Source organism: Pongo abelii, chromosome 2, assembly GCF_028885655.2.
Source record: "Pongo abelii isolate AG06213 chromosome 2, NHGRI_mPonAbe1-v2.0_pri, whole genome shotgun sequence".
NCBI lineage: Eukaryota > Metazoa > Chordata > Mammalia > Primates > Hominidae > Pongo > Pongo abelii.
Window position 1 is genome coordinate 155,991,124 of NC_085928.1, and position 134,043 is coordinate 156,125,166.

Sequence of the window (134,043 nt, forward strand, 5' to 3'; positions counted from 1 at the left end):
CCATCTCCCACCACCAACTAACTAACAATAATTGAGTGGAAAGAACAGTGAATTACAGGTAAGAATACCACAAGATACAGATCATCTCTGAGGAGCAAACATGCGGTAAAACCCTCTGGCAAAGTAGCCTACATCTTGAACAAAAGTTATCACTAAAAGAATATGAAGACTGGGGTGCAACAAAGGTAACTATACAACATACTTGAAACTAAGCCAAGCTATGGACTGCATAAACACAATTCACAGGCCAAAAGGTTTACCACAAGGACAGGCAAGCTCACCAAGCATTAAAAAAAAAAAAAGACTTTATTATCTTCTTTCCTGTACACATCAAGATCTATGTGATGCTGTGTCTTAGTGCATCCTATTAGGTGGTACTTGATTTTATTTTATCCCATTACTGATGACATTTACTTTAATTATTTTACTTTAAATTTACTTTAATGGAGTTGGCTGCTAGACATTCTCTAAAATGTTACTCATTTTCCCTCTGAAATTAAAATAATTTGAGGGAAAATAAATTGAAACCGTGTATATCATGGTCTTCATCAAACCTTTAATTAATTTATTTACTTATAAGAATATCTGTATGAACTTACCATGTCCAATTTTATTCAGGAAGTAATAATATTCTTAATTTTGTTGGGGAGAACCCTTTCAAGTTCCTTCCTTTATCCTTTTGACATGTCAGCATCATTACTTGAGCACCTCCTTGATTTTCCACAAGTTGTACAAAGCTTATCTTATACCTTTCCCTACCAAAATCCTGGGATCAACCATTCTCAAAACAAGCCCAGTTGATTTGAGTGGAAAATAGTATCTAGGAACCAAGATTTAGGACTTGGTGGGCAAAATGGTGGCCTGAGATGTGATACAGTTCCTTTGCTTTTTCAAGGTAAGAAAGATGGGCAAAGTGAGCCACTGTTAGGAATGAGCCTAAGACACCATATCTGTATAAGTCACATCATGCTGAAGGAAAAAAATTCCTGCAGTGGTAAGGTCTCTACTCAAAGGCAGGTATGGCAAAAAGGGGGGCAAGGACACAAATACTTTTATAGAATTTACCTTTTTGTTCTAAATCCTTTGGTTCTTTTAAATGCCTGCTATTAAAGTGTGCTAAATTTGATTAAATGCTGCTGGTGAGGTAGAAAAAATAATAAACTAGAATGTGGGTATATCATGGAAGTTAAGCCACAGAAACTGTTCTATTACTACCTAAAAATGTCTTCCATATACTAGCCATGTAATAATTGTTTTTTGAAAAATAATCATAAGTATGTCATTTTCATTCATTTTTGTCTGCTTTATGGTAAATCCATTAATTTAAAGACTACAGTATGTCTTGATTGCAAATAAATTTTTTTACATTAAAAGTATATTCTCTTGCCTCCAACTGATTTCTCCTTCTGGAATTCTTATTGTGCATGAATTTAAATTGACATATTTGTTTGCTAGGTCTTAACTTTTTTCTTTATATTCAGTGTTTAATCTTACTTCTGGGAGAATTTCCAAAACCTATTTTTTAATTTATTGTGTTAGCTATCTACTTTATGCAATCTGTTGTCCTGGTGCCTCCATCATACTTTAAAATATGGTCATCATATTTTTCAATTTTATTAAAATTTGGCACGTCAGAATGTTCTTTTTTCTCTATGCCTGTTTCAGAAACAAATACACACCATTCTCTCAAATCTCACTAAAATTCAAATTAAGCCTTTTTTGCAATACCTAGTATTTTTATTAATTAACTTAATAATTGTTGATGTTTGATGATTTTTCTCCATGTAAATATTCAATGCGAAATGTTTATCTAGTATTTGAATTTAAATGAGTTCCACAGATGGTGTGCGAGTTTTTCCTCACGTCTTCCTTGCACAGTAGAAGAAGGAAGGAACCGTTTAGATCAGTTATAGTTTCATTTTGCCTAGCCAAAGATCCGGAATCCTATGCAGAGAGAGAAGAAAGGAAAGTAAGACATGGCTGTAAAAGAGATAATGTCAGTACCTCTAATCCTCATTTTGGGTTGGTTTTGCATCTGACTGCCATATTTGCAAGCCCTCCCCTTCTCTAATTGGCACAACTAAAGCTACATACAAATACCTCCACTTGACTTGGCATACTGTCTGTACTAAGCATATGCTAGAGATGAGTGCCCTGGGTACCCTTCATCATTGGAATCTGGCATCTGATGAATTATTTAGGCTGCTGGGAGGTCATCTAGACATTGCTTTTTCTGTAGCTCCACTGTCATACCAATGTTCTCATCCATCATTTGCTATTTGGGGTTACTGGCTTTGGTAGAGTTCTGCTGGTGGTAACACTTATGGGGAGAGTGACTGTTGGAGTCTGACGAAGATGAAAGGGATACCCTTATTTCCTAAGCACACTTTTCTTTGCATGAAGTAAATTGTGAGTTGGCTGTCCCCTGTCTCAATTCAATCTTCCCTACAAAACAAATTACAAATGGCTTTAAGTTTCTGACAGCTGGAAATCCTAGTTTCCAACACTGGTACAGATTTTACTACAAAATATTATATGTCTTCCCTCTCTTTTTTAATGCTGAACTTTGTTGAAAGTGAGAGAATAAAAAATTTAAACTATGTCAGGATAACATATCTCACTGTATTGGAAATCACACAAAAATATAATAGTATATACCTGAATGGCTCTGGGCAACTGAACACTGTTCTAAATTGCTGATGGGAATTCATAGAGAAATGAATTCTATGGAGGATAATTTGAACAGATATTCTACTTTTCAAATCACTTCTAAATATGCACTAGGAAAAAATATAAAATATGTATGCCTGTTTATGCATGAAACCGTACTTGAAATAGTAAAAAATTTCAAGGAAAATGACAGTCCAATTGTAGGGAATTGTTTGAAGAAACCATGACATAGCCACTTAATGACATACTATGCAACTAGTAAAAGGAATGAAAACATCTCTATGTACTTACGTAGACTTTTATATATATCTTACAATATAATTTTGCCCTGAAAATGTATATATCCTTGATATATACAAAAATAGAAGAGAAAATTCAATCCCTAAAAATTAAGAACAAATGGAAACAGATGATTTTATTTATTTTTACAAGAAAATCATTTCATTTTGTTTTATTTCCAATAGTGATTTAGTTGTTCAATTTTTCTTTTGCTGTGCTCTTTTTAAAGGTGATTTTATTTATTTATTTATTTTTATTATTATACTTTAAGTTCTAGGGTACATGTGCACAATGTACAGGTTTGTTACATATGTATACATGTGCCATGTTGGTGTGCTGCACCCATTAACTCATCATTTACATTAGGTATATCTCCTAATGCTATCCCTCCCCCCTCTCCCCACCCCATGACAGGCCCTGGTGTGTGATGTTCCCCATCCTGTGTCCAAATGTTCTCATTGTTCAATTCCCACCTATGAGTGAGAACATGTGGTGTTTGGTTTTCTGTCCTTGCTATAGTTTACTCAGAATGATGGTTTCCAGTTTCATCCATGTCCCTACAAAGGACATGAACTCATCCTTTTTTATGGCTGCATAGTATTCCATGGTGTATATGTGCCATATTTTCTTAATCCAGTCTATCATTGATGGACATTTGGGTTGGTTCCAAGTCTTTGCTATTATGAATAGTGCCGCAACATACATACGTGTGCATGTGTCTTTATAGCAGCATGATTTATAATCCTTTGGGTATATACCCAGTAATGGGATTGCTGGGTCAAATGGTATTTCTAGTTCTAGATCCTTGAGGAATTGCCACACTGTCTTCCACAATGGTTGAACTAGTTTACAGTCCCACCAACAGTCCAAAAGTGTTCCTATATCTCTACATCCTCTCCAGCATCTGTTGTTTCCTGACTTTTTAATGATTGCCATTCTAACTGGTGTGAGATGGTATCTCATTGTGGTTTTGATTTGCATTTCTCTGATGGCCAGAGATGATGAGCAGTTTTTCATATGTCTGTTGGCTGCATAAATGTCTTCTTTTGAGAAGTGTCTGTTCATATCCTTTGCCCACTTTTTAATGGGGTTGTTTGATTTTTTCTTGTAAATTTGTTTAAGTTCTTTGTAGATTCTGGATATTAACCTTTTGTCACATGGGTAGATTGTAAAAATTTTCTCCCATTCTGTAGGTTGCCTATTCACTCTGATGGTAGTTTCTTTTGCTGTGCAGAAGCTCTTTAGTTTAATTAGATCCCATTTGTCAATTTTGGCTTTTGTTGCCATTGCTTTTGGTGTTTTAGTCATGAAGTACTTGCCCATGCCTATGTCCTGAATGGTATTGCCTAGGTTTTCTTCTAGAGTTTTTACGGTTTTAGGTCTAACATTTAAGTATTTAATCCATCTTGAATTAATTTCTGTATAAGGTGTAAGGAAGGGATCCTATTTCAGCTATCTACATATGGCTAGCCAGTTTTTCCAGCACCATTTATTAAATAGGGAATCCTTTACCCATTTCTTGTTTTTGTCAGGTTTGTCGAAGATCAGATGGTTGTAGACATGTGGTATTATCTCTGAGGGCTCTGTTCTGTTCCATTGGTCTATATCTCTGTTTTGGTACCAGTACCATGCTGTTTTGGTTACTGTAGCCTTGTAGTATAGTTTGAAGTCAGGTAGCGTGATACCTCCAGCTTTGTTCTTTTTGCTTAGGATTGTCTTCACAATGCGGGCTCTTTTTTGGTTCCATATGAACTTTAAAGTAGTTTTTTCCAATTCTGTGAAGAAAGTTCATTGGTAGCTTGATGTGGATAGCATTGAATCTATAAATTACCTTGGGCAGTATGGCCATTTTCACGATACTGATTCTTCCTATCCATGAGCATGGAATGTTCTTCCATTTGTTTGTGTCCTCTTTTATTTCGTTGAGAAGTGGTTTGTAGTTCTCCTTGAAAAGGTCCTTCACATCTCTTGTAAGTTGGATTCCCAGGTATTTTATTCTCTTTGAAGCAATTGTGAATGGGAGTTCACTCATGATTTGGCTCTCTGTTTGTCTGTTATTGGTGTATTGGAATACTTGTGATTTTTGCACATTGATTTTGTATCCTGAGACTTTGCTGAAGTTGCTTATCAGCTTAAGGAGATTTTGGGCTGAGACGATGGGGTTTTCTAAATATACAGTCATGTCAATTGCAAACAGGGACAATTTGACTTCCTCTTTTCCTAATGGAATACCCTTTATTTCTTTCTCTTGCCTGATTGCCCTGGCCAGAACTTCCAACACTATACTGAATAGGAGTGGTGAGAGAGGGCATCCCTGTCTTGTGCCAGTTTTCAAAGGGAATGCTTCCAGTTTTTGCCCATTCAGTATGATACTGGCTGTGGGTTTGTGACAAATAGCTCTCATTATTTTGAGATACATCCCATCAATACCGAGTTTATTGAGACTTTTTAGCATGAAGGGCTGTTGAATTTTGTCAAAGGCCTTTTCTGTATCGATTGAGATAATCATGTGGTTTTTGTCTTTGGTTCTGTTTATATGATGGATTATGTTTATTGATTTGTGTTATGTTGAACCAGACTCATATCCCAGGGATGAAGCCCACTTGATCATGGTGGATAAGCTTTTTGATGTGCTGCTGGATTCGGTTTGCCAGTATTTTATTGAGGATTTTTGCATTGGTGTTCATCAGGGATATTGGTCTAAAATTCTCTTTTTGTTGTTGTGTCTCTGCCAGGCTTTGGTATCAGGATGATGCTGGCCTCATAAAATGGGTTAGAGAGGATTCCCTCTTTTTCTATTGATTGCAATAGTTTCAGAAGGAATGGTACCAGCTCCTCTTTGTATGTCTGGTAGAATTCGGCTGTGAATCCATCTGGTCCTGGACTTTTTTTGGTTGGTAGGCTATTACTTATTGCCTCAATTTCAGAACCTGTTATTGGTCTATTCAGGGATTCAACTTCTTCCTGGTTTAGTCTTAGGAGGGTGTATGTGTCCAGGAATTTATCCATTTCTTGTAGATTTTCTAGTTTATTTGCATAGAGGTGTTTATAGTATTCTCTGATGGTAGTTTGTATTTCTGTGGGATCGGTGGTGATATCCCCTTTATCATTTTTTATTGCATCTGTTTGATTCTTCTCTCTTTTCTTCTTTATTAGTCTTGCTAGTGGTCTATCAATTTTGTTGATTTTTTCAAAAAACCACCTCCTGGATTCATTAATTTTTTTGAAGAGTTTTTTGTGTCTCTATCTCCTTCAGTTCTGCTCTGATTTTAGTTATTTCTTGCCTTCTGCTAGCTTTTGAATGTGTTTGCTCTTGCTTCTCTGATTCTTTTAATTGTGATGTTAGGGTGTCAATTTTAGATCTTTCCTGCTTTCTCTTGTGGGCATTTAGTGCTATAAATTTCCCTCTACACACTGCATTCAATGTGTCCCAGAGATTCTAGTATGTTGTCTTTGTTCTCATTGGTTTCAAAGAACATCTTTATTTCTGCCTTCATTTCGTTATGTACCCAGTAGTCATTCAGGAGCAGGTTGTCCAGTTTCCATGTAATTGAGTGGTTTTGAGTGAGTTTCTTAATCCTTAGCTCTAGTTTGATTGCACTGTGGTCTGAGAGACAGTTTGTTATAATTTCTGTTCTTTTACATTTGCTGAGGAGCGCTTTACTTCCAACTATGTGGTCAATTTTGGAATAAGTGTGATGTGGTGCTGAGAAGAATGTATATTCTGTTGATCTGGGGTGGAGATTTCTGTAGATGTCTATTAGGTCTGCTTGGTGCAGAGCTGAGTTCAATTCCCAGACATCTTTGTTAACTTTCTGTCTCCTTGATCTGTCTAATGTTGACAGTGGGGTGTTAAAATCTCCCATTATTATTGTGTGGGAGTCTAAGTCTCTTTGTAGGTCTCTAAGGACTTGCTTTATGAATCTGGATGCTCCTGTATTGGATGCATATATATTTAAGATAGTTAGCTCTTCTTGTTGAATGGATCCCTTTACCATTATGTAATGGCCTTCTTTGTCTCTTTTGATCTTTGTTTGTTTAAAGTCTGTCGTATCAGAGACTAGGATTGCAAACCCTGCTTTTTTTTGTTTTCCATTTGCTTGGTAGACCTTCCTCCATCCCTTTATTTTGAGCCTATGTGTGTCTCTGCGTGTGAGATGGGTCTCCTGAATGCAGCACACTGATGGGTCTTGACTCTATCCAATTTCCCTGTCTGTGTCTTTTAATTGGAGCATTTAGCCCATTTACATTTAAGGTTAATATTGTTATGTGTGAATTTGATCCTGTCATTGTGATGTCAGCTGTTTATTTTGCTCGTTAGTTGATGCAGTTTCTTCCTAGCATCAATGGTCTTTACAATTTGGCATGTTTTTGCAGTGGCTGGTACCGGTTGTTCCTTTCAATGTTTAGTGCTTCCTTCAGGAGCTCTTGTAAGGCAGGCCTGGTGGTGAGAAAATCTCTCAGAATTTTCTTGTCTGTAAAGTATTTTATTTCTCCTTCACTTATGAAGCTTAATTTGGCTGGATATGAAATTCTGGGTTGAAAATTCTTTTCTTTAAGAATGTTGAATATTGGCCCCCACTCTCTTCTGGCTTGTAGAGTTTCTGCCGAGAGATCCGCTGTTAGTCTGATGGGCTTCCCTTTGTGGGTAACCCGACCTTTCTCTCTGGCTGTGCTTAACATTTTTTCCTTCATTTCAACTTTGGTGAATCTGACAACTTTGTGTCTTGGAGTTGCTCCTCTCGAGGAGTATCTTTGTGGCATTCTCTGTATTTCCTGAATTTGAATGTTGGCCTGCCTTGCTAGGTTGGGGAAGTTCTCCTGGATAATATCCTGAAGAGTGTTTTCCAACTTGGTTCCATTCTCCCCATCACTTTCAGGTACACCAATGAGACATAGATTTGGTCTTTTCACATAGCCCCATATTTCTTGGAGGCTTTGTTCATTTCTTTTTATTCTTTTTTCTTAAACTTCTCTTCCCACTTCATTTCATTCATTTCATCTTCAATCACTGATACCCTTTCTTCCACTTGATCGAATCGGCTACTGTGTGCATGCATCGTGTAGTTCTCTTGCCATGGTTTTCAACTCCATTAGGTCATTTAAGGTCTTCTCTATGCTGTTTATTCTAGTTAGCCATTCATCTAATCTTTTTTCAAGGTTTTTAGCTTCTTTGTGATGGGTTTGAACATCCTCCTTTAGCTCGGAGAAGTTCGTTATTACTGATCATCTGAAGCCTTCTTCTCTCAGCTCATCAAAGTTATTCTCCATCCAGCTTTGTTCCATTGCTGGCAAGTAGCTGCATTCCTTTGGAGGAGAAGAGGCCCTCTGATTTCTAGAATTTTTAGCTTTTCTGCTCTGGTTTCTCCCCATCTTTGTGGTTTTATCTACCCTTGGTCTTTGATGATGGTGACGTACAGATGGGGTTTTGGTGTGGATGTCCTTTCTGTTTGTTAGTTTTCCTTCTAACAGTCAGGACCTTCACCTGAACATCTGTTGGAGTTCGCTTGAAGTCCACTCCAGACTCTGTTTGCCTGGGTATCACTAGTGGAGGCTGCAGAACAGCAAATATTGCAGAATGGCAAATGTTGCTGCCTGATCCTTCCTCTGGAAGCTTCTTCTCAGAGGGGCCCCTGGCCATATGAGGTGTCAGTTGGCCCCTACTGGGAGGTGCCTCCCAGGTGGGCTACTCAGGGTCACGGACCTACTTGAGGAGACAGTCTGTCCATTCTCAGATCTCAAACTCTGTGCTGGGAGAACAACTACTCTCTTCAAAGCTGTCAGACAGGGACATTTAAGTCCGCAAAAGTTTCTGCTGCCTTTTCTTCAGCTATTCCCTGCTCCCAGAGGTGGATTCTACAGAGGCAGACAGGCCTCCTTGAGCTGCAGTGGGCTCCACCCAGTTTGAGCTTCTTGGCTGCTTTGTTTACCTACTGAAGCCTCAGCAATGTCAGATGCCCCTTCCCCAGCCTCGCTGCCACCTTGCAGTTTGATCTCAGACTGCTGTGCTAGCAGTGAGTGAGGCTCCATGGGCACGGGACCCCCTGAGCCAGGTGTGGGATATAATCTCCTGGTGTGCCATTTGCTCAGTTGGAAATGCAGAAATCATCCATCTTCTGGGTTGCTCACGCTGGGAGGTGTAGACTGCAGATGTTCCTATTTGGCCATCTTAGAACCTCCTCCTTAAAGGTGATTTTAAAGGAGGTAAATGTGTAGGATCGAAATGCCACCTGAAGGGGTTATCCAGTCTTTTTTTAATAACAAAAATAAAATATTCAAAAATTATATCAGTAAATTTTACTTTAGGAATTTGATTTTTGGCATAAAATAACCGAAGACTACTAATGAAGTATGCTTTGTAAAGATACACATATTTTTTACTTCATTTACACCTGATTAATCTTGTAACTAACATATTCTGGGAATGATAGAATACAGGAGCAAACCATTCCATGTGGTAATAAACAACTTCAAAAGTGATAACAATACCAAATTTTAGAATGAGTCTGTCTTTTGGATAGACTCACACAGTCATGTCTTTCTTTATTTACTGAAAACCATAAAAAATTGCTAATTTATCATGTAGTCATTATGAAAATCTTATTTATAGTACTAGGTTAGCTGATAGGAGAAGTTAAATATAGTGTGCTTTTCTGAAGATTAAAAAATACTCCAACCTGGGTGACAGAGCTAGACTCCGTCTCAAAAACAAAAAAAAATTCACATTTACTTTTGCTTGAGAATATGCATATTAAACATTTAGCATGGTAAAAGAAACTGAAATTGTGTCAATTTTTAAGTTGCTTTCTGAGTACACAGTATTTGCATATTAATTTTTACTATAAAATAAATTATAACTAGCTTTAAAAAATAAAATATAATGATACATTAAGACTCCTTTAATAAGGCTTTAATTTTTGCTTATAAAATGGAAACCCAGACTATAATTCAAGTAGTCTTTCAAAGGAAGTTTTGTATCTAAATTTAAAAATTCCTATATTCTTTTCCCCATATATACAATGAATAATCTAATAAAGTATATAAAACATTTATAACCCAGTGATAAATAAAATAAATATTAGAATTTGAAAAGTGAAATTATATACTCAGAGCTACAAGCATCACAGCTTAACTCACACAGGTGTAAGTAATTTAAATAAAGAAAAAAAAACACTGAATTTTTCTTTTAGATAATCCTAATCAACACAGACTTCAAATTTCCCGAGGAGACTTACATTAATCCACTTCCACACTCTGACATTCCAGTCATTACCTAGTTCTTTCAAAAAACATGTAGTCCTAGATAAAAACAAAAATACAGAAATGAATTCTCAGAAACCAAAGAGAGATCAGATGCAGAAATGCTAAGGGATCTGATGAAACACAGTTAATTGTCTGTTAAATAAGAAAAATTAACTATAATAAGTAATGTGAGAAAAGTCTACAGGTATAAGATCTCTACCTTCAGCTATCTATTTTAATAGAAACTAAATCCTATAATCCTATTTATTTATTGACACCTGCATTAATTTAATTAATCCTATGGCAATTTCTGTAAATGTCACTTTTATCCTCCTGAAATCATCCTTTTTCAATCTTTCTTATTTAATGTTTTGCAGTCCTTCTCTAGTAATATAACTCTTCTTGTAATCTGAATTCATTCCATGTACAACAAATTAAGAAAACAATTCCATTTACAACAGCATCAAAAAATATTAAATACTAAGGAATACATTTAACCAAAAAGGCAAACATTCTGTATACTGAAAACTATAAGGCAAACTGAAAAAGGCACAAATAAATGGAAAGATATTCTGTGTTTCTGCATTGGAATAATTAATATTGCCAAGATGGCCATACTACTGAAAGGGAACTACAGATTCAATGTCATCTCTCTCAAAATACCAATGAATTTTTCACAGATATAGAAAAAAATAATCATAAAATTTGTGTGGAATCACAAAAGACCCCAAATAGCCAAGCAATCTTTAGCAAGAGAAACAAAGCTGGAGGCAACATACTACCTTATTTCAAAATATATTACAAAGATATAGTAATCAAAACAGCTTGGTACTGGCATAGAAAGAGACACACTGACCAATGAAACAGGAAAGAAAGCACAGAAATAAACCCAAACATTTGTAATCAATTGATTTTTGATAAAGGTACCACCATCACACAATGAGGAAAGGACAGTACCCTTAAATAATGGTGTTTTGAAGACCAAATATGTATACAGAAGAATGGATTTCGACCCTTATTTCACACCATATACAAAAGTAAAATTAAAATGGATTAAAGACTTAAATGTAAAACCTGTACTGTAAAATGACTAGAAGAAAATATAGGGGAAATCTCCATGATATTGGTTTGAGAAATGATTTCTTGGATATGACCTAGAAAGCACAGACAGCAAAAGCAAAAAGAGACAAAGGGAATTGCCTCAAGTTAACAAGCTTCTGCACAGCAAAGGAAGCAATAAACACAGTAAGGAGACAGCCCATGGATTGGGGGAAAATATTTGCAAACCATATATCTGATAAGTGGCTATATCCAAAATGTATGTTGAACCCTTTTTGCTTCTCTGTGATAAATCCCACTCACTCATGATGAATTATCTTTTTCATGTATTGTTGATTTTGACTTGCTAGTATTTTGTTAAGGATTTTTGGATCAATGTTCATCAGGCATATTAAACTGTAGTTTTCTTTTTTAAATATGTCTTTGTTTGGTTTTGGTATCAGAGTAATACTGGCCTCATAGAATAAGTTTGCACGTATTCCTCCCCCCTCGATTTTTCAGTAGCTTGAGTAGGATTGGTATTCATTCTTTAAATGTTTGGTAAAATTCAGCACTGAAGGCACTGGGTCTTGGGCTTTTCTTTGCTGGGAGACTTTTTATTATGGCTTTGATCTTATTACTTATTGCCTGTTCAGGTTTTAGATTTTTTCATGGTTCAATCCTGGTAGATAATATGTGTCTAGAAATTTATCCATTTCTTTTAGGTTTTCCAACTTATTGGCATACAGTTGCTGATAGTAGTCTTTAACGATCCTTTGATTTTCTGCAGTATCAATTAAAGTGTCTCCTTTTTCATTTCTGATGTTATTTATTTGGGCCTTCTCTCTGTTTTCTTAGTTGGTCACGCTAAAGGTTTGTTGATTTTGTTTATCTTTCCAAAAAACCAATTTTTACTTGTTGATCTTTTTGTATTTTTTTAAATTTCAATTTTATTTATTTATTTTTGCTCTGAACTTTATTATTTCTTTTCTTCAACTAATTTTGAGTTCGATTTGCTCTTGCTTTTCTAACACTTTAAGATTCATTGTTAGGTTATTTATTTGAACTTTTTTCTACTTTTTTGATATGGGGGCTTATTGCTATAAACTTTCTTCTTAGTACTGCTTTTGCTGTATCCCATGGCTTTTGGTATGTTCTGTTTCCATTACCATTTGTTTCAATTAACTTGTTAATTTCCTTCTTGGTTTCTTCATTTACCCACTGGTAATTTAGGAGCATATTGTTTAATTTCCATGTGTTTGTATAGTTTCCAAAGTTCCTCTTGTTATTGATTTCTAGTTTTATTCCACTGTGGCCAGAGGAGATATTTAATATAATTTCATATTTTTAAAGAATCCTTAAGACTTTTTTTGTAGCCTAACATATAGTTTATCCTTGAGAATGAGCCATATGCTAATGAGACGAGTGTGTATTCTATAACTGTTGGATTAACTGTTCTGAAAATATCTACTGGGTCCATTTGGTTTATAGTGCAGATTCAGTTTGATGTTTTTTTGTTGATTTTCTGTCTGGAAGATCTGTCCAATGCTGGAAGTAGGCTGTTGAAGTCTCCAGCCATTATTGTATTGGGGTCTATTTCTCCCTTTACCTCTAATAATATTTGCTTTCTATATCTGGGTGCTCCAGTATTGGGTGCATATATATTTACAATTGTTACATCTTCTTGCAAAATTGACACATTATGTAATGTAATTATTGTTGCCTCTTTTTATAGTTTTTGCCTTAAAAGATATATTGTCTAGTATAAGTATAGCTAGTCCTGCTCTTCATTTTCATGGAATTTTTTTCCATCTTTTTATTTTCAGTCTATGTGTGTCTTTAGAGGTGAAGTGTGTTTCTTGAGGGCAACAGGTAGGTTGGGTCTTGTTTTTTTTTTCCATTCAATCATTCTATGTCTTTTGATTGGAGAGTTTAGTCCATTTATATTCAATGCCATTATTGATAAGTAAGGACTTACTCCTGTCATTTTGTTATTTTGTTTTCTGGTTATTTTTGTGATATTCTCTTCCTTCTTTCCTTCCTTCCTGTCATCCTTTTAGAGAAAGGGATTTTCTCTGGTGGAGTGTTTTAATTTCTTGCTTTTGATTCTGTATGTATCTTTTCTACGTTTTTGATTTAAGATTACTCTGAGGCTGGCAGATAATATCTTACAACCCACTATTTTAAAGTCATGGAAACTTAACACTGATTGCATGAACAAACAAAGAGAAAAATAATAAAAAATCTACACTTTAATTTAATTGTCCCATTTTTTAATTTGTTGTTGTTTCTATTTATATGTTATTATACTGTCTATGTCTTAAAGAGTTGTTGCAGTTTTTATTTTTAATAGGCTTATCTTCGAGTCTTTCTACTTAGCATATGAGTAGTTTGCACACTACAATTACAGTGTTATAATATTCTATGTTTATCTGTGTACTTACTATTACCAGTGAGTTTTGTACCTTCAGATAATTTCTTGTTGCTCGTTAACATCTGCTTTCAGATTGAAGAACTCCCTTTAGTATTTCTTGTAGGACTGGTATTAATGAAATTCCTCAGCTTTTGTTTGCCTGGAAAGTCTGTATGTCTCCTTCATGTTCAAAAGATAATTTTGTTGGATATACTATTCTATGATAAACGTTTTTTTCCTTCAGCACTTTAAATATGCCAAGCCACTCTCTTCTGACCTGAGAAGTCTGCTGCCAGATGTATTGGATCTTGCTTTTATGTTATTTTTTTTTTCTCTTGCTTCTTTTAGGATCCTTTCTTTATCATTTACATTTGGGAGTTTGAATATAAAATGCCTTGAGGTAGTTTTCTTTGGGTTAAATATGCTTGGAGTTCTATAACCTTCTTGTATTTGAATATTTATATCTTTCTCCAGGTTTGAAAAGTTCTCTATTATCCCCTTGAATAAACTTTCTACCCTTGTCTCTTTCTCTACCTCCTCTTTAGGACAAATAACTCTTAGATTTGCCCTTTTGAGGCTATTTTCTGGATCTTGCAGGCAAGCTTCATTGTTTTTTATTTTTAATTTTTGTCTCCTCTGTCTATTTTCAAATATCCTGTCTTTAAGCCCACTCATTATTTATTCTGCTCCATCAGCTCTACTGTTTAGAGACTCTGATGCATTCTTCAATACATCAATTGCATTATTCAACCCCAGAATTTCTGCTTGTTTCTTTTTAGCTATTTCAATCTATCTGTTAAAGTTATTGGATAGGATTCTGAATTCCTCCTCTGTGTTAACTTATATTTTGTTGAGTGTTCTCAAAACAACTATTTTGAATTCTCTGTCCGTAAGTTCACATATTTCTGTCTCCCTGTGATTGGTCCCTGGTGCCTTATTTAGTTCATTTGGTGAGGTCATGTTTTCCCGGATGGTCTTGATGTTTGTGGATGTTAATTCATGTTTGGGATTGAAGAGTTAGGTGTTTATTGCAGTCTTTGCAGTCTGGGCTTGTTTGTATCTGTCCTTCTTGGGAAGGCTTTCCAGGTATTCAAAAGAACTTGGGTGTTTTGATCAAAGTTTTTGGTTACTGCAGCCACATATACTTTAGTGGATACCCCAAGCCTAGTAATGCTGTGGCTCTTGGAGACTCATAGAGGTAATCCCTTGGCAGTCTTGGGTAAAATCCAGAAGCATTCCCTGCAATACCAGGCAGACTCTTGTTCTTTTCCCTGACTTTCCCCCAAGAAGGAGCGTCTCTGTGCTGAGCTGCCTAGATCTGGGGGAAGGGTGACACAAAAACCCCTGTGACCACCACCACTGGAACTGAACTGGGTCAGACTCAAAGCCAGCACAGCACTGGAATTGTCTAAGTCCTGCAATGACCACTACCTGGCTACCACCTATGTTCACTCAAGTCCCAAGAGCTCTACTATTGGCAAGTGTCAAATCCAGTCAGGATTGTATCCTTCTTTGCAGGGCATCAAGTTCCCTCATGGTCCTGGGTAGGTCCAGAGATACTGTCCAGGAGTCTGGGCCTGCAGTTGGGAACCTTAGGAATCTACTTGCTGCTCTATTCTGTGGCTGAGCTAGAACCCAAGTTGCAAGGAAAAAATCTTCCCATGCTTTTCTTCCACTTCCTTAAGAAAAAGTGTCTTTCTCCTTGGCCACCACCACCCCAGGCCCATAATACATACTGTTTAGCTACCATTGATGTTAAGTATTACCTAGCTTATACTTATGTTCACTGATGTTCACTCAAGGCCCAAGTGCTCTTCGGTCAGCTTGTGGTGAATTATGCCAGTCCTGAATATCTCCCTTCATGGCAGTGGGCTCCCCTCTGACCCAGCACAGGTCCATAAATGCCATCCAGGAGTCACAGCCTGGAACATGGACTCTAGAGCCCACTTGATGTTCTCTCCCACTGTGGCCAAGCTGGTATACAAGCTGCAAGACAAAATCTCTCCTCTTCCCTCTCCTTTCCTCAAGTAGGAGAGTTATCTCCCCATATCTGCCACAGCTGGGAATGTGCTGGGCCACACCTGAAGCAAGCATGTCTCAGAGTTTCCCCTAATGCCCATGGCAAGTACTGCCTGGCTACCAATAGGACAGACATTAAGACCCAAGGGCTCTTTAGTCAGCAGGTGATAAATCCTAGCAGGACTGGGTCCTTCCCTTCAAGGCAGCAGGTTCCCTTCTGGCCAGCAGTGTGTTTAGAAACATTGTCTGGGTGCTAGGGCCTCGAATGGGGGCCTCAGGACTCTGTTTAGTGTCCTATTCTACTGTAGGGGGGTGGTATCCAAGCTGCAAGAAAAAGACCTCTTTACTCTCTCCTCCTCTCTCCTCATGAAGATGGAAGGAGTCTCTACTGGAGCTGCAAGCTGTGCTGCCTGGAGTTGGGGAAGGGGTGATGCAAGCACTCCTTGGGCTGCCCTGGCTGGTGTCTCAATAGGTTACATGCACCGTAAGTCCAGTAGCTCCATGCCCAGCACAGCACTGGGACTTGCCCTGGAATTGTGGTCCTTGTGGCTTGGAGTGCCTTTCAAGTTTATTTAGAACCCCAGAGCACTTTAGCTCATGGTAGTGAGGTTTGCCAGAACTCAGGTTCCGAATGCTGGGATGGGCGATGCCCCGCTGGCTAAGGGTGGTTTATATGCTGTCTCCATGAGTGCCATGCCGCATGTTACTTTCTGTTATGACAGGGAAGTGCAGAGTTCCAATGCAAAGTCCCACAATCATTGTGTTCTCCCTCCCCCAAACACACAGATTTTCTCTCTCCACCAGAAAGCCAATGCTGGGTATGGGGGAGGAGTGATTTAGGTGATTCTAGACTGTCTTTCCTACCCTCCTCAGTGCCTCTTTTTTTAATGTGATCTTTAAACCAGGTACAATGATCATTTGACTGATTTTCAGTTCTTATGAAATTGTTTTCTGTTGTGTGGACGGTTGTTCAATTCGGAGTTCCTGCAGTGGGGATAATTCTCAGAGCCTTCCATTCAGCCATCTTCATCAGCTTCCCCTGTTTAATCTTTATCCCATTATTTTCATTGCCATTTACTTGTTGAAGGAGCTGTGTCCTTTTTGCTGTATATTATCTGTTAAGGTTTTCTTATTATTTCACCAAATTAATGTTTAAGATATCTATCTGGTGTTTCAAACCTTGATGGCATATTGGAATCACCTGGGAGCTTTAAACAGCTTAAAGTCTTCATCCTAACTCTAGAGATTTTGGTTTAATAAATTTGGATGGACAAGAGGAGTTTGAAAGTTACCCAGGTGTTTCTACTGTGTAGCTAAGGTTGAAGACCATTGCTCTGTTTCCATAAACCTTAACTTTGGCTGCATGTTCGTATCATCTGGGGCACTATACAAACTTCTGACTCTGAGCTTCTTGTTTAGTTGAAGTGGGGAATGGCCTGATAGTTGAGGGTTTTAAAAAAGTTTCTAGATAATTCTAATATAAATATACATTCAGAATCACTGCTTTACCCCACGTATTTCCTGTAAATTGATAGTTAGGTCTAGAGGCTTGATTGAATGTATACTCTCATTGTGCTTTATAATCCCATGTTAGATGTTTTAATTTAACGAGTTAGGATGAAATTTCTGTGTTTCACTGAGTTTTATTCCATGTAAGACTAGCTTCGCATTTTTCTCCTAATAACATACTTGATTTTTTAATAACCCTACCCCAAACCAGAGCTTCTCCTTAGCATATAAAGTTATTCTCTTGCCATTTGAAAGTGTGTAGACTCTTCAGACATAAACTAACCACCTATAAATCCAGAGTATCAGAATCAAATAGAATTTCAGGGCTGGGATTAAATGAGAACATTTTATAAAACCTTTACACTTTAAATGGTAATCTTAAAATGTATAATTTATTGAATTATTTCAGAATGATTCTAGAGAAGCCATCTGTAACCAAGATTAGCAGGAATAGACTTACAATGAGGAAACAGGCACCAATCATCACGGCTTTCATTTTAACATCAAGGTCTCTAGGGAATTGGATCCCAAAGTTGTCAGCATCTGTAAACGCCTCTCTTAAAAACCCAGACCAGTGCTTAGAAATCCTGCCAACCACAATTTGTTCATCAAGAGATGTAATCTAAATTGCAAAAAAAAAAAAAAAACTTAAAAATTTCTAGAAAACTTATAGCAAAATTACTTTTAAAGTTGGAGAAAAAGGAAGCAAATATTATATTACATTTATGCACCATACATAATTATGAGCATACAGTTAATATGTTATATTAGGTGCATATAGGCTCCTGTATATTTATAGATACATAAAAAAACTGTTCTATTGTATAGAAAACTTACATAAAAGTAGTTTTACTGAAATTTTTAACATTTTCTACTTTATATTAAGATAGACATTAATATGTTTTATTTATTTGAATTTAACCCAAACAAAATTTAAGCAGAAAAGGATATAAATTTGAAGTATTTCTTTGATATAATTTCTAGAAGCCATCAGGAAGGAAATAAATGAAACTCCTATTAGACTTCTGCTTTTTTAGAGGTACACAGAGAGTTTACACAGCTGAATGTTTAAATATGAAGAGAGGCCTCACTACCACCCACTGTCAGTAGGAAAACATATGCTAAGAGCCTAGAAAAGAAGACTGACAGCTTGAGTGAAGAAAAGCAACCAATAAGTAACTTGATGGGATGCCTCAAGTCAAGGGTGTGGGCAAGACCAGATAACTAGTGGGGTGTGAAGAATAAAAAAAGAATAGGTAGAAAAGATCTCCAATGTAAAACTTTTCTATTTTTGTGAAAAAAAATAAAGGTTGTAAAAATTCTGCTGAGGAAAACTGAGGGTCATTATATAGCATTGAAAAGTGTGTGCTCAGACAAAAACACCTCTCCAGATGGGCAGGTAGTGGCGGAATATAACTAACATTCACCAAACTACATGTAAGAGTTATGTCAACCCAAGTCAGGAATGTCATTTTCAAATTTGAACACAGGATCAGAAATATAAATAATGACCTACATATACAGGTCACATGTGTCAGCAACACCCTTTGAAGCCATTGCCTCTGATTGTGACCATCTAGATAAATGTGGGGAAACTAAAAACATTTGATTCATTTTAGAGGGTTGGTGAAAAGGTTCTTTTTAAAAAGTGAAATAAATGTCTAATATAAAACTGTAGTTGCTATGGATTACTCTTCATCAAATATTCATTTCATTTTCCCTCCCATTGTAGTCCGAAGCATTTTCCTATTTCTTCATAATTAGGCTTTGTCTTGTAGCTTGTTTGACCAATGGAATATTAGCAGCTGTAACATGGGCCGTGATCTTACATATGGGCAAGTGGTTTGCTCTGGCTCTTGGTCTCAGGTAAATAGCTACTAGAAAAGCATCGTCTATGTAGCCTCTGCTGCTACGTATCCAGAGTGAACATATACCATCTAAGCATTTGAGACTAGTAATGAAAACTTTATATTTTTATTTTAAAAATCGTTCAAATTTTGAAATATTTACAAAATAAAAAATGCTGAAGTTAACTTGCTAGCTACCGTAAACCTACTACTAGACTTAACAAATATTTCTCCATTTTGATGGTTATAGCAAGAAATTTAAAAATTCACCAAATTTATGCAAGAAGTAGAAAATAAAATTTTAATGGAGGATCAGAAATATAAATAATGACGTGCATATACAGATCATTATAAAGTCTAGATAATTTTTATGAAAAAAATTTAAAAAGTATAGATAATTTTAGCTAAATTCTGTATAATATTTTAAAAACAAAACAAAAAATATGGTAAAATTACTTCAACCTCTGGAAATAATATGTTGGTATTTACAACATCATAAGAAGTATACATTAAGTTTTCTTTTTTTTTTTTTTTTTTGAGACGAAGTCTCGCTCTTGTCCCCCAGGCTGGAGTGCAATGGCACAATCTCTGCTCACTGCAACCCCTGCTTCCCGGGTTCAAGGGATTCTCTTGCCTTAGCTTCCCGAGTAGCTGGGATTACAGGCGCATGCCACCACGCCTGGCTAATTTTTGTATTTTTAGTAGAGACGGGGTTTCACCATGTTTGCCAGGCTGGTCTCGAAATCCTGACTTCAGGTGATCCGCCCGCCTCGGCCTCCCAAAGTGCTGGGATTACATAAGCCACCATGACCGGCCTACATTAAGTTTTTATCCCTGCTTCCTGACACAGAATTTCTAAAACGCTCATAACTTTCTAAGTGATAGGGGTAATAGGAGAGTCTTATTTTAATATTTGGTCTTTGTCCCAGATTGCTGGCACACAGCCTCAAAATCCTTAGAATCTTCTAAGCAATAAATCTTTTGTATACTAAGATGACTGGTGGTTGGTGGTTGGGGTTCCTGATAGCTTCAGTATCAGGCTGGACACCAGAAAAACCAAGCCATGCTTAGAGGATTGAATCATTCAGTCCTGTCCCCATCCTCCGGAGATGAGAGTAAGGCCGGAGTTTGAGTTATTCACCAATAGCCAATGGTTTAAATCAGTTATGCCTACATAATGCAACTTCCTAAACTCTAAACAACAGGTTCAGAGGCTTTCTGGATTGGTGAAGTCACTTGCCACAAAGGTGGCTTACCCCAGTTCCACAGGGACAGATCCACCTTTGCTCAGGACTCTTCCAGAACTCATTCTACTAACCTCTTCAACTGGCTATCCATCTGTATCCTTTATAATAAATCAGTAAACATAAATAAAATATGTTCCTAAATTTTGTAAATAGTTTTAACAAATTGTCAAACCCATGGAGGAGGTTGTGTGCATCCTGCTTTATAGCCAGTTGGTTAGATGTACAGGAGGTCTTGCATTTGTGGTTGGAGTTTGAAATAGGGAACAGTTTTGTGGGACTGAAACCTTAAACTGTGGTGTCTGCATTAACTCTAGGTGAGTGAGTGTCAGAATTGAACTGAGTTGTAGGGAACCCAGTTGATGTCTGTAGAGAAGGAGAATTGGTTGACATGGGGAAAAAATATCCACACATTTGGTATCAGAAGTATAAGTAAAAAAAAAGAATTGTAGTGTATTATATTAGCATGAAATTTATAAATCTGTAAATTTAATACTAATAATTGGTAAAGAGAGTCTAAAAAACTAAATATTTATTTGCAATGTAAATATAAATGCAAAAAATGCAAATAGGCCACTAGCACATAGAACCTAGGTAAACACCAAAAGAATATATTAAAATAATGTGTAAGATACTAGAGGAGCTATATAATCCAAAACATATAATTTATGAATGGTTACTGAAAAGGTATTTTTAAATTACAAACTCAGAATTTGTATAAAATTTACTATATGCATTATTTTCCTGTATTCTGTAACGTATGACTATTAGTTACTCTAAGAATCTGGTGTCTGCAGACATAGAGAATTGAAGAGCCACTGAATGAAATCTAAATTTTTAGTATTAAGAATGTTTCACAATATTTTAGTGATTTACTCATTTCTTAGGAATCAATTATATTCCAATTAGATTTTTATTAATATCATCCCTAGAAGGAGAAATAATCTTTCACTTGTCTGGATCTGTATGGGCATAAAAAGAAAACTATTATTATACATATCCCTACATAGGGTTCCTATACATACATATTACACACTCACATACCCACACACCCATATACACCCACACACATATGCATATATCCAATGCATATTATCATATATTTTATATACACATATATAATCATATATTTTATATACATATATATGTATCCCTTTATAAGAGCATTTTAAAAGTCTCTACAACACATGTGTTTTCTTAGAATTTCCCATCTCTGTCATCAGATTATGAAGTTGAAAAGGGGAAGCATTCATTTTTATATAACCAAATTATAATAGAGAAATTAAAAATCATATTATTAGAGAAGGAAGGATCCAACAGAATGAAACTGGATAGTGCTAAACCTTAGGAAGATGTGGGGACACTGTCAGAGTTCCCACATTTTATCATAAGTGAGGTAGCCCTGCTCAACTTTAGGGTTTTTATTCCTCATTCTGTGGAATTGTGGGCCAAGTTTACCAAATTTTCTGATTTTCCAAGAGAATCAGGAAATCAAGATTAAGTTATAAAACCTTCTGATGGTTAAACATTTGCAACTAAATGATTAGGTTATAAGGCTAGGCTATCTGTTGGAGGGTTGCTGTAATGAAATTTCTGCAGTAATTAAATATAGAGACATATTGTGGTTTCCAATGACCTAATTTAATACAGGGTTAAAGAAGAGACCACAGAGAAATATAATTGGGTAATACATATTACACCGACTTTCTCAAAACTATCTTTGCTGAATTGGGCTTTCTGTAGGAACTCAAAGATGTCAGAACTTCTGGACATGGCCTGGAGCACTGGCAGCCTATATTTCAGATTAAGGAAGGATCCCTATGCTTTGGCAATCAGACTTAGATGACGAGGTTAACATTTTCTTTATAATGGATAATATATAGTGTCACCACACAGAACCCAACATGTTTAAGTGTTAGATGATTTGCTTATTTTTATGTGACTACAGAGTTCTGCTTCTCTTTTATCCATTTATCATTATCAATACTGACCTTTAGTCAGTAATAACCTCCACTCTGATCAAAGTTAAATACATGGGAACATTATCTTGCTATTGAGACATCAGTACACAATACTAATTTAAGGCATTCATAGCATTCTGCAAAATTATATACTTCTTATATTAAAAAAGCAAATCCTATAAACATTATGACATCTCTTACCTCAAAATCAACACCCGCAAAACAGCTGCACACGATACATGGACCACTAATTTTTAGCACATCCTCTCTTTTCTGATTTTGAATTGTAAACTTTGTTAGACATGGGTGCCAGGTCTGAGTAACATAACCTACTGGTATACCAGGAGGAGCTTGGATTTCTATCTACAAAAATAAAATATGTGTGAATGTAATAAATCATCATAATAAAAATATCTAATAATAGCTCTAATTTACTGAGCACTTCCTAAGTGCCAGAGATTGTAAGTGAGGACTTCCCAGGACTTTTCTTTTAAAGATCAAATAATGTAACATATTTTAATGTGCTATTCAAGTTATAGAGCATTTCCCATCAAATTCTCAGTTTTTCCTCAGGTATTCTTACAAATATATAATTATACCTAACCTAAATGGCATGGAAAACAAAGCAATTCATTATAAATAACTTCAGTTATCCTCTCAAAATAAGTGCAGTATTAGACTTTAAGTAACTCTATGCCTTTATCTCTATCTGTATGATGTTCTCACAGCAATCTGTATGGAAGACTAAGTTACCCAGGCAGATACGCTGTTGGGCCAATGGGGTCCTGGAAAAGGCCAACTTTCCTAAAACATCTCTGAACCCTAGCGTCTTCCCTGAAATCATATTCTCTAGGAGTAGGCTGCTATTCAATATGAAACAGAGACATCTGGTCTCTACGCAGCTGAAGATACTCCCATTTAGGATATCCCTTTTGCAGATGACATAGATATATAAGTTTTTATTTTGAAAAGGAGAAATGAAAAACATAGGAGATAAGACTTTGTCCTAGGTTTGTCCCTTAGTAGGTTGGCCAAAATTATGAGATGAACACATCTGTTCTTTCCTTCATTCTTTTGTCCCCATGATCCTAGAATGCTATTTTAGGATATTTTCAATGGTGCAACTCTGCTGGTTTTGACCATGTCTCTTACAGTCATCTCTAAAAAATGATTTGAAAAAGATGCCCTATCTGACCTTTCCTTGAATACCAACAACTCTCATTTCTGAGCAGTTGCTCAACTCCATGAGGCAGACTGCTGCGGGACACGAGGCTAACTATTCCCTGTTGTTTACTTGCCTTTGTTCTTATACAATTGATTTGGAAGCCCAAACATATAGCTCATGGAGCCATATTCCTTTAAATCTCATTTGATTATACAGATTCAATAAAAGGGTGGAAATCCTTGCTGAACTACTTTATGAAAAGCTCTAGTAATTGCTCACATACCTCCTGAAGGCAGCAGGGGCAACAACAACAGTTACATCTCAGTGGTCTTTCCAGAGTTATGACTTCTCGACCCACATTATCAGTAATCCTCAAGGTAAAAGGTCTAGACCACCCACAGCAATTTCGGATACAGAAATTAGTATCTTCTGCTGCAAAATAAATCCTCTGCCCAAAGCTGTTCTTGATTTCATACACGTTACTACTTTCAAAACTGAATAGAACTAAAAATGAAAATAAAATCAGTTGCCTTTATGTTAAAATTATTGAACCTATCTTAAGATATTATATCTAGCTAATTTTCGATGATGCTCCAAGTATCATAGAAAGAATAAAAAGGAATGGTATTTAGAGTTGATCAGGCAGAGGAAAAAGGCAAAGGAAAAGGAGGAAGTTAGGCTATTAATGCATGGAGAAATTGAGTCTTTATGTGAGATATGGAAAAGAAAGCAAGTCATATTTTCCTAATCCCATAGACTCCTAATCCCATAGACTCCTGTGAGAAGAGATACTTTGCTGCTGAGGGTTGGGGCAACGCTGCCAGTAAGCACAGTGGTGCTAGGTGTATGGATAAAATGTCCATTTACTTGGTATAGTTTTCGTATATTATGGAGAGGAATATAGGATGATTGCAAAAAATATATTAAATCAATTGGTTTAAGATTTCATTTTATAAGTCATACTTATGTCTTCTTTGTTTGCGCTGTTTGATGAAAGGCAATAAGAGGGCTAACTCTCAAGGCACATGCATAAAAAGTGAGAGGCAAAAATGGAAGGAAATTAGAAGATCACATTGGGCTCAGGGCACCCTTATTTAGCTCAGCAGTAATTTGAAAGTAAGAGATGAATATTAAACAAATGGGGAAGGTGCTTGGCAATCAGGGCTTCAACTCAGAATATCTAGGCCACAAGCATCCTAAGTGAGCTCTGCACCTTATATAGGCTAAGGTTTCACTCCTCTTCATGAGCGAAACAGAGGAATGCAAAATGCTGACGCTCACATGGTATCTTACCAAGGACTTCCATATTGAACCACACATTGGAAACCTCTCCTTGTTTAAAGCCTTGAAGGAGCAATGAATTGTCCCACTATCCACAGAAGGACATCATACAGAAATGTTCCTCACAAGTCCTATTACCATCAACTTCCTGAAGAGTCTATGGTGGGACTCAAACAGGGCCTGGACTTTGCCTATATAAGAACTGCACTTGACCTCAACATCTGCCGTAGACAAAAGTTTGTGAAAAAATTTAAAATTGAATTTAAAAAAATTGATTCCTCTGTGGTCATCTATTATCCAACTAATTGTTTAATTATGTAACTTACTTGCAAAAATCTTAAGTTTATCTATAAAATGACATCAGTGGGGTTACAAAATCTTGAAGTTTCCTTCAAGTTACTTGAAAAATGGAGAAAAAACAAAAGATTGCAACAATTATATTTTTAGCATCTATTAACTTTTCACAGTCGTGGTAAGGTATAAGTATTTGTCATAGTCTCAGGTGCTAAAAATAAACTGAGTAATCATCTTTTTATATGCCTTGATGTTAGCAAACAATACAGACTTTCAATTCAATTTGAGAAAAAAAGAAAAGAAAATTAAAGATGTCTTTTTTAAAAAATTAAAAACTGGTAAATGTGGAACTTTGTATTTTTCAATGAAGCACATATATTGTGCAAATATATGTAAAGCTTATAAATCTAAAAAATATAAATATAATGTTGTATAATGTATAGTGTCTGGCCTTTTGGATTTTATGATCTCAGTTATACATTCCATAAAATAAAACATTTTAAATAATTCAGAATACAAATTATTACAGAACAAAGTGCTCCTTTCCAGAGCAAACTTAATTTAGCGAAACTACAAAAAACCGAGAACATTATAAATATCTAATCACGTACTTTAAAAGCAGTTTAAATGTAATAGGTAACAATTGTATATGTTAATGAAATTCATTACTCTGCTTGTACAATTCAAGTTATAATTTCAACCAGTTAAAGAAACTGCAGTATGCAAAAATGAATTTATTATAACAGATATATTCTAAAAACCAGCAGTTTTTATAATAAATAGAAGAAGTAACTTTATTATATCAGAAGGAAGACGCTGTGGTTCATCACTCTACCTAGGCTGTCATTCCCCTGGCAGCTGTTCTGGAGCATCTGGAGGCTTAATAAATTTATTCTTGCACCTAGGAAGCACTGGACCCAAGAACATAACTGGTGGCATCAGGAACATTCAGCAGGAGCAGGAGTGCTCTTCTAAGAAGCCAGGCTGGAGGCCTGCTTGCTGGTCAGCATCCTCCAACACCGCAGTGCCCCTGCACCCTGGCTAGTAATCTACAGCACGTGAACAAAGATTCTACTGGGTTCATCTGAACTCCCAAGAGAAACTGTGGGCAGGAACAGCAATTTTCCAAAACACTCCTATCCAAATTCAAAAAGTTTACTCACTTGGAAATGTACTAAGGTAACTAAAATATTGGATGTGGCTCTGCGCCATTCTAAAGGTGATCACAAATTGGAGAGAAAAGAGCTGAAGTGGTAGAAGTCAGGTAAAGTGAGTGAATCCCTTAATGTTATTTGCAAAAGAGAGTAAAAGTAAGTCTTGGCTGTATTCCTTCTACATTAGAGTTTATAACATTAGGACAGATGCTTATCATAATAGTGCAGTCATCCCACAGTATTCGTGGGAGATTGGTTCTAGGACCTCCTGTGAATACCAAAATCCTAGGCTGCTCAAGGCCCTGATATAAAATGGTGTGGTGTTTGTATATAACTTATGAACCTCCTCCCGTATTATTTACATCATCTCTAGATTACTTATAATACACAAATACAAGGTAAATGCTATGTAAAGAGTTGTTACATTGTACTGCTTAGGAAATAGTAACAAGGAAAAAAGTCTGCACATGCTTGGTACAGGTACAATTTCTAAAAATATGTTTTTGATCCATGGTTGATTGAATTCACACAGGTAGAACCCACGGATAGGAAGGGCCAACTGTATTTTACCATTTCACTTCTAATGTTCAGAAATAGACTACTGATTTCATTATTGTGAAGACAGACATTCGTAAATAGTTTTACCATCCCACATCACTCGGAATGCTATATTTATAGTTTTTGATGTATCTTTATTTGCATAAACTACTTCTCTTTTTAGAACTATGAGCAATACAATTAATACATACCTTCTAGAAGTTCAATTTGCTGATGAATTAGTATCATATCTATCTATTATAGTAAAAAGAAAATTAAGTTGTATGTCAAATATTTTATAGAGAACCGATTACTATTCATGTTTTATTGTTTAATACTGCATATAATCAGTTATCGACATTTATCAATATCAAATTTTAATAAGTTTGTTACCTTTTATTGTAAAGCTAAAGTTAACATATTTTTAATTAAAAATGCTGTATGTTTATTGAAAGCATTCACTATTATAGTTGTAAATTTAGGTAAAATAAACTAATATAGTGGAATCCCTATAAAAGTTAGAAAACAATGTTCTTCCTAAATGAGGCTTAAACATATAAAGACATTTTTTATTGATTTAAATAAGTTTTTACTGTAAGTCTCAGTTATTCATTTTACATCTACTTCATATAATCATTTTATAGTAAGTGATAATTTCTTCTATATGTTTTTGAGACTCTGATTTAAAAAACTGTAGGGCATTTCTTGGAGAAATATGAACTACTAAACATTCTTATAATATTCACTGTGCAAGTGCATTGTGGGCAATTAAGTTACTATAAAGAGTACAAGAGAAATAATTCATTTACTGAAAACTCGTTGACTATCATAGAAATATTTGTTTATAGATTGGAGATATAAAACTTTATATTCCTAGTTTACCAATCTGATCTCTAAGACAAAACAAATATTAAACCTCACTTTGCTGAGGTAAGCTATCATGTAGTACAGCAAAATCCAGGACATTTTTTTTCCCTATTGGTGACATTTGTAAAATTGGGTATTCCAAAGAAAAAAAAGCATCATAAAAATGTAATTTTACTAATTGTAAGAAAAAATGAGTCAAATCCCACACAAAAATATTAAGTCATTTTTGGTACTACTTACTAAAACTCAACTCTAAACTTTACATGTCTTTTAAATGTCAAGAAAATTATTCAGTATTGGAATTAAAAAGCGCAGAATCCAGAATCAGGGTACCGGCCCCTGATTGGTGATGAACAGTGTACCCCCAGTTCATTAGGTTTTTAATCCTTGGTAATTTATATAACTGCTCTGGACCTCAGTTTCCTCTTGTGTAGGGTAGTGATGATTACAACGCTTACACATCATAGAGATTCTGTAAAGATTAAGTGAGGTAATACATGTATTATGCTTAGAACAAAACCTAGAAAATAGTGCTTAATAAATGTTTACTTTGGACTATTATCACATTATATAAAAGATCATAGAAAACAATCACCTGTGACATTCATATTTTGATTTAACAATAAATCGAACCCAAAAGAACTAGTGATTTGTTAACAGAATGTGCTGTTTACCATTTTTGACTTTAATTAATTAATAAGCAGTAAATAAATATCACTTAACCATAATTACTATGGTTCATAAACCAGAAGGAGAGTTTTTTTTTTTTTTTCCTGAGTATTTTACATATTTGAAATTACCTGACTTAAGTATTCCAATCCTGGTGGACAGTTTAATGGTGGTGGTGGTGCTGGCATCCATGGTACCCCTGCAGGTCTACCTGGCTGATTTTGAACAGGAATGCCAGCCACGCCAGCAGGTGGGACTAGGTAGCCATGCTGACGTCCTGGGAAGAAGGCCTGGGAGCCCAGGTGGCCAGCCTGTTTCCCAATGTGTCCAGCCTGGTGCTTAGGGTAGACAATATGTCCGGGAGGTCCTGAAATAGGAGCAAGTAAAATAATTTGTAGCTGCACAGAAAAGTCATCAATCCTTTTTAGAATAACCCCAGTTATCTACAAACTGACCTCTCAGCTCAGAAGTCCTATATCTGTGAAGCTTGAGGTATGTTTTTGTCTTCAGATATGTTTTAATGAAATATCTGTGGTTTCATATTCACTTCTGTTTTGAGGGTGGTTCACTGTGAATAGAGTCGGCCTAGAGCTTTATCTTTACTATTTAAAACTCATATAGAAAATATGCTTTTATGCCTGTGAAAGTGAAAGTAAATCCACCATGATCTAAAGTGATCTATATGAAGATTGTGGCATGCCTTCATGGAAAAAAGAGAAGAAATTGGAAAAAAAAAAAAAAAAAGCCAAAAATAATGGCTATGTGTCAGCATTCCCAGAGCCAAAAGCACCCTGTGAAAAATTATAATTGTGGAATTATAACAAATGACATACCCTATATGTATAGAAGTCAATGGGGAGATGGGGTTGACCCCTGAAGGGGTATCTGTCAAGGTTTGGATCCATTTTTAGTTGTCGCAACTGGAGGAGAGACTGATATTGTCAGCTGGTTGATAGAAGCCAGGGATGCTGCTAAACATCCTAAAATGCCCAGAACATCCTTCTGAAAACAAATAATTATCCACCCCAAAATACTACAGTGTTGAGAAACCCTAATATAGAGGTAAAATCACGTCATCCCTCCTAGTAGCTTTCAGATGCTTGTCTGGGCCAATGGGTTACCAGAAGTTTCAATCTACAGTGTGTTCCTCTCCTGTTTCCCTTGATATTGTTCTTAAAACATCAATTATGATATTGCGGTCACAAAATTAAATTTCACAGTTTGTCACTCTTAGATCTTTAGAACACATAATTTGAGAAAATTAAACAAAACAAAAGTAAAAAAATCAACAGACTTTGAGAAAGAAAAGAAAAATATTTAACAGATGAAAAATTCTAAAGTATTTAGCAGAATACAGGAAGAAATTTAATAAGTATAATCTTTATATTACATGTAAATGTACATTGCAATGATGCTTCATAAGCTTATTTGTATAGTCCACAGTGTAGTGATTCCATAGGAATGAAAAATAAATTCAAGGGACTATGTTCCTCAATATTTTAAATAAATACTTAATGCCACATAAAATATATTACTTAGAATAGGCAATACATTTAAGTGGAACACTGGTGACAGGCTCATATACAAATAAAAAATAAGGGTTAGCAAACAGATTTAACCTAGTACTAATGCACTGTAAATATAGCTTTTATAATTTATTCCTCCTACAATTAATGAATATAGATGACACATGATGTGATTGGCTCTGTTGTGGAATCAGGGGATACAGCTATCAAAAAGTCAATATGCTGTCAATGAGCTTACAGTCAACTTCTGGAAGAAATAAAATAGTTTTTTATAAAAGACTTCATATGGTATAATGGGGAAAACATGGGAGAAAGGACAGAGGATAAGGAAGTTACTTTAGATGGATATAATTTATGTTGAAATCGAAAAGATGAGAAGAGGAAAACTTTACGTGAAGATCTACTGAGAAATGCTACAGGAGGAAGGAAAAGCAAATGTAAAAACCCTGACTTTGTAAGGAATTTAGCATGTTCATGAGACAGGAGAGTCGTAAGAAAGGAGGAGTATGCATGGCTGTCACCAAAGCAATAGGAAGAAGTTCATCTAGGGAGACCCTTAGTAAGGAGTTTGGATTTTATCCCAGGTGTCATTGATAATTACTGGAGGAATTTAAGCAGAAGACTGAGTTCCATGATCTCATATATATCTTGCGAAGTTTTCAGGAGTGCCCAGTACTGGCATTTACAAAGGAAAACACAGCTACAAATAATATCCTTTCATAAGCTAAAAAAAATATGACAAAGAACAAGTTAACAACACATTTAGTATTATAGGGAGGAAATTAAACACTTAGTAAATTACTTACTTTTATTGTTCATGGATTGAAATAGTTCTGAAAGAGACCTGATATTAATATGTTGTCTATATACATTTGTAGGTCTAATACAACTGTTGGAACAAGATATTCTAAAACAATACCATCACATTCATGGGATATTTCTCTTTATTCATCTAGTAGAGCCTTATCTGGCCATTTAAATCCTTTGGGCTTGACCTCATTCCCCTTCCTGTTTTCACAGTAGAATTTATTATTATTTTCTATGGAGACAGGGTCTCATTATGTTGCCCAGGCTGGTCTCAAACTCCTGGACTCAAGTGATCCTCCTGTCTCGCCCTCCCAAAGTCTTGGGATTACAGGCATAAACCACTGCATGTGGCCTCGGTAGGAATTTGGAAATTGTTGGTCAGCCCGTGATGATGAACACTTCCTTTTTTCTTTTTCTTTTTTTTTGAGATGGAGTCTCGCTCTGTCACCAGGCTGGAGTATAGTGGCATGATCTCGGCTCACTGCAACCTCTGCCTCCTGAGTTCAAGCGATTCTCATGCCTCAGCCTCTCGAGTAGCTGGGATTACAGGCACACGCCACCATACCCAGCTAATTTTTGTATTTTTTAGTAGAGACGGGGGTTTCACCATATTGGCCAGGCTGATCTCCAACTCCTGACCTCATGATCTGCCCACCGCGGCCTCCCAAAGTACTGTGATTATAGTCGTGAGTCACTGCGCTCGGCCGATGGTGAACACTTTCTAAAAGCCTTTAGGAAGAGGGTCTAATCAGGAAGAAAGCCATGAAGAAATGCTGCGAGCTAAGACCCCAAAGGGTAATTGAGCTAAAACTTCAGCCTTCACAACCTGCACAACCTAAATGAAGTGTGTGGTTCATTTCCAAGCCTCTGGGCTTGGGCTTCAGGAATGGTCCAGCTAAAGAGCAAGAAAGGTTGATTATCAGATCACACCACTGCAATTATCTCGGAAAATTTCAGGTCCTGTGGACCTGTCATGCCAATCCTGACCAGCAAATTTTAGAAGTTCCGACACTACTCTGTTCATTAAGAGATGTATTTACTTTTTTTTTTTTTTATCAGAGAACCCACTCTCAGGAGTTGTCACAGCCATAGCATCTTGACCACCAAGTGAAACTTCGTACTTGGTATTTCTTTTTTTTCTTTTTCTTTTCTTTCTTTTTTTTTTTTTTTTTTGAGACGGAGTTTCGCTCTGCCGCCCAGGCTGGAGTGCAGTGGCGCGATCTGGGCTCACTGCAAGCTCCGCCTCCCGGGTTCACGCCATTCTCCTGTCCCGGACTCCGGAGTAGCTGGGACTACAGGCACCCGCCAACACGCCCGGCTAATTTTTTTTGTCCGTGTTAGCCAGGATGGTCTTGATCTCCTGACCTCGTGATCTGCCCGCGTCGGCCTACCAAAGTGCTGGGATTACAGGCGTGAGCCACCGCGTCCTGCCTATACTTGGTATTTCTACAGAAAAATAAATGACAGCAAATATTCTACTCAGTAATTCTGCCTTCTGATGCCTTGACCCCATCCTAGTCTTTCCCACTACTATCCAGTCACTGTTTTCTCCATCTACTGTACATCCCAGTGCTTTTCATGACTGTTAATTACAATGAACACATCAGGCAAAAACTCCATTACCCAAAATTTTTATCTTGGACCCATGCACATTAACACAAACTGCCCTCCCACTTCTCAGGCCCACTCCAGTGTTGGCTGCCCTTTTACCAACTCCTCCTACTGTGCAGTCCTAAGTGGTAAATAAGTCAACTGATCCCTCCACATCCTCAACTAAAATCTAGAGCTCTCAAGAAGAAACCACCTCCTTCCCTGCCATTTCAAAATTATTTTTTATGATTACCAACTTTAAGCACACATTTTCATAATATAGTGAAACTCTTAAGAATGCTCCAATTATAGTCACCTCTTAGTTACATCTACCCAAGAAGTTCAGCAAAGGTGGAATAATTCCAAGTGGGTTTATTTGGCCCTGAAATAAATCAAAAGATGATGTATTTGTGCTACTGATTTAACTTCCTGGATTTTCTTAAAACAATCGGAATCCAGTTTGCATTAACTGGTCAGAAATCAATGCTGTGGACCTCATCAAGTCAGAAGAGTAGAAATATTAAAACTTATATTTTTCTTCAATTAATCTATAAGGTGAACAATAAGCTAGTAAACATGTGTAACTAGGGTAGACTAACTAGGATAACTAGACTAACTAGGGTAGACCACTAGCTTTCCTGGGTCTCCAGTTTACAGACTTCTAATGTGGTGGGACTTTTCGGCATACAAAATTGCATGAGCCAATTTCTTACAATACATCTCTTCATATATATATGTCTCCATCCTACTGTTCTGTTTGTTCTGTTTCTTTAGAGAATTCTGACTAATATGATGAGTCTATTCCAAGAAATAACATAACTCGGTTTAGGAAATGATTGGGCTGTGTCCTGATTAAATTAGCTAGTTAATCTAACATGATAACTTTAAATCATTGCTTCCACCACTTTACTAAAAAGTAAATTCTAGAAATAACTTCAGAGAAAGAGAAAATCGTATTTTTATGCTGTACTAAAAGAAAAAAAAAGTTTGTAATAAAGTCATATTATATATTATACCATTTGAATTATAGTTACTCCAAAACAAACACAGAACTTCAAGTTACAATCTGATTACTACACACTTCTTTCTAACTCTCTGTTAAGTGATAAATTTGGAGTAAATTGAGGCAGCATATACTATATACACATTAGTACATCTCTTTTAAAGTAATTCTATCAGAAATCATGTCTTCATTGCTGCTCTGGACTATTTGATAATTATAAACTTCTGCACTCATGGAGAGGGAGAAACAGCACAGAGGATTTCCATTCTGACTTCACAATTTGTACTACAGTTGTTAAATATTAACAACTGTATAGGAGGACATCCATTTGGTTTGAGCTCCCGCACTAGGCTTCAAAAGATCAAATCAAAATGGAGTAAGTAATGCTAAAGTTCTACATTACGAAACTGAAACTAAGTTGTTTATTTGACCTTCCAAGAAATCAGGAGAGAAATGAAAGCCCAGTCTCCAAACAGGCCAGTTTTAGCCTACATAATAAAGAAGTTCCCACTACTTTAGTCCTTATAAGGACAGTAACCTGAACTAATCTAATGTTAACTAATCCGCTTTTTGTATTATGCTATTTCCTCATTCCTGCTCAAGGTACCTTATAAAAACTGACTATTCTGCAATGCCCCATGTAGCATCTCTCTATTTTTAGATAAGATGCTGTCATACTCACAAATTCCTAATATAAGCTAATTACATCTTTAAATTTGTTGTAATTTATCTTTTGACACAGCTAAAACCTTTTGAACCCATTTCTTAAGGTCCTGAAATTTTTGTCTTACTGCTTTCAAACAGAACTAAAGTGAAACCTGGAACCCACAGGGAAATCATACTTAATTTTGGAAGATCCTAAAATTACTATGCCTGTAACATAGGCAATTAACAAATAAATTCAGATTAATAACCTAAATCTAGTTATGCCTAAGAACAACTCTCTCCGCCACACCCACCCTCCACAAAAAAAAAAAAAAAAAGAAATCACAATATGAAGCAGTTCATATTTTTCTCAAGCCCCAAGCAGAGACATAGGTTCTGAATTATTTTAGTGAAACTCTACCATTCTGAAAACAATCACAGGAATTCTAGGTGCCTAACTTCCTACCAATGAGTAAGAATGAGACATTATGCTATGCCAGAGGGGAACTGCGAATAGCCCAGGGAGAAGGCAACATTTATTGAGGTAAGTCACAAATTAAATAGCTTTCATGTCATTCAGTTACATGATATGTAAATTTTATGCACTTAAAAGATTTGATTACCATCTAAGAAGACAAACATTTCATCCCTTGAATTGTGGTTTCAGTCAAAGTAAAGCAGAGCAAGCACAGATGCATTTTTACACATGTGTGGGGCAAGAAGATGGTGAGCCTTTGAGTACAAAGCACACCATATCTGTGAGGTATGAGATTGAAGTAGGGTAACTGAGGCCAGTTATTAATGCAAAGTACCTTGTAACGGGGAGTTTTACTATGAAAATCCACTTCAGTATTTAGGCTCAAGAAAACAAAACACATATGCTTAGAACCAATGTAAGATAGCCTTTTACAGTTTTGTTTGTTTGTTTGTCTTCTGGTTTTATTGAGACAGAGTCTTGCTCTGTTGCCCAGGCTGGAGGCCAGTGGCACGATCTTGGCTCACTGCAACCTCTGCCTCCCAGGTTCAAGAAATTCTCGTGCCTCAGCCACTGGCATAGCTGAGATTACAGGTATATGCCCCTACACCTGGGTAATTTTTGTATTCATAGTAGAAACGGGATTTTCCCATGTTGGCCAGGCTGGTGTCAAACTCCTGGTCTCAAGTTATCTGCCCGCCTCAGCCTCCCAAAGTGCTGGGATTACAGGCGTGGACCACCACACCTGGCCTATAGAATTTTATATTAAACCTTGAATTAAAATGTAGATAATATATCAGCTAGACCCAACTGAAATTTCAGCAGTAAAGTGTTCTACAAAACTAACAAGTAAACCAAGTAAACAAAAGAAACAAAAATGAGTCTTAAAGTCAGTTATTCTCATTTGATTGCTTTATTACTGCTCAAAAACCTTTCCTAACAACCCAGATCTCCCTCACAAATCGGAGTTTTCCTTTCTTCTTTATAAATGAGAAAACTAAGCCCATAAAGATAAAGTGTTTACTTAATGCTGTACAGCTCAGTAACTAGCTGAATTGAAATTATTCATGATTCATGTCCATTGCATTCATGTTCCTATTTCGTTGAATAAAAAACAAACAAAAAACCCCACATTCTTCCAATGTGCCAAATTTCAGTGAAAGTTGTTAGAGGTTATCTTTAAGGTATCTTTCTTATGTAGGATAGAAATATCTTGAATTTCAGTTTAGTCTCATGACCAATTAGTTTTTAACTAGGATAGGCAAAACTTTTTTAAAAGCAGTTTTTAACAACAAAATTTGGGAAATGAAAAGCACAGTTGTTACTACTGATTAACTAAAGTGCTTTGGCTTTTAAATTTAGCACTGTTCAAGGCAGTGCTATAGAGTGTGTGAACAAAAATGAGTCTTAAAGTCAGTTATTCTCATTTGATTGCTTTATTACTGCTCAAAAACTTTTCCCCACAACCCAGACCTCCCTTGAATATTAATCTAGTTGATTAATACATTTACATGACATGTAAATTTTATGCACTTAAAAGATTTGGTTACCATCTGATTATTACCATTTGATTAATATTCAAGGACTATTAACCAAAGGCATAGAGGATGAAAGGCACTATACAGGCACTAAAAAATGGAGGAGACAGGCAGTTAATGCAATTAAATATATTGCAGCATGTTATATTAATTAAATTTATTATAAATATATTATGGATAACACATATATAACAATACAAATGTATCTGTATATATACAAATATATTAAGTACTATGAATACAAATAATGGTGCAATAAAAAGGACATGGAGTCATTGATTTAGTTGGAGTAGTGGTGGCATTGTCAGGAAAGTCAGAGCGGAGAGTTGAAAAAAGTCTAGAATCAGCCAGGCCATGGAGATGTGTGAGGGGCGTGGTAGGGCATTATAGACAGAGGGAAGCACACTAGTAGAAGTCCTAAGCTGCAGGAAACTGGGCTCATTCGGGAAATGAAAATTCATGAAATTACAGAGCAAAAGATGGAGAGACCCTTAGAGATGAGGATGGAAAAGTGCACAAGGGCCAGTTCACAAATGTTTAAAGTCGCTCTACCTGCACTTTAAGCCCTCAAAGGCCAGAGCTTGGTTTGTCTTGTCCGATCAAGCCACTTAGTCTGTGTTTGTTAATTCAACAATGAGTGTACAGTATTATTTTGTTCTTTTCAGTCAGTAAGAATAGTTCCCTTACAGATCTGAAGGCTGCTTGATGTACATTGAGACCCAGGTATTTTACACTTGTCTACCCAACTGCAGCAATCCACTCATTTTCCTTTGTATGTGTTTTTCATTTCCTTGTGCTTGTTCATTGCTCAAAACCCTTCTATTGTAAAGATCATCAGGGTGGCAATAAGACAAAGGTTTGCTCTCAGGAAAAGTTCAAGAAAGAAAGGAGCCCCCAAACCGCCTGACACTTCTAAGTGTCACTGGTACTAACCATGCATCTCAATGTCATAAGTGGGAAGAAACAACGACTGCCTGTTCCTGGAACTGGGAAGTGGCCATGCCAAGACTTCCAGAAATAATAGTGAATGAATGAAACCACATGGGAACCAGAGAGTCAGCTTGGAGAAGCAGGGACTTCGTCAAATATTTCAAATAATAAAAGCTAACTTTCACTGAGTACTTTCTGTAGTGCCAGGCACTGCTCTAAGAACTTTACATTAACACACGTAATACTCTGTAGCTCATTTAATAGTTACACAATTTCAGAGATGAGGCAATGGAAAGAACATATATGAAGAAAGTGGCTGACAGTCCACAGTCGGCAGTAGAGGCCGAATTTAAAGTCGGGGAGCCTGACTGGAGCTAATGGTCTTAGGAACCGTGCTAGATACCGCCGCTATCTTTTCTAAGCTGGTATTGTAGAGGGCCTAGCATAGATGTGGGCTCCTGGCGGACTTCAATGAATACTTACTGATAAATGACAGCTTGCAGGCTGTATTAACCGTCCCTTCTAATAACCCCACTACGCTGGCACATGCTCCTGAGCCCAGCCTCTGCCCAGGATTCAGGGCCGGTCTCTGCCTGTAAAGCAGTGTAGCTAAGGGGAAGCTGAGCCCCGCAAGACGTTTTCAGGCAGGACACCCCTTGTCATTCGAATGGTTCTGGGGTGAGCCAGGGTGCCGCTGGGCCGCCTGGGACCCCTTGCCGAGTTCCCGTTCCACTTCAGGTGTCGCTTCCCGAGGCCCATCGGGCCCTTGCCCCGCCCTCTGACGCAAACACAATTATGGGGCGGAGCATCGTCCCCACTAGCCACGCACACCCCAGTCCCACAGGGAGGCGACTGAGAAAGCCGCCCCCTTACCCGTGGCTGCAGCTGCTCCCGCACAGCCCTGAGCGAGCCGAGGTCCTGCGTGGCTTCCTCCCCTCTGCCCCTTGACTGCCAGGCACATCTGTTGCACAACCCTCCCTGAAGTCGGCGGGAAAGGGGCCTGGACCAGCCTCAGAGTCTACACCTGCAGCAGCCCCTAGTTTAGGTTTCTGGACCCCAAGGGTACAACAAGGCTTCCCTCCCCTGGTCCCTGCGCGGGCTCAGGGGATCCGGCTTTGCTGCTGGAGCGCGGCCGAGCTGGGGGCGCGACTGCACCCACCACCCCGTGTGCGATGCGGAGCTGCCCCCCCCAGCCCGTCTCGTCTCCCTCTCCCCATCCCAGTCCCCTTTTTTGCTCTTTGGAGAGACTACGGAAACGTTTGTCCAGTGGTTAAGGGCAGAGATGAACTGGGACCTCGACACCAGCTGGAACTGGAAAATCATCAGGTGGGGGAGTGGCTTACCCCGGGAACTTCCTTAACTCTGGTCTTGACCTCCATCCCTTAGAAGCCTGTAGCTTTTCAAGGTGAGGGAGCTTAGACTACAAATGAGGAGCGGTCGAGATTATTTTGTCTCTAGCCCTTGCCCTTCTGCCTTTTCTTTCCATCAAAAGGCATTTTTAAGTTGTTTTAAGAGTGAAAATGATGAGGTGTGTAGAATGTTTATTTTTTCAGGACGCGCCTTTGATTTTTCAGGGTGTGCCTGCAACTGGCACACCCTCATGCAATAAATAGATACATATTGCAATGACGTTTTTACTGATTTTTAAAAAATTTATTTACACGCTTGTAACCCTAGCACTTTGGGAGGCCGAGGCGGGCGGATCACCTGAGGCCAGGAGTTCAAGACCAGCCTGGACAACATGGTGAAACCCCATCTCTACTAAAAATACAAAAATGAGCCGAGTGTGGCAGTGTGCCCCTGTAATCCCAACGACTAGGGAGGCTGAGGCAGGAGAAAAATCGCTTGGACCCGGAAGGCGGAGGTTGCAGTGAGTCGAGATCCAGCCACTACACTCCAGCCTGGGAGACAGAGCAAGACTCGTCTCAAACAAACAAACAAACAAAAAAACACATGATCTTCCAAACAATAACGCCATATATGGAGGAAAATGAAACCTCACCCTCTCCATTCCCGGTGCTGTTCTCCCGATTACCCTGCTAACCAAGGTTGACACAAACATTTGAAGACATACTAAGAGAGGTGGGGGGAGGGAAGAAAAAAGGGAATGGAAGGGAGGAAGGTGGAGAAAGAAACTGAGAAAATAAGATAGAAAAAGGAAGAAGGAAAATCAAGCTACTTGAGTTTGAATTCTTTCTTTTTTATTTCCTGTGCCTGTGACTTGTGAAAATTACTTGACAATCTCTGTGCCTGTTTCCTAACAGGTAAAATGAGAGTAGTAATGGTATCTACCACACAGGATTTTTATGATGATTAAGAAAGTTAAAATATATAAAGAATTTAGAATGATGGTTGCCATAGAGTAAGCGCTCAGTAAATGTTATATACATACAAATAAGTATATACACAGCTACACAGTGTTTTTGTTTGTTTGTTTTGTTTTTTACATAAACAGGATTATTTTTTACAGCTCTTCTCTGATGTGGTTTTCACCTAACAGTGCATCTTGGAAATCTCTATCCCTCTAATACAGAATGTGTCATTGATCTAATAATCTAGGTACTGTTTCCAAGTTTTATCAATTATAAATTGTGCTGTAGTCATCATCTTTGCACATATCTTTCTGTATACAATACAAAAAAACCATATTTTATTCTTTTACCAATAAGTCATGGGATTTCTAATTTTTCCACACCTCTTCAATTCTAGAATACCAATTCTAAATGTTTCCTACCGTGAATGGCAAGCATTATCTTATTTTTTGTTTGTTGATTCTGATTGTTAATGAGATTGAGGACTTTTTCATATGATTACTAATTATTTTACAGTTTTATTCTGTGATTTGTCTGAAATATAATGCTCATTTTGTTATTGTTGTTGGATTGGGATTTTTTCCCTCTTGCTGATTTGTTAGTGGTCTTTATATATTGTGGGTATGTTAAATAAGACACAATTCTTTGTTTTTTTTTGTTTTGTTTTGTTTTGTTTTGTTTTGAGACAGAGTTTCTCTGTTGCCCCGACTGGAGTGCAGTGGCACGATCTCAGCTCACTGCACCCTCCACCCTCCGGGTTCAAGAAATTCTCTTGCCTCAGCCTCCCAAGTAGCTGGGATTACAGGCATACGCCACTATGCCCTGCTAATTTTTGTATGTTTAGTAGAGATGGGGTTTCCCCATGTTGGCCAGGCTGGTCTCAAACTCCTCACCTCAGATCCGCCCACCTTGGCCTCCCAAAGTGCTGGGATTGCAGGTGTGAACCACCATGCCCGGCCAAGATACAATTCTTTTGCCCACTGAGTCTCTGGCTTGAAACTTATTTGAGGTTGCTTTCACCATACAGAAATTTTTATTTTCAGTGATTTTTACTTTTATTTTTTCATTTTGACTTCTGGTCTTTGAATCTTATTTTAAACTGCCTCTTGTACCTAGGACATTTTTATGATTTCTTCCTTTACGTCTATTCCTTATTTCCAAGCAGTTGAGAATGTCTAGTTGTCTTTTTATTATTTGTAGTTTTATTGTAGCAAGCACATGCTGTGTATGGTTTCAGTCATTTGAAATTTTTAAGACATTATGACCTTCTGGTACACAGCCAATTTTTATAAATATTGTATGAGAAATAGATGTATTCTGCAGTTGTGTACAAGTGATGTATTTTCATTCTAATTGGCTGGGTCAGTTAATTTTGCTGTTGCTTTAGCTAATATTTGGTTTGATTAATCTATCAATTATTCAAAGAGGTATTAAAATTGAGAAACTATTTATTTACATTTAGACTTCTTTTCATGTAGTTCATTAGGGCAACTAAAAGAAAATACCATAGTCTGGGTAGCTTATAAACAACAGGAAGTTATTTCTCATAGTCCTGGAGGCTGACAAATCCAACATCAAGGTGCCAGGAGATTCAGTGTCTGCAGAACGGCCTACATTCTGACACATACATGGCATCTTCTCACCGTGTCCTCACAAAGTGGAAGGGACGAGGGATCGCTCTAAGATTGTATTTTTCTTTTTTTTTTTTTAAAAGTGTATTAATCCCATTTATGAGAGTTCCATTCTCGTGACCTAATCTCACAAAGGCCCCACCTCCTAATATATCACATTGGTGATTAGGCTTCAATGTATAAATTTTGAGCAGACACAAACATTCAGACAATAGCAACATCTGTCTTAGCTCCTGTTGCAACAGCAAAATGGCATAGTCTAGGTGACTTAAACAACAGACATTTATTTCTCACAGTTCTAGAATTTGAGAAGTCCAAGGACAGGGAGCCAGTAAAATCATCATCTGTTGAAGCCTCTCTGGCTTGCAGACAGTCCCTTTCTTGTTGTGGCCTCACATGGCAGAGAGAGGAAGAGCTCTGGTTCTTCTTCCTCTCCTTGTAAGGACACTGATCCCATCATAGAATTTTAACCTTTCCTTAATTTGGCATCACCAATCCCTCCTTTTCTCTGGGGTACTGTAGAAATAAATTAGATCTCCTTATTATATCTGTCTAGACACGCTTTGTGACTTCCTGTGTCTTTCAAAATGATTTGCCACATCTGCCTTTTTTCATATTCTCAAATTTGTTGAAATCTTATGCCCTGCTATATAATCTCATCTTTTTTTCATCCTTGGCTTATTACAGCTTTGGGTTTTGTTTGTTTTGACTATCTTCACTTTTATTGTATTATAGTCCTGAAGAAAAGTACTATCTTTTTTTTTTTTGACAGAGTCTTGCTCTGTCGCCCAGGCTGGAGTGCAATGGCATGATCTCGGCTCACTGCAACCTCCACCTCCCAGGTTCAAGCAATTCTCCTACCTCAGCCTCCCATAGTTGGGATAACAGGAGCCTGCTACCACGCCTAACTAATTTTTGTATTTTTAGTAGAGATGGGGTTTCACCATGTTGGTCAGGCTGGTCTCGAACCCCTGACATCAGGTGATCCACCCACCTCGACCTCCCAAAATGCTGTGATTACAGGCATGAGCCACTGCGCCTGGCTGAAAAGTACTATCTTAAATTAGAAAACGTCTAGGTATAACATAAACACACTGTTGGTTGACTAATCAAAACTCAGTATCTGCTTTTACATGGTAAAATAGTGGTTTTCAAATTTTAGTATAGCTCAGATTCACCTGGAAATCTTGTTAAAACTCAATATGTGTTTCCCACATCCAGAGTTTCTAATTCAATATATTTGGAATGGGGCTTGAGAATTTGCTTTTCTAATAAATTCCCATGTGACGCTCATGATGGTTTTCCAGGGACTTCACTTTAAGAACCATTGCTAAGCGTTCTATTTTGTTCAGTTCTTGAAGAACAATGTGTTCATAAAAGGAATGTCCTAACCCAAAGAACAAATATTGGTTAGTTGTCAATCATAATGAATCCAGCCTCCTTTCTCTGTTATTGGTATGCATTTGGTTATATTACTTAGATTTGGCTAAAAAAGAGTCATATTGAGAACTTCTAGGAAAGAGTTTCCTGCTTACTTTTGTATATGTATGTGAATGTATTAATATGTATCTGTGAGGTGCATAAGTACATGTACACACACAGCCCACATATACACTTATGTGAAGACTGACTTGTGGTTATAGAATCTATGAGGATATTTATTTTTGTTCTTTCCACAATTTCATACTCAAAACATACTATCTTTTTTTATTGTTGTCCTCTTCCGCATGGAGGATTTTGTTTCTTTTCAATAGCTCCAAGATTTCCACAGCACCAACGGGGAACAGGTATAACACAGCTTTATGGGAAACAGTAGCAGAGGACGATTTCACTTTGCATCATGGTTCTAACATGTTGGTTAAAATTCTGGGTTGGAAATTCTTTTTTTTTAAGAATGTTGAATATTGGCTCCCACTCTCTTCTGGCTTGTAGAGTTTCTGCTGAGAGGTCTGTTTTTATCTGATGGGCTTCCAGTTGTGGGAGACCATGCTGTTCTCTCTGGTTGCCCTTAGTAGTTTCTCCTTCGTTTCAGCCTGGGAGAATCTGATGATTATATGTCTTGGGGTTGATCTTCTCGTGGAGTATCTTAATGGTGTCCTCTGTATTTCCTTAATTTTCATGTTGGCTTGTTTTGCTAGGTTGGGGAAATTCTCCTGGATGATGATAGCGTGAAGTGTGTTTTCGAACTTCTTTTCATTCCCCCTGTCTCCTCCTGGTACTCCAATCAATCTTAGATTCAGTCTTTTTATAAAGTCCCATATTTCTTGGAGGCTTTGTTCATTCCTTTTAACTCATTTTTTTCTCTATTCTTGTCTGCATGTCTTATTTCAGTAAGGTGGATTTCAAACTCTGATATCCTTTCTTCTGCTTGGTCGATTTGACTATTGATACTTGTATATGCTTCATGAAGTTCTTGTGCTGTGTTTTTCAGCTCCATCAGGTCATTTTTGTTCCTCTCTAAACTGGTTATTCTAGTTAGCAATTCCTCTAACCTTTTATCAAGGTTCTTAGCTTCTTTGCATTGGGTTAGAACATGCTCCTTTAGCTCAGTGTAGTTTTCTATTACTCATCTTCTGAAGCCTACTCCTGTCAATTCATCCATCTAATCCTCCGTCCAGTTCTGTGTCCTTGACGAAGAGATGTTGCAATCATTTGGGGGAGAAGAGGCACTCTGGCCTTTTGGGTTTTCAGCATTTTTTCACTGATTCTTTCTCATCATCATGAGTTTACCTAGTTTCAGTCTTTGAGGCTGCTGACCCTTGCATGGGGTTTTTGTGGGGGCCATTTTTGTGGGGGTCATTTGTTGTGTCAGGTCCCTCTTCTGTAGGGCTGCTGCAGTTTCTGGGGGTTCACTTCAGGCCCTATTCATCTTACATTCCTACTTCTTTACATGCTTCATAACTTGTTGAAAACCATATATTTAGAATAATATAATATGACAACTCTGGAAACTGTATTTGCCTCTTCCCCAGGCTTTGTTGCTGGTGGTGTTTTTCCTATTGTGCATTTGTTTGGTTACTTTCCTCAACTAATTATATTAATCTATATTCTTCATTAAGTGTGACCACTGACATCTATTCAGTTAGCATAGTAGTCATTCAATAAATGGATATAGTTTTCCTTAAATATGCCGCATAAGTGTATCTCCCAGCCTTTTCCAAAAGGTCCTTTGTGTGTTTGGGGACACTATTTCAAAGATCCAACAGATGATTTACAGTATTGGCTTAGCTTTCTCTCACTGCTTGCACAGAAACTTAAGGTCAGCCAGACGAGAGAGGTTATTTCTTTTTCAGGTCTTTTCTGGGTATGTGCACAGTTTTGTACATGCACATTTCCTTCTAAATTTTCAGGAGTATGTCAGAACTTTTAAAAGCCCCTATTAATATCTCATTCCCCAGATTTTCTTTTTAAGAGATTTTGGTCAGCTTCTTCTATGCCCCAGCTATTATTAAGGCCTCACTCAATTGTCATGTTAAAAAATTACCACTAATTATTTCCCAAAACTGTTATATAGCAGGGGTGCCGGGGGGTGCACTGGGCCAAGAAGACTGACAAGAAGCAGCTGCAATCAAAGGCTCCCACCAAGAAGAACCAAGACAGTGTGTGAATCCTGCACTGGGAACTGAGGTATCCTCAGGTTCTATCAGGACTGACTAGGCAGTTGATGTGACTCACAGAGAGCAAGGAAATGCAGTGTGGTGCATCGCCTCACCTGAGAGCCACATAGGGCAAGGAGAGCTCCCATTCCCCAGCCAAGGGAGGTGCTGAGTGATCATGCTACCCAGCCTGGGGATCTGTGCTTTTTCCATGGATCTGTGCAACCCACGGATCATGAGATCCCACTCGTGAGCCCATGCTACCAGGGCCTTGGGTCCCAACCACAGAGCTGCATAGATCCTCAATAGCTACTCAGTTGGCATCTGCCTAGGACTACTGAGTGCCCAGGGGGAGGGGAAGCCTTCATCACTGCAGCTGCCTGCTGCCTAAGACAACTGAGCTCCCCAGGAAAAGGACAGCAGCCCTCACTGCAGCTGCCAGCTGCCTAAGATGCTGAACTACTGGGAGGAAAGGGCGGCAGCCATCACTACAGCTCCAGCCCACTGTATTTCTCCTGCTGGTGCCTGGGGAGACTCAAAAGGCACTCCCCATAGTACAGCACACCAGCTGTGGCAGATCACGACCAGACTGCCTTTTTAGGCCAGACCTTGATGCATCCCTCCTTACTGGGTGGGGCCTCACTGCAGAAACTTCAGCGACTCCAGCAAGGAGCTTAGGGCCAAAATTCTGGTCTTCCCGGGCCTGAGCCCCTAGGGGGAAGGGTAGTCATGGTCTCCATGGACCAGCTGACTTAGTCTTTCCCCGTTAGCTCTGAGAAATTCAGGCAGCCCAGATGAGTGGGATTACCCTAAGAACAGCACACCTGTTTGACCAAGGGATAGCCAGGGTACTTTGATAAGTGGGTCTCGGATCTCATGCCTCCCAACTGGGTGAGAACCCCCCAAAACAGAGGTCACCAGACACCTTATACAAGAGTGTTCCTGGAGTTCTGTTCCAAGATGGCCAAATAGGAACAGCTCTGGTCTGCAGCTCTCAGCGTGATCGATGCAGAAGATGGGGGATTTCTGCATTTTCAACTGAGGGACCTGGTTCATCTCACTGGGACTGGTTGGACAATGGGTGCAGCCCACAGAGGGTGACCCAAAGCAGGGCAGGGCGTTGCCTCACCTGGGAAGTGCAAAGGGTGGGGGATTTCCCTTTCCTAGCCAAGGGAAGCCACGACAGACTGTACCTGGAAAAAGGGACACTGTTGCCCAAATACTGCACTTTTCCCATGGTCTTAGCAACCAGCAGACTAGGAAATTCTCTCCCGTGCCTGGCTCAGCAGGTCCCGCACCCATGGAGCCTTGCTCACTGCTAGTGCAGCAGTCTGAGATTGACCTGCGAGGCAGCAGCCTGGCTAGGGGAGTGGTGTCAGCCATTGCTGAGGCTTGACTAGGTAAACAAAGCGGCTGGGAAGCTTGAACTGGACGGAGCCCACCACAGCTCAGCAAGGCCTACAGCCTCTATAGACTCCACCTCTGTGGGCAGGGCACAGCTGAATAAAAGACAGCAGAAACTTCTGCAGACTTAAACACCCTGTCTGACAGCTCTGAAGAAAGCAGTGGTTCTCCCAGCACAGCATTTGAGCTCTGAGAATGGACAGACTGCCTCCTCAAGTGAGTCTCTGATCCTCGTGTAGCCTAACTGGGAGACACCTCCCAGTAGCGGCTGACACACACTTCATACAGGAAGGTGCCCCTCTAGGACGAAGCTTCCAGAGGAAGGATCAGGCAGCAATATTTGCTGTTCTGCAATATTTACTGTTCTGCAGCCTCCACTGGTAATACCCAGGCAAACAGGGTCTGGAGTGGACCTCCAGCAAACTCCAACAGATCTGCAGCTGAGGGACCTGACTGTTAGAAGGAAAACTAACAAACAGAAAGGAATAGCATCAACATCAACAAAAAGGACATCTACACCCAAACCCCATCTGTAGGTCACCAACATCAAAGACCAACGCAAAGATGGGGAGAAACCAGAGCAGAAAATTCTAAAAACCAGAGCACCTCTTCTCCTCCAAAGGATCGCAACTCCTTGCCAGCAATGGAACAAAGCTGGATGGAGAATGACTTTGATGAGATGACAGAAATAGGCTTCAGAAAGTCAGTAATAACAAACTTCTCTGAGCTAAAGGAGCATGTTCTAACCTATCGCAAGGAAGCTAATAAAAACCTTGAAAAAAGGTTAGACGAATGGCTAACTAGAATAAACAGTGTAGAGAAAACCCTAAATGAAAAGATGGAGGTGAAAACCATGGCACGAGAACTTCGTGACACATTCACAAGCTTCAGTAGCTGATTCGATCAAGTGGAAGAAAGGGTATTGGTGATTGAAGATCAAATTAATGAAATAAAGTGAGAATACAAGTTTAGAGAAAAAAGAGTAAAAAGAAACTAACAAAGCCTCCAAGAAATATGGGACTATGTGAAAAGAACAAATCTACATCTGATTGGTGTACTTGAAAGTGACGAGGAGAATGCAACCAAGTTAGAAAACACTCTTCAGGATATTATCCAGGAGAACTTCCCCAACCTAGCAAGGCAGGCCAACATTCAAATTCAGGAAATATAGAGAACACCACAAAGATACTCCTCAAGAGGAGCATCTCAAGACACATAATTGTCAGATTCACCAAGGTTGAAATGAAGGAAAAAATGTTAAGGGCAGTCAGAAAGAAAGGTCGGGTTACCCACAAAGGAAAGCCGATCAGACTAACAGCGGATCTCTCGGCAGAAACTCTACAAGCCAGAAGAGAGTGGGGGCCAATATTCAACATTCTTAAAGAAAAGAATTTTCAACCCAGAATTTCATATCCAGCCAAACTTAGCTTCATAAGTAAAGGAGAAATAAAATCCTTTACAGACAAGCAAATGTTGAGAGATTTTGTCACCACCAGGCCTGCCTTACAAGAAATTCTGAAGGAAGCACTAAATATGGAAAGGAACAACCAGTACCAGGCACTGCAAAAACATGCCAAATTGTAAAGACCATCAATGCTAGGAAGAAACTTCATCAATTAATGGGCAAAATAACCAGCTAACATTATCATGACAGGATCAAATTCACACATAACAATAACCTTAAATGTAAATGGACTAAATGCCCCAATTAAAAGACACAGACTGGCAAATTGGATAAAGAGTCAAGACCCATCAGTGTGCTGTGTCAGGAGACCCATCTCACTTGCAGAGACACACATAGGCTCAAAATAAAGGGATGGAGGAAGATCTACCAAGCAAATGGAAAGCAAAACACAGCAGGGGTTGCAATCCTACTCTCTGGTAAAACAGACTTTAAACCAACAAAGATCAAAACAGACAAAGAAGGCCATTACATAATGGTAAAGGGATCAATTCAACAAGAAGAGCTAACTATCCTAAATATATATGCACCCAATACAGGAGCATTCATAAAGCAAGTCCTTAGAGACCTACAAAGAGACTTAGACTCCCACACAATAATAATGGGAGACTTCAACACTCCACTATCAATATTAGATAGATCAACGAGACAGAATGTTAACAAGGATATCCAGGACTTGAACTCAGCTTTGCACCAAGCAGATCTAATAGACATCTACAGAACTCTCCATCCCAAGTCAACAGAATATACATTCTTCTCAGCACCACACTGCACTTATTCTAAAATTGACCAGATAATTGGAAGTAAAGCACTCCTCATAAAATGTAAAAGAAGAAAAATAAAAACCAACTGTCTCTCAGACCACATTACAATCAAATTAGAACTCAGGATTAAGAAACTCACTCAAAACCACACAACTATATGGAAACTGAACAACCTGCTCCTGAATGACTACTGGGTAAATAACGAAATGAAGGCAAAAATAAAAATTTCTTTGAAACCAACGAGAACAAAGACACAACATACTAGAATCTCTGGGACACATTGAATGCAGTTTGTAGAGGGAAATTTATAGCACTAAATGCCCACAAGAGAAAGCAGGAAAGATCTAAAATTAACACCCTAGCATCACAATGAAAAGAACTAGAGAAGCAAGAGTAAACACATTCAAAAGCTAGCAGAAGGCAAGAAATAACTAAGATCAGAGCAGAAATGAAGGAAATAGAGACACAAAAAAACCTTCAAAAAAATCAATGAATCCAGGAGCTGGCTTTTTGAAAAGATCAACAAAACTGATAGACCACTAGCAAGACTAATAAAGAAGAAAAGAGAGAAGAATCAAACAGATGCAATAAAAAAATTATAAAGGGGATATCACCACCGACCCCACAGAAATACAAACTACCACCAGAGAAAACTATAAACACCTCTGTGCAAATAAACTAGAAAATCTACAAGAAATGGATAAATTCCTGGACACATACACCCTCCCAAGACTAAACCAGGAAGAAGTTGAATCTCTGAATAGACCAATAACAGGCTCTGAAATTGAGGCAATAATTAATAGCCTACCAACTAAAAAAAGTCCAGGACCAGATGGATTCGCAGCCGAATTCTACCAGAGGTCCAAAGAGGAGATGGTACTATTCCTTCTGAAACTATTCCAATCAATAGAAAAAGATGGAATCCTCCCTAACTCATTTTATAAGGCCAGCATCATCCTGATACCAAAGCCTGGCAGAGACACAACAAAAAAAGAAAATTGTAGACCAAAATCCCTGATGATCATTGATGTGAAAATCCTCAATAAAATACTCACAAACTGAATCCAGCAGCACATCAAAAAGCTTATTCGCCATGATCAAGTCAGCTTCATACCTGGGATGCAAGGCTGGTTCAACATATGCAAATCAATAAATGTAATCCATCACATAAACAGAACCAATGACAAAAAACACATGATTATCTCAATAGATGCAGAAAAGGCCTTCAAAAAATTCAACAGCTCCTCATATTAAAAACTTTCAATAAACTAGGTATTGATGGAACATATCACAAAATAATAAGAGCTATTTATAACAAACCCACAGCCAATATCATACTGAATGGGCAAAAACTGGGAGCATTCCCTTTGAAAACTGGCACAAGACAAGGATGCCCTCTCTCACCACTCCTATTCAACATAGTGTTGGAAGTTCTGGCCAGAGCAATCAGGCAACAGAAAGAAATAAAGGGTATTCAATTAGGAAAATAGGAAGTCAAATTATCCCTGTTTGCAGATGACATGATTGTATATTTGGAAAACCCCATCATCTCAGCCTAAAATCTCCTTAAGCTGATAAGCAACTTCAGCAAAGTCTCAGGATACAAAATCAATGTGCAAAAATCACAAGCATTCCTATACACCAATAACAGACAAACAGAGAGCCAAGTCATCAGTGAACTCCCATTCACAATTGCTACAAAGAGAATTAAAATACCTGGGAATCCAACTTACAAAGGATGTGAAGGACCTCTTCAAGGAGAACTACAAACCACTGCTCAAGGAAATAAGAGAGGACACAAACAAATGGAAGAACATTCCGTGCTCAAGGATAGGAAGAATCAGTATTGTGAAAATGGCCATACTGCCCAAGGTAATTTATAGATTCAATGCCATTCCCATGAAGCTACCAATGACTTTCTTCACAGAGTTGGAAAAAACTACTTTAAAGTTCATATGGAACCAAAAAAGGAGACTGCATTGTGAAGACAATCCTAAGCAAAAAGAACAAAGCTGAGGCATCACACTACCTGACTTCAAACTATACTACAAGGTCACAGTAACCAAAACAGCATGGTACTGGTACAAAAACAGATATATAGACCGGAACAGAACAGAGGCTTCAGAAATAACACCACACATCTACCACCATCTGATCTTTGACAAACCCGACAAAAACAAAAAATGAAGAAAGGATTTCCTATTTAATAAATGGTGCTTGGAAAACTGGCTAGCCATATGTAGAAAGCAGAAGCTGGATCCCTTCCTTACACCTTATACAAAAATTAATTCAAGGTGGATTAATGACTTAAATTTTAGACCTAAACCATAAAAACCCTAGAAGAAAACCTAGGCAATACCATTCAGGACATAGGCATGAGCAAGGACTTCATGACTAAAACACCAAAAACAATGACAACAAAAGCCAAAATAGACAAATCGGATCTAATTAAACTGAAGAGCTTCTGCATGGCAAAAGAAACTACCATCAGAGTGAGCAGGCAACCTACAGAATGGGAGAAAATTTTTGCAATTTACCCATCTGACAAAGGGCTAATATCCAGAATCTACAAAGAACTTAAACAAATTTAAAAGAAAAAAACAAACAACCCCATCAAAAAGTGAGCAAAGGAGAAATGCAAATTAAAACTGCAATGAGATACCTTCTCACATCAGTCATGATGGCTATTATTAAAAAGTCAAAAAATAATGGATGCTGGTGAGGTTCCTGTGCTCACTGGTAATGGGAATGTAAATTAGTTCAGCCACTGTGGAAAGCAGTTGGATATTTCTCAAAGAAGTTAAAACAGAACTTAAAACCATTCGACCCAACAATCCTATTACTGGTTATATACCCAAAGGAATGTAAATTATTCTATCATGAAGACTCATGCCTGCCTATGTTCATCACAGCACTAGTCACAAGAACAAAGACATGGACTCAACCTAGATGCCCATCGATGATGGACTGGAGAAAGGAGATGTTGTGCATACATACCATGGAGTACTTTACAAACATAAAAAAAGAATAAAATCATGTCCTTTGCAGTAACATGGATGGAGCTGGAGGCCATTATCATAAGCGAATTAATGCAGGAACACACAGTTAAATACAGTGTGTTCTTACATGTAAGTGAGAGCTAACCACTGAGTGTACATGGTCACAAAGGTAGGAACAACAAACACCAGAGCCTACTTGAAGAGGGAGGCTTGCAGGAGGGTGAGAGTTGAAAAACTACCTATCAGGCAATATACTCACTACCTGAGTGACAAAATCATACCAAACTCCAACAACATAAAATTTACCCATGTAATAAACATGCACATGTACCCCCTGAACCTAAAATGAAAGTTGAAAAAAAAAAAGGTAAGGATGTGTTTTCAGCTGAGTAATTTTATTAGGCAATATTCTGTTTATAGAATTTCAGGAGTCCAGCGAATTTCTTTGATTTCTTCTTTCTGTTTTTCTCTTTCAGCCCAAGGTGGCATTTTTTTTTTTGCAAGCGTAAAAACTTTGAGAACATTGTGTCTCTAAAGTATATGTCACTGGATTCATTCCGTAGACATTATGTTGACATATATAATAATGTGTAAGATAATATGTTTATGGTTTTGGGGAATATGACATACACATCTTTAGGTGGAATTTTTCTGTTGATTACATCATGGCTACTGTGACTACAGAGCTGTTGGTTTGCAAATCTTCTGTGAATCTGGGGATTGGAGGATGGAAATAGAACAAGTTGAAATTCCGCAGCTCACTGTTCTATGATAGTTTCACATTTTTTAAGATGACCTTTAGATTGTTTGAGGTCATTGGTTAATGTTCAGAGTTCTAAAATTTTGATTTTGACCATTTTTACCTGGGTTCTGACTGCTTTCTTTTAGGCACAGATTTTTGGAGCCCTTACTCTGAATTTTTTTGTGCATATGAAATTGTATATAGACAGAGACTATTATTTGAAATTAAAACAAATAAGAACTATGTCACATCTATGTATATTGGTAAGTACATAAATATTTCATATACATGAATGGCAATGTACTTAATTTAAAAATCCCAAATATGTATGTATTTATTAATTTTTACGTTTTATTAAGTATATTACCGTTTTTCGTATTGTCTACATATGTGCATATATAGTGCATATATGTATATATGTTTTAATACTTGCTAATAAGAATAACTATACTGATTTTTAAACATACATGTCACCAGACAAAATGTATAATTATGACAGACAAACTGGTGGTCTTCCAGCTGTTTTGTCAAAGAATCTCAATGTTACATTGTTGTATTATTCATAAGTCTATTTAATTTGATAAAGTAATATATTGCTGTCAGTGAACCTAAAATACAAACACTGTTTTTAAACACTCATGGTTTAAATACTTTCTAAATCACAGATCTTCAAAGAATAGTAATCACACAATTATATTAGTTGGAAAGTTCTCCTGAAGTCTTAGAAGGAATATGCATTTTGCATTATGCTTCACCCAAATATATAGGTTTCTTAATTTTGAAAGAAAATTCAGACTTTCCATCATGAGGTCTCATACTTATGAAACACTCTTATCTCTAGAAATGTTTCCTAGTGGGTTCACTGTAGAAACCTGCAGATCATTTGTAGGTCAACTCTGATCCCAGTTTTATGGATCAAAATATGAGCCTCAGAGATGTTGTGTTATCCATTAGATTTATACATGGAAGAGCTATAAAGTGAATCCAGGTATCCTAAAGAAGAGGAATGGCAGGAATAGTTGACATAAATAATGGACTGGGAAAGAGGAGTATCAATTAGAGTAGGAGAGAAGAGGTTCATTCAGGGTCAGGCATATTTCATATACATGGTGATTTTCAAGTTAGATATAAGATGAAGTTGGAGGCTTTGTTGCACTCCAACTATGGCATTCATTTTCCTTCTCTCTAGAGAAGAACATAAATGTCTTCTTCCTATTTTTGGATACTTTGTACTGAGTGGAAGCTCAGAGATTTGTCCCAAACCTGGAATCCTAGGCAGTGTCTCTAAAAATACATCACAATATTCTTTTATATTATATGGGCAACAATGAAGCATCAGCAAAGTAATAAATTCTGAATACTACAGTTTCCCAGTTCAATGGACTGAATATATCTTTCTGAAATTAATATGTTAAAGTCCTAACTCCCAGTGGTTTTAGGAAGTAGGGCTTTTGGAAGACGATTAGGCCACAAGGGAGGAGTTCTCAGAATTAGGAGCAATGCCCTTATAGAAATAGACCCCAGAAAGATCCCTCCCTGCTTCTGCCCTGTGAGGTTACAGTAAGAAGTTGGTCATCTGTGAGGAAGTGAACCCTCATCAGACACCAAATCTGTTTAATTTTGGGCTTCTCAGCCTCCGGAAGTAGAGAAACCAGTTTCTGTTATTATAAGTCACCCAGTCTATGGTATTTGTTACAGCAGTTCACACTGTTTAAGATACCTAATATGAGTTTAAGGTCCCCATTAGGTAGTTCGTGAATAGGATCATAAGCATAAACAAAAGGGAGTATGTAGTAGTTATAGAGACCAACATTTGAAGCACGTTAGTCTCTGGAAACTACATGTCATTGGCTACCTGGGAGATGAATTTGAAAAGGCTTCATTCTCCATTCGGCCCACAATCCAGAGTCTCTCAAAATTATTGCTAGGAAGAATCTAAGATGGGCAGATACAAGCAACCACAACAATAGACATTCCATTTAGAACTTTGAAGCTAACTGGTTCTATGAATAATTGTACACATACCAGGATATAAAGCTTGTAATTCTCCCATGGTATTGGAATGGCAAAAAGACTCAAAGCAGTGGTCACGCCTCCTGCAAGCAGTGTGCCACCTCAAAGCAGTGTTCACACCTCAAAGCAGTATGTCACACCTCCTATATTCCAATAATTGATCAAGTGCGGCCAGTTCCACATGAAGTTTCTGATACCTAAGGCTTTACCACTACATGTTAAACAATAAAATGGAAGAATAATTACATGATGGTGCATAAAATGGTTTCAGAGCATTATACGTTGTCCTCTGTTGTACTAGTTTCATTACTTTGCACTTTGTGCAAGAGCACACTGTTATTGAGAGACCTTCTCAGTCATACAGAAAGAGAGAAAGCCTAAGTGGAATGTAAATTAGAACATTATGTTTTGTAGTAGGGTTTGAGTAAGAGGAAAAGTATCTCTTTGGTATCTCAGAACAGGAAGGAAAAGTATTCACAATGTATGAGAGATAAAACAACCTGGATACATTTCAATTACAGGATCTAGAAGTAGAATGGTAAGGATACTATGGTAAGTGACTCTCTTGTGTGGGCCCATTTGCCAAGCTTAGCTATGGACAACACAACAGCCTTGGGTGTTTGTAATCCCCTCTGAACAAAGTGAAGGGATTTGGACTCTCGTGAAGGTACATGGGCATGAAGTTACTTCTTCCACTGACCATGATGTCAGTGAATCTCAGGGTGGTGGTGGGGGCGGGGATGCATTTCCTGTGAATAAGGGCACAGGTTTAGCACCTCACAGCAGCAGCTGGTCAAGACAGATAAGAACCTACTGGCATTAATCAGTGGAAACAATAGAGGATAAAGGCTGCCACTTTATGAAAGATGAGCTTGGCCTGTCCAAAATAAATTGTGTAACCTCCCCATGGAGAAGACAAGAGAGGCTAAATGTGTCACAAGCAAATAGTCTCATAAGCCCTCAGCCAGATTAGCATGTTGAAAACCTCCTCTTTATCCGGGCCAGTAAGGAGCAAATTGGCCTCCCAGAACTGGGCCCTCTTGAACCCACTAACCTAGATCATAGTGAGAAGTGACAGCGTTCTGGCAGCCCTTGCTCGCTCTCGGCAACTCTTCAGCCTCCGTGCCCACTCTGGCCAAGCTTGAGGAGCCTTTCAGCCCACTGCTGCACTGTGGGAGTCCCTTTCTGGGCTGGCCGAGGCCAGAGCCGGCTCCTTCCGCTTGCAGGGAGGTGTGGAGGGAGAGGCACCGGCGGCAATCGGGGCTGCGCGCGGCGCTTGCGGGCCAGCGCAAGTTCTGGGTGGGCGTGGGCTCCGCAGCCGGCACTCGGAGCAGCTGGCCGGCCCTGCCGGCCCTGCCGGCCCCGCGCAGTGAGGGGCTTAGCACCCGGCCCAGCAGGCGTGGAGGGTGCACTGGGTCCCCCAGCAGTGCTGGCCCACCGGCGCTGCGCTCGATTTCTCGCGGGGCCTTAGCTGCCTCCCCGCAGGGCAGGGCTGGGGACCTGCAGCCCGCCATGCCTGAGCCTCCCGGCTTCGCTGTGGGCTCCTGTGCAGCCCAGCCTCCCTGAGCGCAACCCTCTGCTCCAGGGCACCCGGTCCCATTAACCGCTCAAGGACTGGGGAGTGCAGGCGCAAGGCGCCGGACTGGCAGGCAGCTCCACCTGCAGCCCCCTGCAGGATCCACTGGGTGAAGCCAGCTGGGCTCCTGAGTCTAGTGGGGACTTGGAGAACCTTTATGTCTAGCTAATGGATTGTAAATACACCAATCAGCACTCTGTATCTAGCTCAAGGTTTGTAAATGCACCAATCAACACTCTGTGTCTAGCTCAGGGTTTGTAAATACACCAAATTAGCACTCTATATCTAGCTAATCCGGTGGAGACGTGGTGAACTTTTGTGTCTAGCTCAGGGATTGTAAAGGCACCAATCAGCACCCTGTCAAAATGGACCAATCAGCTCTCTGTAAAACAGACCAATAGGCTCTCTGTAAAATGGACCAATCAGGAGGGTGTGGGTGGGGCCAGATAAGACAATAAAAGCAGGCTGCGGGAGCTAGCAGTGGTAACCGGTTGGTCCATGTTCCAAGTTGTGAAAGCTTTGTTTCGCTGTTTGCAATAAATCTTGCTGCTGTTCATGCTTTGGGTCCACACTGCCTTTATGAGCTGTTAACAGTCATCACGAAGGTTTCCAGCTTCACTCCTGAAGCCAGTGAGACCACGAACCCACTGGGAGGAAGGAACAGCTCCAGATGCCCTGCCATAAGAGTTGTAACATTGCGAAGGTCTGCAGCTTCACTCCTGAGCCAGTGACACCGGGAACTGATCAGAAGGGAGAAACTCTGAACATATCTGAACATCAGAAGGAAGAAACTCCAGACACACCGCCTTCAAGAACTGTAACACTCACTGCGAGGGTCTGCGTCTTCATTCTTGAAGTCAGTGAGACCAAGAACCCACCAATTCCGGACACAACAGGTTACAGAACACTGACATAAAAGTGATGAAACAAAATATGGAAACAGTAGTGTCTCACTCCAACCTCTAATATATTCAGATTTTTGAAAGAGAAATAGCGCCTCAAAAGCTTCTTCACCCGGAATTGAATTTCCCCTTTTTTCAGTCACTGATTCAATGTTCTCTGTTTTTACCAGAATCATGAGGTAATATAGACACCTCAAAACCCAGAATCTTTAAGGAGTAATACTAATATAATGATGAGCTTTAACATTAACTTTAGTAACATTAAAACCTCAGTTTTTGTATTTATAAATTATACTGCAGGGTTTCTTCTGGTAATAAAATTCCCTGGTAGTGCATATATTCTCACTCTTATTTGAATCTAAAGGAAGTGATCATATTTTGATGTATGGATATTACTCTGAATTAAAATTATAAGTTTACAAGTTTAGACAAAATAAAACTAAAATTTGGAAATATAAAATTGGAAAACAAAACTGAAGTATGTGTCTGTTGTTAAGTAAGTAGATATACAAGCAAATACATACTTTTCATTACATATCAAGACCTGAAATTACGTCACAAACATACACCAGTAGTTGAAGAAAGCACTTAATTCCTCAGAAGGAAAATGCTAGATTAGATATATCCAATACCAAGGATGAATAGACAATCATTCTTTTAAAAAATTAATCACCAGTTAGATTACTACCTACCTCATATGAAATTAATAAAAAATGGTTTGCAGCATAATGTCATCTAAGTAGAATTGAAAATTAATGGTGCATTAATAATAAAAATAATAATAACGGTAGAATATGCATACTTTATCCTAATAAAAACTTTAAAATGAAGAAGTTATTATCCTAATTTTAGAGGTAAGAAAACCAAAGCTTAGATAACCTTCATTAATGTTTTTGTTCAAATTGACTGAGCTACAAAGTTCAGGTGCCTGAAATCAAATCCTTGTTATATTTGGATTTCAGAAGCAACAATGATTTACTTATTTCTTATGGTTGATAGTACAACTGAATTTAATTATCCAGCACTTACTTTTGCTACAGATGGATTAAATCAATCTATTATTAGAAGAGTAGTTTGATTAATAATTTTCAAAATGCCATTTAGAGGCAAGGAGGTGAACTGGGTACTTATTTTTTCAATTGGGAAAGCTGGATCAGTTACAGACTTCACATGAGCTTTGTGACCTGTACAATAAAACAAAACAGTGCCAGAAACCAAGAAACTCACAAAAATGGACCACCTTTTAGATTAATTGGGCTTCACAGTTCTGTTTCTTTAAAGCTGATATCCTGTGATCTTGAATGGGAGATGTGGGAACACTGTCTGATCACTTGGCAGAATCCTATATGGGAGATGTGGGAACACTGATCACTTGGCAGAATCCTGGAACATATTGTTTTACAGTCTGGCCACATGGAAACACCTAGATTATTTTATGTTCTGAGACATTGTATACATTAACAGTGAAAAGAATAAATTCCTTCTCTTAAGAATGTAATTGCTTCAATAAAACACCCCCATATTTTCAGTAAGATAAGAAAATGTAATAAAATCAGGTGGGTTTAAATCAGGCAATAGCTTGAATCACCCAGTTTTTCAAAGTTCAAATGCCAGTTCCCTCTCACATTTATAACAGAAATAATAGCTGGGCGCAGTGGCTCACACCTGTCATCCCAGCACTTTGGGAGGCCAGGGCGGGTGGATCACCTGAGGTGGGGAGTTAGAGACTAGCCTGACCAACATGAAGAAACCTTGTCTCTACTGAAAATACAAAATTAGCCAGACATGGTGGCGCATGCCTGCAATCCCAGCTACTCGGGAGGCTGAGGCAGGAGAATCGGTTGAACCCGGGAGGTGGAGGTTGGGGTGGGCCAAGATCACGCCATTGCACTTCAGTCTGGGCAACAAGAGCGAAACTCCATCTCAAAAAAAAAAAAAAAAAGACTAAATACTGGGCACAAAAAAATCACCATCTATGGTAAAATTGGAGCATTATGTCCTTGGATATGAGTACTTCATGGCCAGTTTTACCACAGAGGGAAGTTCAAATAAATCTTTCACATGTTATCTTGCATTTTAACTTATGCACATCTATATGTAAGAAAAACTCAGTTACAAAATACAAGCTCGCTCATTAGTGTTTTGATTGGCCCTCCTTTTCCTTACATTATTTACTATTACTATGTCACTAATAGTTATTAAAAATTCCACATTACATAGCTTTATATTCTTTCTAATTATACTTTGTTAAAAGAAAATACTGTTCATTAAAAGAAAATCGCAAAATCTCATATACATACAGAATCATGTGCCTGGAAGCCAGAAAAGTTTTCTGTTTATTCATTATTGTATTTTTTTCCCAGACCTTTACCAAGGTGAGCAGGGGCCAGGAATGGGCATGAAGGAGGTCATCCAGGAAGGCTTTCTGCCCCAAATGAGCAGTGATTACATACATAGCTGTCAGACAACGATGAATGAGCTAATTAGTAGTTTTAATAAATTAAAAATCCCATGTTTATGAAATAAAATATTTTTTAAAACATGCCAATGATGGCAATTTAGAAATGTTACATGAATATTAAACATCCTACATATTCGTACTGCATGATTATTTAATGTCTTACTTTTTAAATACATAGTAAATGATAATAATTTTATATATCTATTAACTTATAAATGTGAATGTGGATGCATGTATATATACACACACAGAGGAGTAAATTTACTGTTTACATTTTCAAAATTCTTTACCAAACAAACGTTGGATGTCATTTGCTAAGACAATGGTTCTCAAGTCTAGTCCCCAGATCAGCAGAATCAGTATCACATTAGAAATTGTTAAAATGCAAATAAATTCTCTGGGAAAGTCTGATATCTACTCAATCAGAAACTCTGTGGATGGGCCCAGCGATCTTTATTTTATCAAGTTCTCCAGGAAATTTATATACATTCTAAAATATGACAACAATCACTGTGCCAAAAGATCCCTAGCTAATAGGTTATGTGTGGTGGATATACCTGCTCCAAAGTTTAACTAGAAATGATATTCTAAAATAAGTTTTAAAGGCAAGTGGTTAAATGATTTCAGAATAACTGAACTCTGCGTCTTAATTTGTTTGGTGTTGCTATAACAGAATGCCACACACTGGGTAATTTATAAAGAATAGAAATGATTTCTCGTAGTTCTTGAGTCAGAGAAGTCCAAGATCAATGCATTGGCAGGTTTGCTGTCTGATAAGGGCCTGGTCTCCACTTCCAAGATGGTGCCTTGAACCCTGCATAATCTGGAGGGGAGGAACGCTGATTCTTATGAGACAAAAGAACGGAAGAGAGAGAAAATCCGTTCCTAGAATCCTTTGTATAACAGCATTAATTCATTCATGACAGCTCCATCCTCATGACCTAAACACTTTCTAGTAGGCCCCACCTTCTAACACTGTTGTACTAGGGGTTAAGTTTCAATATGAGTTTTCAAGGGGACAAAAACATTCAGACCATAACACTATGCAAGTGTGATACTCAGATATCAAACAGACTTTCACTTTAAAGGGGAAAAGAGACTAACATAATAATAGGTAATGCCATTGTGCTGCTTGCTATCAATATGCCAGACATAGCTCAAAGAAGATTTCATATCAAAACTCATAAAATTCTTAAAACAACCCTTTGAACTGTATTGAAACTATTTAGAAGTGTGGCCACAGATGGACTAGTTGGTTCCCCCTGTTAATAGGCCTATTTTACAGATGGGAACATTAAAGCATGGGAAAGTTATATGACTTGCCCAAAGCTCAAAACTGCTCAGAGGAAACTGAGGCACAGAGCTCAAATGTGGCAGAGCTGGGATACTAACTCTAATGGGACATTTCCATAGTCTCCACTTTTAATCATGAGAAAATGCTGATGTTTATAATAAATCTTTTTAAATACATAAATTTTATTCAATTACTATTTTCTTCTGAGGAGTATTTTATGGATATGACAAAACTACTGGTAGGTGAGTGCAAATGGAGACATTTAGGGCTAATTAGACCAGACTACATTTGAGAATTTGGCCAGCAAAGTAGCCTGCTTGTGTGTTTTTAATTTGAGAGACATTGGCTGGGCTGCAGTTTTGGTTCTGTACTGATATGGTTTGGAAGTATGTCTTCTCTCAATCTTATATTAAAATGTGACCTTCAATATTGGAGGTGGGCCCAGTGTAGGGTGTTTGGATCATGGAGGCAGATCCCTCCTGAATGGCTTTGTGCTGTCCTCATGGTAATGAGTGAATTCTCACTCCATTAATTCACATGAAAGCTGGTTGTTTTTTATGCCACCTTCTCCTCTCTCTCTCGCTCCCTCTCTTACCATGGGACATACCTACTCCTTCTCTGCCTTCCACCATTAGTAGAAATTTCCAGAGGCCTCGCCAGAAGCTGAGCAGATACTGGTGCCATGTTTGTACAGCCTGAAGAACTGTGAGCCAAATAAATCTCTTTTCTTTACAAATTACCCAGTCTCAGGTATTTCTTTATAGCAATGTAAAACAGACAAACGCACCTACCTTCCCTCATTCCTGGATGTCTTACACCTGTAGTACTATGCATTTATCTTACTTGTCTGGCCCAAGCAGGCGGTTCAGTCATGAGTCTTGGTTATCAGGTTTAGTCCTAGTCAATATGAGTCCTAAAACAAAGCTCACAAAGACATACAAGTACATGATGGGATATATCTCCTTTATTTTTTTACTGACATGGGATTACTTTGTTCTCTTCTGGCCCCTACCTATACGAGGAGTTTCTCTGTGGGAACTTCACATCATTCTCCTTAGAAGTCAGAGTGTAATCTCCTATGAGTTATGGCGAACAAGAAAACAAACAGAAATCTGTAGGAGTTGCCTGATAATAATTCAAATTCCCAGGGTATATATTTTCCATTTGAGTCACAGATCAGAAAATGATTCAATAAATATAGTTGATGCAAATCTCAGACAGGTTTTTTTTTTTTCTTTTTTGATGGTCTACTAATCTTTGTTAACTGAGACTCCCTGTTCTCCAACTTCCCAACCCATAGGTGGCCTGCAGCACCTGGTAAACAGAAAGGATAGATGTAATTGAAGGACTCCTTTTATTGCAAGGCAATTGACAAATGTTACCAGAAAATAAACTCCCACCATTCCCAAGTGAACGGATTTCAATCTGGTGGAACAGGCTAGACTACACGGAACTACACTGATTCTGACGTGAGTCAGCAGAGGGAACAAAAGGACTGAGATACTTAGAAACTCTAGTGAGTATGCAAGTCAAGGTGCTTTACATATCTCAACTTCTTTTTTTACTTTCTCTCCCTTCATTTGTGAAACAAATTTCTCCTAAGACCTTTCTCTAGTGGGGCACCAGTAAGTCCACAGGTGGCTACAACTGTAAATACTCTTGAATTCAGTGCACATGGATTTTCCTTATTATAACATCAGCAGTGTTTGGTTGGTGACTCATTTGCAGAGTCTGCGGGAGTGCAGAGGCTTGTGCAGATTCAGCTGTAACTCAGACTTAAGCCCAGCTTGGCCAGACACCCACTACATTCTTACCTCCCTGCACTCTTGTGGGCTCAAGACTGAGTCTGGCTGTGTCGCCCAGGTTGGAGTGCAGTGGCGCCATCTCGGCTCATTGCAAGCTGCAAGCTCCGCCTCCCAGGTTCACGCCATTCTCCTGCCTTAACCCCCACCCCGGGTAGCTGGGACTATAGGCTCCCGCCACCACTCCCGGCTAATTTTTTTGTATCTTTAGTAGAGACGGGGTTTCACCGTGTTAGCCAGGATGGTGTGGATCTCCTGAGCTCATGATACGCACCGCCTCAGCCTCCCAAAGTGCTGGGATTACAGGCGTGAGCCACCGGACCCGGCAGAATGCAAACATTCTTGAATCTGCTTCATTTCCCTCTTTGTTTTTTGTCTCTCTGACTGTATTCTCTTTGATAGTGTATTTAATATTTACTCAGTTTAATTAAGCTTATTTTAATTTACTTGTAAGTTAAGTTGATAACTTTCCCTAGTTTTGTTACTGGAAAGGGGTCCTGATCTAGACCCCAAGAGAAGAGTTCTTGGACCTCACTCAAGAAAGAATTAGAGGCAAGCCTATAGACTAAAGTGAAAGCAAGTTTATTAAGAAAGTAAAGAAATAAAACAATGGCTACTCCATAGACAGAGCAGTGGCGTGGGCTACTTCACTTAGTGTGCTTATAGTTATTTATCAATTATATCTAAACAAGGGGTGGATTATTCATGAGTTTCCTGGGAAAGAGGCGGGTAATTCCCAGAACTTAGAGTTCCTTCCCTTTTTTTATCATATAGGGTAATTTCCAGACATTTCCATGGCATTTGTAAACTGTCATGGTGCTGGTGGGGTTTTTTAGTATGCTAATGCATTATATATAATTAGCGTATAATAAGCAGTGAGGAAGGCCAGAGATCACTTTCCTTGACATCTTGGTTTTGGTGGGTTTTGGCTGGCTTCTTTACCACGACCTGTTTTATCATCAAGGTCTTTGTGACCTGTATCTTGAACTACCTCCTGTGTCTTCCTTTGACTGAGAACGCCTAACCTCCTGGGAATGCAGCCCTGTAGGTCTCAGACTTCCTTTATCCAGCCCCTATTCAAGATAGAGTTGCTCTGGTTCAAATGCCTCTGACAGTTTCATATGACAGTGACTCTCCCACCTGCATCAATTCGTTCTATAAAACATTACTTATTTAGGCACCACTTATATTGGGTAAGTATGTAAAATAAAAAAGTATTCTACAAATTATATAAACCAGTCATTTGTTAGGCCCACAAAACTTCAATACTTAACACTTACCCTTACAACTTCAGCTTTGTATCTTTTTTTTCTATTAAAAAGGTTTAAAATCAAGTGATTTAAAAACATGCACAGTGTATCCTAAAATATTTTACATAAAATTAAAAATGTTGAATAGGAAATGTATTTTAATTACAAAATTAGATACATCTTTAAAGTCTTATTTTGACTCCCATATTTCTTCTTTACCACAATATAACTTGCTTGTTTACAAACAACACCAAAATTACTAGATAAATAATATATAGCTGTTAAAATACTAAAGGCTGATCTGTTTTATCAGGATATTAAACGAACTCTGTATCTTGCTCCTTCCCTTTGCCTGTTTTATGTCCCACCAATAAATTGCAGCTGTTTAAAGGGACCAGACCAGAATAATATTCAGGAGGAAATAAGCTGTCAGGAATATTTGAAGGGAATTGTTTATACAAAAATATTGAGCAACAGAATAGGAGAGGAAGCTTGGAAACAGATCTACAAATCTATGAAAAGTGGATGGCTGGCAAAAGTAGCAATACAAATCAGTAGAAAAGATGAACTCTTTGCTGTTATTGGAGTGATTAGCTGTTTGTATACAATAAAATTAGATATCTACTCATAACATATATAAAAAAGTTCCAAGTGGAGTAATGACCTATCTATGAAAAATAAACCTGCAAAACAAAAGAAAAAAATACAAACCTTGAAAAAATGATAAATATGATGATTTAAAGTTTCTCTAGACAACAAAAATATTATTTCACAAATAAAGTGAATTAAAAGCCATATCCTGAGAGAAGATATTTACAATGCATACAAACTTATAAAAGATTTGGTTGCATAAAAAGAAACTTCTACAAATTAATAAGAAAGTTGGCAGCAAACAAATACAAAAATTATTAAAGTATGCAAAAAGATGATTCACATTAGAGGAAACATGAACATCTAATTTTAACAAATGAAAACATACTCAACCTCACCATTTCATGCAGATGAAAACAATGATTAAAAATATTGGGAATTCACCAAAACAAAACATAACCCAACAATACCAGATCTGATGGGGGATGTAAAGCTGTAGTGACGATCATACACTGGTGTTTAGACAATAAATTGGTATTATTTACTTGGAGAGCAATATTACAATATTTCATAATGATGTTTAGAACCTTAGAAGCAGCAATTTTACTCATAAGGATAATCATAAATGCTTTTTTTGACATGAGCATAAGGATACATGTATAGAAATATTCACTGAAGTTGATTATAGAGGAAAGTTGGCGTATTATTCAGGGTTCTCCAGATAAAGAGAACCAACAGGGAAAAAAAAGTGAATATATACCGTGTGTGTGTGTGTGTGTGTGTGTAACAAAAATTGTGAGAGGTCATTGTTTTGGAGTGAGCTCACGCACTAGACTCCAACAAACCAGATTAACTCACAATAGAGTCACTCATGCCAAGTGTTACGCAATCATACTGAAGCTTTAAGGAAGCAGATAGATACCAAGCAAACCATTTTTTTTCCTGAAAACAGGAAATTTCAATCTGATTGAGTCAGCATAATAAGGAAGTCCCTCTGCTTTAACCCTTACAAAAAAGTAACCTGAAGTAACCTGATGTTAACCAATCATTTTTTTTTTAATTGTGCCATTTCCTCATTCCCACCTTACAAGGCCCATTGTCCTTTTATTGTCTAGTCAATGAGAATGATCAGAGTTTATTTCCTGGTGATATTTGTAAGTTGGCCTACAATAAAAGGAGTCACAACAGCCTTCAATTACATGGCTATCCTTTCTGCTTACCAGGAGCCACAGGCCACCTGTGGATTGAGTAGCTGGAGAACAAGGAGTCTCAGTTAACAAAGATTAGTTGATTATTAAAAAAAAGAAAAAAAAACTGGCATGATATTTGCATCAAGTATATTATTCATTGACTCATTTTCCAATTTGTGATTCCACTGGAACTTACTTCATTTTCTGGAGACAATGTTTCTCTAATGATCATTCCAAACGTTTTGCTAGAATAAATTCTTCAAGACTGAATTCTGATTCTTTTGATTATTTCAGATTGACAGAGCTAAAGACGATGGAAACAGTTTCAATAGAAAGAAGCTACAGGACTTCTTACAGCCCACAGTACCAGAACATCAAACTATTTGGCTGCAGATGTGTATTACTCTTCAAGATAAGAAAAGCAGCAATCCTGAGGGCAATTCAGAGGTCATCAGGTCCGTCTCCTTGGTTTTCAATGGGAGAGAGAGCCATTGCCTTGGTTTCAACAGGCTAGACAGTGGCAGCCTGGAGCCTGGAGAATGAGAATTCACTCAGCTGAGCCTTGGGGGTGGATGTGACTCTCACATTGTAGAGCTTTGAGGGCACAACCCCCACCCAAAAGAGCCTTGCAGGACATGGGTCTCAAAGACAGAGCATCAAACTAAAAAGAATTATTCTTAAGCCTCAAGATCTAATGGCATTTGTTTGCTAGGTTTTGAACTTGATTTGGACATGTTACTCCTCTCTTCCTCCCAACTTCTCCATTTTGTAGTGGGAAAGTCTATTCTATGCCTGTCTCCCTATTGAAATTTGGAAGTACATAACTTATCTGGTTTCACAGGCTCACAGCTGGAAAGAAATTTTGCCTCAGGATGAATTGTACCTTGAGTCTCATTCATATCCGATTTAGATGTTTCTTAAATGAGACTTTGAAGTCCAGAGTTGATGAGAGAATGAGTTATGGATTTTGCTACTATTGGGATAGAATTAATACATTTTACATGCAAGAAAGACATGAATGATGGGGGGCCGGGGGGAAATGTTATGAACTAAATATTTGTGTACCTCTCCTGCCAAATTCATATGTTGAAACTCTCACCCTTAATGTGATGGTATTTGGAGTCAAGGCTTCTGGAAGTCAATTAGGTTTATAAAGGTGGGGGTCTCATAATGGGATGAGTGTCCTTATAAGAGGAGGAAGAGAGACCAGGGCTTGGACTCTCTGCCATGTGAGAACACAATAAGAAGGTGGCTCTCTCCAAGACAGAAAGAGATCCCTCACCAGAAACCAGATCTGCTGGTACTTTGATTTTGAACTTCCCAGGCTCCAGAACTATGAGAATTAAATGTCTCCTGTTTAAGACAGCTTATGATATTTTGTTGTAACAGCCTATGCCAACTAAGACAAGACTGAAGAGATATGGATGTTAATGACTGATAAGTATACAAAAGGAAGTGAGGAGCATGGTATGTATTTTCTCTAAGAAAACGTTGATCATCTTAGAGAAGATTTACATCAACATGAAGAGACCGATGGTAGAAATACAGAATTAAATACGCTGCAGGTGAAGGTTCAGATGAGTGGAAAAAAACTTGTTATTGGAAACTGGAGAAATGGAGATCTTTTTCATATCATGGCAGGCAGCTCAGCTGAATTGTATCATGCAGTAAATATAAAGTTACTTACTATTTTATTTTTTTGAAATTAATAAGTATCTTATAAGAAGCTACTTTGAGACAATGTAAGTACTGCATATTGCTTTTCCTTAAAGGTTCATCAGTAATTTTAGCAGCCACTGATATTTCCTTGCTGGAATAAAATTATTGTGATGATGACTGTCAAATGGTCATTTCTTACCTTCGTCATTTCTTCTATATTTTTTAGTTGACTTCTACTGAAACAAACAAGTAAAAACCCCTTTTCTTTCTTCTTTCTTTTTCATTTAATCCCTCTCTTTCTTCTTTCCTGCTTTCTCCTTTACTTTTTGGAGCAGATAAGTTCTTGAGGGAGCCATGAATCATATAAAAAAGTGTCGTATTATTTTACCTACTGGACTGATGGTGACTATTGTTTTCCTTGTCAGAAAATAATTATTAAAGAAAGTCAATATAGATACTCTCTTAACTGATCTTAATTTACCCAATTCCTTGGGTTGACATTTCCTATTCTCTCTGTAAAACCTAATTATTAGCTCAAATTATGCTGAATACACTTGACTATTACATTAAGAGGGTCCCTATTGATTCTCTAGTTCTAGGGTACATCTACTCTCTCAAAGTTCTACACCAACTAAAAGTGATTTGTATTTATTTGTAAATCAGTTTATACAAAAGATTATTGTAGTTACAGAAAGTAAATATTTTACTTGCTTTGATTAAATATTAATATAGAAGATTGTTTCTATGTAAGTTAATCTGAATTCCTTTAAAATGCTTATTAAGACTACTCAGTAAAGTTGATTGCTACTGAGTTAGTAAAGGGTGAGCCAAATATGAATGACTGAAAAATCCTAGTAAAAATTTACTGTTCTACATTAAGATACCTTTGAAAGTGTCTTAGAATTCTGGCTCTATTGAAACAAAAATAAACTGTGTATTTTTATACAAGAAAGACAATGCAGAATAGTAGACCCACACTTGGCCCTTGCCCCTACTTAAAAGACTGATAAATAAATAAAGATATAATAATAATAACAAAATAATAAAATTCACCTTTATTTTAAATATATTCATCTTTTTTACAGATATGCTTCTTCATCTTTTATTGACTTTTTTACTTACACAACTAATTATTAATACCAATCTCCTCAGATAAATGGACTTTGGTTATTTTGATAGCTTTCAGGACCTGAAATGTAAATCGATTCACACTGTAAATTTGAAAGCTAGATAATTCAACAATTTTAGGCCATCTCCCATGTATCCAGGTTTTGGTGATGAGGGAGATACCAAATCACCATGAGAAAACTTCTGTGTAGACAAAGTAACTTTCTCATCTGAAAAGGCTAGACTAGTTCCCAGAGAGCAATCAGGCAAGCCATGCTGCTTGGGGAAAAAAAAAAAAAGTGCAGCTTTAGAAAAGTCCACCACCTGATTCCTAGAGACTGAGAGAGAGCTATGTGTAGGAAAGGACACTTAATCTTTCCTACCTCCTCCCACCTCAGCCTCTCAAAGTGATGGGATCACAGGTATCAACCACCACGTCTGGCCCCAACCTGAACTTCTTAATGTGGCTAGGGCACTGTATGATCTAGCCACTCTTTAGATGTCCCACCCCCTGCATGTCTTTCACTCATGAAGGAACACAAAACCAGTGGCCTAGCCACATTTCAGACCGCTGAGGTGACTTCTGTTTATGTTCTTTCCTTTGCCTGAAATAATCTCACTTGCCTTTTGTCCAGCAAACTTTCTTAAACTAAAAGTTACTTCCCCTAATTTCCTGACCATTAAAACTGAGTTCAGTGTCCCTACTTCCCCTGTCCATAGTACTCTGAATCCTATAGTCAAACATTCCATATGTATAATTGACCTTAAGCACCTTGTAGAAAATAATTTTTGTTGCTTATTGAGACCATTGTACCTAGCATAACTACTGGCCCAGTGTAGAAGCTCTGTATGTACTTGTTAAATAATTGATGAGCAGTTTCAGTGCCCTTAAATCAATCAACTTTTTTTTTTTATATTCATTTCCTCCTCAGGTATAAAGAAAGTTTACAAACACATTTATGTGAATTATTTGCGTGAATCTGTCTTATTCATAAAAACTGAAATAGATTTGCAAAAAAAAAATTTTGCAAGTAAATTATCTTCTGCTTGTGACTTGCAATAACAGGGAGAGAATTCAGGCAGTATGATTTAACAGAAATGTGCTTAGTAGGTGCCATGGTTTAAAGGTATGTGTGCCCCCAAATTCATTTGTTGGAAACTAAGACCCATTTTGACTGTATTCAGATATGGGGCCTTTAGGATGTGATTAAGTCATGAAGGCACCATTCTCATGAATTGGATTGGTGACCTTTTAAAAGGGCTCGGCTGGGTCCCTGTTGACCTTCTGCCTTCTACCATGTGAGAGTGCAGCAACAGGGTGCCATCTTGGAAGCAGAGAGCAGCCCTCACTAGACACCAGAATCTGTTGGTGACTTGATCTTGGACTTCTCAGCTTCGTGAACTATAATTAACAAATTTTAGTCCTTTATAATTACACTGTCCCTGTCTGAGGTGTTTTGGTATAGAAGCCCGAGTGGACCGGATAGTAGACTAAGATCTAATTAACTCTGTAAAGTCATTATAACCGAGAATTTCTCTAAGATATTTTCAGGTGGTTGCAGTCTATTGGAAATACCTGACTAAAGTTGAAATGTTTCCTAGCAACTAACTCCTTTGCTGAAATAAATAGGCCAATGTTTGTTCCCTATCACTGCCAGCCAGAATAACCTCAATGTGTTAATGATGGAAAACCCCCAGAATCCACAGGTAGAAACAAATTGACCTTAGTAGGCAAGCAGATCAATTTTCCAAATCTAGTCAGAATTCAATGTGGGTAAATTTATAATCTGCATTTTGGCATAAATCTGATGTTTTCTACCATATAAACATTAACAGTAGGTTAACGTTTAACTTGAATGCTTGGTGTGTGCGTATGTATGTGGAGGGTTGTTAAGTGCAGAGCTCTGTGACCAGTTGTACTTGTTGCTTATCATTCTATGGCCCTCTCAGTTTGTAAATCACGAGTTCAAACCCTGTATTGTCAGTTGTTTCATCTGGTTTCAGGGGCCCAGATTATTGTTCCCCTCTCTCTCTCTCTTTTTTTTTTTTCTTGAGAAGCAGTTTCACTCTTGTCACCCAGGCTGGAGTGCAATAGCGCAATCTCGGCTCATTGCAACCTCCGCCTCCCAGGTTCAATCAGTTCTCCTGCCTCATCCTCCCCAGTAGCTGGGATTACAGATGCCTGCCACCATGCCCAGCTAATTTTTGTATTTTTAATAGAGACAGGGTTTCACCATTTTGGCCAGGCTGGTCTTGAACTCCTGACCTCAGGTGATCCACCCGTCTTGGCCTCTCAAAGTGCTGGGATTACAGGCGTTGAGCCACTGCGCCCAGCTATTTTTCCTCTCTTAAAATGGCTTGCCACATTTTGACACTATAAGGCTAAGATAAAAAAAGATTCTAACGCAGAAGCCAGAGACTGTGTTCCTCCCTGTGCCTTAATTTCCCTTAATCTACACTTCTGTGAGATGAGCATCATTCCCTAGCTTGGCATCTTACATAGACTCTTTTTTTTTTTTTTTTTTTTTGAGGAGATAGTCAGTATTCTTGCTAGGGTTTAAATGGATTTTACTTGCTATTCAAATCACAATACAGAAATTTACTTTAGGCCAAATCTTCCTCATTGGCTTTGAGACACATCTCTGTGTTCTGAAAACCATTGATCTTTACCAACACATAGCCCTTTTCATTTTTTACACTGGTTCTACTGCAGGAACCTGCTCAGGTCTCTGAACCTGCATTAGAACGCTGAATCTTCATACTGACCTTATGAGGTAGATAACATAATCAATTGACAATGATCTATTGACAACTGAGGGAAATTAAAGCACAAGGAGGAACACAGAGCTTGAAGGAGGAGACAGTACCAGGTGCAGGAACACAGCCCTAGAAACTCAGGCGGTGTATGCTGGGCTAGGGACAGTAAAGGAGAGAGGCAGGACATGGAGGGAAACCCTGTACAATTTTCTGGCACTTTAAGCACTAGGAGCACTTCATTGTGCCCAGAGACATTTTAAATCATTCCATTTTTAACTGATGGCAACGATTCTCTACAGAGTCTTTTCTAGTTACCCTAAAGTTACAGTTGCTGTTTTTGAGCCCAAATGCAATTAAAGCTTTAGTACTTATGCATAGAGTAGCCAGCTAACTTGATGCCGGGGGCCCAGACACTGACTTTCTGGAAATTTGATTGCCTGTGGCTGGTGCTTTTTGTTTTTTCCTCTCCCAGCCTTGTCTCTACTTTCACTTACACTCCCCTCACTCCTCAACCCTCCCCCAAGAGGTACATAGGAGAGGTACTGACATCCCTTAATCTTGTCTTCCTCCTCCCTCCCCGTTCTCCTCCTTCCTCACTGACCACTTACCTAGAACTTCCTTCCCAAGATCAAAAATATACCTCCATGCCCCATCCATTGCAGCTTTTCCTCCTGAACATTTTCCCTAGTCAGGGACACGCAGTGACTTCCATTCACTGTTATAACTCACATGGTAGAAATAAAAAAATATGCAACATTTCCTCAAATCTCATTGAGATTACAAATTAAACTTGAAAAACAATTCCTGGAATTTTCTTAAATATCGAATTTTTCATGTGTGATTATTTTCTCTATGTAATTAGGTAATGAGAAGATATTTGTCTAGTATTTAAATAGGTTCTGCAGAAGATATGTGGGGTTTTGCTCAGATCTTCTTTGCAGAGTTGAAGAAAGAAATGTTTAGATCAGTTTAGTTTTATTTTGCTTAACCAAAGATCCAGAATCCTGTTGAGAGAGAGAGACAAATGATGAAAGTAAGATGTAGCTGTCACAGAGATAATGTCAGTACTTAAAGCCTTATTTTGGGTTAGTTTTGGCACATTATGGCCAGTTTGGAAATCCTATGGCCACCCTCTTCTGTAACTGGCATGACAATGCCATTGGGATTCAGTTATGCAAGTACCTCCACTTTTCTTGGCATGTTATCTGTACCAAGCACATGCTCTAAGTGAGTTCCATGAATACACTTCATCACTGGAACTTGGCATCTGGTGAATTGTTTAGACTTGTGGGAGATCATCTAGACTTGGCTTTTCCTGAAGATCTCCTGCATACTAATGTTCTCACCACTTGCCATTTGGAGCTATTGAGGTCTAGGGCACTAACACCATGAGGAGAGCTGCTGTTACAAGAATTGTGCTGAATATGAAAGAGAGACTCTTCCACATGCCCTTATTGCTTAAGCATACTTTTCTGTTGCATGAAGAATATTGTGGGTTGTTCATGTTATCTTTCAACTCAATCTTCATTACAAAAGAGATTAACTAAATTCTTATAAGCTTCTGACAGGTGGAAATCCTAGTTTCCAACACTGGTACAGATTTTACTACAAAGTGTCATGTACCTTTGCTCATTTTTAAAGGAGACTTGACAGGAAAAGTCAGTTAAATATGATGGAGACAGGAGGCAGAGAAATTATAGGCAGAAAAGGATGAGTCCCCAGTGAAAACCCTACCCTCAAGCTGCAAACTCTACCCTTTCACTTTGGGCCTGAAACCCCTGCCCAAAGTGAGAATTTATATCCCCGTTTTCCTGCTTGAATGTTGCCTTTTCCTAAACTGCCCATGGCCCGCCCTGCCTGCGATCCTGTGCCTATAAAGACCCAAGACTCAGTCAGAGAGGAGTGGAGACTATGGCTGGACATTGGAGAGAAGCAGCTTGACTTCAGAGGGACAGCTTGACAGTGTAACTTCAGAGAAGAATCCAGCTGGAGATGGCCAGACTTCAGGGGAAGATCACCTACCCCACTGTCCCCTGTTCAGCTCCCTTTCCCACTGAGAGCCACTTTCATCAGCAATAAAATCCCCTGCATTTACCATCCTTCAGTTTGTTTTTGTGACATTTTTCCTGGATGCTGGACAAGAGCCTGGGAGCCATGAGTGCAGATATAAAATGCTCTCACATTTGCCCTTTGCCCTTGCTGGTGGAGGGCAGCTGTCCCACATGACAAGGCAAAGGGCCCACTGAGCTGTTAACACTTAAGCCATCCGCAGACAGCAGAGCTAAAAGAGCACTGTAACACATCTTCTGGGGCTTCAGGAATCGCAGGCAATGCCACCTGGATGCTACCACAGGGCCTGCACGGAGTTTGTTCCTGCCTGTGCCAAAGCGGCCAGCCAGTTCCGGTGCTTGTGCACTCCGGTTCCTGCCTTGTTTGCCTATGCACTCCCTCCCAGGGGGAGTTGAGAGTGGCAGGCTGAGTAAACAAAGCACCCCTGTCTCGAGTCCTGTGAAGGGGTCAGGGAAATATCCTGCTTCAAATGTACCATCATTTAACTGAATGAGTGCTCAAAATACCATCTGAACACATTTCGTTTAAAAACAAAAATCAAATATACAAAAAAATCAAGTTTTTATTTCAAATATTTGAATCTAATAGATCATTATTTAGGTTTATACTCTGTGAATATATATATACAATATTATATTTAATTAACATCTGAGTAATCTCAATTACCATTTTCTAGGAAGGATAGAGTATAAGAGCTAAACATTTCATGTAGAAATATTAACTTTCAAAAGTTATAATAATACCAGAGTTTTAGAGTGAAGGAGTGTTTAAAATGTGTCTTTCTTTGGGAGAGAATCATTTTGTTCTTTACTAACAATAATTTAAAAATTGGTAATTTAATATCTTGTGAATATGAAAATATTATGGTATAGATTAGCTTCTAGGAGAAGTTAAGTGTAGCATGATTTCTTGAAGATTAAAAAACATTTAACTTTTTAAAGATAATATGCATATTGAATATTTGAACATAATAGTAAAGAAAATTATCTTTGAACTTTTTTGAATATATGGCATTTGCAAAATAACATTAGCTCTTATGCATGAAATAAATTGTAACTAGATTTAATAGGACAAAATATAATTTATATAAAAATTAATAAGGCCTTAGTTAATATTTGGTAGTAAAATGGACAATGAATCAGAGATCATAATTCAAAGCAGTTTTTCATAGGAAGTTTCATTAGTAAATGCAGAAACTTATATGTCCTTTTTTCTCAAATTCACAATGAGTATTAAAAAATGTACAAAAACCTTTATAAATCAGTTATACAGAAGATAAACTATAATTTGAAAAGCAAAAGTATACAACCAGAGATACAGGCATTACAGCTTAATTCATACAGGTATGAGTTTAGATAGTCTCAATCAATATACAGACTTCAGATTTCCTGAGGAGACTTTCACTAATCCACTACCACACTCCTGATTTTTGTTCCTGGCTGCCAGTGCTTTCAAAAAACATGAAGTCCTAGATAAAAACAAAAGTACACAAATGAATTTTCAACAACAAAACAGAGATCAATTATCAGATGCAGAAATACTAAGGGATCTAGTGAAACACAGTAACATATCTGTTAAAAAAATTAAACGTAATAAGTAAACATACAAAAGCTCTATAATTATATAAGTTCTACCTTTAGCTTTCCATTTTAATAATAAATTCTATAATTCTATTCATTTATTGATACCTGTATGAATTTAATTAATCTTCCAGTCATTTTCTCTAAATGTTACTTTTTCTCTATCCCCATAATTCTCATCTTTGGCTGCATATTGGAATCACCTGGAACACCATATGAACTTCGAAGTTTCTGATTTAGTTGAACTGAGGTATGGACTAGTCCTTGGGGTATTTAAAGGTCCCTAGGTGGTTCTAATGTGAAGGCAATTTCAGAATCACTGGTATATCCAATTATTTCCTGTAATTTGGTAGTTAGGTCTACACACTTGAGTGAATGTACACTCTTATTGTACCTCATACTCCTATATTAGATGGTTTAATTTAATTACTATGAGTCATGGTAAAGTTTCCTTGTTTCACTAAATTTTTTCCACATATGCCCACTTTCAACTTCTTCCTCAAAGCATCTAGGAGATGCCTGATTTAAGGGGAGACTAAAATCTCTCCTTAGTACATCTCCTTAGTCCCCCTCTTGCCATGTGAATATTCATAGACTCCTCAGGTAGAAACTAGTCACCTGTGACCCCAGAGTGTCAGGATCAAATAGAATTTCAGAGCTAGGATTAAATGAGAATCCTGATTTAAAATCTATAAATTTTAAAATGTCATTTTGAAATATACACTTTACTGAATCATTTCAGAATGAACCTAGAGAAAGCATCTATAATCAAGATTAATAAGAACAGACTTACAATGAGGAAACAGGCACCAATCATTACAGCTTTCATTTTAACATCAAGGTCTAAAGGGAACTGGATTCCAAAGTTATCAGCATCTGTAAATGCCTCTCTCAAAAGTCCAGTCCAGTGCTTGGAAATTTTGCCAACCACACACTGTTCATCAAGAGATTTAATCTAAATTGAAAAAAAAAGTATTAAATACTTTTAGGAAACTTAGAGCAAAAGTACTTTCAAATTTGAAGTAAGATGAAACAAATATGGTATTAAAATTATGCACCATATATAACCCTCATTAGATAACTAGAGGCTCCTGTATCTATTTATAGATACATGAAAAAAACTGTTTCATTGTATGGAGAAATTATATTTCAGAAAGTTTTTCTGAAATATTTAACAATTTCTATTTTATATTAATATAGACATTAATAAATTATTTGAATTGACCCAAAAGAAAATTTAAGCAAAAAAGGATATAAATATGAAATGTTTCTTTGATGACATTTCTAGAAGCCATCAGGAAGTGAATGAACAAAACTCCTATTAGACTTCTGCTTTAGGAGAAGCACAGTTTACACAGACTGAAAGATTAAATATGATGAAAAGGCTTATTACCACCCACTGTGAGTTGCCAAACATGAAATGCTAAGCACCTAGAAAAGATTAGCAGTTTGGAGTAAAGGCAAATACCAACAAGTAACTTGATGAAATGCCCCACGCCAAGGGTTGAGGTTAAGAGTGGATAACTAGTGGGGTGTGAATAATAAAAGACGAAGAGTGTATGAACGAATGAGCTCCAAAGTAGAAGTTTCCTAATTTTACAATTCTGCCTGAGGAAAGCCCAGGGCCATCATATAGGGTTGAATGGACTTTGCTCAGACTAAGGCAACTCCTCTAGGAGGGCAGGTGGGGACTGAATGTAGCTGAAATTCACAAAACTATGTACACATATAGTTGTATTAACAGATGAGTGTCCTTTTCAGCTAAATAAATGTGGGGAATCTAAAAATACTTGACTCATTTTATTTGAGTACAAGTGGATAGTTTGTAAAATACTAGAAATAAACATCTAATATGAAACTGATAGCATAATACTGTTCATCAAATATTCATTTCATTCCCTCTCCTTCTGTAGGGCCAGTATACTTCCTGTTCCTTCATAATTAGGCTTGGCCATGTTACTTGTTTGAACAATGGGTGTTAGCAGATATGACATGAGTAGCGTCCTTAAACTTGGCTAAGTGCTTTGGCCTGGCTTATGATCTTCAGTGACAAGCCACTAGAAAAGCATGACTCAGATAGCTGCTGCTGCTACAGTCATAGAACAAATCTACCTGGAGCAGATTGAGGTTAACATGCAGCCTAAGTCAGTGCTTAAATACATCCACTGAAACACAGTTGACCTACACACCCATAAGCATGAGCATAAACACTTGTTGCAAGCTGCTGAGTTTTAGGGATTATATGTAATGAAATACTACTGTGGTGAAATAAACTAATACAAATCCTTTCTTGTACATGTTAGTATTTTTCTGCTAATAGCTGTCATTGAAGCATTTGAAGCTAGTAATGAAAACTCTTATGTTTTATTTTTTAATTCTGAAATTAAAAAAAATGAAAAATGCAGCTGACAACTTACTAGCCAATCTAAACTCAACTCTATACAGATAAAGATATTAACATTTGCCCTTTTTGATTACTACAGCAAGAAATTTAACGAAGTAGAGAATACATTTTTTATGCCAAGGATAAGAAATGCAAATAATGATCTTCAACCAATAAATTAGCATGACTAGATAATTTTTAGCTAAATTGTAGACATTTTGGAATAGAAAATCACTATAATAAAATGTCAATATTTGGAAAGAATAAATTGGTATTGTATAATGTTAAACTTTTAAATCCATGAGTGTAATACTAATTGGTAAAAGCATTCTAAAAAGAAAACCATAGATTCATCTCACAATGCAAATATAAATGCAAAATACTGAAATATAATGACAGCATATAGGATCTAGGTATGTAGCAAAGAAATATAAAAAGTGTATCATGAGTATATTAATAGTTGCTGGTAAGCTATTTTCTTTACTTACTAATGATTTATTTATTTACTGTTACTACACCGAATTTTCATGTAAAAAAACTAAACTAAAGCAAAGAGAAGTGAAAGAATTTGTTAAAGTCACACAGATAAGTGTGAAGATGGGTTTCAAACCTGGGCATCTGGCTCCAGTGTCTATACTCTTGACCATTAGGATTGTCTGCTTTTTAAAAACATATTTATTGAATGCTAATGAAAATCTAGTTGAGAGGGCAGGAAAAAAAATCTGTGGGCTATAGTTGACCATATAAAATTTATCACTACTCAGGATCAATTTCTGTATTTTGAGATTCCTGAAACACAACAGTAGCAGGAATTCAGATTTCAAGCTCATAGACAGAACTGACTGACTTGGTATGTCAGTTTCATGTGGCCATATTTTTTCCCCCTACCAAGAGTCCTTGAAGCAGACAGACTCTCTTATCATCTATATTGGATAAAAGGTCTACTAGGCTCTCTCTTACTCACCATTAAGATAACCTTCTTAGAGATTCAATTACTCTCTGTTTGCTGAAAACTCTCCATTCTTTTCCTCTACATAACTAAAATCCAACATGACCTTAATTCAAGTCATTAACTTCCCATATATATTTTATATAATCAACTACAGCCCATTGATTATATTTTGCTGATCCCTGACCTAGATGTGTAATAGTATTTGATACCTTACTTTTTAAAAAGCAGACTATCATAATGGTCAAGAGGACACAAATCAAGTGTTTTTCCTCCAAGATTCTTAACTTGGCCAATGTAATATGAGAATAATAACACATCAAGTTTATCTCCAAAATTTTTTTCATCCTCAATTGATATCAAATCCATGAATTAGTTCCACATAGTACACCTATGAAATGCCTCTTGAGTTATTCTCTGTTTTAGAATGACTCCTGCCCCTGCTGTGGAACAGGCTTTTATCTCTTTTATTACTTCAAGTTTCCATGCCCAGTGACACCCTGGTGGATTTCATGTTCCTTAGTGGTCCCTCATACTGATAATTTCTGCTTTGAGGTATCAAAGTTTCCATTGTCAACTCTATGGAAAATTCTTCAAGTGACTATTTCTCAGTTCTTTCCATGAGAGTACCTTGATATCATCATTCTAGATAAACAGAAGAAAAGTTAATTTATTACATAGAATGGATGCTTTAAGGTATCCATCAAGAAAGGCTGCCAGATGAAACATAAATTCTTTAGTATCAAATACAAGGATTACACAATGTTTTTCCAGTGTTTTCATTTATTTACTAAAAATAAAATATATGCCAGCCAAACTTCTGTTAATATTGTTCCTTGAATGAGAAATTACTTTTCACTTCTCTGGATGTAGGACAGAGATTCCATCCCTTACATGAAGAACTGCTATTATGCATACCCCTATATAAAATTTTTATACATGCATATTATGCACACATATACATACACACATTATACAATCCCCTTATAAGAGCCTTTTTAAAGTTTCTATATCACATCCTCCTTAGAACTGCAAATCTCTGTCATTAGATTATTAAGTCAATGGGGGAAAGGATTCATCTTTATATAGCTAAGGTCTGACAGAGGAATCAAATACCATGTGATTAAAGAAGGCAGGCAGATCACATAAATGAATGACACTGGATATGGAAAAACCTCAGTAAGGGGTGGAGACAGTGGTAGAGTTCCCATGTCATTATTACAAGGGGAAGCCCCACACATCTTTAGTAGATTTTTACCCTTTCTTTGGAAAGGTGGGCCCAGTTAACCCAATTTTCTGATTTTCCAAGAGAAACAAGAAATCAAGAATAAGTTATAAAACCTTCTGATTTTTAAACATTTGCAATGAAAAAATTTGGATTGTAAAAGTAGACCATCTGTTGTTGAAGAACTACTCTAATGAAATTCTACAATGTATTACAGTAAATATACAAATATTAATATGTTGCAGCTTCTAGTGACCTAATTTAATATAGGGAAAAGGAGAGAACACAGAGAAGCATAATTGGGTAGTACATATTATACTAATTTTCTCAAAACTATCTTTGCATAATTGGGCTTCTTGTAGGAATTCAAAGATGTCAGACATTCGGAACATGGCCTTGAGCATTGGCAGATGATATTTCAGATTTAAGAAGGATCCATATGCTTTGGCAATCAGACTTAGATGACAAGGTTAACGTTCTGTTTAAAATGGATAATACACAGTGTCATCACACAGAAACCACCACGTTTAAGTGATGGATGACTGGCTTATTTTTATTTGACTACATAGGTCTGCTTCTTTTTTTTCCATTTATCATGACCAACAGTGACCTTTAATCAGAGTGATAACTACCACTCTGACCAAAGTTAAATAAATGAGAAAATTATCTTGCTATTGAGACACTGGCACACAATACTTATTTAATGCATTTATAACATCCTGCAAAATTACATTCTTCTTATATTAGGAAAGCAAATCTTATAAACATTATGACATCTCTTACCTCAAAATCAACATCTCCACAACAGCTGCACACAACACATGGACCACTTATTTTTAGTACATCCTCTCTTTTCTCATTTTGAATTGTAAACTTTGGTAGACATGGGTGCCAGGTCTGAATAACATAACCTATTGGTACACCAGGAGGAGCTTGGATTTCTATCTACAAAGGCAAAATAATATATGTAAATGTAATAATCATAATGCCTAGGTTCGATGAAAGGTTCAATGACAGGGCAGAAATTCTTGCTGAACTATTTTACAGAGTGCCCTGGTAATTGATCACAGACCTCCTGAAGGCAGCAGGGACAACAACAGCTGCTACATCTTAGTGGTCTCTCCAGAGTTATGACTTCTTGACCCATATTATTAATAATCCTCAAGGTAAAAGGTCTAGATGGCCCACAGCAATTTCGGGTACAGCAATCAGTATCTTCCGCTGCAAAGTAAACCCTCTGTCCAAAGCTGTTCTTAATTTCATATTTGTTATTAGTTTCAAAACCTGTTAAAACTAAAAACATAAAAGACGAAATCATAATCACTTCTATGTTAAAAATATTGAATTCATCCAGATATTATAATATCTAGCTATGCCAGTTTTAGATGATACTCCAAGTGGCATAAGGAGAAGGAGAAGAAATGATGTTTAGAGACGATCCAGGCAGAGAAAAATGGCAAAAAAAAAAAAGAAGGAGGAGAGATTACCAGCGTATAGAGAAATTAAGTCCTTATGCTGTGGGGAAAAGAAAGAGAGATCAGATTCTTACCGTGTCTGTGTAGAAAGAAGTAGATATAAGAGACTCCATTTTGTTCTGTACTAAGAAAAATTATTCTGCCTTGAGATGCTGTTAATCTGTAACCCTACCCCCAACCCTGTGCTCCCTGAAACATGTGCTGTGTCAATTTAGGGTTAAATGGATTAAGGGCTGTGCAGGATGTGCTTTGTTAAACAAATGCTTGAAGCCAGCATGCTTGTTAAGAGTCATCACCACTCCCTAATCTCAAGTACCCAGAGACACAAAACACTGCAGAAGGCCACAGGGACCTCTGCCTAGGAAAGCCAGGTATTGACCAAGGTTTCTCCCCATGTGATAGCCTGAAATATGGCCTCGTGGGAAGGGAAAGACCTGACCGTCCACCAGCCCAACACCCGTAAAGGGTCTGCGCTGAGGAGGATTAGTAAAAGAGGAAGGAACGCGTCTTTGCAGTTGAGATAAGAGGAAGGCATCTGTCTACTGTTTGTCCCTGGGCAACAGAATGTCTAGGTGTAAAGCCCAATTGTATATTCCATCTACTGAGATAGGGAAAAACCGCCTTAGGGCTGGAGGTGGGACGTGCTGGCAGCAATACTGCTCTTTAAGGCATTGAGATGTTTATGTATATGTACATCAAAAGCACAGCACTTTTTTCTTTACCTTGTTTATGATGCAGAGACATTTGTTCACGTGTTTACATGCTGACCTTTTCTCCACTATTATCCTATTGTCCTGCCACATCCCCCTCTCCGGGAAACGCCCAATAATGATCAATAAATACTAAGAGAACTCAGAGGCCGGTGCCGGCGCTGGTCCTCCGTATGCTGAATGCCAGTCCCCTGGGCCCATTTTTCTTTCTCTATACTTTGTCTCTGTGTCTCTTTCTTTGCCAAGTCTCTTGTTCTACCTAATGAGAAATGCCCACAGGTGTGGAGGGGCAACCCATCCCTTCATTATGCGAGACACTGGAAACAAGTTATATTTTCCTAATTCCATAAATGTCTGTCAGAAGAGAGACTTTTCTGCTGAGAGTTGGGGCAATGCTGTGGGTGGGCACAGTGGTGCTAGGTGTATAGATAAAATGTCCACTAATGCAGGATAGTTTTTGTGTAATGTGGAGGGGAATATAAGAGGATTGCTGTTTATATGCTATGAAATTTTATATTAAATCAATTCGTTTGAGACTGTCTTATAAACCATACTTATGTCTTATCTTTTTGCAGTGCTTTTGAAAGAAGGCAATGGACACGCATAAAAACCGAGGGAGTAAAAATGAAAGATGAATTAGAATGTCGCATTGGACCCAGGGCATTCTTATTCAACTCAACAGTAGTTGTTCAGAAGTGGGAAGTGGGTATTAGACAAAGGGTGTTCAGCAACCAAGACTTAACTCACAGAATATCTAGACCATGGGAATCCTAAGTGAACTCTGCACCTTTGCTGGGCTAATCTCTTCACGAGGGAAACAGATGGCTGCAAAATGCTGATGCTCACATGCTTTGGATCAAGGGCTTTCCATATCTAACCATACATTGGAAACCTCTCCATATTTAAAGCCAGAAAAGAGCAATAACTGTCCCACTTGTACATAGCCCTCAGTAACTGGGGTCATAGATGTCAGAAGCCTGGCTAAAATAATGAGTGATTAAAATAAATACATGGAGGAAAAGTCACTCTATGATGCCTATGTGGAAACACTCTGAGTCGGATAAAGACGGCCTTCACAAGTCTTACCACCATGAACTCCTTTAAGTGTCCTTGGTGGGACACAGACAGACCCTGTACTCTGCATTTATAAGAACCACCTCTGATTTCAACATCTGAAATAGTCAAATGTTTGATGAGAAAAAAGTTAAGCTGATTTTGAGAGGGCATTTATTATCTAATTAATTGTTTCATTAAGTAGCTTAATCTAAAAAATCTCCAGCTTATTTGTAAAACAACATTGGTTTACATAACCTTTAAGTTTCTTTTCATTTACTTAAAAAATGTAAACAAATTGTTTATATCTTTATTGTCTTCTGTGTTTTGAATTGAGAAAAAAAAGTAAGTGCCTAGTTTATACTCAGATTCTAAAAAACTGAGTAATCTTCATCTTTTTTATACCACTCATGAAAAAATAACATAGATTTTCAATTTTGGAGAAAAAGAAACAAAAAAAACTGGAGACATTTCGTTTTTGAAAAATAAGCATAATTAAAAACTATTAGATTTGGAACTTTCTATTTCATAACTAACATATATTTAACAAATATTTATAAAGCCTATAAATCTACAAAAAAAGATAAATAGTGTGCTGTGTAATGTTTGGTTATATGTCTGTTTGGATTTTATAGCCTTACTAATATATACTATAAAACATTAAAAAATTCAGAATATAAAGCTCTCTTCCAGAGAAAGCTTTGTTTAGTACACTAAAAAAAAAAATCAAGTAAATTATAAATAATAATGTGCTTTATAAATAACTTCAATGTAATAGATGACAATTGTATATTTTAGCCAAATTCATTATTTTGCTTACACAATTCATGTTCTAATTTTTACCAGTGGAAAGAAACTTTGGAGACAGGTGAAAATGAATTTAGCAGACATATTCCTAAAAACTGGCAGAATTTTTATTAAACCTTTTATATCCAGAAGGAAAACACTATGGTTCATAAATCTACCCGGGGTCTTCTTCCCCTGGCAGCCATTATAAAACATTAATTGGCTTCCTAAGTTTATTTTTGCACCTAAGGAGCCCTGGACCCAAGGAAATGTCAGGCCATTCAGCAGGAGCAGGAGTGCTCTTCTATGAAGCCAAGCCTGCAGGCTAATTGGTCTGCATCCTCCAACACTGCAGTGCCCTGCATCTGACCTGGTATACAAAGGTTTTATAGGGTTCATCTTAACTCCCAAGAGAAACTGTGGGCACAAATGATAATTTTCCCAAACTTCCTCATCCAAATAAAAAAGATAACTTAACTTTGGAATGTGGCTCAGTGCCATTCTTAAGCTGATCACAATTAGAGAAGAAAATAGCTTAAGTGGTAGAAGTCAGATAAAAAGTGATGTACGAAGAGAGGAACAAAATAAGGGTTTTGATTATTTTCCTTCTAAGTTAGTGTCAACATCCCGAGGGCAGGTGCCCACGGTATTATCCCAACATAACAGCATTTTACCTATTGATTCCTAAATTTTAGAAATGAATTGCTGATGTTTATTATTGTAAATAACTGGTTTAACTGTCCCATATAAGTGAAAGTGTTATATTTGTGGAGGTCGATGTGCCTTTATCTGCATAAACTTCTACTCTTTATAGAAACAGGATTAAAACAATGAATACGTACCTTCCAGAAGTTCAATTTGCTGATGAATCAATATCTGATCTATCTATAACAGGAAAAAAAAAAATAAGTGGTAAGTATATGTCAAATGAAGGTTTTTATAAGCTAACCAAATTAAAATTCATTTTAATACTTTAAAAAATATTTATATTTTTTAAAGTACATGTAATCATCAATATTTAACAGCTTATATTACTTTTTAGTGTAAAACTGAAGTTAATATTTTTAATTAATAAAATATTTATTGTGTTCATTATTAATGTGGAAAAATTTAGGTCAAATAAAATTGATTTACATTGGAGTACCTTTAAAAATTAGAAAATTGAGGTGGCTCATGCCTGTAATCCCAGCACTTTGGGAGGCCAAAGTGGGCAGATCACGAGGTCAGGAGATTGAGACCATTCTGGCTGATATGGTGAAACCCTGTCTCTATTAAAAATACACAAAATGAGCTGGGTGTGGTGGCAGGCGCCTGTAGTCCCAGCTACTTGGGAGGCTCACGCAGGAGAATCGCTTGAACCCAGGAGACAGAGGTTGCAGTGAGCTGAGATCGCACTACTGCACTCCAGCCTGGGTGACAAGAGTAAGACTCCATCTCAAAAAAAAAAAAAAAAAGAAAAGAAAATTGATACAAATGGCCAGTAAGTTCATGAAAAAATGCTCAACATCACTAATCACCAGGGAAATGAAATCCAAACCACAATGAGATATTATCTTTGTCCAGTTAAGGATGACTACCATCAAAAAGACAAAAAAAAAACAAAAAGCAAATAATGGTAAAAATGTGGAGAAGGGGAAATTTGTTGGTGGGAAAGTAAATTAGAGCAGCCATTATGGAGAACAGTGTAGAGGTTCCTCAAAAACTAAAATTACAGCCACCATATAATTCAGCAATCCCACTACTGTTTTTTTTAAAACAGTATTTTTTCAAATTTTTCAAAACAAAAATTTTAAAGGAAAGGAAATCAATATGTCAAAGAGGTATCTGCAATCTCATGCTTATTGCAGCACTAACAGTCAACATATAGAATCAACCTAAGTGTTCATCAATAGATAAATGAATAAAGAAAAATTCATTCTTAATACACACAATGGAATAAAAATCAGCCACAAAAATGAAGGAAATCCTGTCATTGGCAGCAACATGGATGAGCCTAAGGGACATTATGTTAAGTGAAATAAACCAGGCACAGAAAGAAAAATACTGAATGTTCTCACTCATACGTGGAAACTTAAAAAAATTGATTTCTTAGAAGTAGAGAGTAGAGGCCGGGCACGGTGGTTCACGCCTGTAATCCCAGCATTTTAGGAGGCCAAGGCAGGCGGATCACAAGTTCAGGAGTTCGAGACCAGCCTGGCCAATATGGTGAAACCCCATCTCTACTAAAAATACAAAAATGAGCTGCGTGTGGTGGCAGGCACCTGTAGCCCAGCTGCTTGGGAGGCTGAGGCAAGAGAATCGCTTGAACCTAGGAGGTGGAGGTTGCAGTGAGCCGCGATCACGCCACTGCACTCCAGCCTGTGGGACAGGACGAGACTCCATCTAAAAAAAAAGTAGGTGGTAGAATAGTGGTTACTAGAAACTGTGAAGGGTAGGGAGGAGAGGTATAAAGAGAAATTGGTTAATGAATCCAAAATTACAGCTAGATAGGAGGAATAAATTCTAGTGTTCTATAGCTATGTAGGCTAAATATAATTAATAATAATTTATTGTATATTTTCAAATAGCTAGAAGAGAGGATTTGGAATGTTCTCAACACTAAGAAATGATAAATATTGAAAGTGATAGATATGCTAACTATCCTCATTTTTCATTACACATAGTACATGTGCATTAAAATGCCAGACTGTAATCCATAAATATGCACAATTATTATGTGTCAAAAACAACTCAAAAAGTAGAAAACAATCTTCCTTCTAGAAGAGGCTCAAGAAATATTGGTAACTTTTTTAGCCATCAAAGGGATTTTTTTACAAGTTTCAAATTTGTATTAAGCATACTTAATATCAACCTTTGTCATATGTGATAACATCCTTTATCTATTTTACGAGACCCTGATTTTTAAAATATCTATTTCTATGTATTTCTTGCATAATATAATAATGACCAAAAATTCCTATGATTGTGCCACTTAAGTGCATTATGGGAAATTAAGTTACTAAAGAGAGTGCAAGAAAGAAATGATTTATGAAATGAAAACTGGTTGAATATCACAAGAATATTTGTTTATATGTGTATAGACTGGACACAGAGAGTTTGTTGTTTCTATTTGACCTACCTGATTTCTAACACCAATTAAATGTTAAACATCTTATGGCTGAGATTAATTATAATTTAGTGCAACAAAATCCAGGACTTTTTACTCCTTTATTAATGGCATTTATAAAATTGGGTCTTCCAAAGAACAAAAGCAGCATCATAAAAATGCAGTTTTATTAGTTACAGTAAAAAGGTGAGTTATATTACACATAAAATATTAACCCCTTGTTTGGGGCCACTTATTGAAACTCAACAATAAACTTTATTTAAATTTTATTTCAAATTATAAGGCAATTATTCAGTATTGAGATTAAAGAGCACCTCGCTCAGTACCAAAGTTTTGGGATTAAAAAAACAATCTTGACTCTTTAGGTTCTCACCCCAGAGTGAGCTATATAACCTCTCTGGACCTCAGTTTCTTCTTTTGAAAAATGGAGATACCTGTAGCACCTATACATCATAGACTTTCAATAAGGATTAAATGAGTTAATACATGTATCAGGCATACAACAAAGACAGGAAAACAGTGCTAATTAAATGTTTGCCATTGGCCATTATCATAGATTGTATTTAAGATCACAGAAAATACAATTTTCTAAGCCATTTGTATTTTGCTTTAAAATTGAACCTGGCCTAGAAGAATTAGAGTAATCTGTTAGCAGAAAATATAGTTTTGCTGTTTCAGACTTTGGTGAATTATTCATTTGTTAATCTGGTGAAGCAAGCTGGAAGCACAGTTCTGTTTTTTATGAGTATTTTGTGTCTTTGAAATTACCTGACTTAAATATTCTAATCCAGGTGGACAGTTTAATGGAGGCGGTGGTGCTGGCATCCATGGTACCCCTGCAGCTCCACCTGGCTGATTATTTACTGGCTGATTATACACTGGCTGATTTGGGAGAGGAAAGCCAGCTGGGCCAGGACCTGAATGGCCGGGTGGTGGGGGTGGGTAGCCGACCTGGGGCCCAGGGTAGCCATTATATCCTGGAGGTCCTGAAACACAAACAAGGGAAATGATTTATAACTGCACTAAAAATGGAATCATCAACCGTTTTAGGGTTATGCCATCTATCTATAAGTTGACATTTCAGCATAGAAATCTGTATCTGTGATGTTTAAGATATGCTTTTATCTTTCTGAGATTTTTCAATAAAATATCTGTGGTTGCACATTCACTTCTATTTTGATGATAGTAGGCGGTGAATAGCCTTACCCTTACCATTCAAAACTCAGATGGAAAATATGCTTTAGTATCTGAGAAAATGAAAGTAAATAACCACGATCTAGAGTCACCTACATAAAGATTCTGGCAAGCCTTCAAGGGAAACAGACATGGCATTAGTAGAAGGCCCAAAATAATGGCTTTGAGTCAGCATTTCTAGGGCCAAAGTATCTTGTGAAAAATGATAATTCTGAAATTCTAGCAAATGACTTATAATATATGTATAGAACTGGGGGTAGTTTTGCCCCCTCTCTGCCAGGGATATTTGACAAGATCTGCAGACTTTTTTTTGGTCACAACTGGAGGGGAAGATAATACTGCATCTGGTGGGTAGAGGCCAGGGCTGCTGCTACACATCTTAAAAGAGCCAGAACAGCTCCCTAAAAATGAAGAGATGTCCAGCTCAAAATATTATAGTGCCACTGTTGAAGGTGAAAGCACATCATTTCTTTTAGTACATTCCAGATGCCTGCTTGGGTTAATCCTTTGCCTTATATTTTAATCCATAATGTATTGCTTTCCTAAGTCCTTCTTCATTAAAATAAAATTGTATTATAATACTTAGGTTAGAAATTTAAATTTCACAATTTAACATCCTTTGGTCTCTGGAAAATATATTTTGAGAAACAAGGATGGCAAAAAATTGTAAGAGGCAGAGTAGAGGCAGAAATTTAATAACGGCAAATGTACTTCATATTCTCTGTGAATGTGTGATTACAATGAAGATTTATATACCTGTTTGTATGGTCCACAGAGTAGCAATTCCAAAGCAGTGGAATATAATTTCAAAGGACTGTGTTTCTCAATATTTTAACATTAAAGCCTATGCAAAATGTAATGCTTAGAATACGAAATTTATAAATTCTTTTAAATGGATCATTTATGATAAAATTCATTTGCCTTTCAAAAATAAGGCTTAGAAAAACAGAATAAACCTCACAATAATGCATCATAAATATAGCTTTTATAATTTATTCCTTTATGATGAATGAATATTTACAAATGATCCATAATGTGACTGGCTGTGTTGTAGAATATGAGGATACAACTCTCAAGGAGCCATCCTGCTGTCGGAGAGCTTACAGTCAACTTCTGGGAGAAAGAAAACATATTTAGAACAAAAAAAATTCATATGGATGTGATGGAGAGAATGTATGCGGGAGAGGGCAGGGTATGAGGCAGTTACTTTAGGTAAATGTAGTTTACATCAAGGTCTAAAAGATGAGAAGAGAAAAGCTTTATATGAAGATCTAGTGATAAATGCTTCAGGAGGAAAGAAAGGCAAATAGAATACCTCTGACTTTGTAATGAATTTGACAGGCTTGTAAAAGAGAGAGGAATGCCATAAGAAAGAAGACGACTAGGAAAGGCTGTCAGCAAAGCAACAGGAAGCTGTTCATCAAAGGAGGGCTTAGTGAAGAGTCTGGATTTGGTTCCAATTATGATTGGCAATAATGGAGGATTTTAAGCAGAAGAATGAGTTCCATGGTCTTATTTATATCTTACAAAATTTTCAGGAGTGGAAAAGCATTAGAATTTACAATGGAAAACACAGATGCAATCCCTGCCCATCATTGTTTAATGAGAGAGACAACTTTATATCCCCACTTATTCTAGGGAGCTATCATACCAGTGTAATTAATTGATTAATTAGAATTGGAGATAAATGCTTTCAAGTAAGAGACCACGGTTTTATGACTAGAGATGCCAAAGGTCGCTATTGAGATGGGAAGAGAAAAAGGGAAGGAGTAGGAACAGCTGCCCTGAGGGGTATCTTTATGCTGAGATCTGAAGGATGCACAGGAGTTCGGGAGGCCAGAATCACAGAAAGAACATTTCAGAGCAACGTCCTGGGACAGTAAGTAACATAGGCCTTTAAAAATCTGAAAAACAGCCAGTCTAGCTGAATAACAGCAAGCCAGGCTCAAGAGGAATTTAAACAGAGAGCATGGAAAAGGCTATCCTGGGTTTAGTGTTAGCCTTTATCCTAAAAGTAATAGGCCACTAATAAAATAGGGGCTATACACTCTCTGTAATATGAGCAGATTTACATTTTTAAAGATCACTGGGGTCAGCACAGAAACCAGACCATAGGCAGACCAGTGGGGATGTGGAGATGTGAGTTAATTTCTTACTATTTTTAACATCATCATAATTTTCCCCAGACTCTGAAAGTATGATTGATTACTCCTCAAATCAATGAATTAAGCATAAAGAATTCCCCTGAAATTTGAATACTAGTATCATTTATGTAAAGACTAATTGATTTAAAATATTTTAAATATGTTAGCAAATACTTGTCATTTATTATTTGCAAGCACTGTGCTGCATTGTGCTCAGTGTTTTACATATACCCTCATTTACTCTACAAAGCAACCTACACTGAAAATATCACCCTTATTTATAGATAGGAACACTGAGGCTTTGAGGTACTGCAATTTGTTTAAACTACCACATAACTATTAGTACAGAAGGCAGAACCCGGTTTACCAGCACATTTACCTATACAAATTTTTTTAAAAGCAGGCAGAACTTGAAGCCTGATCCAAACTTCCTATGCCTCAGCTTTCCCACACACATAATGGGGATAACTGACAGTATTTACCTCATAAGAGTATTCTGAGAATTAAAAGTGTTAGTCCACATTAACTCCACATTTAAAACAATGACTAAAGCATGGTAAGCTCTCAATTTTCAATTATCCTTACTCTTAGCGTCATTGTTATCTTAAGACTTGTGCTATATGTAATCTTGGACTTGAGAAACAAAATCAAGCTGTAGAGCTATATATATATACACTATATATATACAAACTTTCTCTCTCTCTATATATATACAGTTTGTGTATATATATATACACATATATACATATATATGTGTATTATATATACATATATATGTGTATTATATATACATATGTACATATATGTGTATTATATATACGTATGTACGTACATATATGTGTATTATATATACGTATGTACGTACATATATGTGTATTATATATACGTATGTACGTACATATATGTGTATTATATATACGTATGTACGTACATATATGTGTATTATATATACGTATGTACGTACATATATGTGTATTATATATACGTATGTACGTACATATATGTGTATTATATATACGTATGTACGTACATATATGTGTATTATATATACGTATGTACGTACATATGTGTATTATATATACGTATGTACGTACATATGTGTATTATATATATACGTATGTACGTATATATGTGTATTATATATACACGTATGTACGTATATATGTGTATTATATATATACAAACTCTCAAGTCTGATTATATCTGAACTGTATTATTTATGTATATCTACTTTTAATTAGCGATAGGGTGGATTAAATCATTCTCTCAAGTGCCTTGGATGAATATTATAGACTTACTAATGATTTTCCAAACACCAACCCTATAAGAATCTAGAGCAGAGGTTCTCAACCCTGGCTTCACCTTAGAATCACTTGGGGTGTTAAAAGATTACTATTCCTTGAGTCCCACCACCGGAAGCTATGATTTAATTTTTCTGGAATAGTGCCTTTACACTACTATTTTTAAGTGCTTCTGGGTGATGATACTTCAGCGCAGACATGGTTGCCATGAGCCACCACCTGAGAGTCTTTGAGCTTATCTAGCTCACATTCTTTTAGTTGCAAACATCTGGATGAGATCCGGGACCCGCAGGGAGGTTTCTTGCTAGGCAATTAAACATGACATTCAGCTCCTAAGCACATTTGTTTACTCAGAGAAGAAAACACAGTGGGTACATCCTTCTATCCAAACCACATTCCCTTTGATCCTAAATCTTCGGGATGCTCTTTCAAGATGTGGGTAGCCTGTCTGCTTGTAAATCTGGACATGCCATGGACTTTGCTATTTTTAAAGTTCTAGTAGTTTTGATAACTGCATTTGCCTAAATGAAAATCTCTGAATTCTTTCAGGCATTGGTTGAAAAGAAAAAAATGTACTCAATTATGTACGTAGTCAAATGACACAATTACTTTTCTTAGAAATACAGGGCTGAATCAGCATATAAACAAAAATAAAGCTTTCATATATATTATAAAATTAAAATGAGAATTATTACCAGGTAACTGAATTTCTATTACTCTCAGTTTTAAGCAGTCTTACTATTTTGATGTGACTCTCACTGAACACATGCCAAGCTACTACATGACTCAATTTATCAGAAATAAATTTCCTAAATGTGATTAAACGATCATAATTTTCAGAACAGATGGAGGATCAATAAAATATTTTACTTAACATTTGTATTTTGGGATGTGCAGTCTTGTATTTCATTTGCTAAACGTAAACCTAATGCTGTTTTCACTAGCTTTCTTTATACCTTTACTGTCCTCTATAAATAAAAATTACTTCTATGGAAAATGATAGCCAAATAAAAATGATCAAGAACAACTAGGCTGCCAAAATTTCATTAATATAATTTTAAAAAAAGAACTACTAAAATAAAAACAAATGCACAATTCTCTCTCTCTCTTTCTCTCTCTCCCTCTCTCTCTCGATTGATTAATTTTACTTTTTCTTCTTTCAGCAACTACTTTACCTTGGAATGCTGTTGGTGGATACTGAGGAGGATACCCAACTGGCAAGTTTGTTTCCGGGTGAGAAGCATTCATCTGTGGGTCTGCAATTCAAGGAGAGGTAAATAGATGCCTGATTAAATAAAATATATATTAGAAAGAAACAATGTATTGTACTTAGATAATTGTCACTTGTGTGGTCTTATGCTGTATTGGAATAGGGAAAGTAAAATTTTCACTTAACATAAGCTGTGCCTGTTACCAGAGCTAATTTGCAATTAGCAAATTTGTTTCAAACAAATTCTTCTTTAGATAAAATGAGACAGCTAAGTTACTGGGGCTGAATTACCAGTTTTTGAAACATCCCTGATGAATGTTCAGTTCCATGTTTTGTTGATAATAAAATAAAGATAGCTTTAAAATTACATATGGACTACGAAGAAAGAGATAAACGAAATTAATGGGATGTGAGGATGGTAGAATTATGGATGATTTTAAAGATATCTATCATCACTGCTATTAGAATTATTATTTTAAATATTTAAAATAATGAATATACTTCAGTATTTATATATTTTATGCTTACTCTGGAACTACACCAATAAAGTTGAACCATATGAAATTCCCCAAATATGACTGTTTTTGACCCACAAAAGCCACGTTTAATTACAATACACCAGCATATTAAACTTCGTTATTTGCTAATAAGGCTTGAGTAACCTTAATATATGCACAAATGGTTCAACCTCCTAAATATTAATATTCGTGTCTATCTAGTCATTCAGTTACCTACCACAGCCAGTCTCTAAATATTTACTGAGCATGTCCTGTGTCACCCTTGAATTAGGCTCTGTGGCTACAATGGCTCTGCTTTCATACAGCTTAAGGTGTAGTAGACTCTATACTTATCTCTTTATCTGTTTCCTTATGAATTACTAACTGTAAATTCAAAGTCTTTTGTTTTAGAATCATGGAGACAATATAGAAGAACATATAGGTCAAACTTTCACTGTAACACATTTTTTTGTATGTGTCTCTATTATGAACTTTCAAAGACCACTCAACTTGTGAATTGTGTGGTTTTATCAGGAAGATTGGATTGTTTCCCCCGCGCCCTGCCCTGGCCTTTCTCCTTTATAAATGGCTTCATCATGACTTCAGCAGAATGCAGTCCATGGTGACTGCGTAAAATCAGGCAAAAAAACCGCTCTCCTACTCGTTCAAGACTAGCCTGGCCAACAAAATGAAACCCCATCTCTACTAAAAATACAAAAATTAGCCAGGCATGGTGGCACGTGCCTGTAGTCCCAGCAACTCAGGAGGCTGAGGCAGGAGAATCACTTAAACCCGGGAGGCGGAGGTTGCAGTGAACCGAGATCGTGCCACTGCACTCCAGCCTGGGTGACAGAGCGAGACTCCATCTCTAATAAATAAATAAATAAATAAATAACACAAAACAACAACAAAAAACAAATGAGGACCTGGACAAACATTGCAACATACCCTGTGATTTCTGAATCATCATAAATCTCTGAAACTCCCCATCATTCTTTCCCATCCATTCTCTTCTATTTCTCAGCATCAAGTGACTGACCTAACTCCCTAGTTCTCCAGCTAATAAGGCCCTGCCTGCAGCCCCTGCTCCCAAATTAAGTTGGAAACAACAGCATCAGACTCAGAATAGATTTCAAGAAAATACTTTGCAAGTCTGAAGTAAAGATCTACCATTGACAGGTACGTCACATTGTGATACCTCTTAATAAGCAACATTGTTTGAATACTAGAACATAGAACACACAAACATACACATATACAGAAACAGACAGACTCAAGAAATCACGAGCTCACAATCTCTGGGCTTTTGGTACCAAAGCAATGACTCTGATTTCAGGCATTCCAGGGGGAATTCATACAAGGAGAATGAGTGAATGGGCAGGTGTTCAGGTAGAACAAAGAGCATGTTAATTATGGTTTGATTACTGCATTTTTGAAATGCAACTTAAAACGGCTTATAAGAAGTACAAGTCTATCACATTGTCTTAAAGATATTTTATTTTTATGTCTACATGTATGTATATATACATATTTACACATTAATTCACACCCATATACACATTTTATTTCTATTTATGCAAATACATTCATACATACATACAATTATACATACAAAACTGAAGAGTTAAAAGTTGACTATGACCATGACCAGATAAATTTTTGTAAATTGAGTGGAATCAACTTAAAGCCTGTGGCAAATAAAACAGTGTAATTCTATATAAATTTACATTTAAAAAGCTTCGAGTTTTGTAAGTAAAAAGAAAATCATAAAACTTCACATGGGAAAAGCAAGAAGTCTAGTCCTGGAGATTATTTCATATATCTAATAAGAGTGACACTGTAGTGACAGATAAATATTTTTTTGTTACCTCAACAAAGATGAAAGTGAGAATAAAGAAAAGCATTTCAGAAAAACAGGATTTAATTTTTGAATTTAATTTTCCCTATGTAGTGGGAATTTTGAACATAATTTTCCCTCTGTTCTTCAGAACCTTGATATCTTAATAAGACAGTCTTTTATTACTTGCTTGATAAATATCCATCTTACTTAGAATTTTCTTGAGAGAAAAAAAGCCAGAACATAATGACTGGTATTTACTTAAAATACAAACATGTGTCTGTGATGAAATATACATTGAGGTGTGTATCTGAGGAGTTTATTACAATGAACTCAAATCTTATTATCTGTTAATTAGTATGACTTGAATAATCTTTATACATATAAAATACACAAAGAGAATATTGTTCTGGTTTAAATATACGTTACAGAACATATTTCCCAATAAATCTGGCATTCTTACCTTTCCAAAAGCCTTTCTTATTTTTAATGAAAAACCTAGTGGTAGTGCTATTTTTGTACATCTTCTCTATAGTCAAAATAGTGAACTAGACATTGTATTCTGGAGCATAAACAACAGAAAGCAAATTATATACTTTCAGACACTGAATAAAACATTATGACAAATAACAAGTTACCAATAGATTAACATTATAAGGAGGAAAGTAAACATTTAAAATAAATTACTTACTTTGTTTGTCCATGATTAAAACAGTTCTGAAAAAGAAGATCTGATATTAATACACTGTCTACAAGGCCACAAGTCAAATATAACAGTTGAATCAGGATACTCTAAAACTACACAGTCACATTCATGGGATATTCCTCTTTATTCATCCAGCCCAGCCTTACTTGGTCATTTAGCCCTTTGTGCTTGACTGCATTCCCCTTGCTGTGTTTCTGAGTAGGAATTTAGAAATTGTTGGTCAGCTCATGATGGTGAACACATTCTAAATCCTTTTGGGAAGAGGGTCCAGTGAGGCAGAAAGCCATAAAGACACACTATGAGCTAAGACTCCAAGTAGTAACTAAGCTAATAACATCAACCTTCACAACCTGCACAATCTAAAGGAAATGCTTGGTTCAGTTCCCAGTCTCTGGACTGGAAATGCTTGGCCCAGTCTCTGGGCCCCAGGAATGTTCCAGCAGGAAAGCAAAAAATGTTAATTATCAGGTCACACTACTGCAATTATCTTGGGAAATGTAGGTCTTGTGGACCTGTTCTTCGCAAATTTGAGAAGGCCTGAGCCTACTCCGTGCATTCAGAGAGTTTTTTTTTTTTTTTTTTTTTTACCAGAAAACCCACTCTCAGGAGTTGTCACAGCCATAGCACCCTGACCACCCAAGTGAAACTTTGTACTCGGTATTTATACAGAAACATAAATTGCAGCAAACATTCTACTCAATATTTCTGCCTTCCAGTGCCTTGATCCCACCCTAGTTTTTCCCACTACTATCCTGTCATTACTTTTTGCATCTCCTGTAGATCCTGACGCCCTTCATCCCTTTTAGCGACAATGCATTAGGCAAAACTCTGTTACCCAACATTTTTATCTTGGACCCATGCACACTAACACAAACTGCCCTTCCCCTTCCCAGGCCCACTCCAGTGCTGGCTACCCTTTAAATTCTCCTACTGTGCAATCCTAAGTGGTTAATAAGTCAACTGATCCCTCTACATGCTTAACTAAAATCTAGACTTCCCAAGAAGAAACCGCCTTCCTCCTCGCTGTTTCAGAATTATTTTTTGGCCAGGGGTGGTGGCTCATGCCTATAATGCCAGTATTTTGGGAAGCTGAGGCAGGAGGATCACTTGAGTCCAGAAGTTTGAGACCAGACTGGGCAACATGGACAGACATTGTCCCTACTAAAAAAAAATTAGCTAAGCATGGTGGCATGCGCCTGTAGTCCCAACTACTCGGGAGGTTGAGGTGGGAGGATTGCTTGAGCCTGGGATATTGACGCTATAATGAAGTATGATGTCATCACTGCATTCCAGCCTGGGTGACAGAGCAAGACTGTGTTTCAAAATAAAGTTTTTGTTTGTTTGTTTGTTTTGTTTTGATTATTGCCAACTTTAAGCACAAAATTTTATAATCAACTTAAAGTCTTAAGAACATTCCAATTATAGTCAACTCTTAATTATACATACTCAAGAAGTTCAGCAATGGTTGAATAATTCAAAATGGGTTTATGTGGTCCTGAAATAAATCAAAAGATGTGTCTGTGTTACTAACTTCCCAGATTTTCTTAGGACAATAGGAATCTCAGTTTGCATTAACTGGTCAGAAATTAATGCTGTAGACCTCATCAAGCCAGAAACGTAGAAATATTAAAATTTATACTTTTCTGCTATTAATCTATAAGGTGAACAATAATAAACACATGTAACCAAAGTAGACTAAAAGTTTTCAAGACTACATTTGTGTTTTAGATTCCATCATATGAAGAACTGTTTAAGACTAAATTCATACATAAGAGGACTGATTTTTGTCAACCTCACGTTTCTACCATCAAAGACTATACTTTAAAATGCCAATTTTCTTAAAATATGCGAAGAGTACTTTGATATATCAGAAAAGATTAATACATACCGAATTAGAAGTAGGTAGTATCCTTTAATTAACACACTGGACTACACATCTCTGAAGTCTTTACCTGCCCCTTGCTTCTTATAGGATACCTCTCTATAACATGCTTAGCTTAAAAAAAAAATTCTATGGCCTGTAATCAATTTAAACAGAAATTTTAAGAAACTAGTGTTTCAATTATTCTCACCTTCCCTACAACGTCAGAAAAGCACTAAATAATGTCTAAGGGCAAATCCTAAATAAAATGTAAGAGAAGAAACTTAGGCAAGTTTTCATTTTTTATTTTTTTATTTTTTGGCAAACAGACTACTCAACTGAAAAAAATTCATAGTTTCTGGATTGCAGATCTATACATCTGAAATAGAAAATATTTTTGTCATAATTTTAAAAATAATTTTTCTTAGCATTTAGTTGTTTTAGGCTTTCAAGTCCCATGCAAGCCAGAAATAAAGGATGTGCTGCAAAGATAGGGAATTCATAAACCCATGCTATGTATCCTGGTAAACAGTGGTCCCCAACCTTTTTGGCACCAGGGACCGGTTTTGTGGAAGACATGGACCAGTGGAGCAGGGGATGGTTTTGGGATGATTCAAGCACATTACATTTATTGTGCACTTTATTTCTACTATTATTACATTGTAATATATAACAAAAGAATTATACAATTCATTATAAGGTAGAATCAGTGGGACCCCTGAGCTTGTATTCCCGCAACTAGACAGTCCCATGTGGGGGTGATGGGAGACAGTGACCAATCATCAGCCGTTAGACTCTCATAAGGAGTGCGCAACCTAGATCCCTCACACGTGCAGTTCACAATAGGGTTCTTGCTCCTATGAGAATCTAATGCCACTGCTGATCTGACAGGAGGTCGAGCTCAGGTGGTAATATATGTGAGCGATGGGGAGCAGCTGTCAATACAGATGAAACTTCGCTCACTCTCCAGCTGCTCAGCTCCTGCTGTACAAGCCCAATTCCTAACAGGCCACAGACTGGTACTGGTTGGTGATCCAGGAGCTGGGGAGCCCAGCTGTTAAGAATAGGTGGAGGATCTTAAGCAGGGAGTGTCATGAGTTTCAAGTCCTTGCCAAATGAGTAACAACCATGAATACACATGGTATTTGCCTTTCACAAGGTCAGAGATCATTCTCTCCTTGCACAGAAACACCGGAAAGGAAAAGAAGCAGATTCTAAAACAATGACAATTTGCTCATATTTGCTCTTTTTCTTCCCCCTTGGTTACATTATTTTTAATCTTAAAAGATAAGTTAGTGAGGATGAGACTTACTGGCAAAACTACTGCAGTATAAAATCTGGGTCTTTGCTTTACTATAGGTTTTAGAATTTTAGCATTTATATAATATCTCAAGCATTGAAAATGGTATGTAATAAGCTCTGGTGAAAAATGTTAAGTGTTCCTTGTACCTGTACATGTGCCAAGTAGATAAGGCACTGTGTGCCAGGTCACTAAAGTCATCCAGTATGTGGATGCCTACATTCCTGTTTGCTGTTATAATGATCCTTCGGGTTTTCTCAAGCTTTATAAGTCTATTCCAAGAAATATATCACTCAGTTTGGGGAATAACTGGGTGTGCCCTGAATGAATTAATTAATGAGTTAATTTAGCATGATAATTCATAAATAATGGCTTCTACCACACTTATTTCATTTTTAATTTCAGAAATACTTCAGAGAAAGGGAAAATCATCTTTATGCTGTGCCAAAAAAGTAATAAAGTTATGTTGTATACTGTACCATTGGAAAAATAATTACTCCAGTATGAACACAGAACTTCAAATATAATCAGATTTTTTCTAACTCTGTTAACTAAGACTTTGGAGGAAACTGAGGCATCACATATTATTTGCATACAACTACACCTCTGTTAAAATTTTTCTATCAGAAATCATAAGTTCCCATTGCTTCTCTGGACTATTTGATAACTGTAACCTCTACTACCACGAAGAGGAAGACGCAGCACAGGGGATTTCCAGTTCTGGCTTCAAAATTCATATTACAGTGAAACTCTTTTGACCCATCTCTTGAGGTCCTGAAATTTTTATCTTACTGCTTTCAAAAAGTATTACTGTAAAATCTGGAGCCCAAAGGGGAAGCATACTTAATTTTGAAAGTTCCTAAAACTAAAATTTGTTTACCTACACCAGATTTGGATTATTTATTTAAATTTACTTGTTAATTGCCTAAGAACAAGCTCCTTCCCTCATTCCCTCAAAACAGAGGATAAAGCATTTCACATTTTCTTCAAGCCCCAAGATAGGGATAAATGTTTTGAATTATTTTAACAAAAATCTGCTGCTCTGAAAACAAGAATTCTAGGTCCCTAACTTCCTCTCAATAACTGAGAATAAGATACTAGACTAGAGGGAAGGTAGGAATTTCAAGCAGGCCAGGGGAACATTACAGAGGCAAGTCACAAATCACGTAACTTCCATGTCATTTGGGTTATGTTTGTATGTAAATTTTGCACCTTTAAAAATGTTTAGTTAACATCTAAGAAGGAAAAATATTCATCTGTTGAACTCCAGTTTTGGTAAAAGTTAAGCTTAGAAAAAATTGATACATTTAAGCAAATGGGTGGGGCAAGCAGGTGGTGAGGCTTTGAGTATACAGCACATCATACTTGTAAGATACCGGATGAAACTGAGGTTGACTGTGGCTGATTATAAATGCAAAGTACCTTGTAACAAGGAGTCATTCCATAAAAATTCTCTTGCGTATTTTATGCTTAACAAACAAAATAAATATGCTTAAAACCAGTTTAGGATAGCCTTTTATAGCATTTTATATTAAACCTTGAATAAAAATGTAGATGATACATCAACTAGGACCAAGTGAGATGGTAGCGATCAAGTGTTCTACAAAACTAAAAAGTAAACCAGAGACAAAGGAAACAAATACTGAATCAGTTATTCTCATTTGATTGCTTTACTACTCCGAAAAGCCTTTCCTGACAACCCAGAGCTCCCTCACAAATTTGTTTCCTTTCCTCCTAATAAATGGTGAAACTAAACCCATAGAAATAAAAGTGATTTTAATAAATGTGATACAGCTTGCTAACTAGCTGAATTAAGATGATTAATAATTCATATTCTTTGTACCGATGTCTCTAATTCACTGAAAAAAGGAAGACTGACATCCTTCAGTGAAATTTGTTAAAAGACTCTTTTAAGGTATCTTTCTTATGTAAGACAGAAAAGGCTTGAATTTCAATTTACTCTTGTGCCACTTAGCTTTAATTAGGCCAGGTGCTATGGCTAGAATGTGTGAGCTAAGTTCATGTGTTGGAAACTTAATTTCCAATGCAACAGTGTTGGGAGGTGGGGCCTAACAAAATATGATTAGTTTATAAGCACTCTACCTTCATGAATAGATTAATGTCATTATCTTGGGAGTGGGTTTGTTATTGCCAGAGTAGGCTTGTAAGAAAATCAAGTTCCACTCTCTCCTGCTGTCTTGCCCTTCCACTTTCCACCATGGGATGATGCAGTAAGAAGACCCTCACAAGATGCTGGTGCCTCCATACAGTCATGCACCACAATAACAGATCACATATATGATGGTGGTCCCGTAAGATTATTTTTACTGTACCCTTTCTATGTTTAGATACATAAATACTTGACATTGTATTATACTTGCCTACGGTATTCAGTACAGTAACATGCTATACAGGTTTCTAGCCTAGGAGCAACACCTTATTCCACACAGTCTAGGTCTAGTAGGCTATCTGCCACCTCACTGGTCATTCCTTTTCTTGAATGAGCCAAGTTCCCTCCAGCCCAGGACTTCTACCTGTGAAGTTCCCTCTGTCTATAATGCCCTCCACCACCCCACTCACCCACACATCTATAGACTAGTTGATTTGAGACTTCCTTCAGCTCTCAGTCTGACTCTCCTCAACACCCCCAACCCTACCACCCCAGCCTAAATAGTAGGCTGGCTATAGTATCCAGGATTGTGTAAGTACATTCTATGACATTCTCACAACCACAAAATTGCCTCATGATGCATTTCTCAGAATGTATTCCTGTATTTAAGCAACACATGATTATGTTGGACTTCCTAGCCTCCAGAACCATAAGAAATAAATTTCTGTCCTTTATAAATTACCAAGTCTCAGGTATTCTGTTACAGCAGCAGACAACATATGGAGACATCATTTTTTTCTAATCACTTATTAAAAGAACATATGGAAAACTGAAGAGTGCAACTGTTAAGTTCTGATTAAAAAGTGTTCTGGCTTTTTAATTTAGCACTATTCAGGGCAGTGCAATAGTGTATATACACAGATACACATATATACATATAGAAATTCTTCCTATATAAATATTCACTAAATATAAAGCTTGTGTGGTTTTTAAGGAATTAATTGAAGGCATAGAGCATGCAAGGCACTATACCAGGCACTAGAGCACAATACCTAGACACTAGGGGAGACAGACAATTAAGAATTAAATATATTATTAAAAATACTCTAAGTGCTATAAATAAAATTAATGTTGCTATAAGAAAGGGTTATGGGGCACTAACTTAGACGGTGGTAGGGGGTTTAAGAAAAGTCAGACTGGTAGCTGAAGGAAGTCTCAAATCAACTAGTCTATGGAGGTATGGTGGGTGGGGTGTTGGAGGGCATTATAGATAGAGGGAACTTCATAGGTAGAATTCCTGAGCTGGAGGAACTTGCCTCATTCAAGGATAGGAAGACGAGCGAGGTTACAGAGCAAAAGAGGGAGACATTCTTAGAGATGAAGATGGAGAGGTACATAAGGGTCTGCTCACACACATTTGATGTCTCTCCACCTGTACTCTAAGCTCCTTTACAGATCTAAAGGCAGTTTGATCTATAAACCAGCTATTTTACATGCCACTTTTCTATCCAATTGCAGAAATCCACTCTTTCCCTTTATATGTCTTTTTCATTTCCCCGCATTTTCTCGTTGTTCAAAGCCCTACTATTGTTGTAAACAGCGTGGCATTAAGAGAAAGGTTTGCTCTTAGAAAAAGTTCAAGAAGGGAGTCCCCAAACTGCCTGACACGTTTAAGTGTCACTTGTAGTAACCATGTATCTCAATGTGATAAGCCAGAAAAAACGACTGCCTGTTCCTGGAACTGGGAAGTGGCTATGCCAAGACCTCCAGGAATAACAGTGCGTGAATGAAACCACATAGGAACCAGAGAGTCAGCTTGGAGAAGCAGGAACTTTGTCAAATATTTAAAATAATAAAAGCTAACTTTCACTGAGTACTTCCTGTAGTGCCAGGCACTGCTCTAAGAACTTTACATTATACTCTGTAGCTCATTAAATAGTTACACAATTTCAGAGATGAGGCAATGGAAAGAACATATATAAGAAGAAAGTGGCTGATAGTCCACAGATGTAAAGCAGTAGATGGCGAATTTAAAGTCGGGGAGCCTGACTGGAGCTAATGGTCTTACTTAGGAAGCGTGCTAGATACCGCCGCTATCTTTTCTAAGCTGGTATTGTGGAGGGCCTAGCATAGATGTGGGCTCCTGGCGGACTTCATTGAATACTTACTGATAAATGACAGCTTGCAGGCTGTATTAACCGTCCCTTCTAATAGCCCCACTACGCTGGCACATGCTCCTGAGCCCAGCCTCTGCCCAGGATTCAGGGTCGTTGTCTACCTGTAAAGCAGTGTAGCTAAGGGGAAGCTGAGCCCCGCGAAGCGTTTTCAGGCAGGGCACCCCTTGTCATTCGAATGGTTCTGGGGTGAGCCCGGGTGCCGCTGGGCCGCCTGGGGCCCCTTGCCGTGTACCTGCTCCACTTCCAGGGTCCCTTTCAGAGGCCTCGTGCATTTCTGGCCCCAACCTTCACCCCACATCCTCCAACCCCAGAGCAGCAAACACAACCTGCGGGCCCTCGCGCCGGTTCCCCACAAGTTGCTCTCCGCACCTGACCCCGGCCCTGGCCCCAGCGCAGGCTCCGCGCAGTTCCCGCGCCCAAGTCCCCGGGAGGCGGCAGAGAAAGCCGCCCACGCACCTCTGGCTGCCGCTGTTTCCGCTCCCGAGAGAGACAAGGTCCAGAGAACCGAGGCCAGGCGATGGCTTCCTCTTCTGCGCCTCTAGACTGCCGGGCACAGCTTTTGCACAACCTTCTCAGAAGTCAGCGGGAAAAGGGTCTGGGAGTAACCTTTCCGCCACCACCCGCGGCTCCTGGTTTCGTTTCCTGGATCTTACGTACACAACGCGGCTTCCTTTTCCCGGTTCCCGCGCTGGCGCCCGGGACCCGCGGGACTACTGGAGGGTGAAGGAGCTGGAGGAGGGACTGCACCCACCACCTGGTGTGAGGCCCCTCCCCTACCCCCGATTTGCTTTCTTGCTCATTGGAGAGACTCCAGAGACGTTTGTCCGGTGGTTAAGGAGAGGAACTGGGACTCCGACACTAACTGGAACTGGAAAGTCATCAGCTGGGGAGTGGCCTCCCCCGGGAACTTTCTTTGCTCTGGCTTTGACCTCCATCCCTCGGAAGCCCGTGGCTTTTCAAGGCGAGGGAGCAGAGGCAACTTAGACTACAAATGAGGAGGGGCCAAAATTGTTTTTCTTTATGGTGCCTTTTCTTTCTTGCTGTCTTGCTCTTTCTTTCCTTCTATTAAATTATGTGATATTATTTTTTAATTTTTAAGCATTTATTTGAATGTTTTCGAGCTCACATTTTTTAATAAATATTGTTCCTTTTTAAACTAAAATAGTTTTTATTCTGTGTATTTAAGTTATTTGTATGACATATCCATCAACTCCTATAATTACACATTTCCCCCCTTGGGGCAAGAGCAGCTATAATCTACTCATTTAGCATAAATCCTGAATACCACTATCATTAACTATAGCCCTCATGTTGTACATTAGTTCTTCCCATTTGTTCATCCTACATGTTTGTAACTTTGTGTACTTTGACCTAAATTTCCCCATTTCTCCTGACCCCACTCCAACCTGGATGACCCTGGATAAACCAGTGGTCCCCAAACTTTTTGGCACCAGGAACCAGGTTCACGGAAGAGGATTTTTCCATGGACCAGAGTCGGGTGGCAGACGGTTTCAGGATGATTCAAGCACATTACATGTATTGTGCACTTTATTTCTATTATTATTACATTGTAATATATAATGAAATAATTATACAACTCACCATAATGTGGAATCAGTGGGAGCCCTGACCTTGTTTTCCTGCAACTAGAAGGTCCCATCTGGGAACGGTGGGAGACAGTGACACCGGAAGTGTGTTGCTTGTGTCCAGTCTACTCCGTAATCTTGTTTTGGTTGCTGTCACTATAGAAAATCCTGCTTCACAAAGATAGGATGTTGGAAATGGAAGCAGGCTCTTCAGTGCTTTTGTGGCAATCTCAGGATATTCCACCTTGACTTTAATCCAGAACATGGAGATTTGAAGCTGTCTCAAACATACTTTTAAGGCCACCATCATTTGTGATCTCAAGCAATTGATCCTCTTCTAGTACGGACAAAATCGATTCACCTGACTTACTCACAAATGGGTCATGGATACGTTCATTCCCAGTTCAGGGTTCTTTTGTGGTTGGGAAGTAATGCTCGAACTCTTTTGAAAGCTAAGATAGGTGATCATGCACCAGCTGAGAGAAAGAAGCTGCTGGCTCAGTCTTCTTCAAAATCTCTGCTAATGTTTGAAACATGTCAAAAATCTCAACGTTCATTCGTTGCCCCCATAATTCCAGTTTGGCTTTCAATGCAACCAGTTTATCTGCTTACTTGAACACAGTTGTCCTTCTCCCCTGAAGCGACAGATTGAGTTCATAGATCGAGTTGAATATGTCACACAAGTAAGCAAGTTTTGCAACCCTTTCTGTGTCACTGAAATGTGCCACCAATGATGACTGATTTTCTAAAATAAATCTCTGGAGCAGCTCTCATAATTCAAAAATTTCAGCCAGTGGCCTACCTTTAGAAAGCCATCTCATTTCTGTGTATAATAGAAGACATGCGTGCCCTGTGTCCATCTCCTCACAGAGCTACACGAACAGATGTGAGTTAAGAGAATGTACTTTAATGTGGTTGATTATTTTTGTCACATCCTGCAAAACATTGTTAAGTTCAGGTGACATTTTTCAGCTAGCCAGCATTTTGCTGTGGATGACACAGTGCATAGACTCACATTCTGGTCTCTTTGACCAGAGTAGTGAAACCAGAAAGCCATCCAGTCATGGCAGCCACTCCTTCCATGCATATACCTACACAAAATAACCAATTCAGTTTTCTTGATATGTAATCATTCAAAGACAAATAGTTCTTCAGCTGTGGTTTTGATTGGCAACAAAAACTCACATAATATATCCTTGTGCACATCTTCCTGAAAAATATGTCACAGACAAAAAAGCATTGTTGCTTTGTTGTCAATATCGATAGACTCATCAAGCTGGATTGCATACCAATTGCTAGAGAAGATTAATGGTGACTCATTAATCTTCTCTAACAATTGTACCTTGATATTCTCTGATATTTCATCAATTCATCTAGTTATGGTGCTAGCCAAAAGAGGAATATGTGCCATTTTTTGAACTACAGCCTCTCCTAAAAGTTCCCAACAAATGTCCTTAGCAGCAGGCAGGATCAATTCTTCACCAATAGTAAAGGGCTTCTTAGCAATGTGGTTAGCCACTAAGAATGATGCTCTCAGTGCAGACACATTTGATGACATGGTGGCCTTCAATAATTGCTTCTATGTGTTCTTTGTGTTCATGTTTTCATGGTTTCTGGTTTGTTTTTTTTTTAAACAAAACAAAACAAACAAAAAACTCCAAAGGCTTGTCTTTTAATGCAGAGTGCTTGGTCTCCATGTGGCAAAGCAGTTTTGCAGGTTTCATGGCTTCGTTGGACAGTTGGTCACCACATATTATACAAAGCAGGGTTGGAGAATGTAAACCACCTGTTGCAATGAACCTGTAATTTAAGTAGGACTCTTGGCATTTTCCTTTAAGTGCAGCTTTCTTTTTGTTAGCAGTCTTAGAGTCTTCTGTTATCTCACCATTTGGTTTTTCCGCATTTTCAAAGAAGCTGTCCAGTGATGTTTGTTTTTCACTCACTTTGGCTAGGGTTAGCTTGTGGGTTTAGCAAAACTGTGACTAAGACAAGTGCACAGTGTGGAAAAGAGGTGCGGATGGAAGTGGTAAAATAATGGGTGGGCCATGCGCAGACTAAAATAAGTGTTAGATTCTGACTTAAAGCCTGCCACCAGATGCAGCTGTACAATCGAAGTACATCAATTTTCCACTATAAAGCCTGCCTCCAGACACAGCTTAATTGTCACTTGTCACTTGCCCCTCACTGATAGGGTTTTGATATGAGTCTGCAATCAATGTGTTTATTATGGTTTCTGTGCAGTCAAAACTCTCTGCTAATGTTAATCTGTGTTTGCCGCTGCTGCCCGGCGCTAGCATCACTGCCTGAGCTCCACCTCAGATCATCAGGCATTAGATTCTCCTAAGGAATATGCACCTAGATCCCTCACATGTGCAGGTCCGTGGCCTGGGGCTTGGGGACCCCTGCTATAAACCACTATTGTATATATTTGACCTTTTCTTAATTTCATATAAGTGAGATTGTGCAAAATTTTTCTTTCTGTGTCTGGTTTATTTCATTTAGCATAATGCCTTCCAGGTCCACCCATGTGATAGCACCTGGCAGAATTTCTTTCTTTTATAAGGCTGAGTAATATTCTATTTTGTGTGTATCTGTGTGTGTGTATACACACAAAACGGAATATATGTATCTTTATTTATACAGTTGTCCATTGATGGACACCTAGATTATTTCTATTATCTTGGCTGTTCTGAATAATGCTGCAATGAACATGGGAGTGCAGCTATCTTCAGGAGATGGTGATTTCATTTGCTTTTGGTATATACCCAGAAGAGGGATTTCTGGGTCATATGGTAGTTCTGTTTTTAATTTCTGTAGGAACCTCCATACTGTTTTCCATAATGGCTGCACCAGCCTACATTCCCACCAACAGCGTACAAGGATTCTCTTTTCTCTACACCCTTGCCGACACTTGTTATCTCGTCTTTTTGGTAATACTGATCCTAACAGGTATGACATAGTATCTCATAGTGATTTTGATTTGCATTTTTCTGATGAATAGTGATGTTGGGTACATTTTCATATACCTGTTGGCTATTTTTGTGTCATTTTTGAAGAAGTGTCTATTCAAGTCCATTTCCCATTTTTAAATTGGGTTATATGTTTTCTTGCTATTGAGTTGTATAAGTTCTTTATAAATCTTGGAAACTCAACCCTTTTCTGATAACATGGTATGCAGATATATTTTTTTCCAATCAATAGGTTGCCGTTTCATTTTGTTGATTGTTTCCTTTGCCGTGAAGAAGTTTTTGGTTTGATGTAGAAATAATATTGTTAAAATTTTCATACTTCCCAAAGTAATATATAGATTCAATGCAGATTTGTATGAAACCACAAAAGACCTCAAATAGCCAAAGCAATTCTGAGAAAAAAATTGAAGTTGGAGAAATAACACTTCCTAATTAAAAATTACATTACAAATTTATATCAAACAGAATGGCACTGACATAAAAACAGACATGTAGACCAATGGAACAAAATAGCTCAGAAATAAATCCAAAAATACATGGTCAACTAATTTTTCACAAGGGCCCCAAGAGAACACAATGAGGAAAGGATGGTCTCTTGAATAAATGGTGCTGGGAAGACTGGATTTTCACACACAAAAGAATGAAATTGAACTGTTGTCTTACACCACACAAACAAATCCAAAACAAAATGGATAAAAGACCTACATGTAAGACCTCAAACCATTAAACTCCTGGAAGAAAATATAAGAGAAAAGCTCCTTGACATTTACCTTGGCAAAGATTTCTTGACTATCACACCAAAGGCTCAGGCTACACAAACAAAAATAAATAAATGGAACTATATCAAATGATATTTTAAATATGTTTTAGGAATCAAACCAACCAGATTTGTTTAGAATGTTTATTTTTCCAGCCCTGCAGCTGGCATAGAGACATGTAATAAATAAATATTTATTGAACTGAAGGAATAATTATTTTCCTTTAAAATTTGTTATTTACAAAAGTAATGTGATTTTTTTCAAACAATAAAGCTGCAAATGCAGAAAAGAAGTGAAATCTTGTCCTTTTCACTCCCTAGTTCTATTCCCATTATCTTGGTTAACAAGATTAATTCCCATTAACAAGGTTAACACATGTTTGAAGATTTACTAAGAGAAGTGAGAGGAGAGAACAGGAAGATGGAAAAAGAAATTGAGAAAACGTGATGGAAAAAGGAAGAAGGAAAACTGAACCACCTAGGTTTGATCTCTTTCTCTTCAACTTACCATCTCTGTGACCTCGTGAAAGTTACCTGACAGCCTCTGTGCTTCTTTATGAAATCTATAAATGAGGGTAGTAATAGTATCTACTTCATAACATTTTTTGAAGCTTCAGAAAGTTAAAATACATAAAAGGTTTAGGGTGGTGCCTGCCACAGGGTAAGCATTTGCTTTGGGTTTACCTTCCTGACTAATGGACTTCTGCTGCAAAAGGGCAGGAGGCTGTAGAAATCCAGTAGCCTTCATTTTCCATATTTTTCAACCTCTCCTTCCCTGATGAATAGTGTATTTTTGAATCCCAAAACTTTTCTGTCAATTTTACACAGAAGAAATCTCCTATCCTTTGCTTAGGGTGGTACCACATTCTCTTTGTGGAGGTAGTAAGTTAGGCTGGGTGAACTGGCTTGTGAATAGACCTTCAAGCATCCTCGATTTACTTGCTAATTTATAACTTTGTCTTTTTATTTGACACCACTAAGTCCTCAGCCTCTTTGGATTTCTGTGGAGTTAAGGTGGATCTCCTGAATCTTATGTTCCTTTTTACACACTTTAGGTGGTGACTTCCTGAGTCTTGCAAAATCAGTTTCACTTTTGCCTCTTCCTTCCATTTTCTCAAATTTGTTGAAATCTCACTTGCTACAGTAAATTCTCATCTTTTCATAGTCTGTGTGGTGTTTACAGCTTTTGGGTTCTTTATTTTGTTTTAATTGTCTACATTTTCATTTTATTATAGTCTCTGATGAAAGGTACCGTCTTTAATTAGAAAACATCCAGGTACCGTATAAATTATTGTTTGCCTAAATAAAACTCAGTATTTTCTTTGACATAGTAAAATAGTGCTTCCCATATTTTAGCATGCATAAGTATCACTTGGAAATCTAATTAGAACTAAATTTGCAGAGTCCTGCCTTTAGAGTTTCTGATTCAGTAAGTCCGGGATGTGCTTTGAGAATTTGCTTTTCTAACAATTTTCCATAGGATACTGATGATTATTTTCAACGGACCACATTTTAAGAAGCATTTGCTGAAAGAACTCTATTTTTTTTCAGGTATTGTGTAACAATGCATCATAAGAGGAGGGTCATAGCACAAAGGATGAATTTTGAGTAGTAGACAATCATAGTGATTCTATTCTCCTTTGACTGACTTGTATAATTGAAGGCATACACAAATGTAAGCAGTAAACCCTTTCCTAGAAGCCCTCAAGAAGACGGCTTTTGTGTATGTGTGTGTGTGTATATATATATGCACGCATACACACATAAATACACATACAAGTATATATATACCTCTTTCTCTCTTGTATAAGGCAGTGATATGTGGAATTATGACAGTTATCTTCAGATCACAGAATATGGGAGAACAAGTCTTAAGGATGGTGGATCCAAAATGTTCTACATATCTTTCCAAGGGCATGTGAGGCACTGATGACCTGCTACACTCATGCAGAACTCACATAGCTTCAGATGACTCATTACATGAAAGCTGGCTTGTGGTTATAAACTCTATAGATATTTCTCTTTGCTCTTGACCTGATTTCATATTCAAGCAAGCTTCTTTATTGCTCTTCTCTTCTGCATGGTGGGGTTTCTTTTTAATTTTGTACTATGGTTGTAGTTCTTTATGATAATGGCTTTTTATTTGAGCTATCAAAGTTTATTTGTAGTCAAAAATCATTGTACTACTGAGGTTTTATTTGTATTCCTTCTAAAATCTTTATTGAACTTAACTCTTGTTTTCTGGCTTAGAATCAATACCTCTAAGACTCCCACAGCTCCAAGGAAGAATTGATATAACAAAGCTTTATGGGAAACAGCAGAAGAAGGAAATTTTCACTTTAAATCACTGGTCCTGACAACAGGGTGCCTGAATGTCACCTAAATTACACAAAATCTTCCTTTTTTTTTGACAGAGTCTTGCTCTGTTGCCTGGCTGGAGTGGAGTGGTGCTATCTCAGCTCACAACAACCTCCACCTCCTGGGTTCAAGTGATTCTCCTGCCTCAGCCTCCTGAGTAGCTGGGATTACAGGCATGAGCCACCATGCCCAGCTAATTTTTGTGTTTTTAGTAGCGATAGGGTTTCACCATGCTGGCCAGGATGGTCTCCATCTCTTAACCTCGTGATCCACCCGTCTCGGCATCTCAATTTTTTATTAATCATCATTGGGCCAATTATATTGGGTAATGCTGGGGACATTACCATCAACTCCAAGACTTTAATAACAAATAAAATTTAAAAATTAGGCTATAAAACAATTACATGGAAATGTTCCTCTTTGTAAGTGGAGGACTCTGCTTCACAGCATCATTTAGGAACCCAGGTTAATGGAAGCTCTGGCATCTTCAATATATGGCTTCCCAGGTGGTTCTGGGCTTTGACATTGAGTCTGTAGATGGGAGAAAAGGATTGTATATGGGAGATTTTTATGAGCCACACATTAAATTGACACATATTTCTTCTGGTTCCATTGTATTGGTCTGAACTCAGTTGGATAGCAGCCACACTTAATGGAAAAGGAGGCTGGAGGATGCTGTCTAGTATCTGCCCAGAAATACAAGGAAATATGTTTGTGATTAATTAAGAAATATTTACACCATCTTCTGAAGATTTTCACTAAAGATTAAGGCCAAAATAAAAGTCCCTCTTCAATAAACTGTAGCTGGATATATGATCACAAGTATTTATAAAATCTTAAATCCTAGTGCTGTAACAAAACACTTCCAGAAGTTTGTAATAACAATCATTTTTAGTAAGCCAGATTTTCAATACCCAAGTTTTTTAATCCCACTGAGAAAGAGAAAATGGACATTTTAGAGTAATAATGCATAGAAATTAGAACTGAACCTATCAAGATTTTCCAAGCACCATACAGCAAGAGAAAAATATAGAATACATAAGGAGGGTTTTAATCCAGAAATAACGTTTCTGTGCTGACTTTGTGAAGGGAAAGCCTTCTCAACTAGGTTTTGAAAGAAGAGTAGAAGATATTCACAAGCAAAAGACAGCAACACAAGCAAAGGAAGGCCATGGTGTATTTTAAGAATACAAGCAGTTAAGTATAACTATAGTGCAAGATGGAGCAAAGTATGGAATTTACAGAGACTCTGGATCTTGGGGAAGAGACAATTAACTGTGGATCAAAATTATTGTTCTCTCTTTCATGGAATAGAATTGTTGCTGAGAAGTGGCTCTCTAGCCTGGGACTGTATTTCCTTGTGTGGAGGTGTGGTCACATGACTGAATTCTAGCCAATTAGAATGTGAGAAGAAATAAATGTTTAAGTTCTAAGAAAGAATTTTTAATAGGTGAGCCTTCACTGCTGTTTTCCATCCATTGGTTTGATGCAGAAGATGATGAGCTCTTAAGGGATGGCTGAACTACAAAACAAAGAATCCCTCCAACCTGAAATTCCACATGAATAAAAGCTGTCCATTAGTCAAAACTCTCACCTTGATAGTCATAAAAGGGAGAAATAAATTCTGTTGGAAAATTTGTTATAGCAACTAGCACTATCCAAAGTAATAATCCCTGGAAAGATTGGGAAGGAGTCATTGGTATAAGGCCATATACCATGGAGAGGACATTGGCTTTCATCTTGGAGGATAGACTGAAAAATGATATAATTTTAAGTATCATAAAGACATTATTAAGCTCTTGTTTTAGAAAGACTAAATTAGTGACATTGTGAAGAACGGTTTGTATGACAGGAGAAACAAGCTGCTAGATCATTTCAGTTACAATTCAAAATCAAAATAATGTAATCCTGAACTAAAATAGTGAGGTGATGTTAAGTAAAATTAAAAAGGAAGGAGGTCTGTAAGGGATTTTAAAAAAAGAATAGACAATGCTTGGCCACTCAATCGATGTAGGGGAGAGGAAGGAAGAGAATTGTCTTAAGAATGTTTCCACCTTGGGCAATTGATAGTACACATACACACACCCACACACACACACACACACACATACACACACATATATATGAGGGAATGCAGAAGAAGATTTGGGGGGAGAGTCTGGTTACATTAATTTAGTTTGAGAGGCTTATGGGACATCAAAGTGGGAAAAACTGATAGCTTGTTAAGATAATCTTGCCTACCTCTTAGGAGTGAAACAGCTGTATGCACAGTAATTGAACCCATGGTTTAGACAGAGCAACACTGCTGAAATGTTATTTCATGAAGAGGAGGTTCAAGTATGGGAAATTGGGACACCCGTGTTTAAAGACCATGGGTTTGTTAACCTTTCCTAAAGCAAACTGAAAGGGAAGACCAAGAAAGATGTGTAAGATAGCAGTGTGGTTTTTCTGAAACTAAGATGTGACAGACTTACATAAGGAAGTGATGAATGGTGTCACAAATTGCAAGGAAATAAAAGAAATTGTAGCTGTGGTGGTCAAGTCCTGCCTCACAGTTCACATAGTATCATGTCCTTTTGTTTGCACCTAATGACAGTGAAAGAGTGCTTACATATACTTTGTGGTCAAACACAGTGTCTAATTGACTATGCTCCCCATCCACCCAGTTCCATAAAGGAAAAAAAGTCAATAATCGGAAGATATATCCCACAATGTTATGCCACAATCTGAAGCCTACTGTGCAGATGCTATCTGGATGGAAAGAAAGTAGGATCTCACAGTGTAGTTTCTGGTTTTACTAAAGTAGTTGTCATTTTTTCTTCAGGCAGGGGAGAGAAAGAGAGAGCATTCTTTTAGCCTGAAGGAAGGGAGCGAGCATGCTGTTGCATCAGGTTTCTCTGGGAGGAGGCACAGGCTGAATCTATCTATGAGGCTAGCCAGTTGCAGCTATGGTTTTATCAGGCACCACCTGATGAACTTGACTCCTTCATTTATTCACTTTGCAAACAATTATCACTTACCACAAATCCAAACCTCTCAAACCAAACAAAATGGTTAGATTTAGGGCCTAAAGGTTTCTACTTATTTAGCCAATTGTTGAATGACCATCTTAAGAGACAAATATTGTTAGGTTTAAAAGAAAAAAAGCTAGAAATCGAAGCACAAAAAAAGAGAATTTTGATAGATTTCTTCTCACTTTTACTTCAATATTTAAAAGTTTCTATGGGCTCTAACAATTAAAAGGCCATTACCAATTACAGAAAGGTCAATTTTATTTAAATGGTGGGGATAGAAACTATATTTCAGTGGTTTGCAGAATAAAAGGGAAGATAATGAAATATAAACAATAAATTTAGAATTTTTTTAAAGTTACTTCAATTACTGTTAACCAAGCTTACTCAAAAGACATTATAGGCAAATATCATGATCCCTAACCATAATATGTAATGAAAACCTAAAAGGGGGATCACTTCACTATGAATCCAGTGAACTCAACATTTATTAATTGGAAACATAAATTTTCCTGGAGGTATCACAAGCAAAAAGAAGGGAAGAGGCATTTTAATATAAAGTTCTGAGACCACTTTGAAACCCTATTAACTGAAGATCCTAAGATTCAGATATGAGGTGTATTTGTCAGGGTTCTTCAGAGAATCAGAACCAACAGGAAGCATACAGATGATACAAAGGATGTATTGTGAGAGATTGGCTACTGGGATTATGGAAGCTGAGAAGCTCCATAATTTGCCATCTGCAAGCTGGAGACACAAAAAAGCCAGTGGTGTAGTTCCGATCCAAGCCTGAAGGCCTAAGAATCAAGGAAGCCAATGGTGTGGGTCCCAGAGTATAAATGCCTGAGAACCACAAATGCTGATCTCTGAGGGCAGGGGAAGATGGATGCCCTAGCAGAAGAAGAGAGGGCAAAATCATCTCTTCCTTTGCCTTTTTGTTCGATTTAGTCTATCCTTCAATGGATTGGATGTTGCCCACTCACTTTGGTGACAGAGACCTTTACTCAGTCTACTAAATGCAAACAATAATCTCTTTGGGGAATACCCTCACAGTCTGTAAGAGATAGAAAAAAACAATTTGTTTTTCCTATTCTCACACACTACTCCGCGCTCGCTTTCTGACAGTGGATGTTTATGGGTTTTTCTTCACATGCCAAAAGGACACAAACTGGGTGTCCTATAATTCAATTCAATTCTTACACTGTCTACCTGGAGTTAGAGTCAGATCCTACAGGTTAAGGGATCAGTCCCCAAAAAATGCCGCCCCCACTTCTGATGCTAATCACGAGGAATAGGTTGTCACTTATACTTCTTACCAACAGGCTGTAAATCAGGTTCTCATGACCCACTCCTAGGTTTGACTAATTTGCTAGGATGGCTCACAAAACTCAGGGAAATACTGGCATTTACTGATTTATTACATAAATGAAGGATATGATAAAGGATACAGACGAACATACGAAGAGATGCACAGGGTGAGGTCTGGGGTAGGGAGAATGGAGTTCCCATAACCTCTCTGAGTGTGTTACCCTCTAGGTTCCTACATGGATTCAGCAGTCCTGAAGCTCCCCAAACCCAGTCCTTTTTTTGGTGGCTTCATTATGTAGGCATGATTCACTAAATCATAGGCCATTGCTTATCTACTCAACTTTCAGCCTCTCTCCCTATGTTCCCAGAGGTTAGAAGTTGGGACTTTAAAGTTCCAACCTTCTAATCACATGGTTGTCTCTCTTGATAACCAGCCTCCTCCTGAGGCTATCTGGGAGCTCACCAACAGTTATCTCTTTAGAACAAGAAATGTTCCTATCATACAGTAAATTCCAAGGGATTAATGAGGGTCTCTGCATCAAGAACCTGGGTCAAAGACCAAGAATCTAGCAAGAGATGCACCTAACACTCCTATTGTTCAAGAAATTAAGAGAGTTTTAGGAGCTCTGTGTTGGGATCCAGGGGCGGAAATCAAATATGTACTTCTTATTACCTCACGATATCACAAATCACACCCAGAAATAATGTTCAACAAGCTATTGGGCATTTCTTTGCCCAGTCAGTCTGACACATATAATTAACCATCACAAAAGCGTTCATACTTCTGAAGTACAAACATTTGCTTACTCAGTTAGAGGCTGAGGTTGGATGTGAAATTCATACTCTTTTATGAATGCTAAATTTAAACAAAGCAAAGTAAAATATCACAAAAACCCAAAAAGTGTCAATAATGCCCTTAGTTCTTTGAAATCATTATGAATCTGTCATATATAAATCTAACCTGAGTTCAATATAGGTAACATATTACATAAGGTCTATAGATAAACATCCCAATTACTTACACTCTATCTCGTTTGCCTTTTGCTTTGCTGTGTCCTCTGATCACTTTACTCTTTATTTGTAACATCTACACCCAGGTCACCAGTGGAATCAAAATTGAAAACAAACAGTAACATATGGCAACCATATATGGTTTGTTAGATGTTAGCTCTACTTTCACAAGTTCAGTACTGGTGGTTGTCCAACATTTTATCTATATTTCAGAAAGAGAAATATTTTAATCTTGAATTTTCTAGTAACGATAAGTTGCTAGTTATTTCTTTTGTGGTATAAGAAAGTAATTACTAATGTTTATTGCAGGTTTGAAAATTCAGATGGTGAAATGAATTCATCTGCAAACTAATATAATACAAAATTATACCAGAGCAGGAATTTCATTCATAGATTGAGTCATTTATTTATCTGCAAAGAGATAACCATAAGAAAAAATTTTTCATAGCTAGCTTGATAAATATAATATTACCTCAAAGAAAGTAACTTTCACTTGTTGTTAGTATGGCAAGCAGATTAAAACCTTTCTTTCACTGAGTACTGAATGTCTAATTCATTCCTTTGCAAACTGGAGTATTACCAGGTTAAATTTAGTCTGGGCTATGGTAGTTGAGAAATTCAAACAATTCAGGATAGATGGTTATAGATTTTGTAATGCTCATACTTGTAATAAAATTTTAAAAATGGAGATAAATATCCATCCCTTTTCTTTTTTTTTTTTCTTCTGAATCATTTCATGAAGATAAATTTCCAGGTGGGTTTCTGGGTCATAGTGCTTGAACATTTTGATACTCTTTATCTATTTTATCAAAATGCTTTCCAAAAGAATTTTACCAAATTTGCTTTTACATGAACATTGATTTATGTATCTACTTCTAGGATAAAATACATGAAAAATATGATGTTTTTATTCATGAAAGCTGATATGTACTTAGATTATTAAGCTTTAAATTAGATGGCTAAAATGATTTTGAACAAGTAAAATAGTTTTGATAAATATAGTCTCTATGTATTTGTAAGCACATCTATATAATTTTTAAAATAATGAACTTAATTTAAAACTCTTCCTTACAAACATGAGGGCAAGGTACACCTGGCCCACCCAGGGCAGAAAACCGCTTAAGGCATTCTTAAGCCACAAACAATAGCGTGAGCGATCTGTGCCTTAAGGACATGCTCCTGCTGCAGATAACTAGCCAGAGCCCATCTCTTTATTTCCCGTAAGGAATACTTGTAGCAAATCTTATGACTGGCTTGCTGTCAATAAATATATAGGTAAATCTCTGTTTGAGGCTCTCAGCTCTGAAGGCTGTGACACTCCTGATTTCCCACTCCACACTCTATATTTCTGTGTGTGTGTCTTTAATTCCTCTAGCGCTGCTGGGTTAGGGTCTCCACAACCGAGCTGGTCTCAGCATACGAATATTATTTTCACACGTATAATATTAATACAAGGAAATAATAATAGCATGAAGAATTTGAAAAGGAAAATCACAAATAAACTATTCTATATAGATGTCATTTACATAAGATGTCACTTAAAGTGAGAAATTAAGATAGCAATTTTCCAATGATTTGCCTTCTAGTTTGTACTGTCTTAACATGTTCAAAAATTATGAAGTAGTAGGATGAAAAATAAAAAAACTTTATTTATTGTGACTTAGTAGAAGACTCATGTTCAGTGTTCAGAATATGTTAATGCTCATAAGGGACTAGTGCAATAGTGACATGAAGAATGGAAACGGCAAACTGCCAAATCGAGGTGATGATTCTAGGGCAATGTATCATATACCTAAGCTTTTCTTGAAGCTGCTTGCTATAGTTTGGATGTTTTTCTCCCAAACCTCATGTTGAAATTTAATCTTTGATATTGGAGGTGGGGCCAAAAGGAGGTGCTTGGGTCATGGGGGTTGATTCTACGTGAATGGGCTTTGTGCCATCCTTGCAATAATGAGTGAATACTCACTCTGCACTTCCCTCCTCTCTTTCTTGCTTCTTCTCTCATCATGTGATCTCTAGAAACACTGGCTCCCCTTCCCCTTCTGCCACAAGTGGCAGCAGCCTGTAGCCCTCACCAGAAACAGATGCTGGCACCATGCTTCTTTTGCAACCTGCAGAACAGTGAGCCAAATAAACATTTTTAAAAATATATAAATTATTCAGTCTCAAGTATTCTTTCATAGCAACGCAGTGGACTAAGTAATTTCTAAATTCAGATATTTCTAAAATGTTTGTGTTCAAACCAATGCTAGGCCCTTTAGGTCAATTTTATTTTTAAAGTGCAAAATTGTTAATTTGGCAAGGAAGTATGCAGAGTTAGTGACATATATATAAATAGAAGGCTAATTCTACAGATTATTGTTGTTTTCTTAATTTCCTTTTTTATTTTATAAAAGTTCTATATATTACAAAGTAATAATATATAGAACTTTTGTAAAATATGCAAATAATAAGAATTCCTAACACCTTACCACATATTAATAACCTCTCAATCATAATGTGCTTCTTTCCAGTCTTCTCTGTGTGTGCAGTTCTATTTCTATTTTTAATAAAATTGCTTCAGACTGTTGATACAATTTACTTTCCTACTTTCCAATTATACAGGACAATTGGATCCCTACAAATGTATTTCAAGGTTTGCATATTATTTCTTCTAATAATTATAATATATTTAAACATTATTATGATATATAACATGGTGAGCAACCTTATACATCAAATATATGAGCATCTAGAATTATTTGTGTGAGTTAGAATCCTAGGAATAAAATTATTAGGTAATCAGTCCTGTAGTGATACAAAATGGAACTAGTGTACATGGAGAATGAAGAGTGGTATCTATTTTATCCATATAGGCTTGCAGATAGAATGCAGAAATAAATATGCAACAAACAAGCTTTCTATATTTCAGCAGTTAGCTTGGTGGTATGAAAGTTGTCAGAATCAAAATGGAATCACTAATGACTCCATTAGGAAAATCCTGACAAATAAAGCCTGGAAAGGCCATGAAGAGAAGGTTCTCCTGCTTACATGCCTGATAGCAAAAAAAGACTTTACAAAACCACAGCCTTGCACAAAGGCCACCACAACCTTACACAAAAAGTACTTCTGCAAGAAAGTCTGCCCAGCAACTGCCTGTCCAAGCTCAGAATGGTATTACCTTTCTTATTGATCTTTGTAGCCAAGGATAATTATTTAAAAATACTTATGTCATCCTCATTTTTTTCTGTTAAAAATTGTAATCCTCATTTTTTCCGTTAAAAACCTTTGTTTTTCTTTACCTTCCTGAATATGAGCATGGTTTACTATAGCAGGCATACTCTAATTGCAATGCTGTATTCTCAAATAAACATCTTGTCTTTTAGAGAGCCTCTCTCTTTGCTATTTATGTTGACAGCAGCGCTACTAGTTTTAGGTAAAACATTTTATGGCATAGTCTGGGCTGATATTTAGCAGTTATGTGCCTGCATGCAAGTTACACAAACTTGTTGACACTTATATTAGTGGGTTTTTTTTTGTCATTGTTATTGCTGTTCTAACAAATTACCACAGATTCAGCAGCATGTAACAACGCAAATTTGTTGCCTCACACTTCTGTATTTCAGAAATCTGGGTAGGCTTGAGTGGTGTATTAGTCAGGGTTCTCTAGAGGGACAGACCTAATAGGATATATGTACATATATGAGAGGGACTTTATTGAGGTGAATTGACTCACACGATAACAAAGTAAAGTCCCATGATAGGCCGTCTGCAAGTTAAGGAGTAAGGAAGCCATTGGTGGATCAGTCCAAGTCCCAAAATCTCAAACATAAGGAAGCTGATAGTGCAGCCTTCAGTCCTTGGCCAATGACCCGAGAGCTCCTGGAAAACTATTGGTGTAAGCCCAAGAGTCCAAAAGCTGAAGAACTTGGAGCCTGATGCTTGAGGCAGTCTGATGCATCCAGCACAGGAGAAAGATGAAAGCTGGAAGACTCAGCAAGTCTCTCTTCCATCTTCTCCTTCCTGCTTTATTCTGGCTGTGCTGGCAGCTGATTAGATGGTGCTCACCCAGATTGAGGGTGGATCTGCCTCTCCCAGTCCACTGACTCAAAAGTTAATCTCCTTTGGCAACACGCTCACAGACACACTCAGGAACAATACTTTGAATCCTTCAATACAATGAAGTTGACAATCAATATTAACCATCACAAGTGGGTTCTCTGATCTGCGTCACATGAGATTGAAAGCAGGTTGTGGTCAATTGGGCTCTTACTAGTGGGAAGCCCTGGAAAGAATCCACTTCCAAACTCCTTTAGGTTGTTGGCAGAATCCATTACCTTGAATATGTAGAATTGAGGTCCTGGCTTCCTTGCTGGTTGTCAGCTGGGGAACCATCCTTAGCGCCATAGGGACCCCTGCATCTCAGGGCCAGCGATGTGTCTGACCTCCATCTCTGATGCAACTTTTTGACTGCCTCATCTGCTATTTAGGCCTCATGTGATCACATTGAATCCCCCCTGGATAATCCAGAATGCTATTCCCATCTTAAGGTCAACTGATTGGTAGCCTTAGTTAAATCTAGACTAGTGTTTGATCAAATAACCAGGGTAAGGAAAACTTGGAAAGAAATCTTTAGAATTCCATCAATCACAGCATCTATTCTAATTGCTTGGCTCCCATGCCATCCCAGTTATACTTTTGGTTATCATTCCTGAAAATAATCTAATCCTGATAGCAGTAAGATATGTTAGAACCTTGGTTGTCAGCACTATTCCTCTACTCAGCATTCATGCTTGAGGGAGAACCAGTTATAATCCTGGTATGACTAGGTATTGAACTCCATTGCAATTGCAGCTGTTTTATCATATGGATGGTTCTGAGTCACCCTCAGCATTCTATCAGAAGTTCTGCAAGCTAACTCCTTATCTGGGAGACCAGGTCCTTGAGAATCAATCAAGATAAACTTTACCATATGTCTTGCCTATAAAAATGCTTGTTTGAAGTCCTGAGATTTTGAAAAATGGTGCTTTTTTGGTGCTTAACCTAGTTCTCACAGGTAATAATTTGGTACAGGTCCGCAGTAACTCCAAATGACCCCAAAAGCTGTCAGTGTTGTATGCTGTGGAAATACTTATTTTGGATTAGAGTTTGTGAAAATTCAGAATCCTTTTTTCGGAGATGACTTGAGACCTTAAAAAATCTCTACCCCATAAATATACCTACTATGTACCCACAAAAAAAAATCCTTGACACCTGGAATAACCATAGAATATGAGTTACAGAGGGACCTCTCAAAAGAAGTGCATTGTCTCCCATTATGATAGAGCTGAGTCACCTTTGCAAAGTACTTTGAGAACTCTGTATTAGTCCATTCTCAAAATGCTATAAAGAACTTCCCAAGACAGAGTAATTTATAAAGAAAAGAGGTTTAATTGACTCACAGTTCTGCATGGTGGGGGAGGCCTCAGGAAGCTTACAACCATAGTGGAAGGTAAAGGGGAAATAAGACATGTTCCTCACAAGGTGTCAGGAAGGAAAATGAATGCAGGAGGAACTACCAAATACTTATAACACCATCAGATTTTGTGAGAACTCACTCATTATCATGAGAACAGTATGGGGGAAACTGCCCCCATGATACAATTACCTCCACCTGGTCTTTCCCTTGTCATGTGGGGATTATGTGATTTAAGAAGATTACAATTCAAGATGAGATTTTGGCTGAGGACACAGCTAAACCATATAATTCTACCCCTGATTCTACCCCTGGCCCCTCTCAAATCTCATGTCCTCACATTTCAAAACACAATCATGCCTTTCCAACAGTCCCCCAAAGTCTTAACTCATTCCAGCATTAACCAAAAGATCCAAGTCCAAAGTTTCATCTGAGACAAGGCAAATTCCTTCTACCTATGAGCCTGTAAAATCAAAAGCAAGTTAGTTACTTCCTAGATACAATGGGGATACAGACATTGGGTAAATACACCCTTTTCAAATGGGAACAATTGGCCAAAATAAAGGGGCTACAGACCTCATTCAAGTCCCAAATCCAGAGGGGCAGTCAAATCTTATAGCTCCAAAATCTCACATTCAGGTCATGCTGATGCAAGAAGGAGACATTCACAGCCTTGGGCAGCTACACCCTTGTGGCTTTGCCAGGTACAGCCCCCCTCATAGCTACTTTCACAGGCTGGCATTGACTGCCTGTGGCTTTTCCAGGCGGACAGTGCAAGCTGTCAGTAGACCTACCATTCTGGGTTCTGGAGGACAGTGGCCCTCTTTTCACAGCTCCACTAGGCAGTGCCCCAGTGGTGGCTCTGTGCAGGGGTTCCAACCCCCAATTTTTTTTTTCACACTGCCCTAGCAGAGGTTCTCCATGAGGGCTCCACCCCTGCAGCAAACTTTTGCCTGGATATCCAGGTGTGTCCATACATCATCAGAAATCTAGGTGGAGGTTCTCAAACCTCAATTCTTGACTTCTGTGTACCTGCAGGGCCAACACAAAATGCAAGCCTCCAAGGCTTGGGGCTTGTACCCTCTGAAGCAATGGTCTCAATTGTATGTTGGCCCCTTTTAGCCACAGCTGGGACACATGTAACCAGCTTTTGAGACTCCACAAAGCAGTAAGGTTCTGGGCCCAGCCCGTGAAACAACTTTTTCCTCCTATGCCTCCAGACCTATGAAGGGAGGGACTGCCATGAAGACCCCTAACATGCCCTGGAGACATTTTCCCCATTGTCTTGGCAATTAACATTTGGCTTCTTGTTATTCATGCAAACTACTGCAGTCTGCTTAAATTTCTTCCCAGAATTTGGGTTTTTCTTTTCTATTGTATGATTGGTCTGCAAATTTTCCAGACTTTTATGCTCTGCTTCTTTTTTAAACATAAGTTCAATTCCAAACCATCTTTTTGTGAATGCTTGAAACTGAATGGTTTTAACAGCACCCATGTCACATCTCAAACCTTTGCTGCTTAGAAGTTTCTTCTGCCAGTTACCCTATATCATCTCTTTCAAATTCAAAGTACCACAGATCTCTAGGGCAGAAGAAAAATGCCACCAATCTCTTTGCTAAAGCATAGCAAGAATCACCTTTATTCCAGTTCCCAACAAGTTCCTCATCTCTATCTGAGAGCACATCAGTCTGGACTTCATTTTCCATAGCACTATCAGCATTTTGGTCAAAGCCATTCCACAATTCTCTAGGAAGTTCCAAAGTTTTCCACATCTTTCTGTCTTCTGAGCCCTCCAAACTGTTTCAACCTCTGCCTGTTACCAAGTTCCAAAATCGCTTCCACATTTTTGGGTATCTTTTAAGCAGTACCCCACTTTCTGTGGGTACCAATTCACTGTATTAGCACATCTTTCACACATAAAGAACTGTCCATGAGTAATTTATAAAAGAAAGAGGTTTAATGGACTTACAGTTCTGTATAGCTTGGGAGCCCTCAAGAAACTTACAGTCATGGCAGAAGGGTGAAGGAGAAGCAAGACACCTTTATCACAAGGCAGCAGAAAGGAGAAAGAACCCAGGAGGAACTACTAAACACTTATAAAACCATCAGATCTCATGAGATCAGGAAAACAGCATAAGGGAAACTTACTCTATGAGAGAAACAGCATAAGGAAAAATGCCTTCATGATTTAATTACCTCCACCTGGTCTCTCCCTTGACATGTGGGAATTATGGGGATTACAATTCAAGATGAGATTTTGGGTGGGGACACAGCCAAACCATATGGAACTCTTTTACAAATTATATATAGTGTTTTTTTTGTTGTTGTTGTTGTTGTTTTTGACAAAATCTCACTCTGTTGCCCAGGCTAGAGTGCAGTGGCATGATCATGGCTCACTACAGACTCAACTTCCCAGGCTAACTGATCCTTCCAGCTGAGGCTACCAATCCCTGGGACTAAAGATGTGGTCCATCATGCCCATCTAATTTTTATATTTTTGGTAGAGATGGGTTTTCATCATGTTGCCCAGGCTGGTCTTGATCTGCAGGGCTCAAGAGTTCTGCTCACCTTGGCTTCTCAAAGCACTGGGATTACAGGAGTGTGTCCACCACACCCAGTGTATAATTCTTTTTCATAGAAGAAATGAAATATTTTATTTTGAAAAAGAGTACAATTTTCTCTTGGAATCCTTGGGGGAGTGGTTGCAGAACCTCCCTCAGATATCCCAGTTTGTGGATGCTTAAGTCCCTTACTATGAAATGGTCTTGTATTTCCATGTGATCTACAAACTTTTTCCTCTACACTTTAAATAGTCTCTAGATTATTTACAATATCTATTAAAATCCATACATTTTACTTCATTTGTGTGGATTCAACATAGTACTCGGCAAAGCAAATTCAAGTTTTGGTTTTTGAAGTTCTATTACATTATTTTTTTCTGAATATTTTTGATCTGCACTTGGTTGAATCCACAGTTGCAAAACCCAGGAATCCAGAGGGAAAATTGTCTTTATGAAATATGAAACAGAGCATAAAAGCTACTGAGATTAGCTTCTTCTGAACCAGAGTAGCATGGTCGACTCATGCCTGTAATCCCAGCACTTTGGGAGGCCGAGGCGGGTGGATCACGAGGTCAGGAGATCGAGACCATCCTGGCTAACATGGTGAAACCCTGTCTCTACTAAAAAATACAAAAAATTACCCGGGTGTGGTAGCGGGTGCCTGTAGTCCCAACTTGTCAGTAGGCTGAGGCAAGAGAATGGCGTGAACCCAGGAGGCGGAGCTTGCAGTGAGCCGAGATCACGCCACTGCACTCCAGCCTGGGCAACTGAGCCAGACTCTGCCTCAAAAAAAACAAAAAATAAAAAACAAAAAAGACAGAGTAGCTTTGCTTGCAATGGTTATTTCTCTTTTTACTGGCCAAGGTAAACCCATGGCCATCTCACAATAGGATATTTAAATTTAATTTTCTCTTTTATTCTCTTTCTTTCTCTCTTCCTCCCTCCCCCTTTCATTTATTTTCTTCCTTATTTTTCTCGTGTTTTTTTTTTTTGATTAAATTTCTGGCAGGTTTTCTCAATTTATCTTTCTGACCCTAAATTAATTTTAAATTTTAGTATCCTATTTTCAACTCCCCCTGCCTCCCTCAAATATCCTTTTAAAAAATAGTTTTGGCCAGGAGCAGTGGCTCACGCCTGTAATCCCAGCACTTTGGGAGGCCGAGGTGGGCAGATCATGAGGTCAAGAGATCCAGATCATCCTGGCCAACATGGTGAAACCCTGTTCTCTAATAAAAATACAAAAATTAGCTGGGCATGGTGGCATGCACCTGTAGTCCTAGCTACTTGGGAGGCTGAGGCAGGAGAATGGCTTGAACCCAGGAGTTGGAGGTTGCAGTGAGCCAAGATTGTGACACTGCACTCCAGCCTGGCAACAGAGTGAGACTCTGTCCCAAAAAAACAAAAAAAAGTTTCTTACCCTTGTTAGGTAGATGTTTTTTATATTCCACAAGAGATTAATTATTTTATTAATTGGGATTTTTCCCCAATTTTTTTCTGGCTACTCGCAATGTCTCTGTTTATTTTATGTTTTGATTTTTGTTTTTCTGAGGTCTTTCTTAAATGTCTGGGGATTTTCAGATAGTATATTTATATTTATGCCAGAGAAAGTAAAATAGCAGATCTCAGCAGCAGGGCTTGTCCATCAATTTTCCACACTATATGGTGATTTGTTTAAAATATGATTTTTTGAGGTATTTCCAAAATTTGTAGAGGTTTCTTTTTGTTCTTTAACTATTTAATTTCTCCACAGAACATTTTTTATGTTCTATTACCAGGTTTTTTTGTCTCCTAGAAATACCATCAGAATAGTGAATATGTATTATTTAGTCCTCCCATGTGTCAACCAATGAATAACCTGTTTATCTATTGAGTAGACATAAAATTTGGAAGTTAATACAACTTAAGATTTTGTTTTTAAGTTACTGAGTAACACTCATATTTTGATATTGCCAAAACCCATTTTATGTTTTATATGTTATATTTATGTGTCCCAAATTCTAAAACTACAGTTTAGATATTTTACTACTGAAGTAAAAATAATAATAGTGTTTGTAACATCCAAGATGTAATATCATTGTATTCATCTGTTCTCACACTGTAAATAAAGGCCTAACTGAGACTAGGTAATTTATAAAGGAAAGAGGTTTGATGGACTCAAAGTTCCACATGGCTGGGGAGGCCTCACAATTATGGTAGAAGACAAAGGAAGAGCAAAGACACATCTTACATGGTGGTGGGCAAGATATCTTGTGCAGGGGAACTTTTATTTATAAAACCATCAGATCTTATGAGACTTATTCACTACTATGAGAACAATATGGGGGAAACTACCTCTGTGATTCAATTATCTCCACCTGGCCCCGCCCTTGACACCTGGAGATTAGTACAATTCAAGATGAGATTTGGGTGGGAACACAGCCAAACCATATCATTCCACTCCTGCCCCTCCAACATCTCATGTTCTCACATTTCAAAATCAATAATGCTTCCCAACAGTCACCCAACGTCTTGACTTATTTCAGCATTAACTCAAAAGTCCACAGTCCAGAGTCTCATCTGAGACAAGGCAAGTCCTCTGCCTATGAGCCTGTAAAATCAAAAGCAAGTTAGCTACTTCCTAGATACAATGGGGGTACAGGCGTTGGGTAAATACATGCATTTCAAATGGCAGAAATTGGCCAAAACGAAGAGGTTACAGGCCCCACACAAGTCTGAAATCCAGTGAGTCAGTAAAATCTGAAAGCTCCAAAATAATCCCCTTTGACTCCATGTCTCACATCCAGGTTATACTGATGCAAGAGTTGGGTTCCCATGGTCTTGGGAACTCTGCCCTTGTGGTTTTGCAGGGTAAAGCCTGCCTCCCGGCTGATTTCCTGGGCTGGCTTTGACTGACTGCAGCTTTTCCAGGTGCATGGTGCAAGCTGTCAGTGGATCTACCATTCTGGGGTCTGGAGGACAGTGGCCCTCTTCTCACAGCTCCACTATGTAGTGCCCCAGTGGGGACGCTGTGTGGGGGCTCCCACCCCACATTTCCCTTCCACATTGCCCTAGCAGTGAGGGCTCCACTCTCGCAGCTAACTTCCACCTCAACATCCAGGCATTTATATACATCCTCTGAAATCTAAATGGAGGTTCCCAAACCTCAATTCTTGACCTCCATGTACCTGCAGGCCCAACACTGCACGTAAGCCACCAAGACTTGGGGCTTGCACCCTCTGTAGCAACGGCCTGAGCTGTACGTTGGCCCCTTTTAGCCACAGCTGGGATGCAGGGAACCAAGTCCTGAGACTGCATAAGCAGCAAGGCCCTGGCCCGGCCTATGGAAACCATTTCTTCATCCTAGGTCTCCCAGTTTGTAATAGGAAGGGCTGCCGTGAAGGCCTTTGTACTGCCCTGTAGACATTTTTCCCATTGTCTTGGTGATTAACATTTGGCTGCTTGTTATGTATGAGAATTTCTGCAGCTGGCTTGAATTTCTCCTCAGAAAATGGGTATTTGTTTTCTATCACATTGTCAGCTGCAAATGTTCTGAACTTTTATGCTCTGCTTCTTTTTTAAACATAAGTTTCAATACCAAACCGTATCTTTGTGAGTGCATAAAACCAAATGCTTTTAACAGTACTCAAGTCACCTCTTTAACACTTTGCTGCTTAGAAATTTCTTCTACCAGATGGCCTAAATCATTTCTCTCAAGTTCAAAGTTGCACAGATCTCTAGGGCAGGGGCAAGATGCCACCAGTCTCTTTGCTAAAACATAGCGAGAGTCACCTTTGCTCCAGTTCCAACAAGTTTCTCATCTCCATCTGAGACCACATCAGCCTGGACCTTATTGTCCATATCACTATCATCATTTTGGTCAAAGCCATTCGACAAGTCTCTAGGAGTTTCCAAACTTTCCCACATTTTCGTGTCTTCTTTGGAGTCCTCCAAACTCTTCCAATCCTTGCCTGTTACCCAGTTCCAAAGTCACTTCCACATTTTTGGGTATCTTTACAGCAGCACCCCTCTACCCTGTACCAATTTACTTATCAGTCTATTCTGATGCTGCTAATAAAGACATACCTGAGACCGGTATAAAGGAAATTTATAAAGGAAAGAGGTTTAATGGACTCACTGTTCCACATGACTGGGGAGGCCTCACAATCATGGCAGAAGATTAAAGAGCAAAGGGACGTCTTACATGGTGGCAAGAAAGAGAGCTTGTGCAGGGGTACTTCTATTTATAAAACTATCAAATTTCATGAGACTTATTCACTACCAGAAGAACAGTATGAGGGAAACTGACCCCATTTTTCAATTATCTCCACCTGGCCCCACCCTTCACACATGAAAATTATTACAATTCAAGGTAAAATTTGGGTGAGGACACAGCCAAACCATATCAATTATTGACACATGCAGTGCCATAGCTACCCCTATGTTATGGACATACATTTCTGTCAATTCATCTCAGTAAATGTTTGGCTTTCTAGGCAGTTACCTGAGCTTGTAGTTACATAAAACTCCTGTTTGTTTGTTTGTTCATTTTACATGGAAGGTTGTAATGGAAGATTGACATACTCTCCATTTTGAAATTTCAATGATGAATATTAGTCAAGTCTTAGATATTACAAGTATCTGCTTAAATTTTTCATCTGGTATACAATAAGACAATTGATGTTTATGGAAATTAATTATATCCAAAGCACAGTGTTCTTGACACCATGGGGAACAGACACAAAAATGGTTCTGAGTCAAATCCTGCCCAGAACGAGCTCACAGTCTAATAAAGAAAGTGCATCAGAGAAAGAAAATAAATAGCTGTAATACACAGTAGAATATGGTAATTTCATAATAAACTTACCATTACATTTTTTTTTTGCATGAAGTGAATGGAGAAAGTAACACACACTGGACAAAAGTTAGAGAACAATTTTGAGGCAGAAACTATGTTGACATTAAAAGATAAAGTAAATCAGACATGGTGGCTCATGCCTGTTCAGCACTTTGCAAGGCTTACTAGACTCAGTTGAGGACAGGAGTTTGAGACCAGCCTGAGCAAGATACTGAGATCCCATTTCTACAAAAAAAAAAAAAAAAAAAAATTAGCGGGGCATACTGGCATGTGTCTATGGTCTTAGCTATTCAAGGAGGATGAGGTGGGAAGATTTCTTAAGCCCAGAATTCAGGGCTGCAATAAGCTGTAATCACACAACTGCCCTCCAGCATGGGTGACAGTGAGAACCTGCCTCAAAAATAAAAACAAAAACTAAATATGAAGAGCATTTGCACAGGTAGAAAAATAGAAAAAAAAATGTACTAAGGGAGAGGGAAAAGCATAAATGAATGCAGGAAAATCAGAGGGCCTCAAGCATAGTTAAATTTCAATAAAGTTAGTCAGGCTGAGATTTAAAATTAAGATGTCATTCTTTTTGCTTCAGAATTGAATTTGAAAAGTGTTATACTCATATTTCAACTTTTTAACATTGAGGTTTCACTGCCTCCCTCTCTTGTAGGCTAATACATGTGCAAGTTTGTTTTTGTTTTCTTGCTTTTGTAATTGTGCATAAATGTGTGAAGGGCAGGAATTAAAATCTGCATCCTGTGTGGTGATTTTTGATAATTCCTCAGCCCTCACAGCTGTTCAATTTGCAGTTTGAATAACTGAAACATTCCATCTTGCAAAGATATTTACATTTTGGTATTCTCTGGAAGCCACAACCAGGCATAAATACAGTGAGTGATGTGCCTATATAAATGTCTGTTGCATTCATAAATGCACATGATGGACCCTATTTTATGAGAACGAAGGGATAGAATTAAAAGTTGAATATCAAGAGTTGAAATATGTTTTACCTCACACAATGAAAAAGAATCATAAGTCATAGCAAAGAGTTTACTTTATGAGTGAGTCACTGTAAATCTTTTTATAATTATTGAATGCATGTTTTTAAAAATCCATTCTACTTTACTTATGGTATTTATTTTTGCAAAATCTATGTTATTTACAATACAAAGCAATACAATAATGTTTTTGTACATTCATCTCATGGAAAAGTTGAATAGTTCATTCATAGTGGTTATTAAAGACTGTGGGTAAGAAGGAGATAACATTAATTTCCTATAGCTGGAAATGTTTCATAATATACATGTATTTGATAGAAATTTTATTTGTTTCAGAAAAGTAATACTAATATATAAGAAAACAACTAGCAGTTTGTCAATTACTTGTGACAGTTTGTGAATCATTCATGTGGATTACACATTTACAATTTTTCTTTTCTTTCTTTTATAGTGTTATGAAATGAAACAAAAAATTAAGCTTCTGTTTTATTTTATTTTGCTAATACACAAATCTGGCTCCTAATTCTTGTGCCAAAGTGCACAGTGACTGGTGCATTTATTAAGCATGTGTAAGCAAAACAGTCAGCAACTGATTATACATTTGTTTATGTGAAATCTATATGTTTTGACTACTTTTTCTTGTTTTGGTTAGTGATGTCTTTATTGCTGATATTTACCTTCTTTTAAGAATTAAAAGACATAATATTTAAAATGTGTGGATTATGCTTCTTATTAGAACTTATGTTAAAATATTTACTGGAAAGGGAGTGAAAACTCTTAATTCAAATAGAAAATGAAAATTTTCTTTGGATTATTGTACTAAATCATAGCCGTTCCAGGAAGGTAGTAATATGTTTATATTGTATGTGTAATTTACATTTCCTTTTATTTATTTTTCAGACCCTCTTTTTCTTCCTTAATGGATGTATCAATTTTTCAAATTCCTCAAAATACAGTAGAATGTTGTTCTTAAAGTTTTTTTATAATTTTTGCTTTACATTTGTTTCTTCATTGGTCAGCTATTTTTTGGTTGTCTTGGTTTTCTATGCTTCACATATGTAGTGGTTCTTAGTTCACTTATATTTAAGAATGGAAGACTGGTGACTTGCCATTTTTCTCTGTTGTATACATCCATTTTTCTACTAGGTCTCTCCCACGAGTAGGACTAGGATTGGGAACCAATGTGGAGACAGTGCTTATCACAGTTAGGGTGAGCAGATGAGGAGATCACTCTTTGAGTGCTAAAATGAGGAGAGCGCCGTCCTTTGGCAGGGGAAGCCATTCCAGAAACTACAAAACCTTAGTTCTCCCTGTGCAATTAATTAAGATTCAATAAGAGTACTAATTTGGATTCCTGAAAGTATAATGCTGGGCTGCTTAGGCTTAGTGTTCAATGAGATAAGCAAGAGGCTAGCAGTGAGGTTGGTGTGGGACATCTGACTAGCATATTTCATTAGACAGACTTTCAATTAACTCTGTTTTTAGTTGTTCTTTGTACTCCCACCTTGCGTGGTATTGCTGTCTTTGAGCCAGGTAGCTCCCTGGGATAAGGACTTTTCTCCATCATAGACTGTTCACATGTACACATTTAATCTGAATGATAGGCTCACATATTCCTCGATCCATCAGTGTTCCAATATGACTTGGAACTTCAGCCTAGAATTTATGAATATCTTTTAAAAAATATCCTGTGCTTGCTTTGGCAGCACATATACCAAAATTGGAACGATACAGAGAAGATTAGCACGGCCCCTGCACAAGGATCACACGCAAATTTGTGAGGTAAATTTGAGAGGCTGCTTTGTCTATCAGCATTTGCATTTGCTATAATTGTATTGTGGACTTAGGAGAGAGGAGAGACAAGTTATTTTCAGTGCGCCATTTTGAACTTTAAAAGGCACTTTCAGACACTTGGTTTTAAAAGATCAATCCAGGCCGGGCGCGGTGGCTTACACCTGTAATCCCAGCACTTTGGGAGGCCTAGGAGGGCGGGTCATCAGGTCAGGAGATGGAGACCATCCTGGCCAACATTGTGAAACCCCATCTCTACTAAAATACAAAACAACAACAACAACAACAACAACAACAAAACAAAACTGTAGTCTCAGCAACTTGGGAGGCTGAGGCAGGAGAATCACTTGAACCCGGGAGGTGGAGGTTGCAGTGAGCTGAAATCACACCACTGCACTCCAGCCTGGCGACTCAGGAGACTCCATCTCAAAAAAAAAAAAAAAAAGAGAAAAAAAAAGATTAATCTAGCAATTATATGGAGAATGGACTGTAGGATGGAGAGGCTAGTGTCAGGGAGAATAAGCAGGTTTAGGAATAAGATAGTGACAGTTGTGAACACACAAGAAGAAATAATTTCTTCCCTTAGAATGACAGATACAATTTTAATGTGAATACAATATGTCAATATGCAGACTACATTCTGTTCTAAATTATTTTCTAATTCTATAATTAGGTTCTACATAATTAAAATTTTAACTGCTAACTTTAATTGATACATTATATTTTCTAAAATCTAATATGGAACCATGACATCTGGCTTTGCATGCAACCCATATAGAAGAATTTATTGAAAGTTAGAAGCTTTAATTCTTTATCTAATTCTTTATTTTTCTTTATGTTTTTTCTGTAACTCCAGAAAAATTATATCTGAGCTTAATCTTTTAACTCATGATTAACATAATGTTCAGGCTTTTGATTCTGGAATAAGTACCTCACTCTTACCAGAATAACAGGTTTATTAAGCTGTTTTTATATTATTATTCTCTGGGCTTTGCTTATATTTCCAGTAACTCCTCTGCAGCAAAATAAAATAGTCCCTGCTTCATTAGGACCTGGCAGTGCTACCCTCTCCCAGATCATCGTGGTTGTTATTACCTTTTTATGTTAATTCCAAGTTATTTTTGTTACATTTTTAAAAGTCACCCATTTTATCTGCTTTCTTGCTTTTCATTTTGCCCAGATGCATTAAATTAGGACCCTCAACAAAATAAATTTAAACTGCCTTCTCCAAGGCCTAATATTCTAAGATCTAAATCCAAAGAAAATAATTAAATCCTATCTTTTTGTTAACTCGCTGTAGCATTTAGCCTGGTTAATCACTGCCCACTTTATAGAAGTCTCTCCTCTCTTAATTTCTAAAGCATCAGACTTTTGTTTTTCCTGCTGTTCTCCAGGCAGTTTTGTTCTGTCCCTTGTGGACTCTTCTATTCTTTGAAGTATGGTGTCCCAAGGCTTTCTTCCACTTTTGACACTTATATTTTCCTGCTATATAGCTTCAAGGTTTTATGTCATGCACTCATGGTTTAAGTTTCTACGTTCAAAACTTTAAGCTAGAGCATTCTCCTGGCAGGTACTTGCAAATTTTCTGGACTTTGGTGTTCCATAAGCACCTCAAGACCAATACATTAAGAAATGAATTCCACCTTCTCAACTTCTTTTCTTACTGCACTTATGTGCTGTAAAATGAAACAGTAATGAAAGTATTATAGTATGCATTGATGGTAAATTAGGTACCAAGTAATTTCAGAGTATATATTTTGATGAAAGGACACATACATCCTCATAAATTATACACCTACAACGCACCCATAAAAAATAACAATTTAAAAAACTTTTAAAAAAGGATGAATATGTCTTTCCCACCTTAAGTACTCATGTTGGATTGATGCCATATCAAATCAAATCACCACTGAATTTTGTGAAATAAAATACTAACAGCTGAGATTCAAATATGTTGGGTAGTGTGATAAATCCCAGGAAAAGTTATACATCTTTATGAGTTAGACATTCTGACAAATACATCAATGAAAAAATGAAATAGATATGTGTCAAAGATGGGTTCATTTAGAAACAAGCGAAAAGAAAGGTTGACAGTAGTCATGTAGAAAAGAAAGACATTATTTTAAAAAATTTTATTCTTAACTTTTTTTCCTATGAATTCAAACGTCACAAGTTATTCCTTATGAGGCAAATCTGGATAATTGTTTCTAAGAATAGTTGTACTTTAACAATTGTGTGTGTATGAGCCGTGTGTGTGCTTATATGTATTTTTATAGCTATATATTAAATGGGTTTATTGTTCAAAAAATTAAAAACACAGAATTATTTAAAGTAGTATTTAATTCCCCCCGTTATGCCTGACCCTACATTGAAATAATTACTGTCAATATTTTGGTATGTATTCTAGATTTTTAAATTTTAGAATGCCCTATTTAGTGTACATGTAATTATTTTTGTTTATTAACATTTTAAATGAATTATTTCATTTCATTCAATTTCATTTCAGAGTTCACGTGCTCTGAAAAGGGTTTGTTTTTCCTTTACCAACAATATTACAGATACTTTTCACCCCTGCTTCCTTCCCTTCCGTCCCCATCTACTTGGCTACCAATCTATCTCATTTTTAAGAGGAGACAATTCCATTCTATGTTTGAACAATAATTTATTAGCTAAGTCACCATTGGTGAACATTAGTATGTCTTCATTTATTTTACTGAGAATGTTAAAACAATGTTGCAGCAAGCACCCTGACACATCTTTGGAAGCTTTTGTGATTACTTAGCAAATCTATAGGCAAAGTTGCTTACTTGACTAAAATATACATTTAAAATAAATGCACTTGAAGCAAATTTTCTCTCCTGATTAGTTATATCAATTTACCTTACTGCTAAGAGTATATACTTTCTTGAATCTTTGATAACAATGGATAATTCAGATTTTTGAATCTTCTATTCTGATTCATTTCTTTAATAGAGAATTTGAACATAATTTTATTTTTACTGGCCGTTAATACTTTCTTTTAGTGATTTTTTATGTTCCTGTGCTTTCCCTATTTTCTTTCAGTATATTTGTCGCATATATTTGCAGAAGCTCTTTCCTCGTTATGGATAAGCACTGTGTCTTCTTTTATATTGTTAAGCTTTTTTTCAATTGTCTTAGTTTTCATTTGCCTTAGTTGTTTTTAAATTTATTGCATAAGAATAAAATGTTGAATTTTATTTCTCTATTTTTATATCTAGATTTATATTTGTGTGTGGCCTAAAATCATATTTTAATTTTTCTAAATGGTCATATTAGATAACAATATTTTCAGCTTCATGTTACAGTGTACCTGAACACTTGTGACTTAAGCAATAACATCTCTAATGGTCTCAGCTAAGAATTTTGGAGGTAGGTAGTCCAGGACAGGGAAAACAATTTCATCATATCATCGAAGACCTGTGTTCCTTCTATGTTTTTTAGTTTACACTTTTAGAGTATTGGCTTATTGACTTATTCACACAAGATCAGTGCTCTATATTCAGGTATCACATTGTGCTCCGTGG

General features: G+C 37.5%; 2 protein-coding genes and 1 pseudogene across 12 annotated transcripts; 1 reads left to right on the top strand and 2 right to left on the bottom strand.

Moving 5' to 3' along the window:
- Window positions 1-1,598: 1,598 nt before the first annotated feature.
- Window positions 1,599-55,007, bottom strand: LOC100457304 (phospholipid scramblase 2). 5 transcript variants are annotated; one of them, XM_024244719.3, is made up of 8 exons: window positions 53,469-53,582; window positions 28,321-28,556; window positions 26,866-26,908; window positions 23,671-23,891; window positions 22,424-22,585; window positions 17,631-17,792; window positions 10,185-10,248; window positions 1,599-1,944 (listed from the first exon to the last, which is right to left on the bottom strand). In XM_024244719.3, exons 1-7 carry the CDS (start codon window positions 53,494-53,496, stop codon window positions 10,219-10,221), a joined length of 882 nt encoding a protein of 293 aa, XP_024100487.1. In that variant the 5' UTR covers window positions 53,497-53,582; the 3' UTR covers window positions 1,599-1,944; window positions 10,185-10,218. The 5 variants fall into 5 exon arrangements, with proteins under 5 accessions (XP_024100487.1, XP_054408783.1, XP_063578329.1 ...); XM_054552808.1 differs by lacking the exon at window positions 53,469-53,582 and adding an exon at window positions 54,681-55,007 and having other exon boundaries at window positions 1,693-1,944; XM_063722259.1 differs by lacking the exons at window positions 26,866-26,908; window positions 53,469-53,582 and adding an exon at window positions 54,681-54,704 and having other exon boundaries at window positions 1,693-1,944.
- A 17,822-nt stretch (window positions 55,008-72,829) lies between these two features.
- On the bottom strand, window positions 72,830-102,852 carry PLSCR1 (phospholipid scramblase 1). 7 transcript variants are annotated; one of them, XM_002814145.5, is made up of 9 exons: window positions 102,346-102,852; window positions 94,427-94,452; window positions 91,367-91,447; window positions 86,321-86,538; window positions 83,289-83,331; window positions 79,495-79,715; window positions 79,206-79,367; window positions 74,659-74,820; window positions 72,830-73,753 (listed from the first exon to the last, which is right to left on the bottom strand). In XM_002814145.5, the coding sequence occupies exons 2-9, from the start codon at window positions 94,437-94,439 to the stop codon at window positions 73,697-73,699; spliced, it is 957 nt and encodes a 318-aa protein (XP_002814191.2). In that variant the 5' UTR covers window positions 94,440-94,452; window positions 102,346-102,852; the 3' UTR covers window positions 72,830-73,696. The 7 variants fall into 7 exon arrangements, with proteins under 7 accessions (XP_002814191.2, XP_054408786.1, XP_009237664.2 ...); XM_054552811.2 differs by lacking the exon at window positions 102,346-102,852 and adding an exon at window positions 95,888-96,112; XM_009239389.4 differs by lacking the exon at window positions 94,427-94,452 and having other exon boundaries at window positions 102,346-102,773.
- A 27,545-nt stretch (window positions 102,853-130,397) lies between these two features.
- On the top strand, window positions 130,398-130,497 carry LOC112132802 (U6 spliceosomal RNA; annotated as a pseudogene).
- The last annotated feature ends 3,546 nt before the right edge of the window (window positions 130,498-134,043 follow it).

What these genes read in the sequence shown, in the direction of transcription:
- PLSCR1 (XM_002814145.5), bottom strand. An exon ending in GTCCCTGCTGCCTTCAGGAG is followed by an intron (nt 79,368 to 79,494) that starts GTCTGTGATCAA and finishes TTGCCTTTGTAG; the next exon opens with ATAGAAATCCAAGCTCCTCC. An exon ending in GTGGAGATGTTGATTTTGAG is followed by an intron (nt 74,821 to 79,205) that starts GTAAGAGATGTC and finishes TTTTCAATTTAG; the next exon opens with ATTAAATCTCTTGATGAACA.
- LOC100457304 (XM_024244719.3), bottom strand. Translation starts at nt 53,496, where the DNA reads ATGAAGCCTTTTCAAATTCATCTCCCAG. An exon ending in GCCCCTGCTGCCTTCAGGAG is followed by an intron (nt 22,586 to 23,670) that starts GTATGTGAGCAA and finishes TTATTTTTGTAG; the next exon opens with ATAGAAATCCAAGCTCCTCC. An exon ending in TTGGTGCCTGTTTCCTCATT is followed by an intron (nt 10,249 to 17,630) that starts GTAAGTCTATTC and finishes GTTTTTATCTAG; the next exon opens with GACTACATGTTTTTTGAAAG.